General features: G+C 38.1%; 1 protein-coding gene across 1 annotated transcript; it reads right to left on the bottom strand.

Annotated features, from left to right (window-relative positions):
* Positions 1 to 27,189: 27,189 nt before the first annotated feature.
* On the bottom strand, positions 27,190 to 123,306 carry LOC148043886 (uncharacterized). Its single transcript, XM_087723694.1, is given in 6 exon segments — positions 27,190 to 27,316; positions 116,345 to 116,606; positions 116,609 to 116,797; positions 116,800 to 116,976; positions 116,979 to 117,223; positions 122,822 to 123,306. Coding segments are annotated over 6 exon segments (1,485 nt in total).
* Between the last annotated feature and the right edge of the window lie 20,873 nt (positions 123,307 to 144,179).

The raw sequence follows: 144,179 nt of genomic DNA, 5'->3' as shown, positions 1-144,179 counted from the left end.
TAATTGTACTGACCTACAGAGGAAAATTTAAAAGATAATACTGCAGTTGTAAGAGACAGCTTCCAATTACAACAGCTAAAGCAGAACGGTCAAAAGAGTTTAAAATCATGTCAAGAGCAAAGCATATGGAAAAACTGATTTGGTTTATTTCTGATCCACTTGAATCACTTGTGGATGGTTTGTACTTGTCTGTTATTGTAATAAATTATATAATTATATTGATTATTAATGATTATAGGTAACCTTGTTTAGTGACTATCTCTGGCAGAAACCATTTGAAGTTATGATAGTAATAAAAAGTAATTTTATGACCAATATCTACATTTATGAACATCAGTGTCTCTCTCCCTCTCCCTCCCTCCCTCCCCTCTCCCTCCCTCTCCCCCTCCCTCTCTCTTGTAATCCCTTTCTCTTATGAATATAAATGCAAGCATTATTTCCTTTTTTGCTAATCATCCCAGCATCTGTAAAATCCCAAACAGTTGTTGACACCTGATTTCTCCACTTAACAGTGTGGCTTGAGGAACAAGTTGTGGGTTCCGATTGTGGTTGCTAGATGAGAATTATCTGCATATTAGTTACATTTTATCGTCAGTTTATGTGCAGAGTTATTTTAATGAGAGTCTGGAGTAGTTTACTATCCCTTTGGGCAAACACATTGTACTGAGTTGCACCTAAACCATAGTCTTCTAGTCTTGGTCTTTGAAAAAACTTATAATATGTTGTGATTTCTGTCAAACAAAAAAAAATCTATTGTTTGTTATATTCAAACATTACTTTAGCTGAGGATACCATTTACCAGCTAAAATTATCCACCTGTTTCAACAGAAACCTTTATTGAGAAGACACCAAAAGTCTATGTGATGAACTAGTCAGCTATCTTTTACAGAAACCAATTTGAACCAACTGTAAAATAAATTTTGAGCTGATTAACTAAAAATACAACCAAATTATTAGCTAGTGCAAAACCTTGTTTATATTCCTGTTTGAACATGGTACAGATAAAGAATATGCTACAAGGCATCCCACCCTTCCAAGATTTTCTGAAAGTCATAAACATAAATACAATGGCTTCTGTGGTGTTTGGTGGACAGGATACAAGTAGTCCTTGACTTATCACAGTTCGTTTAGTGCCGTTCAATATTACAGCAGCACTGAAAAAAGTGACATGACCATTTTTCACACTTTTGACCATTGCAACAGTGCCATCATCATCTGATCAAAATTCAGATGCTTGGCAACTGACTCATATTTATGATGATTGCAGTGTCCCAGGATCATATGACCACCTCCTGCGACCTTTGGAGAAACAAAGGCAATGAGGAAACCAAATTCACTTGACAACCATGTTACTAACTTAATTGCAGTGATTCACTTAACTGTGGCAAGAAAGATTGTAAAATGGGGCAAAATTTACCTAACAAATGTCTTGTTTAACAACAGAAGTTTTAGGCTAATAGTGGACATAACCTGAGGGCTACGTGTATATAATATCTGTCCTTTCATTCATTCCTATTTTCTCAGTGAAATCCACTGAATAGATTGTACAATGCTTATTTACAACCATATTTTATTTAGGAAGGAAGCCTGTGGTTCATTCTAGTCTGAAGAGCCTGAAAAATCATCTGCAAATATAGTTCTAGATGCCTTTTGTAGAAGCAGGGGACCTAAGCCAAATGAAAACACTGGGTTTTTCATATATTATTTCATGAGCACAAGAAAAAACTTGTTCACGTTTAAGATATTTCATGCTTCTGAATTCATATTTTGCTATGAATTATTTACAGTTGTTTTGTTAGCATTTGTGCAACAATTGGAGAATGAAGGGGGATTGTTTTGCTAACCTCTAATAGAGCCCACTAGGGTGGGTTATGGAGATAGAAATATCAATAGCACCTAAACTTACATACCACATGTTTACTAATTAAAAATATTTTTTTCTAATTCTTACTTTAAGAAATGATTTAAATTTATTATATGCTATTTATTTTATATGGTTTTATGTGTTTTAATTTATTACAGGATTTCCAACATTTGGAACATTAATGCATAATAGGAGAGCTAAACAATAGTTTCTAAGCAATAAACAGTTATTCAAATCTGCAACTTAGTCCAATTCACATTTGAGAATTATTGTCATACTATCTGTATTTTGATATTATCTTATTCTCTTGTGATAGCTGTTAGGTATAATTCATTCCAAAGAAATAAAATTGTGTTCAGGTCTTCAATGGGAATTTCATTGTTTTAAACTAAAAGGGGGGATAATTTTCTTATTAAAAAATTCGCGAGTGAACCAGTCACAGAAAATGGAGGAGGTGAAACAAATTTAATATTTTGGCCAATCTCTCCTGTCTTCTCATTACCAGGGGACTTTAGCTCTCATTCTATATAAGAATATGTGCAGATATGGTAATTTGTGAAAACAAGACTGATATTCATTAGGATAAGAGCTTTTCAGTAATAATGTGCTATATTAACACTTTTTCCTTGAGAAGTATCAGGGACATTAATTTCTACCTTGCTGGTAATTAGAAAAGACTACATGATTTAAATTCATTGAGCTATTTATTCTGCCACATGATTTATTTTATAACTGGAATATTTATTACTATAAAATTTTTAATGTTCAGTAAGTCATAAGTTGAACATAGTTTTATTTCAGGGAAGTGAATATAAGATTGTAGCCAAAAGCCTTGAACTGTAATAAAAATAATACTTTGTATGTGTTATTATAGTCTGTTATTTTTCATATAGAGAATTGTTCTGTGTAATTATTTACATATTCAGAAAAATATGTTTTTATCATAGTACTTTAATGTGTCTTGCTTTTTTACTTCAAGAGTGTTTAATATATTTCTCTTCAATAATAGTAAAAATAGCCCACTTCAAAGTTTTCATACCTAGCTTCTAACAGAGCACATTATACTGCTGCAATTGATTTTTTTTATTAATTTGTTTACAACTTTATGAAGTTTTAACAATGTCATGCATTACAATAATAAGGACTTAGAACAACTGCTACAACTTGTTTCATAACCTGATTTAAAAATTATTTTTCAAGTTGGAGAAGACTTTTCCAGTTAAATCATCCAACTTACATATTCATATTTTTAAGACATTTTGAATATTTAATAACAGTTTAAACTTTATTTTATGCCAGTTAGTATGAGCTGAGTTTTCCTTCTGACCCTTGGACATTAAGATCTGGTTTGTTAAGCTATTTTTCTTTATTATTTGAATGAAGAAAGTAGTTTTAAGTATTGCCTGAAATCTGATTGAAATACAAAGTTGCTTGAAGCAGGTAGTTAAGCTTTATAAAAGTCTCTTCTAAGACTCAGAGTAACCTGCAATGAAATCAGAGACTTCTATAAAACCCTATCCATGAAAGTAACTGTGACACAGCAAACTATTGTCCCGTACAATACAAATTATGTATTATATACCCTGTTTTCCTCAAAATATGACAAACCCCCCTCCCTGGATAATAAACCCAAGCGGGCTTTTGAGCGCATGGATTAAAATAAGCCCTTCCAAAAATATTTAAATGCGCAGCTGGTCTCCGCCATTTTCTCTGGTTGCTTGCCACGCAAACAACATGAGGTGAGGCCGGAGGAGGGGAAAGGAGGGGGGAACATGCCCCATGAACACCACATGCCCTTACCTAACAGCAGCTCCTGCAACCCTAGCCACTGCCCCTTCTGTCATGCTAATGGCTGCCGCAAAAAGAGTGGCAGGCCCAGTAATGCATAAGACACAGCAGCCATGAGAGGACCATGTTTGCTGCCTCCTGCACCCCAAAAATAATAAGACCTCCCCGAAAATAAAGCCAACTGCTTATTTCGGGGGGGGGGGGTCCAAAAGAAAATAAGACCCTGTCTTATTTTTGGGGAAACATGAGTATATTCTCCAAACCATATTTAGCCTTTCTCTAGACTCAGTACATTTGTTGGGGAAAATAAAAGTTTTTATGGCCACACAAAAAAACCACCACACTCTTTTTAATAGTCTCCAAGGACTAAAGAAATTGTGATAATTACATTGTAAACTTACCAGAGAATACTTTGGATCTTTCTTTTATTCTTGCTTTTGGTGGACCTGGATTTTTAATTACCTAATCATTTTTTTAATTGTTAGAGAAATGCATTTAAACGTCTACCATTATTTTCTGTTTTTCTGCCAAATCAGGGCAATATGACTCTGAATCAAATAAAAGGAATTTGCAGCTGCATCCAGCCTATGACTGAGTATCTCTGCTTTACTGAAATGAGTAGTAGGAAATTCCTAGTGCAAATGATGAGTGTTTTTACATTTTAAATATATAGGGCGCGGGGGGGGGGGGGGCAAGGGAATTGTTTCTTTGGCAATACTGCATAAACTTATTAAAAGAACAGAACTTGGGAATTGCCATAGCTGTGCACAAGGATGTTTTGGTCTCAGGTTTCTTTATAATTTCTTTATAATTTCTTTAGCATCAAAAACATGGAAAATGTTGCCATAAAATGGCAGAGAATGGAAAAATGTGGCTCCTTACCAACTTAGACCGCTGCTGAACTTCCACTACCTATAGCAGAATGGCCCTGGAAGAGATTAGAAAGGAGAAAGTATATCTACCTATACCAGCCTAAAATAACTAACTGATGCTGGGCTGAGTCCATCTTTTGCCCCTTTCCTCCCAAAATGGCTGGTGAAATTGATTGAATCCAGAGTAAAATTGCTATGGCAGGTATAGGATAGGTGGTACTTGACTCAAAAGATTAAAGTAAGGGATCTTGAAGTCCTAATGCATAATCACTTAAATATGAGGCAGCAGTGTGCTGCAGCTGCCAAAAAAGCCAATACAATTCTAGGCTGCAGTAACAGAAGGATAGAATCAAGACAACATGAAGTGTTAGTGCCACTTTATAATGCCTTAGTAAGGCAACACTTTGAATACTGTATCTAGTTTTGGTCACCACGATGTAAAAAAGTTGTGGAGACTCTAGAAGGAGTACAGAGAAAAGGATCAAAGATGATTAGGGGACGAGGCTAAAACATATAAAGAACAGTTGTAGGAATTGTGTCTAGTTAATGAAAATAAGGGCTAGTGGTGACATGATAGCAGTGTTCCAATATCTCAGGGGTTGCCTCAAAGCAGAGGGAGTGAAACTATTCTCCAAAGCACCTGAAAGCAGGACAAGAAGCAATGTATGGAAATGAGAAGCAACCTAGAAGAAGAAATTTCCTGACAAAACAATATATCAGAGGAACGACTTGCCTCCAGAAGTTGTTGGTGCTCCAAAACTGGAAGTTTTTAAGAAGAAATTGGACAACCATTTGTCTGAAATGGTATATAACAGTGATAGCAAATCTTTTTCTTACGGCGTGCCAAAATTGCACACATGCACATGCCCACTCAATCGCTCTGCCCAACTGCATGCATGCGCGACCCCTCCCCAGGCTCCGGAGGCTTTCTTGAAGCCTGGGGATGGTGAAAACAGTCTCCCCAGTCCTCCGGAAGCCAGAAATGGATCATTTCTGAACTTCCGGTTGGCTCATTGGGGCTGTTTTTGCCCTCCCCAGGCTTCAGGAAAGCCTCCAGAGGCGGTGAGAGTGAAAAATGGCTCCAAATGGTCAACCGGAAGTTTGGAAATGATTAGTTTTCAGCTTACGGAGGACTTCCAGGGGGCTGGAGGAGGCTGTTTCCCCCCCCCCAGGCTTCAGGAAAGCCTCCGGAGGCTGGGAGAGTGAAAAATGGCCCCAAATGGCCAACCAGAAGTTCTGAAATGATTAGTTTCAGGCTTACGGAGGACTTCCGGGGGGCTGGGGGAGGCGTTTTTGCACCCCCAGGCTTCAGGAAAGCCTCCGGAGGCTGGGAAAGTGAAAAATGGCCCCAACTCTGGTAGGCCCGTTGGGGCCATTTTTCACCCTTCCCAGCCTCAGGAAGCTTTGCTGAAGCCTGAGGAGGGTGAAAAACGGCCCAAACGGCCCAACCGGAAGTTCGTTCCCGACCACCCCTGACCCTCCGGAAATGTGAAAAATCAGCTGGCGCCTGTTGTACCACCAAATATGGCTCCATGTGCCACCTGTGGCACGCATGCCATAGGTACACCATCACAGATATATAGGGTTTCCTGCCTGAACGTGGGTTTGGACTAGAAGTCTTCCATGGTCCCTTCCAACTTTGTTATTCTGTTTGTTCATGCCAAAAGGAGGAAATGTTTTAAGAACAAACCATCTGAGGATGATTTGGATGAAGTATGGGAAAACAATTAGATGAGACATATCCTGAAGAAACAAGATAAAAGTGGCTATCAGGACTTATTTGTATTGTGGTTACATGCTTGTGTAAATATTTACTTAGTCTTATTTCAGGTTCTAAGAACAATATCTTCTATTTTCCATTGCCCAGGCACTTCTACAGATAAATCTCATTTTACAGCAAATTGCTATATATAGAGAGGTGGTAATGGCCACAGTCTGTTTTCTTCTGAGGCTGTACTATTGGTAATAATAAAACTTGCAATGTGTCACAATAAACATTTGGACTGATCCAGCCAGTTTTTTATTTGAACTGGTGAAACAAACTTTCATCTCATTAATTTCTTCTGAAAACAGAAGCTTGCTCTTTTATAGTATCATAATAATAGGCAAAAAGGACAGCTCCCCTTTATAAAATTGGAGCCTGTTAAATATTTAATGAAATTCTCAGAGACTTCAACCAAGATCTATTATTGGAGAAAATCAGGGATATGACTTGTAGGGAAACAATGGCAGAGCAAATAAATAATTACAATGCATAACAAAAGCATAGAGTTGAAATCATTTCCATAAAATAAAAATCCCCCTTCCCCCAAGTGTATTGCACATTTACTCTACTATTCCCTAGGTTGCTATATTTTTTAACAGATCTCCATGCTCTGATTCCAGGGGACTAGGGCATTGCTTCTCTGCCTATAAGTTGGAAAGAAAAAAGATGTTTAGTCCCTCTCATGAGAGAAAAGGCTAAAAGGCCAAATGGACATGCCCTTGCTTTTTAAAAACTCTCCTTAGAGAGGATCATCCAACCAGGGATAGGATGATATTTGATATTTAGTTTCATAGGGCTTGATTATTTCTGCCCTCTCTCAAAATCAAAAGGCTAAATCTGGTTGACATATAGGATTATTTTCAATTGATAATGATAAGTTGGTCCGGCAACTGTTTTTCTTGCTTATAGATTGTAAGGAAAATACTTTTTAAGAGCAGGACAATTATTTGCCATAATGATACAATTTAGTTCTAGGCATATTTTCTTCAAGAATCACTTGAGTTCAGTGAGGAATATTCTTAAATAACCATACTTAGAATTGCAGCCTTAGGCTTAATCACATCAGTTTGCTGTGCACCATGTTTCTGAAGTATCTTCAATAAAGATACATTCTCTCTAAAAGTGTGTGTACATAGGGAGACAGAGAATGCATACAATACTTACTATCATGCCAGTTATAGTACTGTATAGAACATACTTTGCCATCTGCTGAACAGACAGTTGCTTGGATGTGTCTGAAGGAAACTACAAATAATTTGTTGCTATTAGAAATGGATTTTGGTATCTAAAACTACATTCTTATCCAACTAAGGTCAGGAAAATCTATTGATTAAAAATGGTTAAATATAATGCTATACATATTTCGATATTCAGCATGAGTGAGTCAGAAAAAGCCCCCAGGCTTGTCAGAATCATTGAAGGTAGCCTATATGCTGCTTTTGAAAAATCCCCTCACTTGCAGCTCGGCTTTGAAATCTATTAGGATTCATTTTCAAAACACTCAGGCTTTAAAATAGAAGCAGCACTCTTCTCATTCATCTGTGGGGAAAAGCATAGCATAATGATTACCCAGAGGGACCATTGCAAATGGAAGCTGTAGTATATTACTAAGATTTAGTACACTTCTGCAATGGGAAAAAGCCTTGTTGGCAGGACCAGTAGGTATATTATTATTGAGGACTTGAAGACAGCCACTACTCTGTCTCTTTAGTTACCTTTTTAATATTCTATATTTGTGCTTTTTAAATATTCCTTTCAAATTTCAAGAACAGCTGTGTAACCAGGAACACATATGTCAGGATATTACACAGATAACCATCTGGTGCCTGGTTCTGCTTGACTGAATCTCAGCTGGAGAGTTTGAATTCATATCTACCCATGACAACTAAAATAGAGGGGTGCATATTATTCCACTCAAATCACCCCATTGGGATTTCTCATTCAGTGGCATTTTAATATGAACAGAAAGTGCATCTCTGCTTGGCTGAGTATTTCCATTCATTGTTCATAAAAAACTTAGTAATCAACTCTGCTCCAGAAATTTTACTTATGGGGAAGGAGGGAAATTCACCCTTTTTGTAGAGTATCTTACCTGTATTGGAACTGAATCATAGATCATTTAAATATGAGCATAATATAATGTGGTAAAACTTGCCGAATTAAAAATCATTTTAGTTTACATTAATGAAAAAAAAATAGAGCCTATATATGCACAGGTTATTTGGATATCAAACTGATTTGCACTCAAATTCATATAACCACAATGCTGTGTTGAATGGCATACACATATGTAAGCCAGTAGAATGCTGTATGATATAATTAGGCTCCTTATAGTTCTATGCAGTTTTTTCAATCAATTTCTGCTGCATTTGTTAGCAAATAGCATATTACCCTTATTCTAGAAATTTATCCCTAGTTTGTTGGTTGATTCAAATAGCATTTGAAATAAAAATATTCTGCTATAATTCCAGAATTTTCTCTATGAGCCGAGGTGGCGCAGTGGTTAAAAGCAGCACTGCAGGCTACTTCAGCTGACTGCAGTTCTGCAGTTCGGCTGTTCAAATCTCACCGGCTCAAGGTTGATTCAGCCTTCCATCCTTCCGAGGTGGGTAAAATGAGGACCCGGATTGTTGTTGGGGGCAATATGCTGACTCTGTAAACCGCTTAGAGAGGGCTGAAAGCCTTATGAAGCGGTATATAAGTCTAACTGCTATTGCTATTGCTATTGCTATCATGGGGATGGATAATCCACATACCATATAAAGCTTATCTGGTTGATACTTCTAGGTATGCTCTACCAAGTCCATTATTTGAACCACTATAATGCTCCAGATTGATGAGGCCTGGGCATGACTCCTTAGAGGGCTTTGATCATCCCTGGAATTACACCATTATGCTTCACCTTTTACCATTTATACTACCTTATCATTTAATTACAAATGTAGCTGAGAAGAACCAAAGGAATTGTAAAATCCTTGGTACTCTCAACTTCATTAATTTTCTGCAGACATTTCACTACCTGATTAGGTAGTATTATCAGTGTGCATGTGTGTACGCCTTTAAATGAATCAATTCAATGAACAGAGCATCAATACTTTAATCAAGAAACTACCAAGGAGAAAGCCATATCCCCACCAACACTGGCAGAGTAAGCTATTCTATAAAAACGAAGTATAAACTCCATACACACTCACGGTGATGATGTTACCTAGTAGGATAGGTGAAATGTCTGCAAACAAATAATCAAACTCGGAGGGCACCAGGAACTACACTAAGGTGACCAGATTTTCAGATTGGTAAAGCGGGACACCATTGACCTGGGGGGGGGGGGGCCTTGATTAAAAATTTTATATTTTGTCAAAAGGTCACACAAGGCGATTAATATGACCCCAGGACACTGAAACCATCATAAATACGAATCTGTTGCCAAACATCAAAATTTTGATCACGTGACCATGAGGATGCTGCAACAGTCGCTAAGTGTGAAAAATGGTCGCTAAGTGTGAAAAATGGTCGCTAAGTGTGAAAAATGGTCATCAGTCACTTTTTTCAATGCCATTGTAACTTTGGTCACTAAATGAACTGTTAGAAAGCTAAGGCTAGCTTGCATTATAATGCCTTATGCTAGCTTACATTTTCAAGAGAGAGAAGCTAAACTCCTTATTAGAATTGAAATAGAAATGAATAGAGTAGAGTAGAATAGAATAGAATAGAATAGAATAGAATAGTTTATTAGCCAAGTGTGATTGGACACACAAGGAATTTGTCTTTGGTGAATATGCTCTCAGTGTACATAAGGAAAAATAAAATAGAATACATTCATCAAGAATCAGAAGCTACAACACTTAGTGATAGTCTCTCTCTCTCTCTCTCTCACACACACACACACACATATACCCACACACACACACTCCTCCTCTGGATTCACTGGGCCGTTTATAAATTCTCCCTCCTGTGCACACCTTCATCTCTCTCTCTCTCTCTCTCTCTCTCTCTCTCTCTCTCTCTCTCTCTCTCTCTCTCTCTTTCTCTCTCTCTCTCTTTCTCTCTCTCTCTCTCTCTCTCTCTCTCACACACACACACACACACAAACACTTCTCCTCTGGATTCACTGGGCCATTTATGAATTCCCCCTCATGTACACACCTTCAGCCTCTCTCTCTCTCTCTCTCTCTCTCTCACACACACACACACACACACACACACACAGACTTTCCTCCTCTGGATTCACTGGGCCATTTATAAATTCCCCCTCCTGTGCACACACTCCTTCAGCCTCTTTCTCCCCTCTTTCTGGATTGGCTCCAAAGTTTTTAAAATTACCTCTTCTGTATAGAGACCAGGTTATCAGCACGTGAGACATACGCTGTGCTTCTATGGCACAGTAATCTCCTCCCCAAACAACACACAATGCCAATTTAGAAGCCCCGAGCAGCCGAGGCGAAGCAGCAGTCCGGGAGGAGGGGGAGGGGCTGAGCTTGGACAGCCTCGGAGGCAGCCCGGCAGCTCCGAGAGAGAGAGAGAGAGAGAGAAAGAGAGAGGGGGAGAGGGGCTGCTCAAAGCAACAGAAGAAGAAAAAATCCATGAGGGAAGCCCGCGGTCTCCACATGAAGTAAAGTGTTCTCCTCCCTCAGCCATTGGCAACAGCTCCCAAGGACGCGCGGGTGGGAATGCGCTTGGCTTGAAGAATATATGCTCCCAGTTGCTAGGAGAGCCTCAAGGTGGCTGGAGGCTTTTTCTTAACTTAAAAATAATTGGGACTTTTTTTTAAAAAAACAGGACGTGGGACAAATTGTCCAAAAGAGGGACTGTCCCGCTGAAATCGAGACATCTGGTCACCTTAAACTACACAGTTCAACCCTGAGCAACCCTAATCCTTTTGAAGCCAAAAGAGCTGCAATTTAGACAAAGACTTCTGGGAGGCAGGAGAGAAGTGTGTAATATTTAAGGAAAAGCCTCAAGCTAAAGATATAACCTATTGAAGGCTGCATATGGTTGGTAACCACCATGTATAATATCTGTTAGGGAGAAAAATAATAAACTGTGAATAGAGTGAAAGGAACATCCTGAAAAAGAAATACAGCAGGCTAAAATATAATTCAGTTGCGAGTGTGCTTCCATCCCATAATTATAATGTACTCATCTGGAAATCAACTTCATTTAATTCTATTGAACTGTTATGACTGCAACGATTCAACATCCTGATCTCTTCTGTAGCAACCCAGATTATTACACTGTAGCATTAAAGTGCAGATTTGTTTTCCAAGATCCTATTTTGATATTATGTATAATATAAAATGCTGCAGGAACAACAGATGTAAAAATTGTTTGCAGGTTATTTTGTTTTAAATTTAGATTTATAGTAAAATAAATTATTGCCTATGCTTCTGTAACTTGCTTTTCTGTTTTCTGAAATATGTGATTTTGCTGGTTAGAGAGTTGTTTTAAATTATGCATTTCTGATTCTAAGACAAAACAAACATAGTGTTTATGTTCAGAAGCTATTTTGGGTACTTTACAACATTGGTTTTCCATTCTGCTTGTCCCAGTGTTAGTTTGGAATTAATGCTTTGTCAAATTGTTTCCATTAGGCCTATATTACATTGGTGAATTGAGCCCCTATTGCAATTGTCAAATGAAGCTTTAATTCCACAGTGGCCTTGATGTGTCTGGCCCGTTAATTACTGTTAGACTAGGCTTGTAGTACATGATCAAGTTTCCAGTGCTTATTGATTAGTTCTTTTAGAAATATAATGCTTTAAAGCTATTTGTACTTAACCTTTCATAAAAGTTGTGCAGTTGCTGAGTACTCTGGATTTTAATTCCCCTAACATTTTTGCCAGTAATATCCAATATCCTGAAGAGTAATCTAAAAAGGTTTATTAGGACTTCACAAACATATTTCCACTTCATGTGAATTATAGTATCTGCAGGATTGATGGAGAGGGTGTAGGACAAAGAGGCTAGTCATTCTCTTGTGTATACGCACAATAGCATCTGCCCTGTTTTGTGTATGACTAAAATGGTACCTAGCATTTTGCCTCCCCATTCTGGAAACTCTTCTGCTCCAAAAGTGGGTACCTTACCTTTGAACTAAAAAAACTCAGGATTAGTCTTTTTCAGCAGTCCAATGACATCAAGTAACAAAAGACAGTCCTAGTATCTTCTTGGTCCTTTTCCATACTGTTGCAAGAAGGAAGTTTCACTCTGCCAGCTCTGCAATTGACCCTCCACTGCTCTGTTTCCTTATGCAATCAGAGTGGGACTGAATGGCTGAGAGAAAACCACCCATGGGGATGCTATGCTCCTTGACTTTTCCCTTTCAGGAATTCTTTATCAATAAGTGGAAAATGTCTTTTGCTCAATGACTATTGTTGAGGAGCTGGAGCCTCTATTCCTGTATGCTTGTGGATTTGTACTATTTAATTTTTTAATTAATTACTTGGATCATTTGGTAGATGGAAAGCTGAGCAGATGTGCAGATGACCCAAGAGGGAACTAACTAGCTAAGCAATTCAATTTCTTTGTTACAGGTCACAGACCCAACATGCATATCAAAACAATCAGCTTAAATACAATAAGACAGAATAAATAAAGATTTATGAGACAATATCGTAAAAATGTAACAGTGGTTTGTGGAGAACTCTATTCTCCACAGTACAGTCACCAGGATTAATGTGCCATTGATGGTGGTAAGGATGATGACAATTTGCCATCTGGTATTTGGCAGAATCTCACCTATGTGCCACTATCAGCCGATCCCAGGCTATACAAGCAGCTTTTCCTTTTTGATGGCAATCATATATTTAAAGCACTTCTTCTGAAGCAGAACTCTTCAGTATAGATTCTGTCTGTAAGCCCTAAGTACAGCAGTTGATACAGGTAGTCCTCACTCAATGTCCATTCATTCAGTAATAACCTCAAGTGTCACTACTCATCCTGCTTTCATACACCAACTTCTTTCGCATGTCACCTGGGTCTTCCTTTCACATGCTGGGCAGAGTCTCCTTTTGCAAAAGAAAGACCCAACCAGTACGTGAAAGAAGGCTGCTATGAAAGAAGTCCCTGGCTATGCAAGTATGAAAGAAGGACTCAATCAGTGCATAAAAAGAGACTGGAGAAGAAAAAAAAGCAGCACAAAAAGATTGACTGCTAGTGGCACACAGTGCAGCAGGCCTGGTTAGTGTGGTGGCAGGCAGAGTTGGATAGTGAGGGCAGATAGTAGCAATGGGAAGGTGGGTGGGCAAAAGGACAGATAGGGGAGACGGAGGTTTTCCAAGAGCCACTTTGATTTGCGTAGATCCTCAATGACTGCATGGGATTCTCTCAATGATAGTAACTGGGATTGCCATAATTGCCATTTGCTTAATGACCATTCCACTTAGTGACACTTAGGTTAATTAAATGAGAATTGCTTGTATTTAAAAAAAAATCAGGTCAAGAAGAGGATTAAACTTTATTAAGACTGCTAATGTAGTCTTAAATAAAGCTAGAATGCTATGATATACTTTCTATTTAGTGGAGACTAATATGGCCATATTTCCACTTTGCCTTCCTGACAAAATATGGACTTTTAAAAATTTGATCATAATTCTAATAACCTAAACAACAGATTTAATCTGTTTAAATCTAAATTTAATCTGGATAGATTAGGAGAATGAGTGAAGAGAAACAAGTTACAATTTCTTCAGTTAGGGAACCACTCAAGCACATGTTGGAGGATCCCTAGCTGGGTAAATGGCATCTGGGGAAAATATTTTTACATGTTTTATATTCTTGATGGTTTGGAGAGTAAAAATGTTGGACTAAATTCAATTCCAAACTCAACTATAGAAACTCCCTGCCTCTTTGGGCCAATTTCAGAATAATTAACCATACATGACGGATGTTGTGAAGATGTAATTGGAAAAAGGAATACAATTTATTTTGCCTTGAAGTCTTGGAGGAAAGATGAGATAAACATCATAAAAATCAATTAAGATCTTAAGCAGAGCTTGATGGGAAACACCAAAGGTTTAGTTATCTAATGCCCTCTCTTATAGCATGAGCAGCAAAATGAAAACTCACATCTGGCTCATTATCTATAATAAGTATGATTGGTTTTTTGATAGCTATCCCCATGTTTATCACTACATATTTAAATTGCATATTATATTAATCTAAACAGAAAGGTGAGATAATATTGTATTTGTCTATCTACCCAGTTAAGCCAGAGGTTGTTTTAACCAAAAAATTAGAAAAAGAAAAAAAACACCAATTGGTTTTCTGAGTCCCCCCTAGAAGTGATTATATTTGTGTTACTGTGTGATGTGTGGTATATATGGGAATCATTCTTGCTTAAATTTAGTTAAACTTGTATTTCTCCCTCTCTCTCCCTCTCCCTCCCTCCCACTCTCTCTCTTCCCCTCTCCCAACCTATTCCCATACCAACCTACACATATACAAATATGAACAAGTACAGTTCCATTGCTGCATATTTTCCAGGTTTAAGTTGCTAATTATATATTGTTGCAATTGTGACTTCCTTCCAATGTTGAGCAAAATTTATTCTTATTGCTTTAAACATGTATGTCATTATGTTACTTTAGTTTAGTTTACAGCTAATCAGAAAAGCTGTGGTTTCATTTCAAATTTAAATTCAATCATTATCTGTATTATACTATCCCTGTGTTTCCAGTATTTTTGGATTTTATATGTGTTCATCACATTTGATGAAACTTTCATGACATTTCTGACATTTATTATTTTATCATCTGGCTATCTTAAATATTATTTTGAATTTATATTATTTTATAGAATAAAAGGCAAATTTGAAAGGAAAGAAAGTGCGAGAAAAAAGAGAGGATGAAGAAAAAATGCTACAGTTAAGTAACATATTAATGATTTCAAACTTTCTTTTCAACAGATTTTTTCAATCTTATTGTCCCTCCTTTTCTTAGATGCTAGTATCTTAAATGGATTTATATATCATCTGTAAAATATTTTGTACCAATTATCCTTTCAGTTATATCTTGGAGTAAATTTATAAATTTAGTCCATAATTTTCCCATGGGTATGTTGTGACTTTTACTTTGAAGTTTTGCATCCATTTTATCATGCAGTTTTTTGCTTGTTTCTGTGTTATTTCTAACTAATACTTTATATATGTAGTCTAATAGCTAATACTAGTTTTGTCTGTGTTTCAAATTATGATTTATTTTTTCCTGATGTCCTACTTACCTTTTTGACATGTGATTTCATTCTTCTGACTGTTTAACTGTGATATATCCCAACTAATTCTCATAGTTACGGTAATAATAATGTTAACATGGTGCCCATCTTTACCCATCTTTCTATTTTTTATTTTTTATTTTGGCTGTATTCTGGAACTGTTCTGGAGAAAACTTTAATTGAGGGCTTTTCTTTAGAGATCACGTGAATCCTAGGAGAAGAAAGTCCTATTATTAGCTTAGAAGTGTGGCAAGTTTGAGACTTCTGTCTTGCAGAGATACCAAAATGTTAATTCATGCTTTTGTGACAGTCTGTTTGAATGACTGTAATTCACAGCTTGCAGGTATCAGTTGGTCTACTCTTCTGAGGATTATGGCATTGAGAGTAATTTCACTACTGTAATTTTAAGTATGCACAGTAGCTGGTCATTACATGTTTCGGCACGGAGATCTCTGTATTGCCTACCAATTAGATACCACATTGATTTTAAGATCCAGGGGATGTGTTTTTGAACTCCACATGTATCCAAATGAGTTTTTGGTTCCCCATTGTCCCAGCCCAATTTTTACTCAAGTGTAAAAGTGTAGGCTTTCATTTGTTCAGAACTATGATTATAAATCACTGTGCCACATTGCTTTTCCCTGCAGTTTTAGAATGCACTTTACCAGCAGAGAAGCAGAATGTCAGGTCGGTCATTGATCTGAGGTCAGGACTAAAGTGGGTTGTTGTTTAAGTTTGTTTTTGCTTGCCTGCTGATCAAGCTGTGTCAGGACATATTTAATGAAATATATGATTCCTCTTTGAGTGTGTTGGGAGGAAAAGTATCTTTGGATGTCATGGCATATTGCACCTAGAAACACAATTTGCAAACCCTTTTCTGCATTTCATGGAAGCAGTATAGCACAGTATGCAAACAAATCTATTTAGGATGTCATGCATCTCTAACAAGAGCAGCTACTAAAATGTCAGGCATGTAAGTGGAAGATGTAGAACTGGTGAGAAAACCAGCCTCACGTTAGATCAATAGTTTTCAAAATATAAAGGAGTGAAAGCTTACACTAACTACGTGCTTCTCCTTGATTCCTGTCACTGCATGTCTTACTTGGACTAGAATGAGATTCCCACATTGCTCAAGGCTAATCAAAGTGTAAAAGAGACAGCCACCATTTGTCAAACTCACTTTGGCTCAATTCCAGGACAAGATCGGATCTAAGGCATCATTGTTACATATGATTATTTTATTGTTTATTCATTTGATTTATATTCTGTCTTTCTTCCAGGAGATCAGCAAAAAAGGTACATAGCATCCCTCCTACAGTTTTTTTTCCCTCCAAAGCCTGAGACAATTAAACTGACAAAAAAGCACTCTGACTCAGTATGACCAAATATGATATGAACCTAAGTCTTCCTGCTTCCAATCTCTAAACTTTAATCATTACTGTTAGATATTCACCCTATCCACAGTGGTTTCCACCAAGGTCCTCTGTTCTGGCAGGAACAGAGGTTTAATCCTATTGGTCGAAGGGTCTGACAGCTCCCTATAAAAGGGCTGCTGTCAGACTCAACCTTCGCTGGATTGTTCTCACTTGTTGTATTCAATAAAGAGCTGTTGTTACCGTTAAGCCTATGTGTGCCTATCCATTACCCAATCTAACACTGGCGACGAGGATGGGATTGAAAGGCAACTGGCGAACCAAAAAGTGTGTAGCAATCCAGCAAAGTACATCAGCCCGGAGCTCAGCGCGGCATTGAACAGCCATTTTTGAGTGGCAAACTTAAATTGCCCTCTATACGCAAAATGGCTATGCATGCCCCACCGACTCTGTATGATCCAGTCACCGAGCACTGGGAATCATACATGCTACGATTTGACTGCTTCCTCAAGGCAAACAACCTCATGGGCATTCCTGAAGGCCGTAAGAAGAACGTTCCTCGGATACTGTGGCCGGGAAGTGTTCGATACGGCGAAAAACCTTTCTCAGCTGACACCGCTTCAAGCAGTTCCCTGGTCCACGTTACAGCAGATGCTAAAGACCCACTATGTGTCCAAACTGTCCAAGCACGTTCGCCGGCATGAGTTTAACATCAGAAACCAGAAGACGCACAATAAATAAAGCGCTACAACAAAGCGCCTACCCTGTACCCACTGTACAACATCTACTTAATTCACTAGGCCCAGGAAAAATCTTAGCAAAATTAGACATGGTGCAGGCATTCGAGCAATTGCCTGTAGATGGCGGTACGGCGGAGGCTCAAACCATTGTGATGCACAGGGGTGCATTCAAATGTCACCGCCTGCAATTCGGTCTTAGTATCGCCCCTGGACTGTTCCAAAGGGTCATGGAATGGCTTTTGCAGGGGATTCCATGAGTCATCCCCTATTGGGACGACATCTTGGTATTGGCTGCAAATGAGGCACAACTTTTAAAACGCATACAAACAGTTTTGGCTTGAATTAGAGACAAAGGCCTCTGTCTCAAAAAAGAGAAATGCAAATTAATGTGCCAAGGGTTGAATTCCTAGAGTACCTCATCGATGGTTCTGGGATTCACCTGACTACACAAAAAATTAAAGATATTCAGGATGCCCCCACACCTCGCAATCAAACCGAGCTGCAGGCATTCCTTGGGCTCCTTAATTTCTACAGCATTTTTCTCAAACAGAAAGCCACCGTTGCTGAGCCATTACCATCTCCTGGCTAAGAACGCGAAGTGGTCCTGGGACAGAGCCAAGGCTGCCGCATTTGCTGCAGTAAAATGACTCCTATCGGCGGACTCCTTTCTAGTCCAATACAGCCAGACCCTGCCATTGGGGCTGACCTGCAACGCTTCCGCTTTCGGTGTCAGCACTGTCCTCAGCCACTGCATGCCCAATGGAACCGAAGCCCCTATTGCATTTTACTCCAAGACCTTGTCTGCCGCTGAGCTGGACTATAGCCAGTTGGACCGTGAGGCTTTGGCTGCAGTGGCTGGTTCCACAAATATCTTTACAGCCGGGACTTCGAACTGGTTACTGACCACAAACCATTGTTGGGTTTACTGGCTGGGGACCGACCTACCCCAGTGTCGTTATCACCTCGCATGACCAAGATGGACCATTTTCCTAGCTGCCTACTCCTACTGCCTCATTCACCAACCTGGCTACACTTTAGGACATGCTGATGCTTTGAGCCACTGCCCATTGCCAGAACTTCTTGTTGACCCTACCCCCAGGACGCCAGTCCTTCTCATTGACTACCTTGAGACTGGGCCTGTCTCGTCCAGTGACATTGCCCATCACTCTGCAAAGGACTCCACCATTAAGCAAAGTTTGAACTGGGTGTGGAAGAGGTGGCCCAAGGGGCCTGTTGGGGCTGATTTCAAAATGTATTTTGCCAAACACGATGAGTTATCAGTTGTTAATGGCTGTTTACTGTGGGGTGACTGGATAGTTGTTCCACCCAAACTGCGCATTGCAGTATTAGAGGCTTTACATGTAGGGCATCCTGGAATTGTCAGGATGAAGTCTTTGTCTAGGAGTTACGTGTGGCGCCTAACATGGACAGGGAGATCGAAGAGTGAGTGGCTACCTGCACACCGTGCCAGGAGTCCAGACCAGCTCTCCCAGAGGCGCCCGCTAAGGAGTGGGAGCGACCTCAAGCACTATGGTCTAGGGTGCACATTGACTTTGCTGGCCCAGTTCATGACCAGACATTTCTTGTAGTTGTGGACGCCTACTCGAAATGGTTAGAGGTAGTCTTGATGACCTCCACTACAGCAGAAGTGGTCATCAAGGTGCTACGGAGACTTTTCTCCATACACGGCCTGCCCAACATCTTGGTCTCTGACAATGGGCCCCAATTCATGGCCATGCAATTCGAGACCTTCCTAGCAGCTCAAGAAACCAGGCATGCCCTGGTCGTGCCATTCCATCCGGCCTCCAATGGTCAGGCAGAGAGAATGGTGAGATCTGCAAAAGAGGCCCTCACTAGGATGGGCCCAGGAGATTGGCAAACACGGGTTGATCACTATTTGCTAATTCAACACATCACATCCAGTGCCGCCACTGGGAGAAGTCCCTCCGAGCTTCTCATGGGTCACCGGCTAAGGTCCCACTTAGATCAGCTACACCTCATTGTCCCCAGACTCCACAAGCAAAATTAGGACATTTAGCGTAGGGGATTCGGTATACGCCCACAACTACACCAGGGGAACTCTGTGGATTCCTGCCACAGTGATAGGCATCACCGGCCCTCGGTCTTACCTCTTAGAACTCGTGGATGGTAGGAATTGGAGAAGGCATATTGACCAACTTCGTGGCCACCTCTCCAACTCCACTCTTAGACAACCAGAGGTAACTCCTGCACGAGTTAGCCAAAGCCCTACCCAAACGGATGAGCAAACACTCACTCCATCCACGGCCAGCTCAAGCCTTATCTTGTTTTGTAGCGAGCTCCGGGTGAATCGGCTCTAGAAGCTCCAGCCACGGCCTGTGAAAGGTTCCAGGAGCTTCCACCAAATGAAACTGCGGAGCAAACAAGTCCATCTGACTTGTCCAAGGAAACCCCACTTACTGAACTGCGGAGGTCAGGCAGAGCGACCCAAAAGCCCGCCTACCTGCGTGACTATGTTACCAGTAGGATTGTTCCATCTAAGAGGGAAGGGGTGTTAGATATTTACCCTATCTACAGTGGTTTCCACCAAGGTCCTCTGTTCCTCTGGGAAGAGAGATTTAATCCTATTGGTCGAAGGGTCTGACAGCTCCCTATAGAAGGGCTGCTCTCAGACTCAACCTTCGCTGGATTGTTCTCACTTGTTGTATTCAATAAAGAGCTGTTGTTACCATTAAGCCTGTGTGTGTCTATCCATTACCCAATCTAACAATTACATTACACTTCTGTCTTTTCTTGTTCTTCTTTCTTAATAAGTGATCACTATCAGCCAATCTCCTATCTTCTTGAAAATTATAGGGAGATTCAAAATCAATAAAGAGAAGTGCTTCTTTATCCAGTATTGAGTTCCATGATGAAAGGTGGGCATCAAATATGGTAATCCCACCAATTCTAATGGCTTCAAAAGGAAAACAGACAAGGCATATTATGTACAAGACAGAATCAAACATGGTGATCAATTTTACAATACTAGTCAAGGAATTCATAATACCCAAACTGTTTAAATACATTTTATAAAATTCAAACTAGATCTATCGTTCTTAGGAAGAGTTACAAGGACAAAATCTGAGGATAAGACCTACTATATGATCTACTTTGGAGGTCACTTTTCAAGAGGAAAAAGCAAAGCAAAGCAGTGTTCTAGTGGTTAAAATACTGATTTTCTCGACTGGAAGGTTGACAATTAGAGACAACATGATAGGATGAGTTCTTGTTCTTGCTCCTGCCAACTAAGCAGTTTGAAAGCATGCAAATACTAGTAAATAAATAGGTACCACTTCAGTGGAAAAGTAAAAGTGTTTTATGTGCCTCGGTATATAGTCATGCTGACCACATGACCACACAAGCACCTTCAGAAAATGCTGGCTCCTTTGGCTAAGAAACAGTAATGACCACTGCCCCTTTGAGTCTGATTCGACTGGACAAGGGAAATCTTCAACTTTTTAAAGTGTGAATATTTACTCTACAATAAGTCCTAAGTTCAGCAGTCCAATGCATTGTTTTAGTCTTATTTTTGATTGATTAAATATGTGCCACCAAGTTTGTAGAGACTCTGAGCAACTACATAAATAGATCTCAAGATGGATTCCTTTACATCTGTTGCCATTCACATTTCTGTTTGTTATCCTCTTTCTTTATTTCTACTTTCTGCAATTTTTTGGGCTTTTCTGGAAAGATTAGACATGATGTGTCTGAAATAGAATAATTTGAACCTACTCATGTATGCCTTGAGTGAGAATTTTGGATTGATTTGTTTAATGATCCATTTTATTTATCTATGTTTCCCTAGGTATTGATGGTATTCTCATAAGTTTGAAAGCATCAGTACTATTTCTCTTCTGCTTCTTCCAAGTCCAGCTTTCACTTTCATAAATTACCACAAGGAAAACCATTGTATGCACAATTCTGATCTTTTAGTTTTGTTTAATCATTATGAAACACTTTAAAATCTCTTTGCCTTTAGGCTGGAAAAAATAGTTTATGAATGAATGGAGAAGCCTTAATGAGTGACCTTTCCCAGCTGTATCCTTGCCACACTATTTGCCACTATTTGATTACTCTGTCTCCAATCCCTTCCTTCTAATACTGAGAGCGTACGTTTGACAAATTAAGATTCTTGTCTAACCTCAAAGTTAATTCTTATTTAGGGAGGATTTTTTCCCCTTTTGGAATAAATAAAATATATCTGAACTTTAAAGGAAATAAGACAATGCTTAATGAATCAATTAGCATATAATTTACTTCTTTCTCCTTAGCTATTTAGTAGGAGAAAACTTCAAAAAGTGAAAAATATTACTTTATCCTGATGACTTGGATTTGTGGAGCAGAAGCCTAAAGAAAGATTTTATCTATTTTTAGACATTTGAAATATTTGGGCATAATAGATACATCTTGAACTTTTAGAAAATCTCATGAACATTTGTGGAAGAAGCCAACTGCAAGTAAAAGGTATTTTTTAAAATAAAAGAAATATGGTCATGTTCATAAAGTCATCAGAGGTTCAAGCCAAGGGAGCTTTTATCTTTCACCACAGGTATAACAACAACATGGTTTTTTTAAAATTCTGGGCAAGTCATAAAATACAGAAAAAAAACATTAAGCTACTTAATTAATTTACTTGAAAATATTAAGGAAAGAAAGAGGTAGGATGTGACCCTCAAATCACAGTTTCTGGTATCTTTGGTGTCCTTGAGTTTTGAGAAGTCTTCAAATATCTGTATTATTTTGTAAGAGTATATCTGAGTTCATGGCAGACTTATTGGCACTTTTAGAAATCATTTAGGGGAATTAGCTAGAATTTCACCTTCAAGTATTTTAGACTACCTGAAAGAAAAAATTGAAAAATTAAAAAAAAATACAGGTATTGAAATGTCCCTTCAAAGATAGACATAGTCTAACTGCTGCTATGATTAAACCTGGATTGCTTTCTATTAATTGCAAATATTAAAGTTCTTTCCTGTTCTTTTAAAAACTTTTCATATAAGTTAAATGTGTTGGTCAGATGCTTTGTTTTAGTCTTATACCTAATTACTTTCCTACTTTTCATACAATAATGTTAGTTGCTTTGGAAATGGGGGTTATAAAAACATCAACTTTAAAAAAAGGTTATTTTAGCTGATACAAAGAAACAAACAATATTTTCTGATGAGATTGGCAAGTGCATGAGAAGAATAAATAGTTAATTATTACATTTCCCTTTTCTCATGCTGATATCATTTTTAAATGTACAAATCATTCTAATATCTAGTTTAGTAGGAATGATGGTCACAGAATTCCAAAATAAATTGGCAAAAGAGAACAGCATTTAAATTTAGTGTTTCAATTTAGTGTTCACAAGTGAGCAAACTGTTGGATATGCTGGAGTGGCATATAGATTAGTTAGACCCATTTTTCTCCATTTGTACCCCTTCTTTTGAACTACTCAATTTGCAATAGCTATAATAATATCCATACATATGTATGTTCTACTATGTGCCCTCAGCATACTCTGTTGCATATAGATTGTGTAGTGTGTAGGCAACTATAATTATAATTACAATTATGAATTGTAAATTAAATTCATCCATCACAAATGAACCAAATATCTGGGGAGAATACAGTTTTATGCAGTGATGAGTAAAGCATAATATTTATGCCCCATCATATTTGAAACAGCTGCTCAGTTTTATTTTAATCCCATTTGATTGTTTCCAGCTTTTGAAGAGGAATTCCATTTCCTTTCTTTACCTTACTAGGAACAGCACAGAAACTAAATTCCCTTGCTATGTTTTTTCTATTATTTCATTTTGCACATAAGATATTCAGAAACATCATCAATCCATTTATGTAATATTCTTCTCCAGGCATAGATGGTTCTATGAATCATGGTTATTTATCTCATTTCTGGGTTAGTCAGGGCAATTGCAGTGTTGTTGTAGTGTTGTGTTATTATTGTAATAATAATCACATAAGTTGTTATTGTCTATAATTTCATATCCGCAGCTATATTTAATGTACTGTTGTATGTAAGGAGAAAATTGCTAGAATATATACAGATACAAGCTTAACTGTTATTAGTAGAACTGTAACTGCTTGCAATATACTTTTTTTTTTTGTAAATGCTAAGCTTTGCTAGTGCTGCCCTTTGATTGGAACAGTCTTAAAGTGACCAACAATTCCCAAGGCTTTAAAAAATCTGCTCAAGGCAGCCTGGGTTAGCATGGTTCTCATAAAAAGCATTGACCTTTTTTGATTGTTTTGTTGACCTACCAGTTTGAAAAGCATCCATGTTCTACAAGCTTTGCTTGTTAGCAGCTTGGGCAAAAGTTCCTAGCAGTTCAGAAAAGGAAACACAAAACTTCACTGATACCATTTTAAAAAGAATTGTTGCTATGCTACTACCCCTTGCTCTCTTAAAAGTCCATAACATTAGTAACATTTGTTTTGGGGCAAGTTTCTGTAAAAGGTCATTTCAATGCTCATTGAACTCCTGAACTTAAAATTTTTAAAAAAATTGACAGTTAAATGAAATAATTCTTTATCAGAAAAAGGCTGAAGATTATAGTGCAGCTACATCAATAAACATGGGTTTGTAAATCTGTGTTTCATGAGTATGATGGATCCAGGAGGGCAATAAGGAGGCAATTAAGAGAGAAAGTATTGATAATGTAACTGATGCAGATGGTACGCTTAATCCTTTTCCTACAAGTATAGTCCTCATTTAGCAATTGCTTCCGATAGTGACCACTCACAAATGCATGGTAATAAGCCATATTAAAAGATAATTTTCTGTTCAATGCATACCCTTATGTGCATATATCTCACTCTGACAATAATGCACACTCACTGGAGTGAGAGTAATGCTACCTTGCTACACAAAATAATTTTATTGAAATGAGGTCGCAGCAACCTGTGATCTTGCAGCATCCCCCTCTCCCTCACCTTCCTGTGATTTATTTAGTGACCATTTCATTGAAATTGTTAGTCAAAAAACCAGTCTGGTTCAAGAATGTGGTGTGAGGGGCTCCAATTGTTATGCAGGATGAGAGAAAACTAAATTGAACTTTTATTGCTGTGGTAAGAAAACTACACAAACAAGTGACAGTTTCACAAAGAACTTGCTACATTATCTTTTTATATAACTTCAAGAAATTTCAAGATATGTACGTTACTTCAACACATGTAATTTTATAACTTCTTCCTGCACAACAACAGCCAACATGGCCCATTATTATTTGCTTCATCACACAGTCGGTTACACTAGATTTGGCATTTTTATCTGCCTATTAAGTCCTTCCCAAGCACCTGGGACACAAAGATATGATATTTGATAGTGTTAGATGTACTATTGCAGAACGTAAGCTGTTCCAAAGAAAGCTGCATTTTGGAATTGACTGATGGTGAATTTGTCAATGTTGATGGTATTCAAGTGATGCTCCATATGTTTTCGTATTGTACTCATGATGCCTATTGCTTTCTTTTGCTTCAGTCTTCTATTTCTGTTTTCAGATCTTTGTAATTTGTTATATTTTCCAGTTCCTTTTTTTCTATTCTGCTGTTTCCTATATTGCCATATCAGAGGTGGGTTCCTACCAGTTCGCACCTATTTGGTAGAACCGGTTCGTCAAATCTACCGAACCAGTTAGAAGAGGTTCCACCAGTGGACCCGGAAAGCAGGCCACACCTACAGAAGAGGTTCCAAAAATTTTTGAAACCCACCACTGTGCCATATCCACTATTCAGATTTTTTTTTTGTCTTATCAACAATTGTTAAGTCTGACAGGTTTTGCAGCAGGTACATATCTGCTTCAATTCTAAAGTCCCAGGGTATTTTAGCTTCCTCAGGCAAATGGTAATCTTACTGATCTTCCGATTCATCATTGTTGCTACTTTGTCATGCTGTTGTTTGTAGTCAGTCTGTGCAATCTTCTTGAAGCAGCTAACCAGGTGATCCACTATTTCTTTAGCTTCTTTGCAGAGGCAGTACTTGCTGTCTATTTATTTATTTAAAAGATTTATATGGCTGCCCACTTATTCTCAGTGACTGTGGACAGCTTACCGTATTTTCACGCATATAACCCGCGGGCAATGTGCGCTTTTTACCTACCCCGCATGCCCCCGCGGGGTATAAAAGTGGGCGGGGTATACAGAAAATATTTTACACGACAGCGACTAACAGATTAACTAAAGGGAGACGTACCAGTATAGCAGTAAACAAACTTGAATAAACTAACCTGTTGCGTTATTTGAATTTTTTATTTATTAAAACAAAGTTACCATATTTTCACATCAATATAAAAGAGCCCTATACAACCCAAATTAAACTTTAAAACATATTTGTCCTATTACTATAAATTAATTAAAAGACTTTAATTGTCCTCTTCTTCACTAGATGAAGAAAAACCCTCAAAGGCATCGTCGCCCGAATCATCATTAAATGCCGCTAAAACAGCCTCTAGGCGTTCGGAGGTGACAGCGTCTTGTCGCAGATCGTCATCTTTGTCTGCCGAGTTGTCGCTTAGGTCTGAAGCGCCTTCTTTTTCGTCAGCAATGATGCCCGCCTTTTTAAATCCATTCAGGATAGTATCAGGAGAGATTTTGTTCCACGCATTAAGCACCCAATTGCAGGCTTCTCCATGGGTTGCACGACGCAAACGACCAGACGGTGTAAAAGTATGAGTCCCAGACTGCATCCATTCGTACCATTCAGCGCGAACATAAGTTTTTAAACGGATGATTTACTGCAATATCAAGTGGCTGACTGAAGTTTGGAAGTTAAACCACCAGGGATAACAGAAACATGGGCCCCAAGGCCGTTCAGTTTCTTTTTAACGTTTTCGCACTTATGTGCAGCCATGCTGTCAAATATTACCAACGATTTCTTCGAGAAAAATCCGCCTGGTCGGGTTCGGAAACATTTATCTATCCCTAACAACATGACTTCATTGTCCATCCAACCTTTTTTGTTGCAGTGTACGAAGACACCGGGTGGAAATTTTTCGCGGGGCATCGTGATTCATTTAAATATAACCATTGGTTTAAGTTTTATTCCGTTTGCTGTACATGCCATAACCACAGTAAAGCAGGTCCGCTCATGACCGGTAGTCGATATGGCCACCATTTTAATTCCTTTTTCAGCGACTGACCTCGTAGCAGGAATGTCAAAGGCCATCGGAACTTCATCCATATTAATTATTTCAGAATGCAAAATTCCGCGTTCTCTAATGTTCTCAATGGTGAAATCTCTAAAATTAGCGACTAGTTGCTCCCAATCATTCGGTAAACGTTGTCCAACTGTTGTGCGCATACGCATGGATAAATTGTTCCGTTTCATAAATTTGCCCACCCAGGTTAAGCCACATTTGAAATTGGATATTTTTTGTTCAACGGCAATAAGCCTAGCTTTCATTTGGATGGCCAATGTAGAAACTCCTTGGTTATTCTCCCACCTGTCTAAAACCCAGTTCTTAAGGTCTACCTCTAAATGCGGCCATTTCGCTCTAGGACCTCGTCTGGCGCGTTTCCTAGGATTCATTTTCGCTAATGCAGCCTTATCTTTTCTTCATTCTCTTATTGACTTTTCGTCAACTTCAAATTCTCGGGCAGCAGATCTGTTGCTGGTTGCTTCAGCACGTGTTACTACATTAAGTTTGAAATCGGCCATGTATGACTTTCGCTTAGGCATGGTTCTATAAAGACAAAATTATTTGTCATTAGAATTTTTATTTATTCAAGTGCAACGGATCTAAAAAATGTGAACTTAGAACTTACAGTAATCTGAATGCTAAACATACCTGTTAGAAGTCAGTGGCTCTGCGAAGAACTTCTTGAACGCAATTGGCAATAAGAGACAAATTCGCGAATGGTTTTGAAAAACAACAAACTAAACTCGATCGACAATGTTCTGGTCTCGGTCTCGATCTTTTGTTTATTTGGATGGCTTAGTGTCACACTACAGCGTGATTGTTCCCAGTACGGCCTATATTTTAAAAAGATTTCACGTTTATTGAAGATAAATATCGGTAAAGGTAACGCGTAATACCATTGTAATTAGCAATAAAGTTTACATATAACGTCGATTGGTTATAATGGGGAGGTCCGATGGCTTAATCGTCGCGGGTTATATAAGAAGGCAGGGTGTATAAAAACTTTTTTACATAAATCTTGAAAACCTGCGGGTTATTTGTGTGGGCGGGATATTTGCGTGGGCGGGATATATGCGTGAAAATACGGTACATAGAATAAAAACTCAATATAGAAGCATTAAAAAAAAACAATAACTCCCAATCTTCCTGGTGATAACAAACAATCAAACAGACTGCTTGATTGAGTCCATCCCACTCTGGGTTCCCGAGGCCTATCAGTAAAACCAGACCTTCAGGCCTTATGAAAAGTGTCAAAATGAGACCAATCAAATCTCTGTGGGGATAATATTCCAAAGGGAGGAGCCACCATGGAGAAGGCCCTTATTCTGAGTCCCATCATATGTAACTCCTTAGGAAATGGGACCAGCAACATTCTTTGCTTCCTTGCTAGTGAGTCAGGTGAATATAACTGGGGAGAAACAGTCCCTACACTGTGTATAGTTTAAATTTAGCAGAGTACATATGCCACCTTGATAGGCCAATAGGAAATTCAACATCATTCAGTTTTCAATAGTTATCTCAGATACAGAAGTTACTTCAGCCTATAATTGAATCTAAGCATCTGCATCACACTGGGCTAAATTTCTAATGTTGCCAAAATATTAAGCTTTTCATAATTTTTGAAAAAGTAAAAGTATTGGATGTTCCTGAGAGTCCTTTCTCCTTCACATTTCCTAGAGTATAAAGAGATACTTCTTTGCAAGGAGTAGCATAAGCTAGTCCTACTGTCTGCTTTGGCTCCCTTAAATCAATGTTGCCCTCTTTTTCAGGGGGTGGATTGGATCTTTTAATTGAGTATGGTGGATCCAGGTTTGATTTCCTCTACCTGTATTGATGTGTAGCACTTGGAAGGGACCATTCCACTTAAGTGGGAAAGTGTCATCTGAGTGGCTCCACAATTTTACTAAAACCCAATATCCAGCCTTTTTTAGATGTACTGCAGTGGTGAGTTGCAGGCGGTACGCCCCAGTATGGGCATACCGGATCCTGCCCAGAGCACCGGGTACCGTTCCGGTTTGGTGTCCAGAGGGCCCACCCGCCTGCCTGTGCTCCTTACCTGTGCTTTGCGCTTTTGGCGCTTCCGCACACACGCATTGCACGTACGGTGCCTGCGCAACACTCCACCGAGCAGCTAGAGGGTCATGGAGGCTTGCAGAAGCATTGCAGGCAAGTATGATGCATGTGTGCACCATGCATGTGTGTGCGCACGTGCTGGCGTGCATCCTAGTGTGTGATTCCAGAGCCATTCCAACCGTACCAGTTGGAATGGAATCCGGAATCCACCACTGATGCATTGGATAGTTTAATCCAGCTGGCTGGTTTAACTGTAGAAAAGGAAAAAAGGGTAGACAGCTTACTAAATAGACTTTAACTATTCCTCCTCTATTTCATGGATATTCTGGTTGCAAGAAGCTTGAATTCCTAGGTATGACCCACCATAGAGAATTTCAAAAGGACTCACTCCCATCTCCTTTTTGATATAATGTGCAATCTTAATAAGATGAGGAGGAGAGCCTGGGGCCAAGGCAATTGGGTTTCCTGAGCTATTTTAGCCAGATTTCTTTTCAAGAGACCATTAACTTGTTCAAACCTCTCTGAGGGCCTCCCTGAAACTGCAGGTCTTTTCTTGCCTCCAATTTAATGAAATATAGTTTGAGGCAAGGAATTGAAACATCATCCTTTAATTGTACTATTATTTTCCCCTGCCAGGTTATCCAACGGTCCATTCCCATGGCATTGCCGCAGCTTTAATTTCCTTTGCTATTGTTTCTTTGCTGTTGGATTATGATTCACTTGGTATTAAAGGGAGAATTGTTCTCCATGATTCATTTTTAGGAATTTTCATGATTATGCTATTTGAGTCAGAGAAAAAAATTATGAATAGAATATGTAATTTGCCAGGAAGGAAGGAATATAAGTTTTTATAGGCAAATTCAGCCACCACCACCATGTCTGAACAGTTGTCCTGCTAGAAGATCATGAAACACTTGAGGTATTGTTCCAGGATGGCATTCATATGTTCCATGTCTCCGTCTGTCTCTGGATAATGGCCAGAGGACAGGCACATCTGTACAGTTACCTTCTGAAGAAGCATCTGCTAGAACTGGACTGTTAACTGAACCCCATGATCTCACAAGTCTCTTGGGTAATCCATGCAACCAGGATATATGTTGTATGAACTGTTCTGTGGTTTCCTGTGCTGTCGGAACTCTGGCACAGGGAATGAAATGAGCTATCTTGGCCAGCATGTTAACTAGCAAACAAGATGGTTGTAGCTCCCTTGAAATCTGGCAAATCTGTGAAGAAATCCAATGACACAGCACACTGGGGGCTTTAAGGGGTGGGAGGGGCACCTGTGGCATTCTTGACTTGCTGGCACTTTACAAAAGAAGCTACATACCCTATCACATCATGAAGCATTCAAGGCCATGAAAAAGTCCAGGAAACCAAGTGGGCTGTTTTAAAGAAATCAAAGAGGCCAGCTGCAGAGTTGTCATCATATTGCCATAGGATGAGCCCCTGTAGTGGGCCAGCAGGGACATATTAGGGCCCTCAGAAATGGAGTAGATTGTCCTCCCAGGATCAAGAACTAGGTGGTCCTCTGGTGCCTTGGTTTAATTTGCCATGCCATGTCACCATCAATGAGTCACATTGTTGCTCTTCCCAGATGTGTGATCTCAAGTTCACAGGCTCTTGAACAGCTGCACATATTTCAGGAGGGATTGCCAACCAAGGCAAGAGTTTGTCTTCCACTTAGGTGTATTCCAGTTTACAGAACATTGTGTCCGCTTGCTGGTTGCACCCACTCAGAATATAAGTCACTTTAAATTTAAACGGACAAAAAACAAAGACTATTGGATGTTCTGTTAATTAAGTTTTTTATCTGTCTTTAAATGTTCCAAGTTTCTATGGTTTGTTAAGACTTCAATTTGGTGCCGAGCTTCTTCAAGAAAATGTTTCCACACTTTGAAAGCCACTTTCACCACCAGGAACTCTTTATCCCAGATTGTTAAGTGCTTCTCCAATGGATTCAATTTGCAAGAGTAATAGGCACATGGAAATAAAGTTCTGGACAGTGCAGCAGATTGCAGTCAGATACTGTGACATCTGGCGACATGTCTGTCTCGACAGTGGTTGTCTCAAGTCAGTACGTTGATGATAGCTTCCAAAGCAAACTTGACTTTTAGGATGTCAAAAGCTCCCTGTTCCACCTTACACCCCACAATTTTGGTCCCTTTCAATAGGAGGTTGGCTAGAGGCGCAGTGAGCATGGCAAATTGAGGAATAAAGGCTTTGAAGTAATTGGCAAAGCCCAAAGGCATTGGACATCCTTGACTCAGTGCAGAAATTGGCAGGCATGTAACGCCTTGACTTTGCCTGTAAATTTAACAATAATGTTTCTTGGCCCAATAGATGCTACATATGCAGTTCTGCATGGAGAACTTCTCTAATCATTATATTTGGGTTATCTACAGGAACATGGTGGCTCAGTGGCTAAGACACTGAGCTTGTCAATCAGAAGGTCAACAGTCAGTGGTTCGAATCCCTAGTAATGGAATGGAATGAGCTCCTGTTACTTGTCCCAGCTTCTGCCAACCTAGCAGTTCAAAAGCACGTAAAATGCAAGTAGAAAAATAGAAACTCTGGTGGGATGGTAACAGCGCTCCATGCACCTTTGGCATTTAGTCATGCCGGCCACATGACCACGGAAAAGTTTTCAGACTGCGCTGGCTCCTTGGCTTAGAAACGGAGATGAGCACCACCACTAGAGCTGGAAATGATTAGCATGTATGCGCAGGAGGACCTTTATCTTACAGCCTGTAACCGAATTTGCTGCAAAATGGGAATTAGCCCATACGTTGGAGTAGATTCTATTAACTAAGTTTCCTGCATTTGGGGATAAAGGTACTAGCTTTGGAGAACTTAACAGCAAGCATAAGCAGCCAACTGGTAAATCTGAAGGCTGTGCCAGGGTTAACATTTACTGTAAGTTGATACTTACATCAGTAATTGTTGGTATACCACATACGATCTTAATTGAAATGAGGCTGTTCTCACATATTAATTTGAAATTTCTAATGTATTATTGGATATGCAGATTAGTATGGGATAACTTGAAATACTGCAGGTGCTAATCAAATTATGGCTTAGGACCTTAAACCTGAGACCCAGCAAAACTGTAAGCATTGTAGTTATTTTTGCCCCCCCCCCCATGTAGAATGTAGTGTAACTCAAATCCAGTCAATGACTTCTTCAGAGGAACTAATGCAATTTACAATTAGAAAAGTCTAAGATTGGTTCTTGTTATATTTTCTTTATTGATCTAACCACCCAATCCAATTCAAATATCTAGTTGCTTTGATGCTTTTAGATATGTGTGAAGGTAAACGTTGTCCAGAAGCATAGCATTATTATAGGAATCCCTCTGATTTGGGCATGGTCAGGACCTTAAAGGAGAAATCTTTCTATTTCTGTTTATTTTTAATGTATTTCTACATTATTGATCTAAAATAGCCTACCTTGTGATGGTACAAGCAGCAAAATAGCATTATTTCTCCAATGTTATTGCGTCCTCAGACTGTTGCCCAGTGGCCCTGTTTGGAGTCACCTGATATCTCCTGGGTCAGGGAGGCTCAGGTATCTGCTGGGCCACACAGAAGAGTTTGTTCAGCACTTAATGGATAAAGTTTCTCAGATTCATTTCAAGTTGGATCCCATGTACCGAGACAACCCATATGAGGTGCCTGGGGAGAAGTCTTGTCCAATTGTCTGGGAATGGTTGGACCTGATGAAGTGGGCAGGGTCCACTTCATGTTGTCAGCACCACCACCACCACTCACTTAGATCATTGTCTCTCCTGGATGGGGAAAGCTTCTAGGACGGTGACTAGAGGGTGAGTCCAGGCAGTGGAGAAGGACACATTTCCAGGGACTTTCAAGAAGGCTCTGGTTTGCCCCTGCCTTAAAAAGACATCACTGGATTCCACCTGCCTGAATAGCTTCCCTTTTTGGGGAAGGTTGTGGAAAAGGTGGTTACCTGGCATCTTCAGAGGTTCCTGGATGAAACAGATTATCTAGATCCCTTTCAGTCAGGATTCAGGCCTGGTTATGGGATGGAACAGCTTTGGTCACATTTGCTGAGGATCTTTGGTGAGAGTGGAATGGTGGTAGTAAAATCATCCTCACTCTCCTTGATCTCTCAGTGGCATTCTCTCACTGGCATCAACCATGATATCTTTTGGGTTGGCTATGGGGGTTGGGGTTGGGTGGCACAGTTTTGAAGGATTTGGCTCCTTTCTCCAAGGGCAGTCCCAATCCTTGGCTTCTTCCTTGTGGCGTGCTGCAGGGCTCAGTACCCTCTCCACTTCTTTTCAACATCTATATGCATTGCTAAGGGAGATCATCCATCATCATGGGTTTGCACAACTTTGGATTATGCACCAGGTGTGGCTTTTCTCGAATCAGGAATCCCTGCGCTCAGTTGTTTAGGTTCTGGTCACCTCACAGTTGGACTGTTGTAATGTGGTCTGCATGGGGCTATCCTTGAAAAGTATTCTGAAGCTACAGATGGTACAGAGTGTGGTACCAGAAGAATGGCCCATGTAACTCTACTGCTCTGTGAGCTGCATTGGCTGGCTATTTCCAGGTGCAGTTCATGGTGTTGAAAATTACTTTTAAAGTCCTTTGTGGCATGGGTCTAGGCTACTGGGGGGACTGTCTCAGCCCATTGGAGTTGGCCAGTCCCATCTGTGCCAGCAAAGGAATCATGCTGCAGTGAGCCCAATTATTCTGGCTGGCAGGGTCCAGGAGAAGAGACTTCTTTGCTGTTGCATATGCTTTCTGGAATATCCTGCCTACCAATGGGAGGACAGCCCCAACCTTCCTATCCTTTCATAAGGGCCTAAAGACCTAGCTCTGCCAGTTAGCTTGGGGCCCCAATTGGGGAACAATTGGGCAGTGGAGGTAGTTTATTGAGTAACAACAGATCCCACCTACCCCTATCCTGCCTCTGCCCTGTAATATGTAATTAGATTTTAATGATTGGCATTCATGTGTGAATGTCTGTGTGTGAAGAAGTCACCTGGAGTTATCCTGTGGTAATATGGGTGGCTAATAAATTTTATAAATAAAAAATTATTGGTTGATAATGTAAAACTGATTCAATTTATAAAGGAACAGATTATACATTTATATACCCCAGGTCTTTTGACCAGGTTTCTGAGTCTATTTTCTTACTTACAATCGGGGCCCATATTAGGCCATTGATTGATATGTTCATTTCTTTGCTCTACCCTTATTTCAGTTCTTTTCTTGCCTTACTTCATACATGCATGTTTGCCCTATATTTTAGCTGCTTGCATCATTTTTGTATTTTTCTTTTATTTCAAGTGATTTATGACTCATTCTTGTGGTACACAAGAAGCACCTGCTGGCTTGTGGTCGTGCATCAGGCATTTATATCTCTGCTGTATACATTTCTTGTCCTTTCTTTGCTGACATGTGCTATTTTGAGATGCTGCCACCAAATACCATAAATCTTTCTGCCATCTCTGCAGAACAGGGTACTAGGATGAGACTGTAATCTTATTCAAGAAGTTATAAAACTAAACCTCACATTTTGGGCAGGATGCATCTCTCTTGATTTCAAAACCCTGTGTGGAGCAATCATTCCAGATAAACATTGCCTGTGTGTGTCTTTGATTTGTGACAAGAGAACTTAAGTGCACTCTTATTCTAAGGGCAAGATTATGTGGTACTATACATTTTGTTTGTTAATCAGCGAGCAGTATACATAAAATGATTCGTATCACATGTAATTATGTCTATTTTCATTCTTGGGAACACTTGAAATAAGATGAATGTATGTAATGCTCATATTTGCATCATGAGATTTAAGCTTTTTTAAACCAAAAGCCATGGCATAGTGATTGAACAATTATCAGGAGCACACTAATTTTAATTTTACTTTCTGTCCATATCGCATATACCCCCATGATAATGTGCTCAAAAGGACCACACTTATCTTCGGTCAAAAATTGCTGTGTGGAACAGTTCTTTTAAAAATAGCTTCTATAATATTAGGGAATGGAAATGTAGTATTCAGTTAAATATTAGGATTTCTGGGATGTGTTCAATGTCATAATAAAACAACAATAAAATCCACATAGACCAACTGCCATTTCATCATCCCTAGGATTGATTTGCTGTTTATGGCATGTGTCCCAGTTGGGTATCTTTATTCTCCGTGTAAATAAGAGTTGCAAGACTTAAGAAATTTTCTTGGAAAAAAAATATATAATAGGACTTGTCAGACATTTCACATTAATCATTGATGCCCCCATTTTCAGACAAATGCTGGTTGATTACAATGCCATGAATATACAAGAAGGAAAAATTGGCCTTCCTTACTTGCTGGTGATTTCAAATTTGATGGAGTATTTCTATGATACCATGGTATACATTAAATGACATTTATTTATTTATTTATTTATTTATTTATTTATTTATTTATTTATTTATTTATTTATTTATTTATTTATTTATTTATTTATTTATTTATTGCCTTATATTTCTTTGCTGTTCTGTGCCTGTAGGCAAGCTGATCTTGATGCAAACCATAATACTAAGCTAATTTTGATGCAAACTATAAGTGCCTAAAGTTTGTATTAAGGAGACAAAGGGAAAATTGTGTTTCCAGACTTTGATTCAACCATTTCACATGTATGGCCAGGCTATTAGGCTTGTACAATCCTGTAAAAGTGACGTAGCATTTGTAGAAATCTGTTGAACTGTTTTATGAACATATATTTAGTCAATTTAATTTACTCAGTCATCACCAACACCACAGGAATATGAAATTCATGTAAAAGCGGCATGTTTATAGGATCTCCACTATTAAATTGGAGAATTGTGCCTTTGATTTGAAGAAAGGAAATCCCTGTTTAACATCATGGTTAAGACTGAGCCATGAAAATTTGATGCAGTGTTATTTTGGCAGTCACCACAGACAGTAAACAAGACACAATGCTTTGGGGTGATACAAATTGTTACAGCTGCTTTATTGCTTGTTTGCCCGGATAATAGCCTATTTATGTGGTTTATTGAAGACCACATTTCTTTAATGATAGAATGAGCAGATTCAGCATGGTTCTGATTGATGCAACTATAAATTCATCCTAAATCAATATTGGAACATCAGGACATTCATAGTCTGTTTATTGTAAGACAGCTCTGAAATAGACACGGGAACAATGCTTTTGCAACTCTTGTAAAGGATAAGCAGTTGCACATTTTCACATTTCACTGAAGGTTTAATCCTACAAAATATACTTACTTAAATTAGGTATTATTAGCAAAAATAATATTCATTTGAAACCTAGGAGCATCATTTAAAGGAAATTAGACAATATTTATGTCATCAGAATTAAAATACAATATTTATAAAAACTAAAAAATTAATCTTTTTACAATTTACTCCATTAAAAATAAAGGGGGATAGCTTGGCAGCTCTTTACATAGGCAGGAATAAGAAAGACTTACAACAACGTTTGAGTGGTCTTAAAATACAGTGGAAGCTGAAATAGTCTAGTTACGGCTTCTTAACTTTTCTTCAATAAAGTTCTTGTCTAATTAATTCCAGTCCTGCCCAAAAGTCTCAGAATCAGAAACAGCAGGAAAGGCTACATATCACAGCAGGGGACAAAGCATGGCTCTCAATAAAACATTTATATATTTGAGGTCAGACTAGAAAGCGAAGTTCTTGACTCATCAGACATTTCCGATTTCCTATCAAATATTAATTGTGATGTACCCTTACTGAATATTCTCTTGGTAATCTACCAACTTCCCTCCTATCCTGATCATGCAACATACCCTTGTGTAATTGCTAAGAAGTAGGCAAGAGAATTATGAGCTAGCTCAAATTCTTAATTCCACGTTTCTAATTGTATGCTGTTTGCGTTTAGTAAGGGCTGGAAGATGTTCATGTGAATGTTGGTATGACTTCTAATCTCTTATGTTACTTTAAAGGTTTTTTTTTTTTTACAATACACCAAAATGACTGCTTCCATATTCTGAATATTTCTGAGGAAGAAGAGTTGGATAGAAGTTATCAGATATAAGTATTTTGTCTAAGGCCTCAGATTTGTCTTGGGATTCAGGCAGACTCAGGGTCATTCCAGTCTTCTGAGTTAGTGATCCAGATATCTGACCTTGGAGATTCTTTTGGATCACCAAACCTGCTGGAAGGACATGAATACCAAATGGTCTAGAACCATACCTAAACTGTTGTGGCCCAGCAGGAGCTGTTGGAGTTGCCACCAGACTCCGACAGCGAGGGACCCTATGAGTTGGCTCTGGAGGATGTGGAGGACCCTAGACAGGTTTCTGACTCCAAGCAGGGCTCAGAGAGGCTGGTTGGCCACCAGGAGGCACCTGAGCTTTGGACCAGTGGGGAGGAGACAAGGGAGAGTGAGCCGGAAGCCAGTAGTGAGTTGTTCCTGATGCATGCCATTGAAGAACTAATAGGCGTCAAGAACAATTACGCAATTACAGGAGGTGATTGCACTCAGCTGGTAGTCATTAGGCTCCTCTCCAGACTATAAAAAGCTACTTGTGCACATGCCCCTCTTTGCAGAAGTCAATGCAGGATTGAATGTTGGAGGACATTACTGTAAGCTTGGCAGGCTGGATTGCTACCAAGGACCTTGTCTGTTAATTAAATGCCGTAATTTATCTCTGGCTCAGAGTGGTGTGGAACGAGGGGGGTCAGAACACTAAACAGCCTGACTTCTCTGGAAAAAAAGACAGTTCATCCCATTTTGACTGGAGTTCTGTATTTCAGCCTGCAGCAAAATATAGTCAGTTGCTGAGAAAAATATATATTAAAGGCTTTTCTTGTGGTCCTGCCTGGCTTTCTTGAATGTGTGACCTTTGGATTGACTGAATTTCTCTTCATACCCGTTTCTTTGTAGCTTTAGTAATATCTCCCTTATTTTGACCCTTGGTCTAAACTTTTGACTATTCTTGACTGTATTTTCTGAGTAGCTAACTCTCTATCTAAATCTAATTTTGTGTGTACCTTTGGAACAGAAAAGCATTATGTCAAATAAATAGTATAAAGAAGCAGTGATGTTAAAGGAAAAGTATTATTGATCAGTCATAGAGATTTGTGCTATAGTTTTTTTCAATTATAGCTAATACATTCATTCAAAAATGGCTAAGAAAATATTTTTCTGAAATGTCTTAAGGCAATTCCCACCCTTTCCAATTATTTTGGTAATTGGCCATGTTGCTGAGGAACGATGGGAGTTGCAATCTTATTATGGATATCCGAGGTTTGAGAAAACTGCTCTGACTGGAGTTCTGTATTTCAGCTAAGCTATGATTTTATACTATTAGGGTACATCTTAGGAAAAAAATAATTGATTGGAGTTTAAAGCCAATGTTTATCAACTGCTTATTTATTAATAATATGTATAGTCTTGGCTTAGTTGTTAACTAAACTTAAATTAACTATAGGCAGAGTCTTGGAATGAATTCTTCTTTAAAATGCACATTAACATAAATGTTGCTGTATTGTAACTTAGTGAGATAAACATCTGACTCATAAAATTGAATAAGTACTAAAATGATGTAAATGGAAAATAAAATAGACACATTTTGCTTCTTGCAAACTTCTAAACTTTCTTAATTGCCACTGATTTCAATAAAATTTAAAAGATACCATCTACACTCTTAAGTATGCAGTTTGCAAAGGACAAAAAAAACTTTTTGCTGCTTCCAAATTAACTAAAGAGAAAAGGATGCAGTTAAGTTGGTACTGCTATGAGAATAAAAATCCACGGTAATAATCAAAACCAAGCAAATGCAATAAAAGCTTTAGCTTCCACTGCTGGCTATTCAAAGCTAGTATCAAATCATCAATTAAGCTTACAGAAAAAACACAAAACTTAACACTTTAAAATGACTTAATTTTTTTAAGAAGCTTAATTAATAGAACTGTACCTAAGATGTTGATAAGCAACTAAATATTGATTGGAGAAGTAGATGTATTCTTAGAGCTAAACCGCTTAAAGAACTTTTAGATTTTGAGATCACTGAATCTTTAAAAAGTTAATCTCTGTTATCTCAAAATACATGAGGTTTACTATAACAATAGCGTTCAAAGCCTGCCAAGTAAGAATAATTGCTTTTCTAGAAATGCATTAAATAAAACTTTAGAGATAACTAGAACTTTGATACATATTTAACTGTGGGGGAAATGCCATTGAATGCAATGAAATTTTATTGATGAGTCACAAATAAGCTATGATGTCTACTTCTAATATCAGAGGAATTTATAGTTAGTTGAATGACTGTATTCAACATGTGGTGGATATTATGTCAATATGAGACTGACATCCAGTAAGATGCCTCTGTATTCTGGATCCCCTTCAACATTTTTATAAATGGCTTAAATGAGGAGAATCAAAGGTCTTCTATTGGCAGACTGACCCCAAAGTGAGGGGCATTGCTAACCTAAGGCTCAAAAGGATATTGATAAAACTTGAAGACTGAACTGTATCCAACAAAATGTAGCCCAGTGGCAAAAAAATGTACAGTTCCATACTCATTTGGGGGCAAAACAGGTCCATAAATGCACGATATGGGAACATGATCTTACAATAAGGATCTAGGCACTGTGGTAAATTAAGTGAGTTGCAGTTACATGAATGCAACCTTGCAATAAACAAAAATATAGTTTTGAGATAACAGGAAGTGATCATAATGTGTCCAGTTCTGGCCATCATGATATAAGAATGATGCCGAGGAACTAGGAAAAGTTCAGTAAAGTTCAGAAAGTGACAAACATGGGGCTTGAACACAAGGCTAATTATTATGAAGGATTTTTTAAAGGAAATGAAATGTTTATTTTAAAACCTGAACAGGTAAGAGGAGATGTGAACAGCATCTGATATCTGAAGGGCTGCCTTTGGGAAAAAGGAGTGATATACAGTATTTTCCCTGGCTCCCTAGGGTAGGGTACAAAAAAAGAAGATCCAAGCTTGAAATAAGGAGGAAATTTGTGGACGCATGAGTGGTCCATCATTGAAGATTTCAAGCAAAGATTGGACAGCCATTTGTTTAGGATAGAAAGAGGATTCTTGCACTGGACTGGGGAAAATGGGAGACTAGTAGACATTGATGTTAACTTCCAACTCTGTGATTCTGTAGTATATGTACAGGTGAAATTTGAAAAATTAGAATATCGTGCAAAAGTTCAGTTATTTCAGTAATGCAACTTAAAAGGTGAAACTAATATATGAGATAAGACATGCAAAGCAAGATAGTTCAAGTCGTGATTTGTCATAATTGTGATGATTATGGCATACAGCTCATGAAAACCCCAAATCCACCATCTCAGAAAATTAGAATATTACATGTAATCAATAAAACAAGGATCGTACATAGAACAATATCGGACCTCTGAAAAGTATAAGCATGTATATGTACTCAGTACTTGGTTTGGGCCCCTTTTGCAGCAATTACTTCCTCAATGTGGCATGGCATGGAAGCTTTCAGCCTGTGGCACTGCTGAGGTGTTATGGAAGACCAGGATGCTTCAATAGCAGCCTTCAGTTCTTCTGCATTGTTTGGTCTCCTGTCTATCATCTTTCTCTTGGCAATGCCCCATAGATTCTCTATGGGGTCAGGTCAGGCGAGTTTGCTTACCATCAAGCACAGTAATCCCATGGTCATTGAACCAGGTTTTGGTGCTTTTGGTAAAAGTTGCTCTCATCAGTAAAGAGGACTTTGGACCACTGAGCAACAGGACTTTGGACCACTGCGCTTCATTAAGACCAGGGTCAATGCAGCTGTCTACTAGGAGATTTTGGAGCACTTCAAGCTTCCTTCCGCAGATGAGCTTTATGGGGATGCTGACTTCATTTTCCAGCTGCCCACACTGCCAAAAGCTTCAATGACCATGAGATTATGCCATAATCATCACAATTATGACAAATCACGGCTTAAACTATCTTGCTTTGCATGTAATGAGTCTTATCTCATATTAGTTTCACCTTTAAAGTTGCATTACTGAAATAAATGAACTTTTGCACAATATTCTAATTTTTCAAGTTTCACCTGTATATTGTACTTAGATATATGCATTTATCTCATGCAATATTAAGGTAACACTCAAGATGTTGCAATCTAGATTTCAATACTACATAATACATAAGAAGAGTTCAGAATAAGCACACAGGATGTTTTTCCTAATACCTAGTGAAAAAACTAAAGGAGTTTTGAAAAATATGTCTATTTTTGCTTTATTGATTATTCAAAAGATTTATTGGTGTAGACCACAACAAATTTTGGATAGCTCTTTAAAACAGATTTACTGTGTCATCTCATCTGCTTATTGAACATTTTTTCATGATTATTAGTCACAGGTATAATGGAACATGGAGCAACAAAACTGTTCAAGGTTGAAAAAACATTACACTAAGTTCAGTCATTTATTTAACTTGTGTATAAGTATATATCATGAGAAATAATGAGCTGAAAGAACATTAAATGGAAATTCAAAATAAAATTGCTGGTAGAATCATCAGCAACCTTAAATGTGCTAATAATATAATCTTGATGGTTGTAATTGAAAAAGCTTAATAATCTTTTATTGAAGAAAAGAAGAAAGTGCAAATGCTAGTCTATTATTCAATATTTAAGACTAAGATTATGTCAACAAGCCATACAACCCAATAGAAACAAGCAGAGGCAAAGCTAAAGTAGTAACAGATTTATCTGGGCTTAGAAATTTGCAATGTGAAAAAAGACCACAACAGAACAAGGGAAACAAAAGTATGGATATCACAGCTGTTAATATTGGCTATGAAAATTGGATCATCAGAAAGGCTGATGACTATAATTTTGATGCAAGATCAAATTGAAGTCAACACTTTGTGCTGCAAGAAGTACAAAAAATTCAATATTAGATGAGTTAACCCAAAGTACACATGGGAAGTACTAAAGTTTAAATATTTTGGATACAGTCACATAATTTTTGGAAATATAGAAGAAAATAGATAAATGTTGACACAAACTTGACATTAGACCAACTCAAATAAGAACATATTGACAGACAATCCTAGCAAAGTGATTTCTATTTGTTCACAAAGAGTAAAAACTGGTTGAATAGCTGAACAAGTCATATACACTTGTACATTGTTTTTAAGATTTTTATCAGAGACATCCAAGCGGTAAATATTATGCAGTGATGCTGAAACCAAATGACAGTGTAACTGCTGTCCTTTGAGATCTTCAGATTCTGTAAGTAGTGATCAATTTGTATCAAAAAATACTTCATATGTTTATGAATTTGAAAATATATTAACTAAAAAAGAAAAAAATACAAATTTATGGATTCTAAATGCATTTTTGGATTAAATTACTCTCACAATGCACTTAATGCATTTTTGGGGAAGATTTTTTTTGAAATGTCATAAACTGTTATTTAAAACTTTAGTAAAAGATGTTACATAAAATATGTACAATAATGTTTTATGCATTCATTATATCAATGTGTGCATATGAAAGCAAAAACAACCAGAAATAAACTATTTTGAGAATTTGGTGGCAATTTTTATATCTTTTTATATTTTTTATATTTTGATATTTTTCAAATAAAAGAAATCATAGGCTTTGGTGAATAGGTGCATGGAAGGAAGTAATTTAGTGAAATAAAAGAATAAAATAAAAGAATAACAACTAGTATTAGTCTAAACAAATATGGTCGGTTTGTTCCATATTTTAATGCTGCGAGTATATATCTACTGTTTAATGTTTTTCTATTCTATTTGGCTTTTACTTTAATTTTAAAATCAGTGATAAATATAATAAAATAACCAAACATTTCAGTACTATGAAAGCTAAAAAAATAAATATAAATTCCTATATATGTTCACACGTTTGATGTTTCCAAAATAGCTGACGACTCAGATAGTAATTTTATTTTACCTCTGAACGTGTGTGTATATGTGTGTATGTATGTGTGTGTATGTGTGTGCATGTGTGTATCCACATTACAGCAACAATCTACATGCCTAAGCATATTTGCTGTAATAGTAATGTATCAATATTTTGTTGAACATTATGTATAGCCCAGCAACAGCCTGTGCTGCGTTCTAATTGGTCGGGCGAAGCACAGCCTGTGATTGGAGGTTCTAATGACAGTTGGTGACCTGAGGGTATAAATACCTGACAGTTGTAACGGATTTCTGAATCGCTTGTCATCTTGTCATCAGGTACTAATAAACATCATTGCTCTCATGATCCATGGCTCCTGCGTTCCTTTCACCCAATCTTTAAAAGATGTTTCCAAAATAGCTGACGACTCAGATAGTAATTTTATTTTACCTCTGAACGTGTCTGTATATGTGTGTATGTATGTGTGTGTATGTGTGTGCATGTGTGTATCCACATTACAGCAACAATCTACATGCCTAAGCATATTTGCTGTAATAGTAATGTATCAATATTTTGTTGAACATTATCAATGTAATTTTTTTAAAGCTACACAATTAACTGGGCTAAGCCAATGTGGACGATCATGACAGGAATGATTCCTTTACACAAAAAGGAAAAAAAAACTTTAATCAGCCTATTCTCATGACAGAAATGAATGGGCATTCCCTCTGAGTTGATAAGTTCACCCTTAGGTGCCAGCAATTCAGAACCTCAGGTTATTCATTAGAGAAGTACAATGGGTGGGTTGAAAGGAGGCCTATGCTCTAGGGCAGGGGTTCTCAATCTGCGGGTCGGGACTCCTTTGGGAGTCGAACGACCCTTTCACAGGATTCGCCTAAGACCATCGGAAAACACATATTTTTGATGGTCTTAGGAACCGAGACACCAATTTTATGGTTGGGAGTCACCACAACATGAGGAACTGTATTAAAGGATCGTTGCATTGGGAAAGTTGAGAACCACTGCTCTAGGGCCTTTCTTTTCCCCAAACATTTTCCCCTAAATAAAGTATAGCTCCAGAACTAGGAAAAGAATGGCTGTTTTGTAGGGTTTTAGAACTTAAGTATTGTAGAGTTTCCAGTGCTGGAAATGGTTAATTATTAATGTGGTTAATTGTAGACCTTAATTGCAATTATATATTTTTAGTAGTTTTAGTGTGTATTGTTAAATGTTTTACTGTTCAGCTGTTGCTCTTGTATACTGCTTAGAGTTGTTTGACTGATACTGTTTAGAAATTCATAAATAAATAAATAAAACAGATGGTCATGTTGTTAAGCCTCCCAATTACTTAACAGGAGACCATTAATTCCTAATTTTTGTTCCTCCAAAGGGAAGGATATGATGTGGTATGAAGTTAAGGCCAGGGTCTTTGTCATTATTTGTCTGTTTTTAATCTCCTGGTCTCATGGGAGGGGGGCTGTGGAAGCTAAATTGCCATAAAGTTGAAATAACTTGAAAAACTGATTTTATAAAAATTTATCTAGAACTTTGTTTTGTTTCTATAGTATTTAGCCAAGATTTAAAAACCCCACTTGACACAGGGTTTCTTGTCTAGAATCTTTAGTTTACACATTTCAGATTGAAATTAAATGACCAACTAAGCTGGCAATTCTATCAAATTGCCCTATTACCTCCCTTTTCTGCGAAGACCCTACAGGTAAGGGCCATATGGACAATTGTTGGATCTGGTAGAGTGAGAGCTGTGGAGAGCTTTTGGTGTGTTCCTGCATAATAAATATAGTATCTCTGCTGAGCTTAACAGGGATACTAAGGTGACAGGTTCAACTGTTTGTAATGACAATGATGACTCAACTGAGCAGGGGATTATGGTCTGTGAGGAAGAAGTTGTCTTGGATAAGGGAAAGTGCAAACCGGGCATTGCAAATCAGCCATATGAGGTGAGTAAGTCATCTAAAAAGAGAAGCCACCTTCTGGTTGGTAATTCAATTGTAAGAAGTGTCAATTTAGAAAAGGATGTCATGTTTTTGAAAGTGGCGAGGTGCTTTCCGGCAGAGAAAAGAGGCACATTGTTAAGTTAGTCAAGAATGCTAGTAAGAATTGTGATGTTGATGTTGTGCATCTTGGCTTTAATGATCTGTCCAAAAATGATGTACTTCCTCTGCAGAAGAATTTTCAGAGCTTGAGGCAGGAACTTGGCACGATAGCCTGTTGTCTTAACTTTTCAGAGGTTTTGTCTGTGTATAAGAAGCAAAAAGAAAAAGGTCAGCATATACAGTAGCAGATTTCCATGTGTGGCTAAAGCAGTGGCATAAAGCAGAAGGTTTTGGTTATGATAGTCATGATTTTTGCAGTTGGTCTGATGAAAAGTTATGTAAAAGAGATAGCTTGCATCCATCACAGAAAGGGACTGAGCTACTTAGTATTAAATTCAGGGGTTTTCTAGAGAAGCATTTAAACTGAATAATGGGAACAGAAAGTTAATTGTACAGAACATTTCTCCCCCAGGAATCTAAAGTTAATAGGATTGTCATTGTTTCTAACATAGGTACTTATGTGATTAGGAATATTAAAGTTGCTGTTAAAAAAAATATATTTTTTAATTTTTATATACTTGTGCACCGTTCCATGTGCATAATCAAACAAGTAGTAAGGAAGAAGGAGAACTCAGACACAAAACAGGTTATATTGAAGACAAACACAGGATCAGTAAAAAGGAGACAAATGTCTATATACTTATGCACAAAGAATGAAGAATAACATAAGATAACTTTATTGTCATTTTTTTTCTGTGAACACAGCACACATTGCAAAATGAAATTCTGGTGCCCGCTGTCAAAAGAAAATAAGCCAAAAATTTTAAAGTCCATGCAGTTAGAATATCATAAAACAAGGTGAATTAGAAATTCAAGTATGTGAGGGCAAATGTGATATTGTTGCCTTTTCCAACACTTTGTGGGACGAAACCCATGAATAGAATACAAAGCTACAGGGGTTTGTATTATCTAAAAGAAACAGACTTAATAAAAGAAGAGGTGGAGTTGTGCTGTATATAAGAAATAAGTACGCCTCCACAAAAATACAGCAGAATAATGATGAAAACTGTTTCAAATGCATTTGGGTCAATACAAAAAAAAATATGACAGAAATGTATGTACGTATACCTGCCAAAATCCACGTTTCAAAAACAGGAAGGGTAAAAGTCAGAACAAATAATAAATGTATGTTACCCAAATGGATTCAACTTATTAAAATTAGTTATTGATAAAATAGGATGAGGTTATTTATAAAATTGATCTCCTGTCTTCTGTAATGCCTACCCTTTCTCACACCTATTGCATGCCATTTTCCTTCTTCTCCAGAAGTACCATATAAAAAGATTTTTTTAAAAAAAAGATGGAGTTACAGGAGGAAAAAGTACAATGGAAAGAAAAGGAAATGGAAGAAACAATATTGAATGGAAGAGAGAATAAGAATGAGAATAAGAATGAGGCAAGGGCAAGGAAGGAAAGAAAAAATGTGGAAACCATGTTTGACGTTAATAAAAATTATGTAATACATTGTGATTTTTAAATTTACAAGGCAAATAGCTCTTCCTAAGCAACATTGTTCAGAAAATCTTCCAATGTATCAATGCTTTTTCCAGCAGCAGTATCTGTAGTCATCTGCATCTTGCTTTTCCCCATAGCATCTTCTGAACCTGACAAATCTAAGATGATTCCTTATTCCCACTCCATATAATTCACAGGTAATTGGAAGAAACACATATATTCTTATTTGTTAAATATGAGAAGTACATGTTACAAGTGTTACATATATTTCTATTGCAAAGGGAACGTGGTATGAAATAGGACTGTATTCCCAAAACAGATTAGCTGGGCAGGAAGAATTGTGGAATGCTAAACTTGCTATCCAAGAAAAAAACATAAGGCACTTATTTCTCTTCACATTGGTGTTTTCTTTGACTTAATAGCTCTTGCCCTTCACTCTTGTCAGTTCTTAAGAAATCTCCTGAGAGATTCATCAAGAGATCTGGATCCCAGCTGGAAATTTCTTGAGATCAGACAATTTTATTGACCAAACAAACTGTTTTACTACATGTTATGGAAATAAATTTGCTTTGCATTCAAGAGAGCAAGCAATTTTTGATTCATTATTCTTTTACCTGCCTTGAATTTGTGTGCACTCAATGAAATCTCATTTTAATTACAAGTTTCTAGTAAAGATCTTTTCCACAAACCTTTTCCTTTTGTCATTTTATTATACACGTATTACTCTAGTTTAATTAATGTGACAGGATGGGATGTCTTTCTACCAAATTATAATGTCTGTGTGTGTGGGTTTCCATTGTTCACCCCCAGCCCTTAGAGGTTCAAGTTCTACCAGTTCCAAAACATTTTATATTTTCCGAGGTCAAACAAGTCCATTTAAAAAACAGTGACACAATTTTACATTTCTGCTTCCCTCAGGCATTCAAGCACAGGTGAATGTCTTTCCCTGTCAAGGTAGCAGTGGGAGGTGAAAATGAAAATTCTTTTCTTTTTCTCAGGGAAATTGGACTGTAAAAAGCTGTCAATTTAAAAATGACAGAGTGGCACAGTATTTCTTTAAGATGGCTAGTTTCATTTTAAAAAAAACACCCCCTGCTGTCTCCCTGACAGTCAAAGTGGCATCAGGAACTGAGATAAGAAATGAGCACTTTTGGCACCTGCCCTCTGGCACAAAATTAATAATGGAAGGAAATAGGCCACCCTATCAAATCCTAGGTGTCCAGCATCTGCCAATTGGGATTGTCTGTCTCTTTAATAAGGCAACAAGCATATTGTCTATGAATCAAATGTGAAGATTATTCACTATAGTCAAGCTTTTCCCAGAGTTCATTACTGTTTGGACTTTTCCTTGATATGCTGTCATAATTGAATTGGGTGTGTGTTGGCATGTATGAAATTCAGATTAAATTTTTTAAAAAGTTTTTTACACATCACTTTAGTTCAGCCAGAAGACATATAAATACACTTCAACTTGGCTGTAAAGCAATGATATTAGAGGAATGTGCCAGATCCCTAAAAGTGATACTACCATTCAATTGGGAGGAGGGGAGCCTCAGAGTTAAATCATTAGCTACATCTGAAACAACTGAGTTTTACAACTTTACAACTGGTGTCCTGTCACCTGGAGACTGAAGGTTCCAACATCTCTGGAGGGATGTTGATGGTATCCATGTGGTATATATAACTTTGATGTCTAACTAGACATAGCCATGGGAACGTGTGCTTTATTGACTCTCAGGGCAGAAGAGTTAAGGAAGCATCTTCACACTTGTGTATTAGTCAGAATCTGCATTCGGACAAAGGGGAGGGGGCATTATTAGCTTAATCCCATTTGCATGGCCTAAAGGTTTTCAGATGCTGCTTTGCTTCTAATGGTTTCCATCCTGACTGATTAAAGGTTCGTTTTGAAATAATCCGTTTCAAGAGTCTTTACTTTCTCAAGTTAGGAGAGGAGCCATTACATATGTCTACATCAACAGTCTTAGTTTGTAGTATTTGTTTCTTTTTTGTTTCTTTTGGTGTTTCACATTTTCCTGGCTGCTGTTGAAAGAAAAAAAGAAAGAAAAAAGAAAGAGAAAGAAGGAAATCAAATACATGCATCAAAATAGGAATATGCATGGGAAAATATGAAAATACAATGAGATGTGTATTTTAAAGGAATAATTTAGTATTGTGCAAAAGTAACAGATTCAGACGGAATACAGATGAGATTTTCAGATGAGTTTTCTTCCTTCCCAAATAGACTTTTCAGGAAATGGACCAGATGACATAGAATTCTACCAGAACTTTATTGTTGTGTCTACTGTCTGCTTTTTATCAATGTTTTCTTGACATGAGCAGTCATTTAAGGAGAGAAGGGAAAAATAGCTCCGCAATAATTTTTATTGATAGTACTAGGAACTCTCCAGCCAAAAGATCCCCACTCTTGCTTAGATGAAAACCCTATACACATCGATAAAGTCTGTTGAACAGACAGCTGTACTGGATCAAAATGAGTAGGAAATCAATATTTTATACTGGAAGAGCAGCAAGAGAAAGCAAAGAATAAGTTTTCCAGTCTAAAATAGATTGTCAAAACTGCAAAATAGAATGTTGATAGAAGTTTAGTGCCTCTCTAAATAGTCTTCAGTTGGTCTCTGTGTGGAGAAGCATTGTGCTTTCATGGAAGAAATCAGTAAACAATGCTAATGAAGAATAGTTTACTTGATTTTGAGGAAGGTGGTGGTTGATAATAGTAGTACTAGGAAGGTGTATGCAGGGCCAGTAAGTAAAAAGTTAATGAACTTACATCATTGAGGCAGAACCTAAAATCGGTCTTTGTGCTGCTTGAAATGTTTGGGTATATATGTTGTGAGAAAAATGCTACTGCAGATCCAGAGTATTTTTGACAATGCTTTTTGGTGTGCATCTCCCACTCTAACTCATACACGTTAGTCAAGGGATTGTCCAGATAGTGCCATTTTCTGTTAGTAACCACATTTCATTTTTTTTCTTTCATTTTTTTCTTACCGCAGAAAATTGAGAGGTGGAGATGAATAAAGAATGGCTTTTTTGGGGAGGTGCAGGGAACTGTCTGCCTGGCAAGCCTCCCAGCATTATCAAAAGTTGAATTGTTGAATTCAATACGTCTTGCTGATCTCAGGGACCCTACAAAGTCCCTGATCAATCCAAGAGAAGGTTTTCAAGCTGGCAACCAAAGGCAGCCTAGGCTGATGAAGTTGTGACAGCTCCTCTTTTTAAAGTGAACAGACCGGTTTTTCTTCTTCTATTTTTTTGTTGCTTTACTTTTTAATTAATTTAATTAATTTTATTTCTCTATTTTAACAAAAGTTTCTACTATTTGCTACTAAATTCCATTTAAGAACTTTGTTTCCCTTAAGCCCGAGACAACATTAGAGAGTGAAAGGAAGCAATACTGCTGCTCAGAGGCTAGAGGCTAGAGTTTCTGAAACTATGCATTTTCTCTTGTTTCTCCTTTGATCTTACTGTTTCTGTACTTCAAAGTTTTGTAATTAAAAGTGTTAAGAGCCAAGAACACGAAGTATTTACACAGGTGTCCTTTGAGAGCTTTATCGGCACTGGGAGATGGAAAAAAAATGAACCCCTTTCTTGTGAAGATTACAAATGATCTTGTGTTTAAGTTAAATATAAAAAAAGTCTGGAAAGCTAGAGTGGCAGCAATTTACAATTTGGAAATTTGGATCAATTTTCAGAAAAGGAAGCTTTAATTTTGAAAAATATTTGGCATGGAATTCAAAATTTACTGGAGGTAACTGGGAGAATTGAGAAGATAGAGTTTCTTCTAGAAAAAAATGATGGAGCTGGAGCACCAAAAATTGAAGAGAAAAATGAATACAAAGATAAGAAAACTGATGATTTGATTTGTGGAGTGAATGTGGTTGAAAGCGAAAAAAATGGGAGTATGGAAAAGGGAATTTGATGGACTGGAGCTCTACCCCAAATTTCAAGCCACAGAAGAAGAAAAAAGGGAAAAATGATGATTTAAGGAGAGAAACCTTACCAGAAGCACGATTGACAACCAAAGATAAATTAATTAAAGTAGCAAATGGAGGGCACCAAGATTACCCGGGAGATACGACAAGTAACAAGGTGCGGAGAGATGTTCATAAAAACTTTACTAAGGAAATAAATAGAAGATTAATTCCACAAATGGCAAAAGAAATAAGACTATATGCCTATTGGAAGGACACAGGTTGATATATGAAAGTTGATAATAAAAAAGTAGCTAAGTCTGGTGATTAGTGAGTAGTAATTTAGTAATTTTTAGATTGCTATGTTAAATAAATAATTGATAATGGCAACAAGGTACATTTTTGTGTTGGCTGGATGTGAGGAAGTTGGATATAAATAGTAAATGATTTTGTTAACAAATATTAATGATAACAATAATAATGAAATGATAAGAGATATAGTTAATGATATACATATGTACTGGTTTAACATAAGGAATTTGGATATAAATTGCAAACAGTACCTTGGAAAAAAAGGCTTAGAATTTTTTTTAATTAATCCTTATTTTGAATGTGTTATAAAGGTGTAATGTTACTGGATATATGAAAGTTGATAACAAAAAAAATAACTAAGTGTCAGTGTTCCAAATATCATGCAGAATTAAATCAGAGTCCAAGGCAGAGCTATCCTTAAAGTTCCAATTTAATAAGTCAGACATGTTGGCAACGAACTGTGGAATCCCAAATCTGAAAATTTCCTGGGATTCCACCCAGTTGAAAGTTCATGATCTTATCTCCACACTCATAAATACATCACATGGTCCAATCTTCTTCGGCCATGCTGGCATTTCCACCCAGCTGGTTCCAGTCAGGGGCAGAGATGCAGAGACAAAAGATGACCTTGGCTTCTAGAAAGGAATGACAACAACACATTTCACAATTCTCCTCCTTTCTATTCCCCCATTCCAATTACTACACTAATGAAACAGCATAGTAGAAAGTGTGGCAGGCCAAAGATCCTAAAAGGAACATAACTACATGCCTGACAGTAAGTTTTATAACTAGTAAGTAATAATTTAGTAACTTTTGGATTGTTATGTTAAATAAATAATTGATAATGGCAATAAGGTACACATATGTGTTGGCTTGATGAGTAGAAATTGGATATAAACAGTAAAGGATTTTCTGTTAACCAACATTAACAGTAAAACAATAAATAATGGAATGATAATGGATACACACACACACACACACACACACAATATATATATATATATACACAAATTGGACACAAATTGTAAACAGTGACTTGGGGGAAAAAAGCTTAGAAACTTTGTTAACTAATATTTATTTAGAATATGTTATAAAGGTTTAAGGTTATTAGATAATTTTTGTAATAACCAATGAAATGCCATCAGGTGGTTGTGCTTTTAACTATGGATTATTTTAGGCAAAAGGCCGTTAAAACAACTTTAGTCAAATTAGAATTATACTATGTTGACAGTAAGATTCATAAAGAATTTTTGATATCTGATATGACTATAAGCAATGACTGTGGAAGAGATGCACGAAAGTTATTTGTAAACAATTGACACACTTTCTACAAGATGTAATGTAAATGATTCTTTTTTTGTGTTGTTTGTTTAATGAAAATAAAAAAAATTGCTAAAAAAAGTTGAATTGTTAGGGCCTTTTGTAGTAACTAAGAATTCAAAGCAGTATCACAACGGGAGTTTATTCCCACTCGTTGAGCATTTTATCTCAACTCAATTTATTTTGAATGGCTAAAGTGCTTTGCTGTATTTGAAGGCACAAAGCTAAGCAATCTGAAATAAGAGACAAAAATGTATTGGTCCTTTCAATCAGTTGGTTAGAATGTGCATGTTCACTTTGCACTGAGAGTTTATCAACATTTCAGTAGCATTAAACTTCCACTTCACCCTTCTAGGCACCATGACCAGTAAATTAATGGAATTAGACATTTTACCCTGGGCTGATGTCACTGCATGCTACTCCTTAAGTTCAGCTCAGAGGTTAACTTATGTTTACTTTGTGCCTAATTTTCTTCAAAAAATCTCATTTAAGTCTTCTTGCAAACATGTAATTTTCCTGCCATTGTGCTGCTGCTTCTTCTGTTGCTGCTCTTAGTAATAAATACCTTTTTGTAGACCTAAGTGATTTATCACCCAAGTAATGTAATAGCCTTTTAAGTTCAGGGCTTGTCAAGTAAACCAAGTAAGCATGGGGAAGAGAGAATAGCAGACAGATTTTGTTAGTTTATTGAGAGTTTTTTCCCTCTTTCCTAGCTTCCAGCTGAACTTATTAAAACAGCATTTCAATTACTTCTAATTGTCTGTCCCTAATCATTAACTCATCCTGATGTTCTGATACATTTATTTAATTAAACTAATCTTCATTCATTAAACTATTTTTGTACTTTTGTCACTACACATCATCTTTCATTTTTTATCATCTTAACAAATGATCCAGGTTTTTTAAAATTCTACTTTTCATGGTTCTGCTATTGATTTTTTTAATTCTAAAAGTGTAACTTTTGAAATTACCATTTAACTCTTCCTCCATTTCTCATATTCCTTGAGGCATCCCATTTGTCTTTCTAAATTTTATAATTCTCTTGTTTATTTCTGCTTTAAGTGTTTGAGGGAACACAATCATTCATTTAATTTTGTCATACAACATTATATATTAAGTTCTTTTTTTTGCTTTCTCTATATCTTCCTACTACATTATGTCATGTGTGATAAAAATAATTGCTTGTCCATAATAAGAACAAAACTTTCTAACCTGAAAAAGTCAAGTAATAGTTCAGTCCACAGAGTTCAATGTCATAGCCCATATAATTCTCCCTGAAGATTGATACTGATTAGTATGTTTAAAGTCTTTCCCTTTATTTTAAGGATATTTGCTCAATTGGTCACTCACTTGCTATATTTTGGCTTGATATAATTTGTTCCACCTGTCACTATAAAAGCAATGAACTGAGAGCCAATTGAGACATTACAAGACACATGGGGTTATTCCATTCTAAATCCATTCATAATGCGGCATGAAACAAAATGATTCTCCAAATGAACCAGTCCAAGAAGAAACCTAGACACAGAGATATTCATAATACTGTGATGCTAGGATGCACATTGTATCATTCAAGATGAAGAGAAGAAAGAGTTGTGGTTTTCTTCAATTGTTTCGGTCTATCATTTAGGTTTTTCATTTAAGACCACATATTTCAAACTTTCCTCTTCACTGTTTGAATTTCTATTGACAATTTATTTAAAATTATTGCAATTATAGTTCTTTGATGTGCTCGTAAGCACAACTTGTGCTGTAAGCTAAAACTTACAGTCATGAAGAGTTTTAGCAAGCACTAATATCCTTGCCCCTAGAATAACAGATTCCATCATGTATTTTTACATTCATAAGGTGAGATAAGAAATATCCCATATCATACAACTTTACATAAATCTCTGCATATTACAGTTTTACATGGATTACTATCATTTTAGCAATCGGAACAAGAAACACAGAATATGGCCATACTGTTTAGTTTGTTTGTTTGTTTCTGCATGTCTGGTTCTCTTTTTATTGATATTTCGTCTCTTTTTCCATGAATTGTTACTTTAACAATATATAAAACCTCCATTTTCTGAAACTACTATGAATTGAAGTTTTATGACGGTAAATATTAGGAGAAGAAGGAGGGAGAAAAATAATAAAACACATTCAGTAAAACACAAATACATACTGAACTGGCCTAATTCAAAAGGATTTATATTTTGTTCCCCTTTCTGACATCTATTCTCTTTTTATTACCTGTATGAGCCTATAATTGGTATCTAACCTTAGAACAAATGATACTTGTTTATATTCCTTGATTTTCTAGTGCTTTGAATTAAAATTCCAGTTTATTCTTTGGCTTCATAAAATATTTTGAAAATGTTGACTCCTAACATTTTATAACACAGACTAATAGAACAAAAGAGATCTCATTAGTCTAGTTGCCAACTGATTTTAACTGTTTTATTTAAATCATTCCAGTTATGATGAAACATTAAATAATTTATTTAAAATAATCTATATTTTAAGCTTCTTTTATTATAGAAAAATAAATATAACATTAGAACAGTCTCTTTCTAGAGAAAATGTGCATATGTGTAATAAAAGGAGAATGATAGTTTGATAGTCTTTCCTTTTGAATGCATTGGCTGGAAAAATAAAGAGGATTATCTACTAAAAATGATATGTTAGTCAAATAACACAAGTAGACCTGCTTTTTCAACATTTCCCCAAGCCACCTTTACAAAGTTGTTTTACATCAATATTGTTTTCATACGAGATTATGATTATTCTTTCCTTATAATGTGTTATTTCTCAAAGGGATGTGATGCAATTAAGAGCATTTTAACATCATTTGTAGCTGTGTCCTATTAGAATACTGAAGGGAAACTAAGTGTTGTATTTTTCAACAGGGATTTTTAAAGGTTAAAAGTTCTGTATAAATTTCCAGTGAAGGAAATAGTGAGATATTCTTGAAGGCTTACTGGATACAAAATATTCAAACTTCTTAACAATTGTATGTCTACTAGAAATTATTTGAACATGTCTTTAATGAAGTATGAAGAATTCTAGGCTAGCATGCATTGGCTGCATTTCTTTTTAAAAATAGTTAACTTGAAGGATTTTGGCACTCCAAGGTTTAATTTTTAGATGTAGTGTATTTACTTACCATGTAAGAACTTATTTCATATTCATAAAGAAAAAGTCCGGCTAAAGAGATATTTTTTCAGTATAGTCAATCTGCTATTTAAAATGGAGTTATTATACACGTAATTTAAACACACACAATTTAATTTTTTTTTCTTATTCTCCACCTTTTTTATTATGTTTTTCATTTACTATTTCTTTTCTTTCTGTGTATTTTAATAAATAACATTTTTAAAACACTGTTCATTTATTCCTTCCTTAAATATTATAAGTGGTCACATAATGAAACCTGCTTAGATCTCTTTGGGTAATTTGATCCACATTCACAGACACTCCATGCTAGATGCTGTGTACCTTTGGTGGCAAAACTTTATAACCAGTGTTAACATGGGAGGATATGAAAAATACAAAACCACCAACCAATTTATTATGTAAAAGCATAAGAATACAACAAATAGCTCAATGAAGTAATTTTTGTTACTAATCTTATGAAGAACAAATAACTTGCCTTGATCAATAGAAATATATTTGATAAGGAACCTAGTGATATATTGATTCTTAAAAGAAAATTGTATCTGGCATTCCACATTGTGTCAATGTAAAATGGACAATAAACTAAAACATCTTTGGCAGTTTCTATGACTTCTTCACCACAAGGGCGAAGTCTGAATTTAAATGGGATGCCTCTGTATTTCCTAAGACCACTAATGAAAGCACATTGAACTATGCCAAGGATAAGAATCTTGTTAATTTGGGGACATTAATTTGATTAAGATATCTGATTGGTCTATAAGATCTACCTGTCTGGGCAGGTATATCAGGTTTAATGTACTTAAGGCATTCATTGCTTCTGCTATGTATTCTTGACCAACATGCACACCTAAATTTTAAAAAAATCCAAAAGTTTCAGTTATTTATGTATCATCTTGGCCCAATGGTAACCCCCCCCCCTTTTTAAAAAGAAAATACTCAGGGAGTTTGACCTGCAGGATAAATAAGTAACACAGCCTCATGATAGGATCACATTTGAAATGCAACATGGGACCTGGAATGAAGTCCCGAGTGCTTAGTTTCTGACCTTTCAAAATAGCAATAGCAATAGCAGTTAGACTTATATACCGCTTCATAGGGCTTTCAGCCCTCTCTAAGCGGTTTACAGAGTCAGCATATTGTCCCCAACAACAATCCTCATTTTACCCACCTCGGAAGGATGGAAGGCTGAGTCAACCCTGAGCCGGTGAGATTTGAACAGCCGAACTGCAGAACTGCAGTCAGCTGAAGTAGCCTGCAGTGCTGCATTTAACCACTGTGCCACCTTGGCCAAAAGGGAAAAAGAATTGTATGCACCTATCTGAGCCCAAAGAAGAATTGTACCAAGACTTATGCTGAATGCACTTCAAGTGCAGCCAAAATATATGATGCCTCTGTAACATAAAAGACAGATTGGGACAGATTTTCAGGCTTTTTAAATTACATATTTCATACACATAGTTGTGGCATGAAATACAATAACAAGATACTTGAATAACCACTGTTCAGTTGGATTATTATTTAATTTCCAGGTGAACAATATAGAACATTTCATGAACACCAGCACTCTGGTTTTATTGTAGTTAATTTCTTAGGCATTCAGCCAAGCTTGTAATGCTTGCAATGCTCTTTTTTAAGCCAATGTAGGCCTGGCAGAGCAATACCACATTGTTTGCATATAAAAGAATTGCTATGTTTCTTTGCCAGTTTCAGGGATAAAGTGAAATGTTATTTATCTTGGCTATTATAGGATTAATATAATAATTGAATAATGAGAGTGCCAGAATGCATCCCAGCTAAATTTCTTTGATAACAGGGATTTCCTTGGTACAATAATCCTTAGAGCTACATCTGACCATTATAGTTGAATTGTCATATAGTTGGTAGGGAAGAAGAACAATTCTTCTGTCTGTGGTGGAATTTTGGAGTGTACACCAAAGATTCAGAGGTGGGTTGCTAATTTTTTTACTACCGATTCAGGTGCGCTCCCACGTCTGCTCAGGATCTATGAAGATTATATATAGCTTCCCTTTTGAAGTTTATTTCTCTGTCAAGTGTTGCAGACTTAGATTATGACCAAAAGTAGTGACCACTTCTAAATACAGATTATTTCCTGGCTATCTTATTCTGTAGGTATCAGCAATCCTGAAATGTTTCGAAGAAAAGTTTGGCGTATGCTGTATTTTCCTACTAATGCTAGTAAACTGATAGGATAGTAGTTTGCCAGAAGAGTCCAATTACCTTTCTTCTAAATAGGAATTATTAGGTCATCGCTTCAAACTTTGGGAAACATTGCTGTGTGATCATTGTATGTAAATGAGAGACAAACACCATAGTCCATCAATCCAAATTATTTTGAAGAACCTCAGCTATAATAAAATAAAACGGTGCCTTCCCTCTACTATGCTGTTTGATTTGGTCTGAAAGTTCAGCTCATATAGTGTGTGTGTGTGGGGGGGGCACTAAGCACATGAATTGTCAATTATATTGAATTTGACGTCAAACTTAAGTATATCATCTGTCACATATAGGGTCCAAAATTGTCTTCCCATTTGACAGCTGATATTAAGTACAGAGCTCAAGCTGGTCTAGTGGAAATATGGATGAAAATATGATGCCAAAAAAGGGACATGGGACATGTACTGTAATGCTGCCAGAGGTCCTTAGGCATCTGCTTTGTCTTTATTGAATCAGTCTTTTGTATGGCCTTTTCATGTTTCATCTTGGGTGGTGTATGATGTAGGGCCTTCTCTGTATCTTTTTTTAAAGCAGGTAACCAACTCTCTTCTGGCATCCAGGCTGAAGTGGTCATACCGTGATTTATTTGGAAGTGGAGCAATGCTGATATTTGTAACCTGGATTTACCTTGCTATGGCAAGGACTAGTTGTAATAGTTGCATCAGATAGTTATAGGCAAAAATCTATTCTCATTTTCTATAAGGATAATCTTTTTGCCACTTTCTCTTCCAGTTGTGACAAAGGTCCTAATTCTAATTTGTTGCTCGGAACAGATTCATCTTTAGATGAAAAATGACAAAAGTCTTAGCATATTAAGGAAATGATGATCACACTCAAGATGACAGTAAATTTAAGTAAGTATAGTAAAAAGGAATACAAACCAGAAATTTCTTCCAACCGTCACAGAAAGAACAATTTGTCAAACTTTCAGTAATACGATTTTACTCTTTCTTCAAATCCTAAGCATCTTTTTTATAAATGAATTATTTTATATAACCACTAGAAGGCAGCATAATCAAGTCATTCAGCTAGGTAAAGTACTTCGCTCCTTGAAACAATAGAAAACAAAAATCCAATAGGTATTTGAGTAATATACATGTCCATGAAAAAGTTAATCAAATAAGTCGGAAAAAATTAAATATGGTATTTTGGCTACCTAATTTAACAAACTTGACATCTTTACAAATGGCATGTAATTTTTTGTACCTAACATCTGAGCCACATACAGCATATAAAAACCTGGAATATTAAAAGAACATTTTATAAATTTTTTAGAAAATTATAGAAACATAGAAGAAGAAATATAAAAAATATTATAGAATTCTAAGAGAAAAAAGTGAAGAATAACAAAAAAGCAAGAAAGTTATCTAAAGAAGCAACTTCTGTTCTTCTTATAACAGTTACAAACATAGTAATTACCATATCCACCCTCCCATATTAAATATTATTATTCCATTCTTTCCATAAAGAAGCTTTTTAAATCAATAGATCCCAAGTAATCTGCTTCTAAATATTTGAACAAGAGTTAATTGTTATATTAGCCAGTTATAGCTTATGTTTATAATTTCAGATGTTAAACTGCATCCCTTTTGAGGTTAGGGTTAGGGTTAGAATTAATTTATCAAAAACTCCACATAGCAGCCTTTAATTATCATTTGAGAGCTAGTTTGGTACAATGGTTAAAGTATCAGGCTAGAAATGAGGAAGCTGTAAATTCTACTCCCACTTTAGGCAAAAAAGGCAGCTGCATGACCTTTAATTAGTCACTTTCTATCAGCCCTAAAAAGGATGCAATGGCAAGCAACTTCTGAAAAAGTTCCCAAGAAAACTGCAGGGTCTAATCCAGGCAGTCTCTGAAAACCAGACACCAATTGATGGGGAAAGAAATTTGGCTTGTGTCTTTTCATTATTTGTACATTATTCAAGTTCAGTACCCTTACTATAGGCATATGGACTGGCTAAACTGGCTAAACAGGTTTGAAATTTTGGACAGGCACATGAAGTCTAAAACCTTTGCTTATTCTTTATATTTACAGAAAAGAAATAAAATCACACTGGCGATCTAGACAAAAAGAGAGAAAGTTAAGGTTTTTCAAAAGAACAGCAGAAATAGGAAGCAGCTAAGACCCCCCTGGCAGCTGATCCTGTAATGTGCCATTCTTTAGTGCATCAGTGCCTACCATTTTATAAATTGGGTCACATCAGTAGAGCACAAAAGGGAATTTTGAGCAGCTATTATGTACAGTAGCCACTTCTGTGATTGCAATCAATGTTTCAAATTAGAGTGCTCTTCTGGCTTGAATTCTGTTACAAAAAAAAGTATTGTCGAGTTGAGTTAAAGATGGCCACTCACAGTTCAGCCAGATCCTCAGATTCATTTCCAGATTTCTTTGGTTTGATTCACCGTGTAATCCTGCAACAGTTTGAAGTCCCAAATTACTAGAAATTAATTTTAATTAAAGAACTGTGGACTGTAATGTGCACATTGCTAATGATGACAGTAAGGAGAAAGGCCAGCTTGTATTCTAAGTGTTCTGTTCCCTCTAGAAAAAATGCATAAAGAGGCCACTGCTACTGATGAAATACCCTATTTGCAATATGCAGCAAGAGTGCATAGAGATTTGTCCCCATGTGGTTCCATACAAAGTCTAGGAAAGCATCTTTTTAACTTATCCTTATGACATGAAACTTAGAAATGAACAAGGCTGTATTAAATATTGGGCCTAATAGTTATCTTGAAGTCCTAAGAGGCTTAATTTAGTTCAAATTAACTTCTAATGTGAAATCTACTGGTTTCTCCTTTCTTTCTCCTTATGATTCTTCTAGGTACTTATTCCATTAAATTTCACCTAGTAACTAAAATGTGCTGTTTGTCATATCTGGTTCTTACATTGTGTTACCTTTTGCTTTCTCCTTTGCCTTACTATTTTTTTTTGCTATGCTTAACAATGTAATTAAAGTGTATGAGGTTGCAACTGTGTTGCTGATTTTTAGTGGTTTGTTGCCAATTTTTAGGGTTTTTGGTAAATTTGTAAAGCCATATTTAAATCTTTTGGTTTGGATATTTGAATAACTTTACATGCAAAACTATTTTCATCTCAGCATCCTGTTGGCATTATAATTGTATATATTTAGGAGGAGACATGGGGACAAATCTCTATGCACTCTTGCTGCATATTGCAAATAGGGTATTTCATCAGCAAGCAACATAAGATTCAGAGCATAATATTAGGGTAAGATATAGTAGAAGCATGGTGAAATTCCAAGTTTGGATGCTGAATGGAATACCTGCATTTATGGGATCATAGTGGGAAAGAAGGAATGAAGGAAATAGGGAGGAATCAATGTCCTAGTGTGAGTGATGGCACTGTATGAGTGAGACTTTTAAATGGAACATTTTTTTCACAGATACGATGGTCTCTTGATTTTTTTGTTGTTTCTTCTGTATGTACAAGTACTGTCTATTTATAGAAATTTAGGGAAAAACTGAACTGTACACAGCAGTATGTCCAATTCTCTCAGTAGAAGGTATTTCTCTTCTCCTATTACTTGAAAAGATTGACCTTTTACTTTCTCTCTCCTAGAGCTATTTGCTAGCAACCACCCACTCCATTGCTTAGTTACAATTTCCCCCCTTTCTCCTTTTTCTTTTCTGTTTCCTTCAGTTTTTTTCACTGAGAGAAAAGGAATTGGCTGATTTATGTTGGTGCATTCTTCAAACCAGTGCTCTTTTTAAAAAAAAATCTTGATAGTCTTCCCTCTACATTGATGTTGCAGGATCAACTCCCTCTGGACCAGAGGTGGTCTTCAGCAAGTTCTGACCAGTTCTGGAGAACTGGTAGCGGAAATTTTGAGTAATTCAGAGAACTGCTAAATACCATCTCTGACTGGACCCACCCCCATCTATTCTCTGCCTCCCGAGTTTCCACTGATTGGAGGAAATGGAGATTTTGCAATATCCTTCTCCCAGGAGTGGGGTGGGAATGGAGATTTTACAGTATCTTTCCCCTGCCATGCCCACCAAGCTACACCCACCAAACCATTCCCACAGAACCAGTAATAAAAAAATTTGAACCCCACCACTGCTCTCGACCTTCTGCTCACCTTTTCCCAGACAAGGGCTTCCTTGGGGTTTCCAAGCATCCGTTTGCAGGCAGCCATTTCCCTTGGCCATAATCTGCCTTGGTATTTAGGTGAAACGTGTCCTTCTTTCTGTCTCTTCGCTTCTCTACTCTCCAAAATCTTTATTTCCCGTCTCTCTTTCATGCCAGGAAAAAACTGCTTAATCCAGTCCAAAAGCCCAACAAACAAACAGTGAAGTCTCTCTCAGCTACCAACTTCCTGCGCATTGATTCCAAAACACCCATTGCTTCAGGCTTAGTGGCAATATTTCTCCATATTTTATGGGTCAAACCAGCATTTTACCTCAGCACCTGAGGTAAATTCCTTTCCCAGGGCCAATCTACAAATTGGTTTAGCCCAATGGAATCCAGTTTCCATTTTTACCACAACAGTCCTGGCTAACAGGCAAGGCAGCTCATCTGCCCTCATGACAGCACAACTAAATTCATGGCCATTCATGAGCTTCTTCTTTTCACTTGTTTTCATTTCTCTGCTGACTCATCAAAGAACCAGCCTGGCCACAAAACCCAGATGGCACAATAAAGGCACTTTTTGAGGGTTTGTGGGAAACCTGGGAAGGGCCTGGAAGAAAGAACAAATACAAACAATCAAGAGTTGATGGGGGAATCAGCTGCCAATTTATCTCATAAATGGCAACTTAACCCTGGTGAATATAATCCTAGGATGATCTGAAATCATTCAAAGAGATTGCACCTTAATTAATCCCCTTCCACTTCCAGGGTTCTGTATTTACTACAGCCTAGCATTAATAAATATATAACTAAACTCTGTTCTTGCTTCTTTAAACTTTCTCAAATGCACAGGGCTTAACACAATGAAGTCAGAAGACAAAGATATTCAAGTAGGAACACACTAAGGAGTTGTGCATTTCATGTTGATATTGAGGGTCCTTCTCATTTGAACTTGTCTACAGTGAACCGTGTTCTGTTACCATTTTCTTGCTTATTTGACTTGCATTCGTAATCTGCATTTTACAGTATTTCTTTGATAGGCTGGACTTTTGTTTTTCTTTTATGAAAAGACAGATGTACAAAACAAGTTAAGCAGTTCTTCTTTCTCCCTATTGCTAGTCACGTTCTTGTTATTTTAACTCATTAATGGGCCAATTGTTTTCTTGACTTTTATTCTTGTTTTTTTTTAAATGTTGAAAGAAAGTTTTTGGGGGTTATTTTTGACATTTGTCACAAGCGTTCGTTCATTTTGAGTCTTAGCTTTCCTAACTTTATCTTTGCAGATGTGGGCTATTTATTGATGTTCTATTTTATGTGTCCCCATTCCCACTTTTTATACTTGTCCTTTTTGTCTTTCAACTTATCAGAAATTTCTTTGTTCCTGCAATTTCAACACCTTCTAACATTTCGACTCTGTTAGTAAGAATTAAGTCCAATATGGCTGACCCTCTAGTTCCTTTCTCTACCTCTTGGGAGATGGGTTGTATCCTAAGTTTGTCAAGAATCCATTAGGTGCAGAATTTGTCTCATGTTAGGTAATTAAAATCCCCCATTACTATTGTGGTAAGTTATATACCTTAGTTAACTGATTAGTACTTCAAATGGACTAACTTACAGGTGTCCAAAATTCAGGGTCCATGACTCCTTTGAAATTGAAATTTGGCAAATTTTATAAAATATTTTATAACATAAACACGTCATCATAAAACATTTTACAACATAACAGAAAATGTCATAAAGCATTTCTTGTGATCAACTTCTGATATTTGACTGTGCTATACAATTAAATGTGGGCTATTTTCAAGGCAAATAGATCTCTGAATGTCTCCCTAAATTTTTTAAGAACTTTTTCGGTGAAGGTAATACATTAAAAACTCTGTCATTGTTGAAGGCATTAAGGAATCTGTAAAACAATATCTATGGATCAATGATCCAATAGTTCCCAGGTTGGCTAGTCCTTAATAATTGCATACTAACCAGAGGTGGGCGTCACATAATGTAACAACCAGTTCACCCAGAACTGAAAATGTGAGTGCTCATGTGTATGTACCTTCAAACCAGTGGTGGGTTTCAAATTTTTTTAGAACATCTTCTGTAGGTGTGGCCTGCTTTGTGGGAGTGGCTTGCCAGCCATGTGACTGGGTGGGAGTGGCTTTCCAGCCATGCAACCGAGTGGGAATGGCTTGGCAGTCATGCGACTGGGTGGGCATGGCCAACTTGTAAAATGTGGTGAAACTCACTTAATAACGCTCTTGCTTAGCAACCAAAATGTTGGCTCAGAAACTTTGGCATTTGAAGCATGCAAGACTTAAAGCTGTCAAGTTACAAGACCCTTGCACCCCTAACCCTTTAGAAAAAAAACCTCCAGGAATGTTCAAACTTGACAGCTTTAAGATTTGTGGACTTTAACTTCCAGAATTCCTCCTCCAGTCATGTTGGCTCAGGAACTCTGGCATTGAAGCGCGCAAGTCTTAAAGCTGTCAAATTACAAGACCCTTGCAGCCCTAATCCTTTAGAAAAAAAGCCAGGGATGGTCAAACTTGACTACTTTAAGACTTTAAGGTTTAGATAGGACTCTTAGAGGTGGGCAGGGCAATTGGTGAGCCAGCCAATCAGTGAGCGGTGGGCAGGGCAAGCGTGGTGCGGACGGGCAGGGGGAGGGAGCTGGAAACGGTTCTAAACAGCATGGTAGATTTTTATAGAAGAGGTTAGAACCCACCCCTGCTTCAAACACACAGCAATTATATAGGATGTGATAGCACTGGGGCAGGTGGGCCAGCCCAACCGCTGGTCAAAACTACCGGTTCACCCAAACTGATCCAAATCGGCAGCAGTCCATCTCTGGTGCTAACTTGATTCTGAGTCAGTTTGGTGTCATGGTTAAGACATCAAGCTAGAAACTTGGATACCCTGAATTATAGTCCTATTTTGACCAGCTGAATGATTTTAGACCAGCCGCTTTCTTTCAGGCTTAGGAAGGAGGCAAAGGAAATCACTTCTGAAAAGACTTGCCAAGAAAACTAGAGAAACTTGTGAAAGTAGTCTCCAGGAGTCAAAGACTAACTCAGACAAACCAAAACAGCAGCAAGAACAAGCAAATCCCAAACCACGCTACTTGATTCTAATCATGATTTGAAGATTTAAAATGGAATCTGTACGTTTCTTTCACCTGAAGTGATTGATTTGATCTGCCAAGGCTAGACCAACCATAATTTCAAGTGTGTCATCATGGCGATCAGAGAATGCCTCTGATTCTATATCAGTTGCAAATGTGCTTCTAGGCACAAAGCCAAAGCTATTGAAGGAACACCTATATTCATCAGAGCCTGCTAGGGCAAAGACTTTGTTTACAAATAGCCTCACTAGTGGCAGTGATTCAGTAGTGGATGAAAGAAAGAGTCTTTTCCTCTAAACCTCTCACAGATAATGATACCTTCAGAATGAGCTATGTTTGATCCAATTCAGACATCTTTTAAAAGGCTTTAAAACCTTATTTTGGATATCCTATTTTTTAGGCTAGTTTTTACACTGTGTGGACTTATTCTTTGTTTCTTTAATGTGATAACCCACTTATTGATCTTTAAGCATATTTTTGCTTTTATGGTGGACTATTTAATATATAGTATCATTATGTGATGTTCTATGTCTTCAAAGGCAGCAGTTTGTATAAACAAATAATAGGATTTTTTATTTGTAATGTGTGCTTACATGTATGTATATAAAATGAGCTCACCTTTACAAATAAGCAAATACCAGCTCATTATCTCCACCACAGGTCACACCTTAGGCAGGTTTATCCTTCTGGGAACCTTCTCCTGCACTGGAGGATCCTGTCATCTTCCTCAAGAGTCATACACTTTATCCATATAACCCTACACATCTGATTCCAGTATGTACTTTATGGCTAACTATGATTTTATGACTATAAAATCAGAAAAAGCATATAATCCATATGTTTAATAATAGTGCTGAGATTTAATGAATGTCTTCATGTCCCAGTACTGTAAAATTAACCATGATAATATACTGAAACTTTTTACAAACACCTAAAATCTGTTGCTCCATCCCTGCGCCAAGCTGGTGATTTAGCTGTGAAATTGACCTTATTCAAAGGACCATAATCACTATGAAACTTCATTAAATTCTGAAAATTAATTATAAAATGATTAAGCATTACAATGATAAAATATTATTGAAAAATTAAACATCTGATTATGATGTACAGGTAAAACTTATTTAAAACTTATAATGAGGCTTTGGGAGAGTTCTTAAAGGTGTGTATCATTTTAACAAACTTCTAATGAATCAAGGTATTAAAAAGCTAAGAGATGAAAGAGTTTTTGTTCAAGTCAAATTAAAACTACAAGCTTCCCTAATATAATTTACAAAGTAAATTGTCAGATGAGTAACATTTCAAAGAAGAATGACCAAGCTACTTAAAACCAACAATATAATTTTTATTTTATTTTTTTGCTTTGTTTTTATGAAAAGGCATATTCTAGAATTCATTTGAAATATTTCCAAATTTGTTTTAATAGAGATTACAAACAGATTACTTGAACTCCTTTGGTCAAAATCAATCTAAGAAGATTTTTAAATCCTTTTTCGGGCATTCTATTTTTCTTTCATGTAATCTCCTCATCCCACCTGTTCTGGCTCTTGTTCTGCCAACCAGTAATTGGTATGCTTCAAACACTCCTAAGCATTAGATGGACATCAACATTAAAGGGAAGCATTCAAGCAGGTAATTGAATGGTTCCACCATCCCTAAATTCTCAAAATTGTAATCATACTATTTTAAAGGTGTTACAACTGGAGCACTATATAATTTAAAGAGAATTCTAGTTCTTGTGCAAATAAGCAGATTAGTCTGTTTATATTTCCTTCCTTTCAAGAATCTTACAGAAGAAGCTGCTTTTTTCACATTCTTTTGCTGCTAGTGATCCCATGTTGAGTTAAATAGTCTATATTCTGTGACCTGTTACCCATTCAATCTTGTTAACTTGGCTTCTAAACCCCTAAATGTAACTCCCAGCCTTCTAGGTCTTCCCAGATATGTTACTTAATAACCCTTTTCACCACTTAACTTATCACCACCTGTACAGATAAAGAGCTCCCCAGTAGCATATTGACTATTTAGTTAAAGTAATGGAATTCTTTTGTATTATTATTTACAGTTGAATTTTTGGTAAAGAAACTGACTCTGAATAGGGTTTGGAGATGATTTTATACACAGATTTAAAGTCCTGTGCAACTTTTTTCATTACGTTTAGCAAAACATTTTTTATGAAAACATATGGATTCAACAGTACTGTACATTTTCATATATCTGTTTTATTTATAAGCAAGACTTTAAAAAAAAGTATAAAGGAACTAAAGGAAGGCATATTGAGCCCTCCTATAAGCCTGGGGAAATAGCAGCATCAAGGGGCTCGCATAGAGGAGCTACCATGAAATAGAATATCATTCACATTAGAACTACTGCCATCTATTCTCTAGTGCTCAACCCAATCTGCAGGATTTCACATCTATTTATATGTGGGGCAGCACCTATAAAAAACAGAATCTGATAGGTGACTATAATCATTCCATTATCGCCACCCTAGAGTTTCAATTAATGCCACACTTGAAACTCAAGTACGCACATTTCTGAGGGACACCCACCTCCACACAACAAGATCTCAGTAAGGTATCCCAGATCAGCCCTCTTATGGATTTTGGAGGACTTGTTACACATTGATATGATACTCAACAACAGCAGCATCAGTCAAAAGCTTGTCAAAAGCTGAGGGTATGTTGACTGGCCCTTCGGTCAGGCTCAGGGGACTAGAATGCAAAATCAGTGCAAGATCACCTTTCTTAAATACAACATGTTATAGCCCAAGTAAGTCCTCGGACTTACGAATGACAGCTCGTCAGCAGCCAGCTGCGCCTTAACCAATCAGGCGTGTTTGCAAGTTGCCGGGCTGTCATACGCGCGGCTATTGGCTCTTCCGTCTGACAGCTCCATATAAAAAGCTGTCAGACGGAGGAAGGGTGCCGGTCTACTTGTGTTCTTCGTTCTTGCCTGTAATAAAAGCAGTTGACTTACGATTACCTTAGACGCCTCAGACTGGTTCTTCCGCGGATGTAACACGACATGTGTCCTACCTCCCACCAAAATGTCTTTATTCCAGTTCATAACAACTTTAATGTTGTTGCCAGGCTCTTACCTCCAGAGACTTTAATCCTCTCAACATCTAACATTAAATCCCCATAAAGGGCTTCATTACACAATCCAACAACATAATCGAACCAAAACAGCTGATTTATTCTGATTTGTATAAAAGTAACATGAGGTTCATAAAATAGAAACGAAGTCTCATAATTTTATTAAACTTTTATATCAGTCTAGCTTCACTGGCACTTTCTCACATTTATATAATTTTCAGTTGTATATTTTAAAACACTATAAATATATTACTAAAGTATTTTTTTCTGACACCCCCCACAAATATCTATGAAATACCTCAGTGACAAGCTGTCTCTATAGAACTGTCAGATACTATATCATCTCATATGGCAGAATCACACCAAACTTTTACTAATCTAATTTCATATAACGTAGCTAAAAAAGCTTTATCATGAGCATTTGAGGTGCAGAAATTTTATCTAAGAAAGATTTCAGAACAAATAGCTGAGGATTTAGGAAAAGGTCCTTTCTCAAGGTTAAGACAGTTTGCAAAAGACAAAAAGTAGGCTGTGTGTAATATGAATAAGAGCAAAATGATTTTGCTGAACAGAAAATAATTTTTTATCATACCTTCAATGCTTCACTAAATTAGCGATATCCTTAATGGAAATTAATACAGGATTGCAGTCATCATACCAATTTAATCCTGGGCAAAAATGTAATCAACTATATATATCTGGATAGAGCAATTGTATAATTACATATTTGTAAGCAAATATACTTGAGGGTACATGAACATTAAGTTATTCAGAAGTTGTTGGAACTCAGAAAAATCCTTCAGCAAAGTTAACCAATTTTATACCTTAGAATAGCGATGCCAAACTTTTTTTGGCTTGCATGACATAAGTGGGGGAAGCGCAAGGGGGTCGTGCACAGGTGTGCCACACTCATAATGCAACATGTGCCCCCCCAGTGCGCATGCACTCATGAGAGGTGCTCCCCCCATTTTTGCATGCTTTTTTCGCCCTCCCCAGGCTCCAGAGGCTTTAGAGGAGCCTGGGGATGGCGAAAACAGCCTCCCCCACCCCCCCTGGAGGCCCTCCAGAGGCTTCAGGGACCGAGGGCAAAAAATGACCCTACAAGCAAACCGGAAGTGACTTCCGGTTTGCTCATAGGGTTGGTTTAAGCCCTACGGAGGCTTCAGGGAAGCTCCTGAAGCCTCCGAGGGAGCTCCGGTGGGGGGGAGGCTCTTTTCACCTTCCCCAGCTCCTATAAAGCCCCTGGAGCCTGGGGAGGATGAAAAATGGCTTTAAAAAAAGGCTGAACTCATTTGTCAGGGCACCTTGCATGCCCTGACAAATGGCTCCGCATGCCACCTGTGGCACACGTGCCATAGGTTTGCCATCCTGTCCTTAGAAGCAGGTATACAGGTTAACTACAACTTCCACCATTTGGATTCAGACTGAAGAACAATCATACCAAACAGTATTTTAATTATATATCAACCTGAACATATGTCCCTTTTAAAATATCATAAAAGAAATGATACACAGGCATTTAAACAATGTGAAGAGGGGACATACATGTCATGTTTATATATTCTATTTTAATTATTATAATTATATGTCTAATTATTTCCTTTTCTAACTGATATGGAATTGCTTAATGAAGGTGATACTGGAGCTATTCAAACTAATTTTTGTGTGTAAATAATTTATATCTTGCTGTTTGCACACAGGGAATTAAAAGCAGCTTCAAATTTAACAACAACATCTGTAAGTAAAAAAAAATCTATGTACTATTAAAACGCTTGGATCTGTAACCTTTAGCTGGGCTAAATGGTGCATCATAGGGCAAAACATTTGCAACTAAGGTACATCAACGTGGCTAATGGAAATGAAAATTGGAGATATGTAATCCTGATTTTCAAGCGTCTCTGACAGCTTCCTGGATATTTGCATAAGTCCTCACTCCCTTTCCCACTCAGCAGTAGTCACATACTTGCCTGTTGGACAGAGAAATCTCCATCTCTCCTTTCCTCCCTAACATTGGCTGCCAACTTCCCACAAGGAAATTCAATAGGGAGAATGACAGGAAGTCATAAATCACTCTCGCTCCAACTCCTGCTTAGGTAAGGAAATATATTTGAATGATGACTCATCATATTTGGTGGGCAACTAGCAAGAAGATTCTGGATTCAAATATATACATTTTTTCAGAGGATTTTAAAAGATAACTGCAGCAAAACTATTATATGCAAAAAGATGGAAAGTTTTGCCATTACCCACAGTGGAGGAATGGTTGGCGAAGGTGATAGAACTTCCTGAGATGGTAAAAATGTCTTCTTTCATGAAAGACAACTTTTATGTTTATTGTTGACTGGAAACCCCTTGTGGATTTTTGTGTAAAACATAAAAAAACCTTACAATTTATGTTTTGGAAATTAGACAGAATGGATTATAAAAAGAAAAATATGTTGTAACCATAGAGTAAGCAAATTATAATTGTAAACTATAACTGCTATAAAGAAATTCATAAGCTACTTCTTTGTATCGTTCTTTCTTTCTTTTCTATTTTGGTTTAGTTTTTCCTTTCATGCATATTTAGCTTTATTTCTTTTTCTTGCTTTATATGTTTGTACTTTTATCATATACTGTACATAGAAAATAGTTTGTGAAAAACACACATTAAATTTTGATGATGATACATTCCCAGCAACTTCTGTAAGAAACAAAGAGTTTTTCAAATTAAGATACTAAACATGGCTGAGATGAGAAAGAGCAAGAATGATATTCCTGCTTGTTCTGCAGGTTCTTTAACTATGTTCTTAATGCAGAGAGAAAATTTAAGGGAACAATTCCAGACTCAAAAGTTATGTATGAAAAAAGTTCCCTTGAGTAATTCTGTTTTTTTTTTAAAAAAAAATTGCAGAATGAACTGCAATTACTTTGACAGAATGTTCAGACAAGGTCTTTTCAAAGGAGCAATTTATTAAATGTGATAAGTTGAGGCAAATACATAACTGGGAGATCATGAAATAAGCACAACATTTAATAGCATCTGAATTTGTTCAGACAATTATCAGAAATTACATTTGCTAGAGACCTTGCAACTAAAAGTGGAAATGTATACATCTTTTCTTGGGTTTTATTTTTATGCTTTGTATTCAATGTATTCAGTGAGAAGAAAACAGTCAGAATAAATGTAGCTTATGCAAAATCTGAGTTTTTACTACATTGAAAACAAAATTGTAAAAACAGTATTCTGCTAAAAATAATTTGCATTGATGTTTGAAGGGAACTATGAATTTACTTTGGGTTTTATTTTTTGCATTCAAAACTATTAATATTAAAACATTCTTTCTAAATGACACACTAACAAGTCAAACTATGTTATCCAAAACCTGCAACCTACGTGATCTGCTGGGTTTATCAACTGATCAGAAAGTTGCAGGAAGTTATGAACCGAATCGGGGAAATCATACAGCTTCCATTTTCCTCCCTGCAAATGAATTTAACATTACTGTATTTCTCCTGCTACTGGTAATGCGAACCCAAAAATCCTCTTTTATAATAAAAGCTTTCCCTTCCCTCACAGTGAAGAAATTTAAAATGACTGTATTTAATTGCCAATAAACAATACATATAGTTGTTTTTCTGAATAAGAAAACAGACTGAGAAATCTTGCACCTCCCTTCCTGTCCTCCCCACTCATGAAAAGAAAGTTAGAAATATTACTTTGCATTGAAGGCAGTTATAGAGTTTTCTATTCTGCTTCTATTACCATCCTAAGTAAGTATAAGTAAATATATTATTGGGTTTGAACTCTCAGTGAAAAATGTTGTTTTGTATCCATAGTTTTCTGTATCTCAATAAATATGGAATTTTCTTTATTTTCTAGACTGCTCCGAAATGAAAAAAGGGTATTATTTAACTTTTTTTTATCAATGGCTGGAAAAAAGAAGCAGAAGTTAGTAAATTTATAATTAAGGATGATTAACAAAATAGAGGTGTGTGGTTTGTGTGTGTGTGTATTCTATACAGAATCCATCATCTCACACATACAAAACTCACTCCACTTCATAGAAACAATAAAGAAACAAAACCTACAACCCAGCGACCTACTCAGAACAAACACAACCCCCCTAAACACATCCTGGACCTGACCAACCACTACCTAACCAACACATACTTCATCCATAATGGACAAAGATGCAAACAGATAGAAGGAGCACCCATGGGATCACCCCTCTCACCCATCATCGTAAACCTATACATGTAACATTTTGAAACTAACGCGTTAGATAAATCTGAACACAAACACAAACTCTGGCTTAGATATGTTGACGACACTTTCATGATTTGGCCACACGGGAAAGAAAAAGTGGACAACTTCCTCACACATCTCAACAGCCTACACCCCAAAATACAATTCACCATGGAAATAGAAGCAAACAACCAACTTTCCTTTCTGGACGTCCTAATCTACAAAAACCCCAATGACTCCCTAGGAAACACCATCTACCAGAAAAAAGCACACACCAACCGCTTCTTAAATGCCCAATCCCATCACCACCCTGCACAGATCAACTCTGTAGCCAAGACCCTCATCTCCAGAACCAAACGACTAGCTAACAAATACCACCTGAAAACTGAATTACATACTCTCACAAACGTATTAATCTCCAACGGATTCCAAAGAAAAACAATTACCAACCTAATCCAAAGGGAGATTCCTCCCAAAAACCGAGACACAAAAAAGGACAACGGCATCGCCCTCCTCCCTTACATCAAAGGCACCACAGATAAAATCAGCAAAATTCTCCACAAACACAATATCAAGACAGCCTTCAACCCTGACCAAAAAATATCCAACATCTTAAAAAAACCCAAAGACAAAATCCAGCTAGAAAACCAAGGAGTCTACAAAATACCATTCAAAATCTGCCCTTCAGCATACCTAGAACAAATGAACAGGAGAATAAATGCACGCATCGCAGAACACAAGAACACAGTAAGAAAAAAAGAAAAAAAACTCCCTCCCTTTTCCAGCACCTTAAAGCTACAGGACATGAAATTAAATTTGAAGGAACCAGGTTAATCTCCAAAACTGAACACTTCAACAAGAGAATAATTATGGAAGCTATCGAAATAGAGAAAAACCCACACAACATGAATAAACATGATGATATCTCCTGCCTACCAGACATCTGGAAACCAGCCCTAATCAACAAACGAGCCCCACCCACCACCCAGGCCGTTGCAACATGAAACAACAATGGATACACAGCCAGCACCAATCAGCACCAATCTACCAATCATGATGCAATCACACAACCAATCATTCCACTTACTGAAACAAAGCCAGCACTCCACCCCCCCACCAAGATTTATAGAAAGACGGTAGCTCCGACCACACTTTAAATCCAAACCGCAGCCTAAAGATGGTGAGTGAGACCTCACCAAAACGTTGCCTAGACAATCTCAATCTTACAAGGGAAAAGACCCGAATACAACACCAGATACCTACACCCATGAAAATCTACGAAAACAAATACACACACACACACAACACACACACACACACACACACATGCATAACATTATAAGCAATATTATCATTGGATTATATTTGATTAAGGATTAAATTGTATAGAGCGACTAGAAGTGAAATTATATTGTATATATTATGAGAATAATGGCTATAATTATGATGTATAATATTATGTTTATCCAAAAGAGATTTGGTACAGTTAGTACACTGTTGTTGCAGAAATGGAAACGTGATATATAACAAAGGAAAATGTATAATAAAAATAATATATTAAAAAATATGGAATTTTCCTATATACAGCCATTGCTTGTTTAGCGACTACCTAGGTTAGAGACTATTCACAAGTACAATGGTAATAAAAAACAAATTCTGACCAATGTGCACATTTACAACCAAATTCCACGTGCCTGACCACAAAAACCTTCTTTATGCAATTGATTTAAGTTTCAAAAAGCAGCACCAGTCAGCCAGAGGGTTCCAATTAACTAATTAAGGTCACAGAACTGAGCTTGTTAACCTCTGGTTACCACTTTTTAGGGAAGCATTGCCTGAAGAGAAATGCAGCTCAGGAACAGAGAGCTTGTTTAAGCAATCTTTCTATCTTGCAAGGGGCAGAAAAGGGGAAAAGGCGAGTTAGGCACAGGATCTGTATGTAATTCTCATGGGACCTCAATTTCAGCCTAAATGCAAATTCGGATAGCTGCTAGTTTTTATTTTTAAAAAGAGATAAGCTATTATTTTCTTGGTACAGTTCTAGGTAGCACTTCTAAATGACTATGTTGGATTGCATATGTAAACTTTTGGGATATCTCTTCTATTTACAAAAATTACATTTTAATTACAAGAACCCCCAACTGATTTTTTTTTTTTGAATTGAGGCATTAATTAAATGCTCATTAGTTGATGTATAAGAATAATCCTCATAAAACTGCCTGAAATTTTTGTATGTACTTCTTATATCTATGTAGAGGAATATTGATTTTCTGAGCTTCACATTCAATGGACAGCATTCTGTTGTAGTGTACACAATGATGTTATTACACCATTTGCATAAATTTACATCATTTGCATAACGGTGCCATAATACAATCTGCATTATTTGTGTAATGGTGCCATAACACATCATTTGTGTAGAGTTATATTTGCTACAATGATATATTCTGATATACAATGATATACTCAACAGACTTGTGGAATAATAGACACTCTTCACCCTATTAATCTTTTCAAATATAGTTTCATTTCATTTTATTTATTTTGTTATAAGAGTAGAAAATAATTTATGGGAAGCAAATGTGTGTGTGTGTGTGTGTGTGTGTATGTGTGTATATATATATATATATATATATATATATATATATATATATATATATATATATATATGTGTGTGTGTGTGTGTGTGTGTGTGTGTGTGTGTGTGTGTGTGTGTGTGTGTGTGTGTGTGTTTATTTGTGCTGATAAATAAATAAAGGGAGACTAGTATAGATCTATTTCAAGCTATTTAGCTCTCATCAGCTAGCCATACCCCTACTGGGAATCGAACTTGTAACCTGTTCGAACAGGTTTGTTCGATACAACAAATGTAACAAAAAGGCAACAGTAAAAATATTGCGTTTCTGTCTGCTTTGCTGCTGCTTCGGCTGCCATTGAAATGGGGAGGGAGGGCATGGTATTTGGGAGAGGACTGACTGTTGTGCTGGAGAAAGATTCTGGAGTTTCTACTGCCCGTCTTACTGCACATGCGGAGGAGGTTTCCCACCAAGGCCAACGGCACCGACATTCCATCTTGGTGATGCCTTTCGAAGTTATCTCGCACCTGACACTTGGGAGAATTATGATTGGACTGTGCATGGGATGCCAAGGGGTGGGGAATGGGTTATATAATATATCATTTGCTTTTGCGCCTAAATAATCAGACTTCGCTTTGCTACGCTTCTGTTCATTTATAATTATGGCTGGTGAGGCAGTCCTCTCCCCCGACATCACACTGACGAAAGCATTTTCTTTCACCCGCCTGAGCCTAAAGCACTTTCTTTCGCCCACCTGTGTTCGCGGCAGAGCTCAGGCGGGCTGCCACGAGCTCAGGTGGGTGAAAGAAAGTGCTTTAGTCAGTGGGGTGTCAGGGGAGAGGAGAGAATGTTCAGGGATTCTCTCCTCTCCCCAACACCCCACTCACTAAAGCGCTTTCTCTTGCCTGCCTGAGCTCGCGGCAGAGTTCAGGTGGGCTGCCGCGAGCTCAGGTGGGTGAAAGAAAGTGCTTTAGTCAGTGAAGCACTTTCTTTTGCCGGCCTGAACCTAAAGCGCCTTCTTTCACCCGCTTGTGCTTGCGGCAGCCCGCCTGAGCTCTGCCGCGAGCTCAGGTGGGTGAAAGAAAGTGCTTTAGCCTCAGGCAGGCAAAAGAAAGTGCTTCACTGACTAAAGCACTTTCACCCACCAGAGCTGTGCAACATCCAGGGCACGCTTGTTGGGCAAGGGCAGCATAGGTGGAGCGGAGGAAGCCTCTCCCCCATTCCCCCGCTTGAATGAACAAAGAGAACCTCTGCTGCTGCCTGGGCAACCTGGCCGGCCTCTCTCGCGGTGGCTCTCCAGTGCCGAGCCTGGGAGTCACTGGAGGAGCTGGCGGGGACTGCAAGCACCGCAGGCTGGACTGAAACTAGAGGCGATGCCCCTCCTGCTGGGTAGGGTGGGCTGCCATCCCTGCCTCTCCTACCCCCTTCCCTCTCTTCACTCAAACAAACTCTCAAACAAACACACACACACACACACACACACACACAAAGTTGCACCAGGAGGATGAAGTTTGAATTCCTCCCCCTCTCTCTGACCCACAAGTATCTTTTCCAGCTGTTTGAAAGGATTTCAACTCTGCTCTTGCCTGCCATCATGAAAAGAAAAAAAATGTAAAAGGAAAAAGGCAAGAGCTGATGTCAGGCTGGGCTAGTTGCTGCCAGAGTTACCGTGTGGATGACTCTGCTTAACTGTTTAAAAAAGCCTCTAAAAAACGCCCTCTACAGGAGGAGGCAGGAGAACGACGTGCCTCATCTATGTCATGAATTTTTCAGCTTTTAACCCTTGCTTAACTCTGCTCAAGTGATCATAAAGTCAGACTAGATGAGGCACGTTGTTCTCCTGCCTCCTCCTGTAGAGGGCACTTTTTAGAGGCTTTTTTAAACAGTTAAACACTAAGCAGAGTCATCCACGGTGATTCTGGCAGCAACTAGCTCAGCCTTTTTCCTTTTACATTTTTTTCTTTTCATAATGACAGTGGTGAGGCTCTGCCTCCCCTGACTGCATGTCCCTGTCTTGTCTATTTTGACTTGCTTTCCTGTTTTGTCTCCTCCGATGCTCCTTTTGATAGGTTGGTTTATTTTTTCTTTTTGCATGAAGATAGATGCAAATAATGATTTAAGTAATTCCACTTTCTCCCTATTACCCATCATCCCTTACCATTTTCTTCCATTAGTGGGCCAAGTGACCATGCTGATTTTATCTAGGGTCTCCTGTTTTCTTTCTCTGTGGTATTGTGTTAGATTGTGCTTTTATAATCTCATTTTTCAGAAATTTCCAAGCATCCTGAGTTTTTTTACCTTTAGGATTTCCATCCATGGAAACTTTGTTAAACCCTTATCTTATTGAAGCCATCTTTCTTAAAATTTACGACACTAGTCTGACTTCATTTGCTTACTTGGGCATACAATATGATGAACTTTAGTATAACATGGTCACTCTGCCCCAAACATCTGTAACTTCAACACCCTCCATTATTTTATCTCTGTTAGTAAGAATTAAGTTCAGTATATCTGACCAAAGTTCTAGTAACACAGAATGTGATTTTAATCCCAGAAGTTATGTCAATCCCAGAGGCTATCATTCCAGTCTCAAATCTTTCATCATTTTGACAGCTATAATACATGCAGGGACCTTCATGACATCAGTCAAAACAAGGAGCTCCTATTGGTTGAAAGAGTTGCTTTAACAGGCTACAATAAATAGGTAAATTACATTACAATTAGGTCAAAGCACTTAGTAGATAATTCCCATTAACTAAACACCTAGGTTTTGAAAGAACTTAGACAGAATATTCTTTCCTTTTTTATAAATAATTTTTCAGCAATCTCTTATCAAACTTCAATCAGTTCCAGTAGTCAACTTTCATAATCAGGCTAATACACCATGTAAGCTAGAAAACACAGTGGTTTTTATTCACTATTGCAAACTATAAAGAACAAACTGAAATTATTTCCCAGAAATGTCCTGAAGATGGCATAGTAAGTACATTTTGATCTAGAGATTTCTTTCCATTGAGAATAGAAACAAAATCTTAAAAGATTAAACTGCTATAGACCATTCTCAAAGAATAAACAGAGAAGGATGTTCAATCTTTTTAAAACAGAGCCACAAAAATGTTTTAAAACATTTGCTATTAAATTTTATTCTGTCTAAAAGATAAAGGATAAGAACTGTGGTAGTCTCATCATTGTCATCATTACTGGTGAGTTATGTTTTGTGTAACTGATAATCCAACATTGTTCACTATAGATTTTACGCAGGATGCACACATCTTTTCTACTTGGGAAAATAATTTATTATAAAATGTATGCTATTTCAATTGCAAAAGAAAGTATTTTCTAATGTAATATCAATGTCTGTCCTATGATTACCATTTCTAAAGATTATCTTAATCGTCTAAACTAAGATTTTATTTCACTATTCTTTCTCAATTCCAACTTCTAAGTTTCATAACATCATTGATAGCTTCACCTTTTATTAAAATCTATTTATCTACCTGTCCCTAACCATCCTCATTGCTGGGTTGGTCTTCTCTACCAGCTGACTCAGCTGTACTTAATTGTCATGGTATTAGAACTGTTCTGGTGCTGCTTATCACCATCACTAACATCACATCATGTAATGCTTACTCTTTATCTGGTGCTTCTATCACTGACTCCATAATAATAGTCCTTGGATATTGGCTGTGCTAGCTTTGTTTCTCTTGGCAAGTTAGTGCATCAACTTCTTTGTGGCTTGACATTTGGTTTAACATTACCTGGTTTGTCATTTTATTTTTATTTGTTGATGTAATAGCAGGCAGTGCTGGTTGCTATTATGGTCACAATTTCTGCCTCTTTGAGGTTGTCTCTCATGAATGTCGGCCAACTTTTTCAGGCTGCAAAAGGCATGTCTCATCATACCTTCTTGCTCTTCTATCCTATTTACATTTATCTCATTTCATGCTTTGAGCTTTGCTGCATCCTACTTTCTCCTAATAGACTAGCTACTGATTTGTATGATAGCTTAGGCTCTGACTAATTGGTGCACTACTATCAGCCCAACCTGTTGGGCCTCCCTTCTTGGCACTCCATAGATAGAGAACAACCACTTTTCTCTCCCTTTCTTCTAGCTTTATTTCCTTTCTAGAGACAAGGTCTGTCACTTCTAGGCTTCTCCTGCCATGTGTCTTCCAAATAATTTTCTTCACTTGAGTTGTCATTGCAGTGTTGTTTTGTCAATTTTAGCTGGGCTTGCTGCAGTTAAGTTCTCCTGGGATATTTGCTCTCCAATTGCCAGAGCCTTTTTTTTCCTTCTTGTTCTTTATTATAAAGGTGGTTTTTACAATCTTGCATATAGAACTGCAGGCAAGTACCTTTTCCAGTATCTTTGGGCTGTACTTTTTTTCTTCTAGCCTTAATCCTCCAGTTTCTTTTTAAGCTTTTTTTCTTAAAGGACTTTAAGTTCAATATTTATTTTGGCCTTTGGAAATCTAGTGGTTGAGACCAGCCGCAAGCCCCTTAAAAATTGCATTTCTTTTCAATGGAAGGGCCCCTTTTTCTCCGTGGTTGGACTCTTCTTAAACTTTTAAGGGAATAGAAATGAGAGAAAAGAGTCTTGCATTTTTTCCTGACAGTCATTCTCTCCTGCCCCATCTATTATCTCTTGCTAATATATAGTCTTCATCTAAATGCCAATTTTTATTAGGAACATTATGAATATGGCAGGAAAAAGATTACCTGCAAAATCTTTGTTTTATTAAATTATAAAAATGTTACTTTTTAATATAAAATGAGAATGCTCGATATCAGCTTGGATTAACGAGTTTTATTCAATACATGTTTAAAAAGACAGGATAAGTAAGCATTGTTCATCTATTGTCTGACTGATGAAATTATTTAAGTGCTACTTAGAAAAATGTTATAATAGGAAGGAAATATGGTCAAAGAAGGACCAAGAAAATAAGATCTATTGACAGTGAAAAAATATAAAAGGTTAGAAATCCAATATTATGAACTAAAAATCTTCTGAACATTAACTTGAGGTATCTCTGGAAGCCCTTTCATTCAAATTTAATGTGAACTTGGCTTCTTAGTTGCTATTCATGTTTCTAACCCACATTCTTACCCAGACTTTTTGCTGCAAAATAAACATCTAATGTTAATTACAATGGACTAACAGCCACAACCACTTACAATTTCTGAACAAATGCAAAGGCAGACTCTAATGGTAGATTCCCTGTGGTACCAAATCCTAGTGGTTCAATTTTAGTGATTAGATTAGTGAATTTTTCTAGCTTGTACTATATTCTATGGTCAGAATCCAAACATAGTTCTGATGAGAATGTGGATTGTGATCTCGGGTTTCTCTAAATCAAGAAAAGCCAACAGCAATTCTTTGTATACTTCCTCCATTTAACAACAAAGTCTGAATCTCCTACTACAAACTTTGCCATAGCTCCCGTAGTCGCTGTCCATATAGGAGTTCCTGGGCTCAGAAGGGACCACAGTTTCTTTATGATTAGACTTAAGACCAAGGATGACAGTGTTGGGTTGCAGGTGGTACGCCCCGGTACGGGCATACCGGTGCCTGCTTGGAGCTCCGGGTACCATTCCGGTATGGTGCTCTGGAGGGCCCACCCTCATTCCTTACCTGTATTTGAAGGAAAGAGGCCATATGTGCACGCGCGTGCAGTGTACGGAGCCTGCACAATGCTCCACTGAGCATCTGGAGCATCGTGGGAGGTAAGGACGCGCTGTGCATGTGTGAGCGCATGGTACACATGTTCATGTGGTGGCCACTGGGCCCTGTTGCACTGTACCGGTTGCAACGGGATCCAAAACCCACCACTGAAGGATGGAATCACTAGTGTGCAGCCCTCAGCTAACAATAGTTTGAAGCTGGATAATATATCTCCTATCTTTCTATTTCAACATTCAAGGCCGCTTACAGTACTGAATACAAAATGTTAAACAAAGTAAAATTATTACATTTAAAATCAAAACTAAAACTAAGAGCCACAGTGGTGCAGTGGTTAGAATGCAATACTACAGGCTACGTCTGCTGACTGCCAGCTGATTGCAATTTGGCAGATCTCACCAGGCTCAAGGTTGACTCAGCCTTCCATCTTTCTGAGGTGTGTAAAATGAGGACCCAGATTGTTGGGGAAAATATGCTGACTTTGTAAACTGCTTAAAGAGGGCTGTAAAAGCACCATGAAGCAGTATATAAGTCTAAGTGCTATTGCTAATTCTTAAAGTAATTAACAATTAGAAAGGTTGACAAATAAATAATCATCATCTAAATATTAGAAAACAGCAACTTACTTTTGGGAGCATAATTCCTAGCCTAGAAGTCCCCAACAATGTACCCCAAAATTCAAAAAGGCCTTTCTTGCTGATTCAAGTAACTAAGCAGGTTTATTTCAATACAAGCTGCCCAGGAGTTAATCAGGATCTAAGCTCTTAAGGGTTTTTAAAGTCAACATCAGCACTTGAAATTATGCCTCGTAGACAACTGGTAGCCTTTGTGTCTTATTATCTATACATTGCATTGATAAATATCTTGTTAGATAGGGTGAATAGATGAGGCAGACTCAGGCTTCAGCAACAAACAGTTCTTTATTAAGTGACAATTATGTACAATCCAGCAAACACTCTGTCTGGCAGTAGCCCTTTTATAGGGAACTGTCAGACCATTCAACCAATCAGATTTAAATACTGTTCCTGCCGGAACAGAGGACCTTGGTGGAAACTACCATACTGTTTGTCAGTATGTAACATATTGTCATCACAAAATTGTGTACCCCAAACAGCTCCCAAAATGGCAAGCCTCATGAGTTATACTTTTTTAGAGTATATCAAAGCATTCTTTCTAGCACATTGAACTCAGGAAAGTGGAAGGATGAAATCTCTATTTACAGAGACTCCACGGGAAATTGTTTAGCTGCGTGGTTCTGCAAAAATGTTATCTTCTGCAGCTTCTCTTTCTATGATGGAGTTTGCAATAAGCTCTCCAATGTCCTGACAGTGTGGCCTACAGGAGATGAGGCGTGCTTTGTCTGGTCAGTGTGAATATCTTTTCATCCAAGGTAGCATGCATAAGTCTATTTCCTTCATTGTCACATAATGTGATTGGTTCATGTACTTAGATCACTTTTAAAAATTTCCTCTTGTACAGATAATAGCTAATTATTGAAAAACATAACTTGCACTGTGACTGCTGCACACATTTAAAAATGGGGCCACAAATATTCTCACCAGAGGAATTCATAGAGAATGAGATTTCTTCACATTCATCATTCACAAGGGCATTTTCAGCTCCATTTTAAGTGTACAGGAAACAATTGTGCCATTTTAGGCAGAAAAATTGATTCCACAGATCAGAACAACTTGATTGATACACATGTGAACTCACTAACTTAACTTATAGACTGGTTGTAAGAATCTGCAACATTCCTGCCCTACTGTACTAAATTCAGCGAGTTTTCATTAAAAAAAACCCACCATACTGGAGAATATAAAAATCTAGTTCACAGAAACAAATTTAAAATCATTCCTTCTTCAATGTCTTTGTTCTGAGCCACTCAAAGACATACACTCAAAGACCAAAAGCAAACCATTTTCCTTATGAAAGCCTGGCACTTGCTATATTATTTTACTGATAGCTTGTCAGGTTCAAAAGTAAATTTAGTAGATATGAAACTTTATGTACTCCAAAAACAATTCAGAAAAGTGTCTCTTGGTACTCTTGTAACCACTCTACTTCTTTGTCCTTCATTAAAACAGTCTGACTTTTGCAGGATTTCTTAAAGCAGTGACATCTCTATTAGTTTCTAGATTCAGCCAGAAACCTAAAACAAATTTAGGATATTTTAATAAACAGCACCAAGATGTTGAGTTCACAGTAAGTCCACTGCACTGTAATATTACTTAGTTGGGTAATGAAATGTCTGCCAGCAATAACCAAGCTCAGAAAGCATCAAGCACCATGTGCATTTTGCCAGGTGCTACAATATGTGGTAAATAACCAAACAAAAGCAAGGAAGTTCATTTTAACTCTCTCATTCAAAGCAGAAGACACAAGGAAAACTAGCAGGGAAGTTAAACAGAGTAAACACTCAGCTAGAGGCAAGGCAAGGCAAGATCAACTGGGATTCAGTTTTCTGACAGATAACTTGTTTTGATGTCTCCTAAACCAACACTTGGCTAAATGCTACATTTTCAGTGAAGAATGGATCTCATAAAAAGGCTGCACCAAGAATGTATCATTCATTTCACTTTTAAAAAAATATTTGTATGAAGGATTTGGAAATTTTTGAGGAGGCTGATCAGAAATATTGCACTGGTAGTATTCCAGATGCTAATTCTAAAAGTTTTGATTGTAAGGATGTTCATTCAGACAAATATACTGTAGGTCTCTTTTCTCTGCCCAGAAGATTCTTATCCAGAATTTCACAAAGATGAAATGAATGCATCACTTAAACTGAAGCATTTCATCCATTGCTTTTATGAAGCCCTGAAAATAAAAACAGTATATTGGAAAAAAGGAGACAAAGGAAAATGATGATTAATATATTTAATATATTAATTCTCTCTGGGCCTTATAGTTTATATATTTTAATTTTTCAATAATATTTTAATGTTTAATAATGAATTATATATTTTTATAATTATATTTAAATATTTTGTTTTATTCAGTTGTACACTGTCTAAGTCACTTTTTGTGACAGCATATACATTCAATTAATAACTAAATATGTGCAATTAAATTCCAGTACAGAAAACCATTGTGAAATTATATTCTAACACCAGCTTTTAATATAAATATATGCACCCAGTTTTCTCACTGCACAAACACACAGACACCTTCAGATTTATTTAAAAAAATTTGAACAGTACACTTGAAAAAGATAATGTATTCAATTGTATATACACAAGATTTTTCCCAAATTAAAGACTACAGCTGAGTATGGAAGTTTGATTCATGAAATGTTTTGCTATTAGATATGTGCTATTAGATTTTTGTTTTAGATAACTGCATTTTATGTGGTTCATGTATTTTGGAAATTGCAGGTTGGGCTAAGCCAAAAACAGGAGTATTTTGTGTGCCCTATGAATAAATTTAGTAAAGGAAATCATAATCATGGCGTATAAAATCATGCATGTTAAAATTGTTGCATATTTGAAATGACTTAATGCTAAAATAAGAGGGGATTACATTATGATTTATATAAAGTGCTGAATTATAGAAAGATAATTTTTAATTTCCTTTGTTCCTTTTTTTGTATTATCTAGTTCATAGATGGAAAGCGACAATGATTGCTCAACTACTTTTCCCCCCAAGCTTTTTCCATTGTACTCCATTGTTATTATATCACAATTTTCACTTTGTTTTTCACTGATATTAAATTAGGTGGTAAGACTTTTCAGGGTATTTCAGGGATGTGATGGTTCAGTGGTTAAGATGCTAAGCTTATCGATCAGAGAGGTGGGCAGTTCAGTGGTTTGAATCTCTAGTGCCATGTAACGGACTGAGCGCCCGTTACTTGTCCCAGCTTCTGCCAACCTAGCAGTTTGAAAGCATGTAAAAATGCAAGAGAAAAGTAGGAACCACCTTTGTTGGGAAGGTAACAGTGCTCCAAGCACATTTGCCATTTAGTCTAAGGTGACCAGACATCCCGCTTTTGGCGGGACACCCCCGCTTTCCAATGCATTTTCCCGCGTCCCACACGCTTTTTTAAAAAGCACGCTTTTTTTGGCGCTCGCAGCTCCCGCCCATCAGCTGCTAGCTTGCTGGGCTGGCTCATCGTTCTGTTCTCTATCCTACCAGATGAGCCAGCCCAGCAAGCTAGCAGCTGATGGGCGGGAGCGGCGAGCGCCAAAAAAAGCGTGCTTTTAGCCTTTTACCTCCTACAAATTTAAGCCAGCCCAGCCTGCCGCTCACTGATTGGATTGGCCTGGACTCCAGCCAATCAGTGAGCTGGCTGGGATGGGAAATTTTCAGCACGCCTGCGCGAGTCTCCATTTCCTTTCGCCAAAAGACGAAAGAGGTTGCAGCTGCACTGACTGGTGAGTAATCTAATTCTAATTGAATTTTCCGCTCGCCGCAGCAGGAGGAGGGCTGGGGGCGCTGGCAGCCGCCCGCAGACAACTTCCTCTCGCTTCCGGGGCTCCCGCCGCCCGGCAGAAGCCCCTGAACCGCTTGGAAGTTGTCTGCGGGCGGCTGCCAGCGCCCCCAGCTCTCCTCCTGCTGCGGAGTCCGTTCGTGAATCAAAATGGATTGCCGTGGCAGGAGGAGAGGTTGGGGCGCTGGCAGCCGCCCGCAGACAACTTCCTCTCACTTCCGGGGCTCCCGCCGCACGGCAGAAGCCCCTGAACCGCTTGGAAGTTGTCTGCGGGCGGCTGCCAGCGCCCCCAGCTCTCCTCCTGCCGCGGAGTCCGTTCGTGAATCAAAATGGATCGCCGGCAGAAGTTCTTCTTCATTTAGGTTTATTTTATTTTTCCACTTCTGGGCGAAAGCTATAATTGCTGCTGTAAGTATGCGTAATATTAGATATTGTATTTCTTTTTTGTATTTCGTCGGTATAATAATTCCTAATAGAAAGAGTTCAGGTTTCCAATCTAACTTAACCTTTGTTATTTCCAACCAATTTTTGATCCTTTTCCAGAATTTTTTTGCCTCTTCACAAGTCCACCATAAATGATAATATGTGCCATGATGTATTGAATCACATTTCCAGAAATTTAGCGAGGTATTTGTTGAAATTTTGGCCAACCTTGACGGTGCCAGATGCCATCTATAATAAAGCATTTTGTACTGGTTTTCCTTGTATGGGATTGATAGTGTCATTCTTAAATTTATTCCCCAAAATTTTCCCCATTTGTCTAGTTCAATGTTATAGCCAAAGTTCTGTGCCCATTTTATCATTGGTTCTTTTACAGTTTCCAATTTCCTCTTCCATTTGATACTTCAAGAGGAATTTGTATATTTTCCCTATCATCTTTCTGTCCAGACTTTGAATAATTTTATTCAATTCGTGTGGTTCTGTTTCAATACCATATATTTTAGTGTCTTTATTGTATTTAGTTTTAATTTGGAGGTAGGTTAGCCAATCACCTTTCATATTCTGATCTGCCAATTCTTCAATTGTTTTTAAATTTCCCTGTCTGTCAATTAGATCTCTGTATCTTAGAATTTTGTTCCAATCTGTAAAATTTGGGTGTGTCGTTCTTTCTGTTGGTGATAGCCAATTTGGGGTTTTCACATAGTGGATTTTTTTTATTTTGAGCCATTGTTGCAGTAAAGTTCTAATTAAATGATTTTGAAAGTATTTGTGCGTTTTATGTTTGTCATTCATTCCATAAGAAATTATGCCAGCCTGCCTGCAGGTCATGGCCTTCTAAGATCAGAATTATTTTATTCTTTAACTCAATCCAATCCTTCATCATTGTCATTGTTACTGCAGTTGCGTATATATAGGCTCCCTGTGTGCTTCCATCCATCGCTACGAAGATCTGCTGACTCTGCCTGCCTGCTGGTAAGTGAGCCGGGTTTTTTTTTTATTTTTTTAATGTATTTTAAAATAATATTTTATTTATTGTGCATATGATTTTTTAAAATAGTGGTATTCTGTGTTGATTCTTTTTTTAAATTGTCTTAGACTATTTAAAAAAAGATTCTATCCAAAATAAATTGAAACAAGCCATTTTTAAAATTTCTATGCACAATACTTTGAAATGGACTCAGGAGTCATGATTGATACTGAGTGAATTTGCACTTTTAATAATCAGGAAGATACAATGGCATTGAAAAAAGTGACTGATGACCATTTTTCATACTTAGCGACCGTTGCGACCATTTTTCACACTTAGCGACCGTTGCAGCATCCTCATGGTCACGTGATCAAAATTTTGTTTGGCAACAGATTCGTATTTATGCTGGTTTCAGTGTCCTGGGGTGACCTTTTGACAAAAAAAATTTTTTTTAATCAAGCCCCCCCCCCCCCCCCCCCGTCAAGGGCGTCCCTCTTTTCCAATCTGAAAATCTGGTCACCTTAATCTAGTCATGCCGGCCACATGACCATGGAGACAGCGCTGACTCTTTGGCTTTGAGACAGAAATGAGCACCGCCCCTAGAGTCAGGAATGACTAGCACATATGTACAACGGGAACCTTTACCTAATACTTTTCAGTATATTTGTTTATTTTGGATCTCTCTAGGTGAAAATAAACTTGTAAAATTATACATATGTCAGATGACGTTATCAGTTTACTGTGATAATACCATAATATATTAGATATATATTCTATCTTATGTTCAAGTGTTATTTTATTGTATTTCATTTCATATTAGCCAAAGAAACCTTATGATTTGTTTCTGGATAAATTTCAATTCTTATAGTGTTCCTTATTTTAAAACATACATTTAAACTTCAAAGTAATCTCTTCATTCTATTTGAACGTTAATGCAACATAGTCTTTCTTCTAATTCAACTTTAGAATGTAATAAAGTACATATTATGTTTCTAACACTTATCTTGAAGTCTTTAACTTTGTTTTGCCATTTTTCCTAATCAGTCACTTCTGGTATTCAAGTTAATTTTTCAGCCTGTGGACTTTAGAAATTGTGTATACATAGTTGTACAAATGATGCCTTCCGCTTGTAGATCATCTTGATATATTTTTTCAGTCTCATTTACTTGGAGTTTCCACTACATCAATTGTCAGGAAATCTAATGTTGAATGGAATGTCATTTCGCAATCTATGTACAATTGCCTATAATCTACCAAGCTAAGCTTATTTCCTTTTGAGTAAGATAGAGATATGCAGCCTGGTCCATCTACTGATATGTTGGCTACTACAAGAAAAATGTACTAATAATGAGTTATTTTTAGTGAATGACAAAGCTAAGACAAAGCTGGCAGTTTAAAGTTTGATCTAGACACAGAAGAAGAAAAGCATAGTAATATTCATCTAGTATGCATGGAATTAACTGTAGGTGTCTTTGAATCAGTGTTTACTTCTAGTAATTGCTGGCATTAGTCCCTGACATTTTCTTGGCAAGATTGTTGAAACGGTTGCTATTGCACCAGGACTGAGAGAGAAGGGACTGGTCCAATGTTATCTAGTGGCTTTGTGCCTAAATTTTAAGGCACAAATTTCACAAGGCCTAGTTTCAAGTTTGATGCCTTAACATCAAACTGTCTCAAAAATGTTGGAGAAGAACTTAATTCATTTGAACATAGCTGTATCCAAATGATCTGATGCCATGTCCCTAAATTAAAATGCAGTCTAGTCAAAAACAAGACTTATTGAACTTATTTTCTTCCCATTAAATATTATTGGATTGTCTCAGTTTGTAAATCTGATTGTTTTTGACATTTTGCATTGATTCTTATTTTAAAATATGTGGCAGTGTGTGATAATTTATGAAATTCAAAATGTATATGTAATTTTTTTGACTAATATTTTGGATTTCATTTTCAACTTTTATGATGATGATTAGTAATATTTTTTAAAAAAATGTGAATATAATCCAGTCCATGTTGTTAATATGGTCATCCTCTTTTTCACAATATCTCAAGCTTTTTGAGGCACAAGAGTTGTTAATCCCTAGGCATTGTGCATACTAGTAAGCAGAATAGAGCAAATATCAATAGTAACTTTTTAGGATACTTGGACCTGAACCAGGGGTGGGTTCCTGCCAGTTCTAACCTCTTCTATAGAAGAGGTTTCACAAATCTACAGTGCCATTTAGAACTGGTTCCAGCTCCCTCTCCCGCCCATCCGCACATCATCAAGATGAAGAGTGAGAGAAGGAATTCTGGGAGTTAAAGTCCACAAGTATTAAAGCTGTCAAATTTGAACACCCCTGGGTTTTTTTTCCTAAAGGGTTAGAAGTGCAAGCGTCTTGTAACTTGACAGCTTTAAAACTTGTGTGCTTCCCAAGCAGCAAGGGGAGGAGGAGTAGGAAAGAAGAAAGATGGGTAGAGAGGGAAGGGAGAGAGGGTGGGGGGGAAGGTGAAAAGGAAGGGGGGAGCAGATCTGGAGAGAGGAGTGGTAGAGGGCGAGGGGAAGTAGGGTAGAGGGGGATGATGGAGGGAAGATAGAAAGTTGGAGGGTGGTGGAAGAAAGAGGTGTATGGAGAATGGAAGAGGTATATTGGGCTTTTATTTTCTGGGGCATTGTTGACAAGAGGAATTGATGCAATTATTGTTTAATACTGTATGGTGTATACATGTGAGTGTATGAAAATGAAAATAAAATATACTAAAAAAAAAAAAGACTTGCGTGCTTCAATGCCAGAGTTACTGAGCCAACATGACTGGAGGAGGAATTTTGGAAGTTAAAGTCCACAAGTCTTAAAGCTGTCAAGTTTGAACACCCCTGGGTTTTTTTTTTCTAAAGGGTTAGGGGTGCAAGGGTCTTGTAACTTGACAGCTTTGAGACTGGTGTGCTTCAAATGCCAGAGTTTCTGAGCCAACACTTTGGTTGCTAAGCAAGAGCGTTGTTAAGTGAGTTTCACCACATTTTACAAGTTGGCCATATCCAAGCAGTCACATGGCTGGCAAGCCACTCTCACCCAGTCACATGGCTGGCAAGCCACTCCTGCCTTGTCACATGGCTGGCAAGCCACTCCCATAAAGCAGGGCCACACCTCAGAAGAGGTTCTAAAAATTTTTGAAACCCGCTACTGACCTGAACTATTGTTCCACGATAGTTGAAACTGATACAAGTCCATCAATGAAATATTTATTTTTCTAATAAAGTAATATCAACAAATTCAATACTAATTCCTGTGCAGATTTAGCAGGGGAAACCCACACTTTTACCAGTGTATAAACAAATCATTTATTTGGTTTTATTTTTAGTATGACAGCCATTCATTGGAAATAGAATATTTCAGGAAAAAGCCAAAATTTCACTGTTTCATGTCAATAGTTTATGAGCAGATATCAGCATATTGTCAGGGTTCCAAATAGCATCCAAAAGTAAATCAGAGTCCAAGGCAAAGTATTGCTGAAAGTTCCAATTTATTAAGAGAGCCATGTTGGCACATCTGGGAAAACCCGAATCTGAAAACCTCCAGGTTTTCCCCATCTAGTTGAAAGTTCAAGATCTTGCCCCACACCCACAAATCTAGCACATGGTCCAATCTCTCACTGCCATGCTGGCAGTTCTACCTATCCAATTCCAGTCAGGTGCAGATGTGCAGAGGCAGGATGACCTTGGCTTTCTAGAAGGAATTTTGTTTTGACTACATAGCATCTAACTCAGTACAATCTCCCTCCCATTTTCCCACAATAGAAAAAGGCATAGTAAAACAACAGAAAACGTGGCAGGCCAAAGATCCAAGAGAAATATGACCGAAGCCCTGACAATTATGGAAAAAAAGCAACTTATTCATTCAGAGTGATTATTTGAAGGGTTTTTTTAAAGCTGCATTTTATAATACCTGCACGGTGTTTTCCTTATATTAGAGCTGGCTGAAGATGTTTTTCTCCCGAAGGAAGAAAAGATGGCATTGTATTCCCCATTCTTTATATAAAAGCCAGCAAAGCTGAGACTTTGATCTTGCTTTATCACTGATGACAGGACCTTTCATCCTGTCTTGGATCAACAGGCTAACCAAGGGAGCTCAGGGCAAAGTAAATGTGCAATTTGTTCCTTAGTTCCTTACTGCCATTCCCTGCCACCCGGCATCTGTTCCCAGAAGCAAAGCAGTTTCCTTACTTTGACTACACTTTCACCTATACTAGGGTGCATTATAAATCCATAATTTCCTACTATGCAGGTTTCCCTTGCTTTATGAAAGGTTTTTGTGGCGTGTAACACTAGCATAAAGAGAGAGAAGCAAATATAGTGGTTTCATTGTGTATTCATCTATGCCAAACTAATAGGCAAAATTGATGGAAAGGAAACTATTTTAAATCAGTACTGTAGGTCTCTCATATTTACCTACAAGTTGTTATTGTAGTGCCCTTACCCAAATAGCCAAATCCTATTCTTTGATATTATAGTAATAATGTATAATATATAGTGTGTGGTATGATGATTATTTTGTACTTAAATATGATAATTAATTCTTTATGTTTCTATTCTACATTCTCCATGAATGAGCTTGATGCATTATTGGATCTCTTTTAAAAATATAAATATTACATAAAATAAAATTAATGATATAAAACAATCTGGCATCCAATGCCACTATCTATAATCAAAAAGCTGAAATATACACTTTTTAAAAAGTGGTTTATTTTATTAAATAAATGTAGCAAAAATGTGTACCATACTCAACAATATTGATATAGTATTATAACGTCAGTAGTTAAAATTACTACAGAGGATTACTAAAAATATTCCATTTTCTTGATGCGCTGCACAGAAAGGGGAAAAAAATCTATCAGTTAACTTTTTCATTTAGGAAATCTCCATAACTATTCAACATTCTCAAACAACAACCATACTACCTGTGAAAGCTGGAAAGCTTATTCCAATACAGCCAAGGAACATCTGAGGTAAGAAGCCACGAACTTTTATTTTATCACTGCCATTAATGAAATCCATCCATTTCATTTAAATCAATGGGTAGGAGGCAGGGTTTTCTATTAATCTGGCCAAAGCACCTTGTTACTGTGTATGGCTGCTCTCCTAGAAATACCTTGACAATGGCTGTATTTGACAATATTTCATAGCAGTTTCGAAGAGTAATAAAGCCTTCCTTCCTATAGAATTGATTTATGTTCTGTGTAGTTTGAACCATTTCTAAAGTTGTTAATAGGGAGACAGAATGAACTGTAAATGGGAAAGGTCAGGAACTGACAAAAATATTGTTGAAAGACCAACATTTTAAAGAACCAGAGAAGTTGCCCTCCACCTTCTAAGTTAACTTGCTACTTTCTAATAAGGTGGACTACATGACTTGCACCTGTGAGAAAGCCAGTGTGAGGCAGTGTTTAAAATGTTAGACTGAGGAAACCCAGATTTCAATTCTTTCTAAGGCACAGAAGTCATCTAGGTTACCTTGGGTCAGTCATTCCCTTTCGGCCTTAATCAGTGTCTGGCCTGTGACAGGATAGCTGAAAAACAAAATATCTCATCTCATCATGCACTCCTAGCTTTGCTATGTAAACTGCAGCAAGTATAACACAAAATAGTAGACTCTACTACTAAGAAGAACAAGTGCTAGTAATGCATTGCATTGAGGCAGAACAGGATTTAACTTCTAATGTGACTTATTAATGGAGGTAAAGTGGAAATGGGAGTCAATCAGAATAGCGCTGGAAGGCACCTTGTAGGTCTTGTAGTCCAACCTCTGCTCAAGCAGGAGAGCCTATATGATTTCAAACAGGTGGCTAGTCAGGCTTTTCTTAAAAACCTCCAATGATGAAGCAGCTACTACTTCTGAAGGAAAGCTGTTCCACCTGTTAATTATTTTCATTGTTAGGAAGTTTCTCCTTAATTCCAGGTTACTTCTCTCCTTGATTAGTTTCCATCTATTGTTTTTTGTCTTGTCTTCTGGTGCTTTGGAACATAAGTTGCCCCTGTCTTTTTTTGTGGCAGCTCCTCAAAAACTAGAATATTTGTGATCATGTCACCCTAGTTCTTTTATCTAGACTAGCCATGCTCAATTCCCACAATCCCTCTTCATATGTTTTTGTCTCCAGGCCTTTAATCATCTAAGTTGCTCTTTTTTGCACTTTTTCCCCAAGTCTCAACATATTTATTGTAATATGTTGGCCAAAACTGGATGCAATATTCCAGATGTGGTCTTACTAAGGATTTATAAAGTGGTACTAATACTTCATGAGATTTTGACTCTATGCCTCTGTTTATACAACCAAGGATTATATCAGGGTTTTTTTTTGGCTGCTTCCTCATGCTGCTGGCTCATATTTAACTGATTGTCCACTAGGACTCCAAAGTCCCTCTCATAATTACTGTTTTTGAGCCAGGTTTTGCTTAATCTGTACTTGTTCCTTTGTTTTTTTCCTGCCTAGGTCTAAAACCTTGCTTTTCTCCACATGAAATTTCATTTTGTTGGATAGGGCTCATTGTTCAAGTTTGTCAAGTATGTCTTTTTGGATCTTGAGCTTGTCTTCTGGGGTGTTGTCTATTCCTGTCAGTTTAGGGTCATCTGCAAATTTGATGAGTTCCCCTTCTATTCCCTCATCTAAGTCATTTATGAAGATATTGAAGAGGAAACCAAAGATAGAACCTTGTGGTACCCAACTGCTTATTTCTCTTTATGTAGATGTAGTATCATTAAGGACTACTCATTCAATATGGTTTATCAGCCAATTATAAATCCATCTTGTAGTGATGCTGTCTATCCCACATTTTTCTAGTTTACAAAGAAGTAGGTTGTGGTCTACTTTGTCAAATGCATTGCTGACATATACTATGTCCACAACAGTACCCTAATCAGTATATCCTGGATAGCAAAATATATCCAACAAACACGATTAGTTATTTCATTATATTCGTCTCCTGAGATCAAATAGAATAAAATTTTCATTGCAGAATTGTTTATAGTTATAATTGTTTACAATTGTGTAGTTTCATCCCTGGTAAAAGTTACAACTTGACTTACGATATATTCTGTCCTACACTATTGCACTGTAATAAATGTTAAATAACCTTCCAAGGGATTTTTAAACCATAGCCATTAAGGTGGCTATATAAATAATAAATCCTGCAGCATTTATTCCAGAGATAGCCTTGGAGAAAGTTCAATAGAAAGAAAGAAAGAAGAACAAAAAGGTCAGACCAAGATTTTACAAACTGCCTGCACTCTTAATAAATCTGAAAAGTCTTCTATGCTGTAAATAGCTGGCACACTAAAGGCAATAGCAGTTAAGTCAGCAGGTCAGTGTAAAATTTGACAATGAATTGTCTCTTGTTCAAGTCACATACTCTGTCTTAAGCAAAGCCCATATGCATATAAAAGAGATGAATATTCCTAAATTATTGAAGATAGATAAAACAGTCAGGAGCGAATTAAAAAAGAACTTAAAATTTTCAGTCAACATGGACAGTTTTAGAAGAGGAATAATACAAATTAAATTAATTAGGTAAGGTTATTCGTAGCTACTGGTCACGATGTATGATCCCATACAAGAAACTGTTGCAGTTACTGCTAGATTGGTCCTTGATACATAATATATTATGTAGAGCTAACCTTTCAACCTAGTATATTCTTCAATAGTCTCTGTGTGTTTGTTTGTTTGTGGGTGAAGTATAGATAGAAATGTACAGAAACAAGACATGCCTTTTTCAAATTACCCTGTAAATACCAGTGGCATGTAATTTTCAGTACAGATGCATAACATTATTAAATATATTTCCATCTCCCATGTTTATCTTAACCTGAGAAAGAGCAACAATCAGAGAATACTCAATTACAAATTTTGTGGATCCAAGCCAAACCTTCCCAGTCAGTTCTGACAAAAGTCAATGAGGAAGCCAGCAGGAGTTCACAAATTGCAGTCCCGTCAGGGACTTAGCGACTTAGCTGTCGCTAAGCAGAGCAGCCATGTGATGTTTTGCTTAATGACTGCTTCACTTAGCCATGAAGTTACCAGTCCCAATATGGTTGTCAAGCGAAGACTATTTGTATTCTGAAATATTAGTCATCCCATAAATTTTAGTAACTATATTTAAAAAGTTAACTTCCTTCTCTGCTGGGTATATGAAATGCTAACAATGCATAACATTTCAGTCGCTTACAATTGAGACTTTATATCCCTTGGCTACAGTTCAGTATTGCTTATTGATATGCTAATGTAAATGCAGGCATACACCACTGGTAGCTTTGCAAAACCCGATAATGGCAATATCTAAATTTATGATTACTTTGGCACTGTTTGTGGCATATGCAGCCATTAGGACCACATGCCCTGGATTCAATTAAAAAAAATGCTTGAGAGGGTATGGGATGTGAGTGTAGCCCTACCTGTAATTTTAAAACAGATCTGTCTTTTCCCTGAATCGTGTGACAATTGGGGAGGCAGCAACATCTCTATGACATTGAAGTGTAAGATAGTCCTTTTTGCCATTTGTTTCCAATAAGGCTGGGCACTACGAAAGGAGTTTATTGTGCATTTACATGAAATTGTGCTCTCATTCTTGACATGTGACAAGAGACATCCAAAACTTTGATTCAGCCCAAGTGCATCAGTATTCTGTTTTGAGGCTGTAGAAAGGTGTGGTGGAAATTAGGAGCTTTGGGAGTATTGGAAAACGAGAAAAGAAAACTGAACAAAGAGGAAAGGCCACAGAAGGATGTAAAGGACAAAAAATTAGCACTACACTTGTAGCCTAGGGAGTTCCAAGGTAGGCTGTTTATTTCAACACGGGCAGAACAGAATTAAACTCCTGAGTATACAGCTTATCTAAAATGCTGTCACCTCAAAAGGAAGACTAGCTGGAACCCTCTCATTAGCATCTGTTCCCTTTAAATAGCATCTGCATTTTTAAATAGTAGCTGCTTCTGTCTTGGGAATATAAGACACTTCCAACATCATTAATTGGTGAAGATAAATACATACAACACACAAATACATATATACACACAGCCTATTTTGCCTTTCTCCTTATCTCTGCTATAATATAGTACACTGTATAACAGGAAAGAAAATGATGAAGAGATAGGAAAAACTCCATCACTGTATTTAGTAAACTTTTCACTTTAGTAGACATTATAAAAGACTTTGGATTAACTTTAAAACACATGGTTGGATAATACCTCAATTTTGGACCAACCAAAATGGAATAAATAAAGGGCAACTTTCTAATTTCTGCAGAACTTTTGTTCAGGCCAGAAGTTTAAAAAAAGAAAGAGAGAGAGAGAGAGACAGAGAGGGGGGAGGGGGAGGGAGGGAGGGAGGAAAATTTGAAAAATAAAGCCCAGTGTTTCAATGTTCTGCAGTTCAAAATCAGTCTGAGATAAAATTTATGGATTGAATAAATGTATTATTGAAAGAAATAAAAACTGGGGTTCAAGTTTCCTCCTCCTCCTTCTTCCATGGTGTCCAAGTATGTTTTTATCTTCTTTCCCTGTTTTCACTTCATGAAGAAGTGACTCATTATGCTCCTTAAGTGAGAGGCAGTGAGTTGAGGACAAGACTTCTACCTTGGAATAAGAGAACAGCGAGGAAGGATAATTCTGTCACTCTTTCCAGAATGGATGACAGCAAGGTAGGAATTACAGAGAGGAAAAGAAGAGAGAGAGAGAGAAGATAGCCAGGAAAGTGGTTAGTTGGTTCCCTATGAAGGCTGTGTGTATTAACTGAATATTGCTGTCAGATATAATGATACTGTTGAATTATGTGTTGTTCAGGGCTAGCAGGAAATAAAAGTTTAATTAGATTAGGGGGATGGCAATAGATGGGAGGATAATTATGGTGATGGGCAGTGAGAAATATGGAATGAGGTTGGGGTGGTGGGATTATTATTATTATTACATTGTCTTTTTATTTGTTCTTGTATGATACTTATAATCTTTTAAATGTATAAATAAAACACTTTTTTAAATAACAGCATGAAAATATAATAGTCAAGAATTATGTTCCAATCAATTATTTAATTTTTAATGTATTTTATACCTAGCTTGATATTTGGATCAGAGAAGCCCTCAAGGCACCCTAACCAATTTTAAAATGTAAAACAATAAAATCCTATTGGAAAAGCAGCATCTTTATAAATGTCCTAAATGCTGACAGAGTGGTGTCTAAATTAAACTCCTTAAAGAGAATATTCCATCATCAGAGAACAGTTCAGGAAAAGACGTTAGCCTGTATGGACTGTCTGATAGCAGAAGTGTCTTCAGGAGGGCCTTTACTGCAGATTTTAATGTCCAGACCAGAGGTGGGTTCCTACCAGTTCGCACCTATTCGGTAGAACCGGTTCGTCAAATCTACCGAACCGGTTAGAAGAGGTTCCACCAGTGGACCCAGAAAGCAGGCCACACCTACAGAAGAGGTTCCAAACTTTTTTTGAAACCCACCACTGGTCCTTGGATATGATTATTCTACACTGTCATGCTCATATTTATAAAACTCAATGCCTCTGTGAAAGGTAAGGATGACTACTGCGTTTGTGGTGCAATCAGAACATTGCGTGTGTTGAAGTTGTTTTAATGCAAACCAAAGATACCTTTTAAAAAACAAGTTTACATCATATTCTTATGCATGCCAGTGATGTGTGTGAGGTAGTTTAAGGTGGTTCTGACAAGTGTCATCGGCATCTTCATATCCGGTCACATGGGTGGCAAGCCATTCCCATCTGGTCACATGGGCGGCAAGCCACTCCCACAAAGGAGGCCACACCCACAGAGTAGGTTCAAACAATTTTTGAAACCCACCACTGGTCCAGACAGATTCACAACAGGGCAGAAACTGTTTATCATGGACAGACCCTAACTTGTTCAAAGATCAATATCAACATATTAAATTGTGCCTAATAATCATCTTGTAACTAGTGCAGGTTTTTCAGAGTAAGTATCTAGTTATCCTTTTACATGCACAGGGATACATAATATCAGCATCCAGAGCTTTCCAAAATAAGCCCTAAAGAAAGCATGCTGTAAGAATCAAGATAGGATGCAAATAAAGCTGTCATCAAATCTGTGTGCCTCAAACAGGGGTTACAACATGTGCATTAGCTTAATTATGTAAAATAACTTTTTGCTAAGCTGCAGATCAAGATTCCCAGATTGTGCATTTACTTCTTCACAATGAATATCATCTGATTGAGTTACATGTATACAGAGCATACGAACATTCAAGCACTGCATATAATATCACCAATTTTAATATGGGCAAATTGATTGATTTAAACAGTTGGCACATTCCATAAATTTATTTTAAGAATGTTATAGCCTGCATATCAACATGAGGCCTTCATAATAATTCACTGCTTCTCTTATCATTATCAACATCATTATTTCAAGAGATTTCCAAATCATTGTTTTAGAATTCAGTTCTGTCGAGGCAAGTGTTTCTTTGTTGCAAAGAAAGAAATGTTGATATTCACCAAATAAATACCAGCTGTCAAATTATTCCCCTTAAACCAGTCTTTTAAAACTTCAAATACATTGCTTCAAAAACTAAAGTATGACGTTTTTTAACAGGTTAACAGGTTATCAGAGTTGGAAGGGATTTTGTAGGTTATCTAGTCCAAACCCCACCCAAACAGGAGACCCTTCACCATTTCTGATAGATGGCAGTCCAGTCTCTTCTTGAAAGCCTCCAGTGATGAAGTTCCCACTTCTTTTTTTAATAATTTTTTAATTTTTAATTTAAAACAAATACAACATCCTTCTTTACATGCTATAGAAAGTATATCAGTTGGTTACAAAAAGACTTTCGTGCATCTCTTCCACAGTCAACAAACATAATTCATATTAACTTAAGTATTTTAACTCAAATATTCATATATGTCACCATCATCATATCTCCATTTTCATTTGACTATAATTGTTTAAGCGTCCTTCACCACAAAATATACCAAAATTTAATACGTAACCACATACTGGTCTTTCAATTACTATTTCTATTATACATAAAGGTTAATAATAACAATAAAAAAGAACTAAGTTAGATACAGTTAAAGTTTTGATTATTAGGGGGCAAATGTTATGATATAGGTTATAGTCAAATAAAAGAGGGATAAGAATAACAACGTATATATAGATATGGGTATAACATAAAGAAACTGGATGTAAACTTTAAATAGTGATATGGGAAGGGGGATTAGAAAACTTTGTTATTAAATATTATGGATGTTTACCTAGAATAGGACATAAGGATTTAGTGTTAGTGGAGGATTGAAGCTCCCATTTCTGAAGGCAAGCAGTTCCATTGGTTGATTGTTCTCACTGTCAGAAAATTTCTCCTTATTTCTAAGTTGAATCTCTCCTTGATTAGTTTCCATCCATTATTCTTTGTCTGGCCTTCAGGTGCTTTGGAAAACAGATTGGCCTCCTCTCTATGACAGCCATCAAATATTGAAACACTGTTATCATGTCTTCCCTGGTCCTTCTCTTCACTAGACTAGCCATGCCCAGTTCCTGCAACTGTTCTTCATATGTTTTAGCTTCCAGTTCCCTAATCATCTTTGTTGCTTTTCTCTTAACTCTTTCTAGAGTCTCAACATTTTTTTAATAACATGGTGATCAGTATTGTAGTTGTGGTCTTACTAAGGCTTTATAGAGTAGTATTAAGCCATGAGGGAAAGAGCATGATGTTTTTTTCTAGAAAAAAAATTGAAATTTTGGAAAAATTGGAAAAACAGTTTAGTGTGGAATAGTTTTACAAACTGTGTGAAATGCAGTGTATATAAAAGTATGCTTGCTAAAGCACTTAGGTTTTCAAAAATAGATGTTTTTATCATAGACATGTGATTAGGAATTTCTGACAAAAGTGCAGTGTCTGATTCAGATGCACGGATTGCTGAAATAAATGTTAAAATCTGTAGGGAGTTCTGCAGCTGAACCCAAAATATGTCTTCATCAAGCACAGTGTTTCTTATATTTCTGGGAATTTTAAAAACCTAGATTATTACTGTTGCTTGAAGAACTTCTTTGTTTTTAGTAAACTTTCAAAGGAGAGCACCATTCCACCTTTGTGTTTTACTATGGAGCCACAGTGTCACTGCAGTAATATGTGGATGCTTGTCCATTATGATTTCCCATACAGCTTTCATATTACTTGAGTTGCAAAGCAAATAATGTACCACTCTCAATTTTTTCTAAAACTGCACTATTTCACTGCTGATATACTCTGCAGTATGTCTGTTCTCTCCAGTTTCAATGATTCTATAAAAAGACTGGTTGAGGTGTTGTTATCACAAAGTTGATGATTCCTTCTCCCTGAACATTTGTCCATCCATCTGTAAGTGCTGCAAGACATAGTGCTTCACTGATTTTTCCTTGTACAGATTCCATCACTCGGTCATAGTCTGATTCCAAAAGAGGCTTGCTCAGGGAAATGGTATGATGGTCGTAATAATTTAAAAGCTTCCTGCCAATACACATTTTCAGTTATTGGCAATGCTGATCCAGAAGCATATATTGCTCTTGCAAGAGCATGATAAATTTTCTCTTGATTTTCACTTGTCATTTTATCTATAAACGAAGGTATTGTATATTTTTGTGAGGCAATGGTTTGCAACACTTCCTTCTTGAAGATGCTACTGGTGAAGAAACACTTTGCCATGATCCAGAAGCAGTACAAAGAGTGTTTCTGGAATTAGAACTTTGGAAGGAGAAGCTACATGCACTTTCATTCTGGTCCTCATCATTTAATTCCATAAAGTATTTTTTAATGTCTTTATGGAACCGTTGGCATGCAAGGATGTGTTTTGTCGTCCTTGTAGCATTTCAAGAAGGATATTTCTTCTCACAATATTTGCAAATTGTAGCTTTGCTCTCAGCAGAAATTGCACTGTGGAAATGTTTCCAAACTCAAGATGTTGGTCTCACAATTTTACTGAGAGGAGGAAAAGAAACACCAATTTACTGACCAGACTATAGGTAAACATTATGCTGTGATGGTGGAGAACATTAATAGGAATCATGTAATGGTTACAAAAGAGAAACTAAGTTGTCAGACAAATTTACCTTCTTACCTGTCAGTTAAGGCCTGAGAGGAGGACAGAAACTATTATCTATTGCACAGGTGTCAAACTTGCCACATCAAGTTGCCATCATGTGATGTTTCGTGATGTTTTTCCCTTTGCAAAGCTGGCCTGAGCATGACACATCCATCTTGCGGGCCGCCAGTTTGACACACCTGATCTATTGTATACCAACAATTACTCAATTGTAGGAGATCCGAGGTACACTAAACTGGAGCCTTTTCCCTGCAGTGCCCCTTAGTGGTACAAATGCATATTTCTCTTGTTTAAAAATAGCATTGAGAAGTACAGTGTTACCTGAATTATATTGCAAGATTTGCTTGTCTTCAGCTGAGAGACCTTGGAATAATTTAAGACTTTACAAAAAGTCTCACCTTTAACTAAGGTGTTCATGTTATAGTTTGAATACCATGTCCTGGATATATTATTTATCATTGGAAAAGAACATATTCCATACTCCTCCCCCTCCAAAAATTTTTGAGGGAAAATGACTTTGGAAAAAAACAGAAAAAAACTGTTTTCCCCCAATTTTTTCCCCCAGACCTTTCCATCTCTAGTTGCAATATATATGTTTTGTAGATTGTTACAGTGATATCCAGCCTCAAGTTGCTCCAGAAGTTCTACATGACATTGAAGATATTGTTTTCTATATACAACAATCCAGTGGCATATGGTAGAAAGCAATGGGACATGTTTAGGGAGAATCCAATATATAAAAGTACACAACCGAGTGAGGAGCAAAAATATCAACTATAAACATACCAAAACCAAACCAAACCAAAAGAGAAGGGGGAAGAAGTGAGATGGGAGTAGGACTGTCCTGAACATCTTATATGCTAGGTCTTTTATGATTTCCTAAAGAACATAAAAATAGAAGCTATAATTACCGGTGGTGGAGCAGTGGTTAGAATGTAGTACTGCAGGCTAATTCTGCCCATAGCCTGGAGTTCGATCCTGACTGGCTCAAGTTTATTCAGCTTTCCATCCTTCCGAAGTCAGTAAATTGAGGACCCAAATTATTGGGGGTAATATGCTGACATTTGTAAATCACCCAGAGAGTGCTGTGAAGTGCTATGAAACAGTATAGAAGCATCATCACCGCTGCGTCAACAGCGCGGCAACAGAAGGGCGCTTTAAAACGGCTCCGCGGCAGAAAGCCGATTTCAATTAAGGTAAGGGTTAGGATTAGGTTTAGGGGTTTGTTTTAGGGTTTGTTTTAGGGTTAGGTTTAGGGTTAGGTTTAGGGTTAGGTTTAGGGATAAGTTTAGGGTTAGGTTTAGGGTTAGGTTTAGGGTTAGGTTTAGGGTTAGGTTCAGGGTTAGGTTCAGGGTTAGGTTCAGGGTTAGGTTCAGGGTTAGGTTCAGGGTTAGGTTCAGGGTTAGGTTCAGGGTTAGGTTCAGGGTTAGGTTTAGGGTTAGGTTTAGGGTACTGAGTGCTTGGGAATGTGCGGATTTGCCCTCCGCGATTATGTGATCGCGATAGGGTCGCGTTTTTCCTTAGCGCTTCGAACGGCGCGAATTAGTCTTCGCACTTATGTCTCCGCGGATAAGGGCTTCGCGGAACCTCACTAATGTACATTTTGATACATGTGTGAATTTGTTAGTATCATAACTTGGCTCTTGATTCTTGGGTAAAATTAGTTTAGGCTACAGTTGAGAGTGGATGTACCCAAAGTTCCTAAATTTTAGACACATTTCAGGCATAGGTAACCTTTTCCTTTGTGAGTCATACAATGTTCCATTTGTGTCTTTTCTATTTCTTTCTTTTTCACAGATGCATAAACAGGAAGAGGACAGTTGAGTGAGCAAGATGTAGCTTACAACATCAGAAAAGCTATAAAAAAGCACATGCTTTGCATGCAAAAGATCCCAAATGCTCGCTCTATATCTTCCAGTTCATTTTTTGGAATCTATTCTGCAAAGCTAGATGGACAAATAGGCTTAATAAGCATATATCCATTTCCAGAAAGCCAAACAAAGATGCATGTTTTAGCATGATATTATATCACACGGACAGGCTGTATATAATTTTAAGAACCACATTAGCCTAATATAATAAGCAGTACTCTTTTTTATATTTGTTGCAGCCAGCATTATTGCTAATGTTTGATGGCAAAGTGGTACAAATCAACTTAAAAGAAGCCCTCTAGAATGTGTGTGGAATTATATTGTAATAAACTATAAATATATAATAAAGCTATTTAAGTAGATATGTATGTGTATGCAAATTGGGGTTGTATGTGTATATTGCTGGATTACATGCAGGTGTGTATTATGTGCATGTAACTCAGTGATGAGCAAGGAAATTGAGACAGGCTAAAATTGACAATTAATAGCTAGATTGGAGGGCACAAAAAACAGGATATATAAATATGTAAATGGGGATACAGATTGGGAAGATTACTTCTTGTCGGGCATCCTGACTCCAGGTTATAATTCAATGAATCCCTCAGTTGAAAGCCAGGCAATTGAAAGAGGTGGAATAGAGCAGGGATGTCAAACTCAATTTCACTGATAGCTGCATCAGGGTTGAGTTTAATCTTGGGGGCCTGGGTGAGCGTAGCCAGGGTGGGCATCACCAGATTGATGTCACTCATGTCGGGGTATCTGTGATGGCCCAAGCATTCTGCCAGTGAAAATGGGCTCCCAAGCTCCATTTTCAGTTGCAATGGCCTCCTGTCCCCGTCTGCCAGTGAAAACTGAGCTCTGTTTTTGCTAGTAGAGGGCAATAGGAGGCCATCGTGGCAGAAAACAGAGCCTGGGAGGTTGCACGCAGCCTCCCGAGCACTGTTTTTGCTGGCAGAGGCACAGTGGGCCAGTCCTTTGCTATTTCTAGGATGGCCTTGCGGGCCAGATCTAAATACCCCAAGGGCCGTATCCAGCCCCCAGGCCTTGAGTCTGACACCCCTGGAATAGAAGAAAGGAAGCTAATTCCAGAAGGGACAGAAAAAGCTCAGAAATACATATAATACAGAACTTTGGGTGGGTTAAGAAGAGAGATAAAATGGAGGCAAGACAAATGAGAGAGAAGGAACGGAAGACTTTGGGAACCAGCAGGGTGCCTTCCTGGCATAAGTAGCTTGTGGGCAAGAGCAGGATTAGAAAAAGCATGTGGCTTTATACAAGGTATGCCTGAGAAAAAATTGACAGCTGAATCAATATTTGCTGGAAGTTCACATATAAGAAAAAGCTGAGAAATAGCTTGAAGACTTGACTCAAGAAGGAAAAAAATATTAGGAGGGGATGAGAGGAGAAAAAAAGAGATTGAAGACCTGCAGAACAAAGAACTGTAGGAGAAGTTGGCAGAAAAATCGGAATATAAGTAGAGAGGAAAGGAGAGTTTTTGTTACTGGACTTAATAGCTTAGTATTTTAATAGTGGGTATATTCTTCATACTGCTATATATGTATTTTCTGACATAAGTAAAAGCTGTTAAAAATTCACAGTTGGGCTTGGGATATTCTTTTTTTCTCCCTGGGTGGTTCAGGAGAAAACAAAGTACCTAGGAAGCCCTAGTAATACAAAATTTAGAAGCAGGCTTCATAAGAATAAATTCAACAGGAGCTGAAAGAGATTCTCTTTCATATGCCAAATTTCAATGAACAGAATGATGGAAGACTTACCTCTCTTTTCCATTTACAAAGTTGGAGCTAGTTGAATGCTGGAATATTGTCTCCCTTTGCACCAAATAATATTTGTTACATTATGAAGCACAGGTGGACCATCCTCAGGCCATCCTTTGCTTCTCAATACTCTGATGCTGATTTCTGACATTTTCCTTCCCACATCTGGGGTCTGCATCACTACCCTGAATGATAATTCTGTCTCATTTGAACGACTGAGAACAGTTATCCATGTTTCTAGGGAAGTGGTGAGACACTATGTTTTGTAAGTAGTCCAGAATCCTAGCAAAGATTTGAATCTAGGAACAAAGTCCAGAATATCTTTTACCAGATAGAATTCAACTATTTCTATTTTAATGTTCAAAAAGTACATAACTGTACTATGGATTCCCTCCCTATAAAATTTGCAGAGGAGAAAATATTGCACAAAAATAAACAAAAGTTTTATCCTCTATGCACCTTACAAGCACTGAAAGCCTCAAGTCAAATAGAGAACAAACCAAAACAAATAATTAAAACTTTTTTTCAATTTCAACTTTTAATCTAGAACTTGGCATTCCTATTTACTTCTGAATATAAGAACAACAGGTGGAACTCTATATTACCTATTAAAGATTAAATGTAATTTGCTCTAAATCACTTTTTTTTTACTTCCTCCTTATATGTTGACATGTCTTGCCTGGTTCTGTCTTAATTCTTAGGAACTGGTTAACACATAGCATATAACTGAGTTTAGCTAAAAATGTTTCTATGAAATCTATAAGTATTAGAATTGCACATATCTAGTAGCTTGCTATTTGGACCATTGAAGAGCCATGGATTTTAAAGGGGATATATTTCAGCAGTTTCTATGAGTCTGTACTTTGAATGTTTTCTTTTCCAGTTGGTTTATTTTTATCCTGACATTTTGCCCATCCTGCAGAATTCATCCTGCAGGAGAAACAGCAGGTTTATCTCAGAATAGTTCAATTTCAATCTCCAGGTAACAAGATGATATTTCTTCCTTTTCTGAAGAAACTTTTAATATGGTGCGTTAAAGGTCATGAAAACTCCACAACATCTATTGAACGTTACTAAGCCTATTTCTCTTAATATTGATGATGTATTGACATATCTTTTTTTCTGAAAAATGAACACTTCTAACATATGTCAACTCTTGAGGTCTTTTCTGTATTCACACTGTAATTTTTTTTGTCACAATGATGGAAAATGTTCCTAAATGTTATTATAAAATTTCATAGCATAGCGAGCACCTACATTTCCCCTTTTTATTCAAAAGTAGGTACACTTACAACATCTAGATCACAGTTTTGGAAGTTGAAAGCTTTAATTTTTCTCTGTATTACAAACCTGCTTGAGTTGGCTTTCTCCATGTCTAACGTTTATAATACCAAAAAGAATCCACTGTAGTTGTTTGATATGGTTATGCATACTATACAAACTATGAATCCTGAAAAGAATCCGGGCAGTTAAGCTGTAGTTTTGAAATCATTTGAGTAGAATATATATCTTTAATTTGCTATGCCTCTCATTCAAAGCTGTCTCTAAAGCTCCAGCTCTGATAAATATTCATGGAATATCTAACATACTGCATGGAAGTCATCCCCTGTTAAAAAGGGTTTTAAAAATACTGTCTTTTAGAGCTTTCTAAAACATTTGGTAGTAAGAAAAAAAAAGATGTTGAACACTATGATTAGCAGATCTGACCTGATTATAACAATTCTTAAAAGCTAATTCATTTTTGACCAAACCAAGCAACTTAGGGTGGGAAGTACTTGACAAATTTCTTTCAGAATTTATAAGAAATTGTATGGTTACACTTGTCAACTACTTTTTTTCGTGCTTCTTGAAAATCTTTTGGTGATTGTTATAGACCTCTTCAAGCTGAACAAAAACATAACTTCAGAATATTTGCATTATGTTGGAATATTGAGAAATATGAAATTAACTTTTAATGTCTATAAGGTATTTAATCACATAATGTTTCCAACCCATTGCATGAGATCAACAGGAATAAAAGGGTTTTGCTGCTGGTTTTCATTTGTCCTTGGTGCCCGATGCATCTTGCTGTGGAGACCAAAATAGTCAGCCAGCATTGATGGATTCCAATTGTCCTGTTACTGTTTTTCCATTGTAGCAATGTGCTGGAGTAAATTTCACCATGTTCATACTTACTGTACCTGTATTTTTGGGTGAAATCCAAGTGTGAATGCAGAAAATAAATAATCAGTGAAGTGTTGGATTTCATGGTTTTGTATGCTGTAATAAGTTTGTCAACCAGCTGAATGTAGTTTCCAAGAAAGTTCCAAGAATTATCAATGACATTCTTGAATGCTTTCCAGGCAATATCTATGGTCCAACTGTTTGAACCACTTGTCATTGATGATGTATCTGATATGGATCAACAAAAATAATCTCCTTAATCTTGGCATTAATTGTTCTTGGAAACATCTGTCTCAAAAAATGAAAACCCTCACCTTTCCTTTTTCATCACTTTCAAAAAAGTTTTCATCAATCCACGTTTTATGTGAAGCAGTGGCAAAAGTATTTTTGTTGGGTCAACAACTGATTTATATGCCACATTTTTCTGTCCTGGAAGTAAATTCTTTCTGAGTGGCGATTTAAAAAAAAATGTAATTCAACTCTCTTGCATGCCTGTCCCATTTGCATGTATAATAACAACACTTGGTATATACAAGCTGTATTCCAAGCAGTAAAGACACTTCTTTTTATAGCTGCACAAATATTTCAGTTGTAGTTGATGTACTACATGTACTTCAACATTTATTCCATATTTTTGTATGTTTCTTTTCCTGTGAGCAGTATAGCCAACATGTACTGAAGAATGTACATTGGCTTTGTGTAAAAACAGAGATTTCTATAAAACAATATAAGGTAGGTTAAGTTACAGATTGTTTTCATGATTAGCAGCCCAAAAACTATAAAATATACCCAAAATTGTTCAGGAAATCTTTGTTTTCCAATGTTGGTTATCTAATTGGAATAATAATTTTATCCATATACCATGTTCAATGTTCCTATCCCAGTACAATAAGAAACTAAATATTACAGTTGTATTTTCTCGTATTAGGTAATGGAAGACCAGGGCATTAGATTTTTAGTATTATAGAATGTTAGAATGAATGACTCCACCTTTTCTGTTCCCTTCTTCATCCCATCACCCCAAGGCAAGACAAATAGATTAGATATTTTCTGAACTGAAAATCTGGCCTCAAGGCAAGTTTGCAGTCCTTAGACGGTTCTAATGTGTGGATCTATTGGGCAATGCTGGTGTGCAGTGTTCACCTTTGAGTAAGAGAGGTAAGCAACATCCCTATAGGCATAATATGTTGCTTGATTTTGCTTCAAGCCTGGAATCTGTCCATCCTTTGACCAAGAAGAAATAAAATGCAGTAGAAAAAGTCAGTATGGCACACTCTATAGACCTTCAGATTTACTATGTGTACATATCTGATATGGTGCCTAACAAAAAGAAAACTACATGATGCTAAATGTGGTGTTTTCAGAAACAGCAATGTTCCGATTTTGATTTTACTTCTCAAAGAGAATTAGAATAATAGACAGTTCTCTAGTTCATTGATACAAACTGTGTGTAAGCTATTTGTGTAAAATATTTTCTACATGAATTTTGAATTTTCAGTTAGGCTAGCCACAGTTTTTTCTCCACAATTTTATGGTAATCAAGAAAATGTTACTTTAACTACTAATAATAATAATGATTCTGATTTATGATTCCAACTATTTTTATGTGCAAATGTGCTCTACAACACTATATAAAATTTGTTCTGAAATTATGACCTGTGAAGATTGATCTATTTATTTCAGAAATCATAGGAATAGGAAGGAATTAACCCAATTAATGGTGCCCCAGGTGGACAGGTTTCTATTCTGATTTTTAGTTATGTAATATTACACACACAGACACACACACACACAGTATATAATATCTATTAATATCTGGATAGTTTCTCTTTATCCATTAATCCACTTTAAGAATGCAGTGTTGTTCTTGTTCTCTTCAGCATACTGTGGAAATTGTGATGAAAGCAACAGAAAAGGGGTTATCCATGAATCTCTTTTGTTTTGTTGCTGGATTTGTGAGTACTTGTGCATGGTCATTAAAACAGTGGCACTGGTTTTTGGGTTTTTTCTTGGTCTTCCGATATCCACTGTAGGTAAATGTCTGATGTCATTTTTTGTGTAGTCTATCTCACCTCTGCATTCCCTCTGCTACCTGCCATGTGCAACATTTTCTAGGTATCAATGTTCTTGCAAGTAAAGAATATGGCCAGCTAGGTATATTTGACATTCAGTCACAATGACCTTCTTCCACTTCCTGGATCCACTCAGGCACAAAATTTCCTCATTGGGGATATGTTCACACCAAATTATGTCCAGAATTCTCCATAGGCAAAGTTGATGGAACATGTTGAGCTTTTGTGCATTGTGTGTTTCACTGATCTATATCACTGTTGGTTCAACAATTGTCTTATAAAGCTTAAATTGGTCTTCTTGTGTGTATGTATATATACTGTTGAGGCTCTACCAATTCTGTGTTTGACATCTGCATTTATGATAAGATGATACTTAAACATGTTGGACTTGTTTTATTGGCTCTTAGCCAGTTGTGATTAATGTGTTAGGAGGGTGGCTCTGAATCAACATGACTTTGGTCTTATCTGCATTTGTATATAGTCCTACTTTTCTAGCCAATGGCTAAGTTGGTAGTCATATCCTGCAGGGAGGCACTAGTTTCTGACAATAATGCAACGTCATCTGCAAAATCAATGTCAGTAAGCCTTGTGTGCTTATTCCAGATTATTTCAGTGTTTGGCCCATTCATTATTTTCTTCTTCTCCTTGTGCCATATCCATTATCAGACATTGGCGATCATGTAGGTGATCCTATTTTTACCAACAGCCGCACAAAAAAGTGCTGTTGAGTTTTATCCAAACTAGTCCCTTAGATTTTGAAGCCATGATGTTCTTCTTCTACCTGGGCCTCATTTGCCTTCAATCTTTTATTGGAGAATTATGTAATGTATGCTTTATTTTTCTGCGTGTTGCATCACCTGTTCAAAACATTCTAACTTTCACTTTCTGAATAACAAAAATCTATGGTGAGGAGAAACAGAAAGGATAATAAAATGCAGCCTGTCTAATATCAGTATTGATGTTGAAAAGGCTGGTGGCTTCACTGTCAATTTTTACACAGTAACTGCTGTTATGAAAGAGATTTTTGAAGATGTTAATAAATTGATTTGTTATTCCATATCTTCTACAGATGTTCCACAAAGAGTCCCAATATATGCTATCAAAAGCCTTCCTGAAATCTATAAAATTTATGGCAAGTGATCACTGTAACTCAGTGCATTGCTCAATAACATTATGTAGACCAAATCTATTCTTCCCACAGCATTTAGTCAATTGCTCCTTGCAGGGACCTAAGAAAAATGATGGAGAACCCTTTGCCAGATATGGAAAGAAGACTGATACATCGCCAGTTATTACAGTCACTTGGGAGTTTAACAATAACTCCCTTCTGCCAGTCATTGGGAACACATTGTATATACCAACACATGTTTAACAACCTGGTCAGCTTCATTATCAGATCATCCCTGCCAGTTTTCATGAGTTCTACTGGGATTTGATCTATTATTCTTTACTTTATTCTTCTTCGATTTTCGATTTCAATTTCGATTTTCGATTTTATTGTATTTCTATGCCGCCCTATTCCCAGAGGGACTCAGGGTGGCTCACAAACCAAGTCGGGGGGGGGGGGGGGAAAAGGAAAAAAAAGAAAGACAATGGATAACACAACACCACAATTTTAAAAACAATCAACAGCCACACCATTCAAGCGGGGACAGGAACTCATCAGCCCCAGGCCTGTCGGAACAGCCAGTTTTTAAGGCTTTGCGGAAGGCCTGGAGGGTGGTGAGGGTCCGAATCTTCTTCAGCACACTAAATTGCTTGTCAAACTTCATTAAATACAATCATGCTCAGTTCAATGTCCAAGAGTGTAATGGAATCAGCATTACTAAAGTCATAGGTCATATTAGGGCTTGGCTGATTCAAGGTTTCTTTGAAATGTTCTGTCCATCTCACCTCCTGTTCTTTCTTTGTAAGAAAAAGTTTCCTAATCTTACTTGTAATATGAACATCAAGTCTTTCTTTTCTGATATCATGGTCAATTCTTAGAGAGCAATTTTATTATATTTCACGGTATAAGAAGTCTACTTCCTAGAAGTAATATTTTTAATAGAGAGTAATTAATATTCTTCAAAAAAGAATTAGTGCTCTACAAATAATAATTTTCTTAAAGGATACCAAATTTTATAGCAATTATATGTAGTACATAACTCATTATGTAGGTCATTTTTATTACTGGTTTTAGAAATTAAATGTCAGACCTTCCAAATAGTATGAGACAAAATTGGAAAATTTTAAATATTTCTTATCAATTTTTTTTTTAATATTTCTCAGTTTTTAGGTCACAGAACATGTGATCTAAATAAATATATTTTTTCGCAGAAAAAAGGCAATAATTATTTATTTCTTAACTGGTTTTTGCAGTTCTGCACATGAGATTCTCTCTTCAGAGAATCAAACTGATATCACTTTACTGAATTACAATTAATTTTCTATTCACAAATAGTCCTGCCAAAAACACTTTAGTACTTAAATAACGGTAGTGTTTTCTGCATGCCCCTAATTATTTAATGACCCTAGAAAATTTAGTAGGAAGAAGTCAAATTAAGGTGATGCTTTCTCAAAAGTATTTAGACTATGAGTTTCATATCATGCTGCCAGATAATGTTAGACTATATACAGTTTGGACTACTGGCTATATGATTACAGATATTGAAATGGAGCATCCAAACAACATTTCTTCTTCTTTGTTGTCTAATTCTGCTGTCTGGCTAGTTCAAAGTATAGCTGTAGTGTAGTTTGCCTTCCTAGTTCACTGTAGATGTTTGACACTTTCTTCTACTGTAAACTTTCTTCTACTGTAGATATTTGGCATTTTCAGCATCACTGAAATAGTACTGCTAATCTAATCTTGTTGATATGGAGCATGAAAAACAGAGGAAAAATGCAATAATTATTAGAATCTCTTCTAGAATTTTCTGGGAAAACATAACCAGCTCTTCCCCAGAATAAACAGATAAACGATACAGCTATTGTGATTCAAGATCAATAGTTCAAAAGGCAGATTTATCTACAAATCAGCAAATAACTACAACTTCTTGCAGTGCTTTGGAAGCAGAAATTTGCTGTGAAGGAAGGAAACAGCTAAGTTAATGTTAGAACAAAGACAAAAAGATTTACAGAGTTACAGTTGAAAGTGAAGGACACAAACTTTTTCTCTATTGAAACTTTTTATTGGTTTATCAAAATATAAATACGAGAAATTAAAAAATAATAATAGAAAACTAGGAGCAGGAGAGGAAAAAGAAAAAAAAGGTGTAAAGAGAGAAAAGGAAAGAAAAAGGCATCAACTTCTGACTCTTTAGCACAGTATAAGATAACATTACAACCTCAACTTTTTAGTTTTACACAATAGTATATACTAGCCATTTCTGTAACAACAAACCTATCTAAGTAGCAAAAACAAAATGTAAGTTTCATTTTTTCACACTGCAAACAGAAAATCTAGAAGAAATTTCAAAATAGAAACAAGGTTAGATATATTATCTTCTTTGGATAAAAGAATGAATTTGACTATCTCTGCTTCTCTTTGCTATGGGCAATAACATATGCTTCTGTTAACTCATGTTATCATAATTCATATTACTAGAATCCTCTATATCAGGGGTATCAAGCTCAATTTCATTGAGGGTGCATCAGCATTATGATTACCCTCAAAGGGCCAGTAGCCAGGTCGTGGTACCTAGTGGACATGGCTGGGTGGGCGTGGCCAGCTTGACACCACTCATTGGACATGGCTGATTCGGATGCTGGGTTGGAACAAGTCGCACAGGTAGGAACAATTCAGAGGTGGGCTCCTACCAGTTCATCCAAACTAATAGTGACATGGCGGCCTGGGTCACTGAAACCAGCAGTGACCCGGGCCTGCCACGCCCCTGAACTAATTGCCTAGTTGCTGCCACTGCCATCTTGTTTTCAAGTTCTGCGCATGTGCAGAACAATTTTAATTGAATTGCACATGCACGCACAGCGCACATCCAGCATGTACACAAACGAACCGGCCTGCCAGAACTCCACCTGGAACAATTCATTGCCCCCACGAACTCCTCACCTCTCCAAACTGTTGGCAGCCAAGCGTGTCCATGCGTACACATCCACCCACACACAATTCCACGTTTGGGGACTTTTATCCATAGAGGAAGCCCAGGCATGATTGGCAGTTTGTAAGGTCAGATGTGGATAAAAGTCTCCAAGTTTGGAATGGTGTGTGCATGTGAGTGTGTGCACAGCACACCAAAGGAGACATTCTTCTTCCAATCCCTGACATCACTGGTGTTTCCCTCCAGCAAAGCAGTAAGTAACCAAAGCATCCTAAAGTAACCAAAGCATCCCCATGTGATTGGATGGGAGACCACCAGGATAGGCTAGGAGGAAAGATTCAAGGGGATGGCAAAAGGACAGCAGGGCTGCTAAGGCAGGACTTCCCTCAGACCCTCAATCCCTTTTTTATTCAAATGATCTTCCTTCCTTCCTGGCCTGGCCCAGGCTTGCCTTGGCCCTGCCCCCTGGGCACGTGCAGAGGAGGCTGCCATTGCACAGGGCCTGGCATCCTCAGTAACCATCTTGCCTTGCAGGCTGACCATGTTCAGAGTGCTTCCCTTTCACCAGGATGCCAACCTTCATATGCTCACCACCTCCTGTGTGCGAGCCCACAGTGGGTGAGCCTGGGCAAGGCAGTGGGGGCCAGCCTCTTTCTGTCGCCAGGGTGGCACTGTGGGCCAGATCTAACCACATTGTGAGCCAATTTGGTCCACGGGCCTTGTGTTTGACATGTCTGCTCTGCATTATTTCAATTTTTTTAACCCTAAAGGGAGAAAAGACTTTTTCTAATTTTCATATTTTACTAACTTTAAAAAATACTCAAATGTTATATAAAGGTAAGGTACCATATTTTTTTGATGAACTTTTTTTCCTCAAAAAAAGAGGCTGAAAATCTGGGTGCGTCTTATATATAGAATACAGCATTTTTTGCCTCCCGAAGCCCTGCCCCCTTCACCAAAATGGCTGTGCATACCCTTATGGAGGCTTTCAGAGAGCTCTTGGGGGCTGGGGAGTGCAGAAATGAGCAGAAAACAGGCTACTTTTTGCCCCCGCATCTCCCCAGCAGCATTCTATAAGCCTCCATAAGGCCATACATGCAAATTTTTTTACAAAAAACAGGGTCATTTTTATGAAAAATGGGCCCTTTTTGCTCATTTTTGCCCCCCCGAGCATCTGTAATTCCCCCCCAAGGCTATTCATGCCTTTGTTTTGGGAAAAAATGGGCCACTTTTGCGAAAAATGGGCCGTTTTGGGGCGTGACCTGTCAAAACCGCGGTCTACTAAAGCGCGCCCGACGAAAGCGCGTACGTGACGTCATCAGCAGCGCGACAAATAAAATTAAAAATAAATTAAATTAAAATTAAAATAAAATTAAAGCAAGCCGATTCACATAAAGGTAAGGGTTAGGGTTAGGGTTAGGGATAGGGTTAGGTTAAGGGTTAGGGTTAGGTTTAGGTTTAGGGTTACGTTAAGCGTTAGGGTTAGGTTTAGGGTTAGGTTAAGGGTTAGGTTAAGGGTTAGCGTTAGGGTTAGCGTTAGGTTAAGGGTTAGGTTTAGGGTTAGGTTTGGGGGGGTTAGGGTAAGGTTTTCGCTTTAATTTTAAATTTACCACTCACAGCGCGATGTTTTCGTCGTGCTGTGATGATGTCACGTACGCGCTTTCGTCGAGCGCGCTTTAGTCTACCGCGGTTTTGTGGTGGAATTGTTTTGGGGAGGTTTGCAGAGTGCAAAAACTTTTTTCCCTTGGAAAGCTCTTTAACTGATTGATGAGAATTACAGTGATCAAGTGCTGTGCCAGCAGAAACAAAGTCTTAGGTGGTGCAGATTGTCAGTGATTTCATTCTCCAGCACATGGATAAATACACCTGGAAACATCTACCTACCTACCTCCCCTCTCTCTCTCCCTACCTACTATATTTCACTCTCTGTCTCTATCCCTCTACCTACCTACCTACCTACCTACCTACCTACCTACCTACCTACCTACCTACCTACCTACCTACTCTTTCTCCCCCCTACCTACCTCCTATATTTCTCTCTGTCTTTATCCCTCTACCTACCTACCTACCTACCTACCTACCTACCTACCTACCTACCTACCTACTCTCTCCCTCTCCCTACCTACCTACTATATTTCCCCCTGTGTCTCTATCCCTCTACCTACCTACCTACTCTCTCTCTCTCCCTCCCTCCCTCCCTCCCTATCTACTGTATTTCTCTCTCTCTCCCTCTATCTGCTTACATACCTATCTACTCTCTCTCTCCCTACCTACTATTGTATTTCTCTCTCTCTCTCCCCCTCTATCTACCTACATACCTACCTATTCTCTCTCTCTCCCCCTACCTATCTACTGCATTTCTCTCTCTCCCTCTCCTTCTCCCCTCTCTCTCTACCTACCAACCTACCTACTCTCTCTCTCCCTCCCTATCTACAGTATTTCTCTCCCTTTCCCTCTATTTCTCTCTCTCTATTCCTCTACCTACCTACCTACACACACACACACACACACACACACAGACTCCCTCCCTCCCTACTATATTTCTCTGTCTCTCTATCTTTCTATTTTTCTCTCTCTCTCTATCCCTTTATCTACCTACCTACCTACCTACCTACCTACCTATTCTCTCTCTCTCCTTACCTACTGTATTTCTCTCTTTTTCTCTCTATCCCTCTATCTACCTACCCAGTTTTTTTTAATTTGCCTCTTCAAAACCTTGGTGCGTCTTATAATCTGAAAAGTATGGTATGTGCTAGTCATTTCCAACTCTAGGTCGTCATCTCCATTTCAAAGTCGAAGAGCCAGTACTGTCCAAAGACATCTCCATGGTCATGTGGCCGGCATGATTAAACACTCAGGGTGCACAGAACTCTGTTACCTTCTCACCAAAGGTGGCTCCTATTTTTCTACTTGCATTTTTATGTGCTTTCAAACTACTATGTTGGCAGAAGCTGGGACAAGTAATGGGAGCTCACTCCGTTACAAGGCACTAGGGATTCAAACCGCCAAACTGCCAACCTTTCTGATCACAAGCTCAGTGTCTTAGCCATTGAGCCACCACATCCTTAAATGTTATATATAAAGGGTAAAAAACCTTCATTTTAAATCCATAACCCAAACATGAAACTACATTAGAGCTTTCATTCAATTATAAATATCACACCAATATAAGCCCAATTAACTCCAATTAGCTCATTGAATATAAATCTCTCCCTTGAGTTTATCCTCAGGGAGTAAATATTTTTTTTTCTCTTATTTTCAAATTTAATGGTATTTTACAAACTTTGGGAGTTATTCAGCATCATGTAAAAAGGCAGAAGACATGCATTTACAAACTCATTTTATAGATACAAAAGTACATTAAATCTTACTTTCAATACATACTGTATATCAAACTTATACAAATCCATCCTAAATAATTAAGTTATTAAATTTAAGTCACTCCAGTTTATCTTCATAGCAGTGACGTGCAGTCAGGGGAAGCAGAGCCTCACCACTGTCATCATGAAAAGAAAAAAGAATTTAAAAGGAAAAAGGCTGAGGTAGATGCTGCCAGAGTCACAGTGGATGACTCTGCTTAGTGCTTAACTGTTTTAAAAAAGCTTCTAAAAAGTGCCCTCTATAGAAGGAGGCAGGAGAACCATGTGCCTCATTTAGTCTATCTTTATGATCACTTGAGCAGAGTTAAGCAAGGGTTAAAAGCCAAAAAATTCCTTATGTAGATGAGGCACGTGGCTAATCCAGACTGATCTCAGCAGTTCTTGCCTTTTTCCTTTTATATTTTTACATTTTCATGATGGCACATGGCAGGCAAGAGCAGAGTTGAAATCCTCTGTGATTGTGAAACAGCTGGAAAAGGTATGTGGGTCGGAGGGAGGAGCTCCCTGTTGAGATCCGGATCCTTACTACCCTCCCGGCTTTCCGCAAAGCCACCAAGTCCTGGCTGTTCCAGCAGGCTGGGGGGAGCTGAGAAGCATCTACCTCCATAGAAATTGTGAATGTTGGTTTTGTTTTTAATATGTTGTCTTTGTCTTGTTCCCCTCTTTCCCTTGTCTTTTGTAAGCCGCCCGGAGTCCTCCGGGAGTGGGCGGCATACAAGACAAATAAATAAATAAATAAATAAATTAATGTAATTTGTAAATAATTGTAAGTAATTTGTGTGTGTGCGTGTGCGTGTGTGTGCATGTGTGTGCACGCGCGCGTTTGTTTCTTCACTCAAACAAACTCTCTCAATATGAGAGGCAGGGAGGGCAGCATGCCAGCTTTCTTTCTCTGTGTCGGAGCAGCCCACCAGCAGATGCAGGACTTTTACCCGCCTCTGCTGGCGGGCTGGCGCTTTCTTTCTTTTCCCAGAGGTGGGCAGCTCAGGCGGGCTGCAGCCTCTGGGCAAAAGAAAGAAAGCAGCCACCTGCCACTGGCTTTCTTTTGCCTGCCGCTGTGTCCGACATAGAGGCGGGCCGCCTCTATGTCAGACATAGCGGCAGGCAAAAGAAAGACAGAGGTGGGCGGCCGCTTTCTTTCTGAGAAGTAGTCCCGGGGACTCTGGAGTGAGCTGCCCCCAACAGCCGCCTTCCTGCAGCAGCAGGAGCAGCAGCCTCTCGTGGGGGTCAGCACCAGCGAGTCCCCGAAGGAGGCCACCAGGGCGAGCGGGTCCAGGTTGAGGGGCTCAAAGGCGGGCAAGAGGAGCTCAGTGGAGGCAGGCGGGGGCAAGACAGAGGGTGCCCAGGCGAAGGAGATGGGTCAGGCAGGCTGAGCAGCAGGGAGGCGTGGTGGGCGCTGGGCACCCCGGAGAAGCTGACATTCTGGCACAGGAGGTGCGAGGAGTCACCCCCATGGCTGCCGAAGACCTGCGCCTCCTCGGGGAAGTGGATGAAGTGGCAGCGGGAGCTGTAGGGACACCCGCCAAGCAGGTAGAACTTGTGGCACAGCTCTTGTACTTGGGGTGGCAGCTGACGGAGCGCAGCTCGGACGAGCCATGGGTGAACTGACACTTGGTGCTGTACTTGCAGCAGCCGCTCTCACGGAGGGTGCAGCACAGCTCTGTCTTGTAGCAGGATGATGGGGGCGGCAGCAGCTGGGCCGCCTTGCTTTCGATCAGACTGACCAAGCACCCTTGGGGCTCCAGGGGCTGCGCAGCGACCGCACTGCCAAGTCCCCGCCTCCTGGCAGCGCTACCTCGGAGGAGCAGGCCGAATGGCTGCAGGAGAAGGCTGAGGCAGGCGTGTCCAGCTCTTCGCTCAGTGAGAGGTTGATCAGGTTCTGGTAGAGGTTCCAGACGTCCAGAATGGAGCTAATGGTACCGCCTGCTCGTGCTCTGTTCACTGAAAGCAGCAGCGACAATTCCGCTTTCTTTCTTTTGCCCAGAGGCCACCTCTGGGCAAAAGAAAGAAAGCACCAGCCCGCCGCTGGCTTTCTTTTGCCCACTTCTATATTGGACATAGTGGCAGGCAAAAGAAAGCCAGCGGCGGGCTGGCGCTTTCTTTCACCCACCTGTCAGAATTCAGGCGGGCGAAAGAAAGAAAGCGCTTTAGACAGTGGGATGTCGGGGGAGAAGACTGCCTCACCAGCCATAAACCTCATCACATGTCACTGCTTCAAAGTATAAAATCTTTTCCTTTTCAGGAGTGTCTATCAAGTCTCTTTTATTCAAGAAATTTTTAGTCTTATTTAAACCATATGTCCCAAAGTTGTTTTGTTAGACATTGTAGATTAACCTGGAACACTTCCTCATAGAATAGTCTCCTTCTCTGAGATGTCTATCATCTTTGTTTTCCAAAGAATTCTCAACCTTGTTATTATCCATGAAGAAAAAGTCCCAAATGTGAACTCTTAAGAGTTGTGAATTTACTTGCCACTCTTGCTTCAGTTGCATAATAAAAGTTGATATCAGATTTATAATTCTAAATATACCGTTAAGGTATTTGCATTGTCCAGCATTTGTAGACTTGACAAAGTGGGTTAGAATTTTCTATATTTAATTGTGTCTCTTGTTCTGTTTTAATATCCTGTAAATGTTTCAAGTAATACATCCCTTCAATGGGAACTCCGTGGCAAGCATATTTCTCAAAAAACATTTTATTGGGACATATCAAATAGGCACAGACATATTGGAAAACTGGCTCTATGTTTTCACCAGTTTTACACCCAATTAAAAATAAAACTTTGTCATTTCCTCCCAGAGTCTCCAGTCACATGGTCCAATCAGCATGTAGTTCAGTTGCTAGGTGACCTCAGTCTCCATCTTTCAAACACCTGCACAAACATCCTTGATTTCCAGGGGAAACAATTTTATTTAGGCTACTACACCCCAGCTATCTCTATTACAACTCCCTCCCTTAGCTCCAGGTTGTGTCAGCCCTGAAGTAATGCAAAGAGAAAACTCCGTAGAGAAAAGCTACAAAAAGAAAATGGCCACAGTTAGGCCAGCTTCAGGGTTGACATACTCTCTGTACAGTGGTGGGTTTCAAAACTTGTTCAAACCTACTCTGTGGGTGTGGCCTCCTTTGTGGGAGTGGCTTGCCACCCATGTGACCGGATATGAAGATGCCGACGACACTTGTCAGAACCACCTTAAATTACCTCACACACAGCACTGGCATGCATAAGAATATGATGTAAACTTGTTTTTTAAAAGGCATATTTGGTTTGTGTTAAAACAACTTCAACACACGCAATGTTCTGATTGCACCACAAATGCAGTAGTCATCCTTACCTTTCACAGAGGCACTGAGTTTTATAAATATGAGCATGATAGTGTAGAATAATCATATTCAAGGACCAGTGGTGGGTTTCAAAATTTTTTGGAACCTCTTCTGTAGGTGTGGCCTGCTTTCTGGGTCCACTGGTGGAACCTCTTCTAACTGGTTCGGTCAATTTGACGAACCGGTTCTACCGAATAGGTGCAAACTGGTAGGAACTCACCTCTGCCTCTGTATAATTAGTATCTTTGGACTCTAACTGATTTATGGTATAAATGATTTTCAAAGATTTCAAAGATTTGTTTGATGACAAACTTCAGCTCAGAGTTAAACATCTTTCTTTGTTTAGAGGATCGAGGTAGGAACGACGCGAGAGCCAGGACTTCGACAATAACTCATTTATTGTGAACAAACAGGAGCTGACAGCGATTCAAATTGGAGCCGGTCGCGCCAAGGAATTTATAGTAAGTAATGTAACTATTTACAACCAATCAGTGGCCGAGTACTGGGCAACAACCGCTGACGCAGTACCTCAGCCAATCAGGGAACAGTGTAAGGCTAGCAACAGCTTCTGCTGCGCCCTAGCCAATCAGGGTGCAGCAAAGCTGTTGCTGGCCCTTTATCCAAGTTCTGAATATGTAACACCCCTTCCCCCCAGATCTGCGCATGCTCCCTGGGTGGGCGTCCAAATAGGCGGGGCGACGACGGACCCGCCCAGATCTCCTCAGTTCGCCTTCAGTCATCGGAGGGGTAGGACCTGCTCGTTGTAGCTCCTCCCCAAAGGGAGTGTAGCTCCGAGTGATGCCATCTTGGGACGGCCCAGAAGGCGGGCTCACCGTCAAAGGTAGGCTGGGCCGGGGTGGCGCGGCCATAGCTGTAGCATAGGGAAACTGAGGGCTGTAAACAGGGGTTGGCAAACGATCAGCGGCGGCTTGAGATTCTGGGGCGTTTCCCAACAGGGGGCGCTCGGGTAGGCTGGGCCTGACTTGGGGAAGGCCCATTGATGAAACTGGTCGGATTGAGGAGGCTCGACGGAAGTGTCATTGTCTGTTAACGCTGGGTAGGCCAGGCCTGAGACGTCAAGTCTGGGTGCTGAGCGGCCGAGTTGTCCGGTCCCGGTTCCCTAGGCTCGCTGGGCTCCGTAGGGAGGCGCCTCCTCAATTGATCCAAGTGGCGCCTCCACTCGGATCCATCGGCCAGTCCGACCCTGTAAGAACACGGGCCGGTCAGGGCGTTGATTACTGCGGGCACCCATTTCTGCTCCCCTGCAAAAACTCGGGCCCAGACTAAATCCCCCGGATTGAAAAAACAGGAAGGGAGGACCCCCAGGTTGCACGGCTGATCCCCCGAATAGAGCGGATGGAGCCTATCCAGGGGGGTCCGCAGGCGCTGGCCCATCAAGAGCTCCGCGGGGCTTTTGTTGGTTGTTGGGCAGGGGGTGGAGTGTTGGCTTAGCAGGTAAGCCGCCACCCTCGACTGCCAGTCGCCCCAGTCCATGCGGCCCAGCGCCTCCTTTGCTGAGTGGACCGCCCGCTCCGCCCGGCCATTGCAGGCCGGGTGGTACGGGGCCGTGGGCGCATGCCGGATCCCTTGTTTGGCCAAGAATTCTTGAAACATGGTGGAGGTAAATTGCGGCCCGTTGTCGAAGACGAGGACGTCCGGCAACCCGTGGGTTGCAAACAACCTCCGGAGGGCCCTGACCATACTCTCGGCTGTGGTGGAGGTCATGAGCACCAGTTCCACCCACCGAGAGTAGGCATCCACCACGATCAAGAATGTTTGGCCATGAAAGGGGCTGGTGAAATCCACGTGGAGGCGTGACCACGGGCCTCTCGGAGCCTCCCACTCGTGAGCAGGCCCGGCTGGGGGGTTAGGCCTAGAGAGCTGACAGGTGGTGCAGCGGCCTACATAGGCCGCTATCTCTGTGTCCAGCAATGGCCACCAGACATAGCTGTGGGCCAATGCCTTCATGCCCGCTATGCCCGGGTGGTCCTTGTGGAGCAGAGGCAGGACTTGGGGCCGAAGTGCAGCAGGGATCACTACCCGATCCCCCCAAATGAGACATCCCCCGTGAAGGGAGAGCTCTGCCTGCCGGGCCTTAAAGGGCCGGAAGCCATCAGCCACCTTGTCCGTAGGACATCCTCTCAGGACCCAGGAGCAGACCTGGGTGAGAATTGGATCGGCCTTAGTGTAGGCCGCGACATCCGCGGCCAAAATTGGCATGCTGGAAGACGCTATAGAGAGAACTGAGAGGGCTGGCACGGGGGAGGGGTCAGTCTCCGGCAGCGGGCAGCGGCTGAGGGCATCAGCGTGCCCTAGCTGCTTGCCAGGACGGTAGTGCAGCGTATATGAATACGCTGCGAGGAACTCCATCCAACGTGTCATGCGGGAGAGGATGGGGGGGGGGGGTTGGCTTGTCGCCTGCCAAAAGCCCAAGGAGAGGCTTATGGTCAGTGACAAGGGCAAAGTGCCAACCATAGAGGTAGTCATGGAACCTCTTAATCCCGGACACTGCAGCCAGAGCCTCCTTGTCAATCTGGCTGTAGTTGCGCTCCGCTGAGGAGAGTGTCCAGGAGTAAAAGGCCACAGGGGCCTCCAAGCCATTCGGGAGGACATGGCTCAGGACCGCCCCTAGACCGTAAGGGGAGGCGTCACACGCTAACGTCAACGGCATCCTGTCATTATATTGAATCAGGAGAGCCGATGACGTCAGAGTCTCTTTAACAGCCGTGAATGCATGCGCTTCGCAGCTCCCCCAGCGCCAGGCCACTGATCGGTCGAGCAACCGATGCAGCGGCTCGACTAGTGACGCCTTATGCGGTATAAATGGCGCGTAAAAGTTGAGAAGCCCTAGAAACGCTTGCAGCTCCGCCTTGGAGGTGGGTGCAGGGGCGTTTCTAATGGCAGCAACTTTAGATGATGTGGGGTGGATGCCTTGGGCATCAATCAAGAAGCCCAAGAATTCCACCTTAGGGACAGCAAATGAACATTGTGTTTTAGTTTTAAGCCCGCACCCCTGAAACGCAAGAGGACCTTCCTTAGCATCTCGATGAGTTCTGAGCGGCTGGATGCAGTGATCAGAACGTCATTGAAATACGGGACCACGCCTGGGAGCCCATGGAGCAGTCGCTCCATGAGGCTCTGGAAGATCCCCGGGGCCACGGAAATGCCGAATCGAAGGCGGCGGCAACGAAAAGCCCCACGATGGGTGACGATGGTTTGGGCAGCCGCCGCATCGTCATCCACCGGGAGCTGTTGGTAGGCCTGCGCTATATCCAGTTTGACAAATGTGCAACCCTGCCCCAAGGAATGGAGCAGGTGTTGCACCACAGGGACTGGATAGGGGTTTGCCTGAAGGGCAAGGTTGATCGTCGACTTGTAGTCAGCGCAGATCCGCACCGACCCGTCCGGCTTGATTGGGAGGACAATTGGGGTCTCCCAGCGAGAGTGATCCACGGGTTCGATAACGCCCTGCGCCAGGAGCTTATCAAGCTCGGCGTCAACCTTGGCCCTTAAGGCAAAGGGCACCCTGCGGGCCTTGAGCCGGATAGGAGCAACCTGGGGATCGAGGTTGAGGGAAATGGGGATGCCCTTGTAGCAGCCTAATTGGCCATCGAAAACGTCCGCAAATTCTGACAGGACGTCTTCAAGGGAGGAGGAAGCCACCCGAAACACCCCCCTGATAGACAGACCCAAAGCGGGGAACCAGTCCAGACCTAGCAGTGCAGGGAGGGAGTCCTTAACCACTAGGATGGGCAATTTCCCCTGGAAGGAGCCATAGTTAACGGAAATGGAAAAAGAGCCCAGGGTGGGAATGAGGTTCCCCTGATAGTCCCGTAGGGTCGTATCAGCCAGCAGAAGTTGGGCTCGGGAGACCTTGGGGCAGAGGCGGGAGAAAACAGCCCAGGAAAGCAGGGAGCGAGAAGAGCCGGAGTCCACTTCCATCCGGCAGGGCTGACCTTGCAGCTGGACCCAGGCAGCGACTTTCTGGGCTCCGGCGGACGCCTGGCTCACAGTGCCCTCAGCATTGTCAGGCTGGTTAGATCGTGTGGCAGTCTTCAGCCCGCCGAGCGTGTCGCGGCGGCTGGCGGCACGGCTGCGCTTGGGGCTGTGCAGTTGATTGCAAGAAAGAAGGGGCAGGCAGGGAGGCCCGGCACACTTGCGCGATGTGCCCCTTCTTATTGCAGCGGTGGCAGGTCGTGTTCCGGAATGGGCAGGCTGTGCGGGCATGGCGGCCGCCACAGCCAAGGCACCCAGAGGCAGCGGCAGGAGACGCAGCTGCTGGTGGTGGAGGGTTGCGCCTAGGCTGCGCCCTAAGTTGCCCCACAACGTCATTAGAAGGGTCTTCCGGGGGTGGCAGCTCATCCACCAGGCAAGCTTGAGAAGAAGGGCAACCAGGCATCTGTGCAGGCATTGGCGAAGCCAGTTGTAGGCGCTCAATGTCAGCCGTGGACTGCTCAGAGAGCTCGGCTGCTCTGGCAGTCTCCACGGCCTGCAGCAAGGTAATGTCCTGGTGCCTGAACATCCAGCTCCGCAGGTTGACGTCCCTCACGCCGCATACAAACTGCTCCACAAGGTTCTCCTCCAGATTCTGGAAATCGCACTGGGCTGCTGTTGTGTGAAGTGATTCCAGAAACTGGCTGATGGACTCATAGGGCTTCTGCACGCGGCGGTGGAAGGCAAAATGGCATGCTATTTTAGATGGTGTAGGGGCGTAGTGGCTCTTGAGCTTAGCCATTAAATTGTCCCACCCCAGTTTGTAAGATGGCCTTGGGGCGGCCAAGGCTCTGGCCGATGCGAACATCGCAGGCCCACAACAGGAAAGAAAAAAACTGCACTTTTCCTCTTCTGGCTGGCCATGGTTCTTGGAAGCGATGAGGTAGCACTCGAAGCGCTCCATGAACCCTTCCCAGGTTTCCCCAGCCGATCCGAAGGGTGCGAATGGAGGTAGTGCTGATGCCATGGTGGCACGTAGGTTGCAGGAAATAGCACGGAGCAGAGAGAGACAGGAAAAAAATTTTTTTTCTTCCACCAGCGTTTGCGTGCCGGCGAGAGATCGCGGCTTGTGCGGCTGGCTAAGATTCTTCTCTTGCTCTCAATCCTAGGCTCTGCGGGAATCGCTGAATCCCACCTTTGTCGCCAGTTTAGAGGATCGAGGTAGGAACGACGCAAGAGCCAGGACTTCGACAATAACTCATTTATTGTGAACAAACAGGAACTGACAGCGATTCAAATTGGAGCCGGTTGCGCCAAGGAATTTATAGTAAGTAATGTAACTATTTACAACCAATCAGTGGCCGAGTACTGGGCAGCAACCCCTGACGCAGTACCTCGGCCAATCAGGGAACAGTGTAAGGCTAGCAACAGCTTCTGCTGCGTCCTAGCCAATCAGGGCGCAGCAAAGCTGTTGCTGGCCCTTTATCCAAGTTCTGAATATGTAACACCTTGTTTATTTTTCTAGCCAGTTGATAAAAATCAGAACATTTCAACTACCACAACCAAAAAAAAAAAAAATACAGGGCTACAAATTATTTTAAAAGTAGTAAATTAATACCACAACTTTTATCATATTTCAAAAGAAAAAAAAAAACCGCCTGCTTCCTTATTTTAGCTGCCTCCAGCAACCCTCATTTAACAATAAAGAAGTCTAAAAAATGATGCATAGCTTCAAAAAGGTGTGATAAGCTGTAACTAAAGAGTGTCTCTTTTAGTTAATAGAGATAACAGTCTCATGAATTGATTAAGAAATGAAGGGCACAACTTATTGTCTGTTTGAAAAATAAAATCCAAAATGGCTGATTTCAGCGTGATTTCAGCTCCACCACCCAGCTTCAGCTCACCAGCTATTTTGAAGCGTGGCTTCTAAAATTGCTTGCAGGCTGTTGTATTATCAGAGGTTCTTGAGGGATGATTCTGGGACTCTTCCCTAACCCAGGAGAGTCAGATAAATGAAAGGAAACCTGTTCCTTTTGCTGTTAAAGGAAGAATGACAGTCCAGAGAGAGGAGATTCTCTGGGTGTGTCAGGTGCTGGCCATGTCTTCACTGGAAGTTCCTAAAGGACCCAAATTTTTAATCATATTATTCAGATTCTACCATTTCATCATAATCCATTAATTTAATTTTTACTTTCATATTGGCCAACTTTGAGTCTCTTCTCCTTCTTATTTATGTCCTTTAAAATATGTTGCGTTACCTTAGCTTGTGTAAAATGTAATGATTATTTTTTTTTTGTTAGGACAGCAATAAGATATTGGTAGGAAATAAAGCTATGGTTCTGTGTTACTGAAAATGACTATGAATAACCAACTTGAATCTGTTCCATTTGTCTGTATTATCATTAAGGGCCACCAGCTGGCTCTATTGCAAGAAAGCATAATTCATACAAGATGTACGATCTATTCATTATTCTAGCTATAATTGTAGTCAGCTGGTTCTTGATAAATCTGCAGAAGTAATAATTGTTCTGGGGAAAATGCTTTGTGGCCTTTTTAATGATATAGTAAAGATCTTGTATCTAAAATCAGTCAGTCTTTTTAATTTTGGATGAGGTTGAAATGCACAACACTTTTGCACATGATTTCAAACAGTTGTTTCATGTCAAAAATTAAAAGCTAACAAGATTCAGACTGCTCCCTGGTTCATATTGGTATAAGAAGTGAGAAGTGATATAGCACAATCAGATTTGCACATTTATGCTATTATAGCAACTCTAAATAAAAGTAGTGTTTAGTGCAGTGATGGGCAACCTTTTTGGCGTGGTGTGTCAAAAATTGGCAAAAAATCTAGCATAACTCGCGTTGTGTGTCACTTCGACAAAAACATAATTTTGCGCAATTTATAGTTTAAACTACAAAAATGTATAATTGCAATATATAATTATATTTAATAAACCAAAAACAAATTATTTAACATACCTGCTTAGTAACTTCTTTGTTCATCAGTCGATTTCGTATGTTGCCCTTGATATTATTGAACTTGTTTGGGGTGCCGTGAACCAGGGCTGTGGAGTCGGCTGCTTCCAGCTCCACGTCCTCATCAACATGCCGCTCCAGCCCACCCCTGCTATGAATATTCCTAGTGACGCGAGGGCGAAGAATATGAATATTCATAGCGGGGGCGGGCCAGAGCGGCATGTTGATGAGGACGTGGAGCTGGAAGCAGCAGACTCCACAGCCCTGCCGTGAACTGAGATAAGTGTGGTGCGGTCGTAACCGACAGTCCCAGGAGTAGACTCTCTGTGCCGGCCTGACTGGAGAGAGGCGCGCACTGTTCCTGCGCTCCTCTCCTGTGGGTCCTCCCTTGCCGCGCTGATGACGTGTGTGCGCACGGCACGCATGCCTTACCAGCAGCCCCTGCGCTCAGAAAGGGGCGGCGGCGATACAGTAAGTGAGTGTGGGCGGGGGAGATCACACGTCCTGCCCCCCCTGTTCCTCCAGCACAGATTCTTTCATCCTCGGCGGCCGTGCAGGAGCCGAGGATGAATCACATGAAATCCTGTGCGTGTCACCCCAAATGGCTACGCGTGTCAGCACTGACACGTGTGTCATAGGTTCGCCATCACTGGTTTAGTGTCTCCTTGGAGTTCATTCCTTGTATGGTCTATCAAATGGAGCCGACAGTTTAAGATCCACAGATTTACAGGTAGTCCTTGATTTAAAATAGTTCACTTAGTGACCATTCAGAGTTACAGCAACACTGAAAAAAGTAATTTTTGACCATTCTTCATACTTATGACCATAGTCACATGATAAAAAATTGGATGCTTAGAAACTGACTCATATTTATGATGGTTGCAGTATCCCTGGATCATGTGATCACTTTTTGTGATCTGATAAGCAAAGTCAATGGGAAAGGCAGTTTCACTTAACAACTATGTTACTAGCTTAACAATAGCAATGATTCAGAACTGTGGAACAAAAGGTCATAAAATGGGACAGCATTTACTTAACATGTTTCACTTAGCAACAAATATTTTGGGCTCAACTGTGGTCGAGGACTACCTGTATTTTGATATATTAGGTAACAGACATGATTGATATATGACTCACTCAGAGATAATGCATTATATGGATTAATCTGACTCTAAATATTCCTTTCTTGAAAAAGACTTTTATTTCTAAGGGTTCTTAGATGTTTTAATTTAATTGCGGTATCGGTATCTTGACTGTTATTGTCCATATGAGAAAATTCCAGTGACCTTTTGTTGTTGTTTGGAAAAATATATATTTTTCATTAAAACAAAAAATGACTGCTTAAAACTGCATAATTGTTTAACAAACTGTAATATACCCAAAGAAACAGACTTTCCACATAAGATATACTCAGCCAAAGCATGTCAATAAATAGATCTACATCTGCTGAAGCAACTATAGATCAAATTCAAACTTTATTAAGCTTAAAGAAGTTATTTATGTATCCAAGACCAAACTGTCTTGCACATATAAACAGATCTACTTTGATGAAAATTAATTCTTAATCTAACACAATAATTATAAGGTCACACAAACTGTGTATATCTTTAAGATTGCCCTGTCCTCATCTTTGTCTCAATACTTTCTCAGCTAGGAACTATTTTACATTATGTGGTGCAAAGGCACATTAATCCTTTTGCTTCCCTAGGAAGTAATGATATGACAGATATCTTGTCAACCTCTGTATATCTTGGTATAGCAGGAAGTTATCTTCCTTGAAGATAATCCTTTATCTACAGATCCTTAAATAGTTTAGTGGTTTTCCAGGCATGATGACAAAACTATGTCTTCAGAGCCTTCTGAAAGGCCAGCATGGGGCGGGGGAGCAATCTAAGTTTGGGGGAAACTATGTTCCAAAGGATGGATGCTGAGCCATGAAAGGTTCTTCTACTACCATCAGATGACATTCCTTATCAAACAACCTGTAACATGCCTCTCTTCTGCTGGACCTAATCAAGTTGGTAAATGTAACAGGAGAAAGGGGGAGGAATGGAAGAAAGGTGGTGCCTCAAATAGCATGGCAATTCTAAAATGCAATAATATCAACTATATAATGGATCCTTAAAATGAGTTATTATAATATAGTATCAAAGATCTTCTAGATCTCTCTGACTCAATGATATTTTCATTTTTTATGCTGTAAATTGTTTTATTGCAGCATAGGCATATGCTGCAATAGGCACATGAAAAGAAAACTAAAAGCATATGCTTTGCATGGTTAATGATATTTTAACAGTTAATCAACTGGGGGGTCTCCTTATTCAGCATATAACTGCTGAAACAATTAGATTTAAGCAGGGGCAAAATATTTTCAGCTGTCCTGGAAAAGGAATACATTATGATTATGTAAAGTTTCCTCCACTCCTAACTACAAATGCCTGTTACTTAAGCAAAGGTCCACTTCACTGAACTCCATTCAGACATCACTAATGATCTCCATTTCCCAGTGTTAATTGGCAAATTTATTGAAGCATCCTAAAGTTGCTCTTTCTTGGGTGATAGAAGAAACTACTCCAATATTCCTGAGAGTAAATTGCAAATCACCATTTTGAATGTTGCCTGAAACCTTTTCTGCCAATTTATACCAGGTTTATGTTAACTGAGCATATAACGTAAATCATCAGTAACATTTAAGCAATATTAAGTAGTTAACCTGGTTCTGGGAAAACTGAATTTTTTAAATATAATCATCAGATCAACATTAAGCTCCTGTACAAAAGATGGGATACAAGCCAACCAAATAAATTATAAGTATAATCTTTATTGTCATTGTACTTAAATAAAACAAAATTGGTTTTAACCTCACTTTCGTTTATAACATAAACGAAAAAAGAAAAAAGAGGAAAAAAACTAGCGTGTGAATGGAGTGATTGTGGTTGTATTTAAAAGTCTCACAGCCCAAGGATAGACATCTTTAATCCTGTTTATTTGGCTGGCTATTCTTTGATGTCTTCTGCCTGATGGTAGAAGTGCAAAGAGACACTGACTAGAGTGTGAATCATCTCTGAGTATCTTCCTTACTCTGCTAAAGCAGCGAGATCTGGCGATGTCATCCAGTGGTGTCAGAGGGCAACCAATGGTTTCTTGTGCCGAATTGATCACACTCTGTAGTGCCTTCCTGTCCGCCGCTGTTAAACCAGCGTACCATATTGTAATACAATATGCGAGGACACTTTCTATGGTGGATTGATAGAAAGAGGTCATCAGCAGTTGTTCCACCTGATTTTTTTCGCAGGACTCTAAGGAAATGAAGTCTTTGTTGGGACTTTCCAATCACCAGAGACATACTGTTTTTCCAGGTGAGATCTTGACTAATAAGTACTCCCAAGAATTTAAAAGAGGAAACCCTCTCCAAACAGCACCCCTCAATATACAGTGCATATTATATGTATGTATCTCTGTGTAACAGAGAGTGTGTATTTTTAATTGTATTAAAAATAAATGTTATAAATAATGGCGAATTTATTTAGTTTTGTCTTTCTTTTAGTACAAACAGCACCATTAGTAAATAGTAATGATTTAAGGATGTATGGAATGTATGTATTTGTATACATTTCCTGTGAAATGATTTTTTTTTGAAAATGCAAAAATTTGGAAGTTGAAACAGGTTGCATGGTTAGAGCTAAAGTGAAGTGCTATGAACTCCAAGCTAAACAGATGATTTCCCTGGCATTTTTTGGCATTCAATATATAATTTTAGATTGTGAAATGAAAGCAAATATTTATATTGGCCCCTCCCCCCAAAATAAAACCAGTTCAGTTCATACTAACTCGAGAGAATACAAAAGGAAGCTTTTTTTCTAAATGTTACCCTGCTGGGTTTTAATGCTTTAAATGTAAAGAAATATAGAACAGCAGTACAAACAGCACCATTAGTAAATAGTAATGATTTAAGGATGTATGGAATGTATGTATTTGTATACATTTCCTGTGAAATGATTTTTTTTTGAAAATGCAAAAATTTGGAAGTTGAAACAGGTTGCATGGTTAGAGCTAAAGTGAAGTGCTATGAACTCCAAGCTAAACAGATGATTTCCCTGGCATTTTTTGGCATTCAATATATAATTTTAGATTGTGAAATGAAAGCAAATATTTATATTGGCCCCTCCCCCCAAAATAAAACCAGTTCAGTTCATACTAACTCGAGAGAATACAAAAGGAAGCTTTTTTTCTAAATGTTACCCTGCTGGGTTTTAATGCTTTAAATGTAAAGAAATATAGAAATATTAATTGACATAATCTATCTGAAATTGTGTGAGACATATTATATGATTAGTAAGTTTTCCCTGCCTGGAAAATTTCTAAATGTTTATTTATTTGTTCATTGATATATATAATTTTTACATGAGCATACAGACCCAGAATGCAACCTATACAACATTTCAATCAACATGAAACCATTTTAAAATTAGAAATATATATCAAAGCGCTGTCCTATTTTTTGGTTTCAGCTTAACATTATAAACAGAAACCACATTTAATATTGGTAATATGTCTATAACAATAAAAGTAGCCATATTCTACAAACATACAAATATCCCAGTGACATGAATCCTGCTAGACTGGAAAAACAAATTTACAATGTGACAGGTGCCAAACTCTGGGGACTAAGTTTGATAACAGGCCTGAAATTCTCTTCAACAGCCTATGAAGACTGATTATACAGCAGCATGCTTATATCCTTTATTGTTGTTTTATTTATAGAAACAAAATGTCTTAGTGCTGGAGGACATACCTTTAGAGTTGGTCCTAAATCATACTTTCAAGTTCAGCAGTCGAAAGCCTTAACAGTTTCACACACTGAGATTTATGCTCTGAATAGATTAATACAACCTGAATTGTGCATGACTTTGTGTTGTACACACAGAACAGTCTACCTGCAAAAGTTTTTCCATTCACTGTTGAAAAAGGACTCTGCCACATATTCCTTACATCAGTATGAACTGGAATATCAGCTTAGTGAGCAATTCTATACTGCATGAAAACTAGAACTAATGGAAAGTTTTTATTAAAAGACAGAATATTAATAGTAACTGTGGAAGCAAAAACCATCCAAACTTGCTTTGATTTTTTTTTTTTGCAATTCATCACGTAATGTAAAAGTTAAGACCAACCTTGAAATGTGTTGATAACCAACATTTTCAGTTCAATACATGCATCCAATCATTTCTCATTTATACTAATTACATAGGTCAGTTGCTATGTGTACTGAGCACAGCCTTTGCAACTTCTTCCCAAAAAGAACAGCAAGTAAATTTCTACTTTTTCTTGAATCCTTTGATCCCCATCCCAATGCATATAGCCTTTGTGTTGGGCACATGCATGTAGTACATTTAAGTGGTAGTTTGAAAAATGTGTGATGTATCATTAAATGGATAGATGCAAGAACACGTAATTTTTCAAATTAATATAAAATGTACTGAGAAGCTACAAAAAACTTTTGTTCAGTATCAGATCAGAATTGTAGTGGCATTTTAGGAAGTCATATATGTATGTCCACAAATTTAGATATTGCTATATTGCAGCAATTCTGAGTTTGCATTCTCTGAATTCTGTAAACTATGAATTTTGCATTTCTTCTAGCTTGGCTATGTAAAATGGGAGGCAGATAGTGTAGCATGCATTCTCTTCAGTGAGAATATTTATTTATAAATATTAATAAATATAGCATATTTTATTTGTCTCTAAAGCAAGGGAGAGAAAAACAGGTTTTTCAGGGATAGTTAAGAATTGGAAATTTTGAAAATCTGCATTGGTTTTAATGTGATGAAGAAGGGAATGTGCAGTCTGAAATGTGAGAAACTTGGTGGTAGTACTAATCAAAATAGATTTCTACTATTTCTATAAAATTAATATAAAATAAGTTTTTTTTAAAAAAAATAAAGCAACAGAAAAATGAAGAAATCTAGGATTATATAACACTTTTATGTATCTTAAACCATAGAATTTCCAAGAGCATAATTACAAAATGTATTTTGCTTTGTTTCTAAGTTTATCAACACTTCAGAGGGATATTCAGTCATTTTAGACTTACTTAATGGCTCTAATCAAAAGCTAATCTAACCTGTAATTTGAAGCATCTGCTCTAAGTGACCCAGGGTAGAAAAGGACAATAAGAAAATTGAATAGATTTAACACTTGAGATTGTCTGACAGCATGGAATAACTGTTTCCATTTTGAAAAGTATGTTTGTAGCTATAATTCAAAGGAAAGAATTTAAACAAAAGTAATGGAAAAGCAAAGTTCTAAATTGACCTACAATAAACTTTAATTGGATTCTTTAGTTGTAGTAAGCTTTACTTGCTCCTAATAAATCCCATAAAAAATATTTGATTGTCCATATAAAGAATTAAGAATATTTTCATCATGAAGCCAGTTACGTATGTAAAATACAAAAATGGCAATAAATGTGATCCATACCTGATCTTTCCTAATTTCCATTTTATAATATTTTAATATTTCTTACATTGAAAAAAATCATTTTGCATCTATTTTGTTTGGATTTATGCTTTATTTTTACATTGTTAATCATGTAAATTAATGGTTCAGAACTCTATATCCTAGAATGAATAGTGAATGAATAGTGAATCAAATGGTGAAAAGAAATGATTAAGTCACAATAGCTCTTTCACATCTCTGATCAGCAACACAGCCAAAAAGCAGCAATTATGACTGTAACTGTTTTGTTTCCCTGCAACCAGCAAAATCTACAATGGGTTACTTATAGTTTTTGTGCTAAATACCATGATCAGATCATTAGCTTTCTACAATTTATCTTTAGATCAATATACAAAGGAGAACTGAGATAGGGAATTCTCTCTTGCTCCTGCTTCATAGGAGTACCTTTTCCCAATACATATGGCAGTGATTTTATAATTTTAATTGAAGAATTGCACATTACTTTCTGGGATAAATGTTCTATGTTATTGAGTGCACTTCTTTGGGATAGATGCACACTGAGCACTGAGGTGAAGATGGAGACATCTGTTTTTTCAATCACTGGTTATGTCAGCTTCACTAGGTAGACCAGACCAGGAAATCAACTCCACAGAAAAGTTAAAACTACTTTTATTGAAATTGATAATAATATCAGAATTTTCAAGTCTGATTGTTCTATACCTCTCTCTTATACTCCAGTGAATCAGGAGGCATCTGCCTGAGCCTCGTTTCAATGCTCTGGACTTAAAATATATTTCAGTCCTTTTTGCTAGGAAACAGGTCATGCGTATTTCTATCAAGGTCATCTTCCTTACTCTACAAGCAATCAGTGGAATGAAAAATGTCACGGCCAAATTGCCCTCACACCTTCTGGGAATTGTTATCTGTAATGTTGCTGGGATAAATCCAAATCTAATATTTTGGTCATCAATTTACTATCTATTTTTAACATCTTATTTTTACAGATGACTTGGCTTCTGTATGGCTTAACATACTGTATGAATGGATTTGATTCTCATTCTTTCAATGAGACTCCAGGAGTTGGAACAGGAAGCAAAATCTCTTTCTATCTCTGTTGCCTTGAAAGATTCATCTTTAAGAATGTTATTGTTAAAACATCATGCAATGGTATTGGTTGCAAAATTTAGAAACACCATTGTTAATTAGTGTGCTTGTCATGTTATGATTTAGTACATATGACCTAAGGTAGAACATTATTTTAAATATTTAAAACAGATGTACGCATCTACAGGAGCCTCATTCATAACAGTGGGAGATGTTAACACAATAACGGATAGCAATTACAAAACGTTATTTGAGAAGTTCAGTCCTTATCCCAGTGAAAATGAAATAGCATTTCTATTGCTCTTATGACATTCTAAATACATGATAAGTAATTTGGTAGGACTGTGTTTGAGTCAAACATTTGGTAATTTAGATTTATGTATCTTAAATGGTACTGTACTTGGTGTTATTCAGGTCAGCTTACATACTGGGCTGGAAATAGAACCTCAATTGTAGATTATGTAGCTATTTCATAATGCATAATTACTTTGCTAAAGCAATATAAAATACAGTAGTTGGCATATTAGATAATGAGTGCTTCCACAAAGTGCTTGACTTATAGTATATGCTTTTGCAGCAAAACTTTAAAAAACCTTTTTGTGTGGAGCAGTTTCTACAGATGAATTTTCATATTATAGTCACAAAGAATAATGCTATTCTGAATTATTTTGAACAGTTCTACTTCTCAGTATATACTCTTTGCTACAGTTTACAAATTAAGAAGCCAACATAAGTATATAGAAATAATCATTGGCCTGATTATTATTGTTCAAAACCAGAAAAAAAAAACACTCACCAAAACATCCAGAAATATAAAATAAACTCATCACATGAATTGCTGCATAAAAGACTAATATAAATAGTTCTTAAAGAATAAAGAAGACATATTTGATTTGTGCAACAAGGTAATTTCTGCTGTATCAGTCAAAATCTCATGCCTATTCTGCAACTATCTACTTGACTGTCTTTTACAGATACCTCATATTAATATGAAAAGACATTTTTTCTAAATCATATGACAAAAAGCAGAAAGAAGAGATCTTGCCAACCAGCTGACTCCATACATAAACTTTTGACATGGATTAGTAGCCAAGATTGAAATCAGGCAAAGAACTAAAAATTTACTTCATCCCTATTGGAGCAATTCAGAATATTCTTTCTTGGTGTTTTACTGGTTCTGGTCTCATTATTTATGGAACGAACTCCCCGCAGGGATTCGGACCCTCACCTCTCTCCAGGCCTTCCGAAAAGCCGTCAAAACCTGGCTTTGCCAGCAGGCCTGGGGGTGATGAGTTCCCTCCCCTCTCGACTTGTATGGTTGTGCGACTCTTGCTTATTTTAATTATCTGTATTTCGTTTTATGTTCCCCTTTTTCCCTTTTTGAATTGTTCGCCGCCCTGAGTCCTCCCGGAGAAGGGCGGCATACAAATAATAAAATTCAATTCAATTCAATTCAATTATTTACATCATCAGTCCAATCTCTAGAATGCATCAATAATATTTTTTTAAAAGAAAGATTTCTTCAAATTATTGTTCTATTAGTTTTTTAAAACCAAAATTAGCAAAGCAAAGCAAAATTAGTGAAACTTTATCACACTTGATGGAAAATACAGCTCTAAACCAAGCATTGCCTTTAATCCAGTATCTGTTGCATATAAATTTGCTTTTGATTTAGTACCATATTGCAAAAGTGTGTGAACTCCACAATTGAATGGCATATGATTCCTCTGATTTAAAGGTTTTACAAACATATGTATTTGAAAGTGCACTGTAATGCAATGAGTCATTCTACAAGATAAATTCTGACATTCAAAACAAAACACAACAAAAACCACACAACTGCCTTTTGCTGCTGCTTCTCTTTAAGTGTTTGATCAATCCCAATATCTCACTTTTAGATAGTCCAGATTATCACCTTTCTAAACCTGATTTCTAAGCTTCTGTCAGTCCTGTTGTATGTGGATAATGCTTTATGCTTTCACAAGTAGTTCAAGTAGTTTGAGAAGAGCCTTAAGCTGTTTCTTGTCCATTGTAAAAAGAATGCTTGCTGTCAATAAAATATTCCAAGCACTAAAATGTACTGTGTTGTTGGAAAATCTATGTTCTCAAAATGGATCTTAGGTAGTTAAGTACTGGGTTAAGTAAGTAAGTAAGTAAGTAAATCTTTATTACGGTCAAAGACCAGCAATACACATCAGTCTCCACAATATGTTAAAAAGTACTGACATTAAGATATAACTAAAAAGTATTGACGTTAAAAGTGGAAAATAACATACATGTTCTCAGATTGTTCGGGTCACTCCCTGGTTTACCTGGGTACAATGCTGTTAAGTATAGGAGTAAATACAATGGTCCAAATATTGTTAGAGATATGTCCAAATAATTGGTACCAGATGACAATTATATTTCTGTAGCCAATTTTTTTTCTTATGCACATTGCAGCAGCACAGAACTTTGCCACAGCATATGTGGTAACCGGGTTAGTGTCCTGAAAGAGAAAGCCTAGATAAAAATTGTCTACCCTCCCTGGCAATCTCTCTAATAAGGGGAGAATATGTGCAGATGTACAAGCTCTGTATAGCTCGCAGTGTAATAGAACATGTGAATTGTCTTCCACTTCTCCTTTACCACATATACAAACCCATTCTGCAATAGATGTTTTCTTATGCCTGCCCTGGAGGAGTGCTGAAGGAAGAATGTTAAATCTGGCTCCGAAGAAAGCTATTCTTTGTTTTGTGAAGATCAGGTCATTTAGATATCTTGCCGATTCCCACACACCCTGTTTGATTCTGTCCCTACTGTGGAGAGGCAACCTATTTAGTTCTTCTTGGAACTCCATGTCCTTTATTCTATTAATTACTACTTGCTTTTCTTGATCAAAGCCTAGGGACATTAAGAATAATGGTAAGAGCCCATAAGAGCCCAGCTTATGATCAATTGCCTGTTTCCAGGGAGAGGGGAAATTGTCAGTCAACACTAGTGGGGACAGTCCCTCTGGGAAGAAATGCATTTTAAGCCAATGTATGAACATCATCTTCCAGGCTCTTACCTGAATTTAAGGCATGCCTGTCTCAATTCTTAACTGGGCATTTGGAGTTCCATTGGGTGCAGCTAAGATGGCTCACAGGAATTTGGTTTGTATGGTTGCTAGTAAGTCTTTCTTTGCAAGGATTCCTGTTTGTGCCCCATATAGAATTTGTGCCAATGTTTTGGCCTCAAAGAGTTTTAAGGCAGCAGGTACTAACTGACCTCCCCCTGTATAAAAGAAATGTTTAATTGCATTTGAGGACCTATTGGCTACTTGCAATGTGTGATCCAGGTGTGCCTTCCATGTCCCTTGCGAGTGGAAAACCACCCCAAGGTATCTAAATGTTCTAACCTGTTCCAAACTATGTTCTTCTATTTTCCAGGAGTATTGGCTTGGTCTTTTAGAAAAAACTAACATTTTTTATTTATCAAAATTAAGGACCAGCTTGTTTTGCCTGCAGTAGCTAAGTGTTGCCCTAATTGCTCTCTTCAGTTCTACAGGGGTTTGTGAAATGATAGCAGCAGCATCAACATATAAGAGAATTGGCACTTTGCGTTGTGCTAGGTTAGGAGGATGGAAATCAGGGTTCTGTAGGAGATCAATCAGGGGATTAATATAGAAGTTAAAGAGGGAGGGGGACAGAATGCAACCCTGCCGTACCCCTTTTTGTACCCTTACTGAGCCGGTTAAACTCCCTTGGTGATTGTACCTCACTTTAAATAGCAATAGCAATAGCAGTTAGACTTATATACCGCTTTCAGCCGTCTCTAAGCGGTTTACAGAGTCAGCATATTGCCCCCACAGTCTGGGTCCTCATTTCATCCACCTCGGAAGGATGGAAGGCTGAATCAAGCTTGAGCCGGTGAGATTTGAACCGCTGAACTGCAGATAGCAGTCAGCTGAAGTGGCCTGCAGTACTGCACTCTAACCACTGCGCCACCTCGGCTCTAAAGGTGGAATTGGCATACAATTTTTGTATGAGGAAGAGGAGGCGTTTATTGATCGTGGTGCATTTTAATTTCTCACCAAAGGGTGATCCTGGATATTGAATCAAAGGCCTGCTTAAAATCAAGGAAGGCCACAAAAAGAGAGGATTTTTTTTATATGTGTATTTTTGTACTAAATAGTGGAGTATCAAGATATGATCAACCGTAGATCTTCCTTCTCTAAAACCGGCTTGTTCATCTTTGATTATCCCCCCTGATATTAGCCAATCTTGAAGTTTATAATTTAGGTGTTTGGTGTACGGTTTACTAATAATGCTTAGAAGACTAATGGGTCTATAATTGCCTGGGTCATTTCTATTACCTTTTTTAATAAATTGGAATGATAATTGCTACTCCCCAATCGCTAGGCATATGGCCTGTTTTATCTATAAATGTAAAAAGTGATGCTAAAAGTTGAGGCCACCAACTGGCGTTCTTTTTGATTATTTCTGGCAAGACATTATCAGCCCCGGGTGCCTTATTAGCCTTTAGGGCTTCAATCAACCGAGATATCTCTTCTGGTGTAACAGGGGACCAGTAAGGAGTTTGGTCCATATAGCTTGGTTCTCTTTGGTTACATAGTCAGGATCTGTATAAAGCTCCCTAAAATACTCTTCCCAAGTATGAATCAGAACCTGATTTATTGGGGGTAGGGGAGGTTTTCCCAATCCCCTGGTGATGTACCAAAAAAGGGATGTATTTTTTGTCCTGACTGCCATAATTAGTCTATGCCAAGACTCCTTCAGAGCCGCATTTTTCTTTTCTTTTAGAAGGTTCTTATATTGTACTTTCAGCTGCTTTAAGTAGTAAGTGTGATCCTCAAAGGGGGCACTTTTACTTTTCTTGTATTCCATATTATATATCCTTTTTAGTTGCACGCAATCTCTATTGAACCATTTTTTGTTCTTTGAAACCGGCCTTTTGGAATGAGCTAGTGATCTGTTACTGAGAACCAAATTCAAATTTAAAATTAAGGATTCAAACCCCTCTAGGTAAGATCCTCCACAATTATTTCTTAGTAGAGATGTACGTAGCTCTATGATTTCAGGGGCTAACATCCATTTGGTAACTTCCTTAGCGTTTTTCTCGTTCCATTTAATTTTTACCTGGGTATTTTGAGTCTCTAACCTGGGTAGGTAGGCTGTGCCTGCCCTTAGAGATTTCTGGTGCAATGCGAGAGTAAGGAGTATTGTATTATGATCGCTTTCCAGTCGCGAGTCTACCTCCATCTTCTGTAAGAACTTCAGGAGGTCATATGATATTATCCAGTAATCAACTGTGGATTTTGTTCCTGCTCCCCGATACGTATATTCTGCTGGAAAGTAACCCCATGGGGACCCGTTAAGGATACAAAGATCCAAACTTACAGCCATTTGTCTTACACATAAACCTGCCCGATTAGCTTTAGGGTCTTTAAATTGCCTGGAATGCAAAGATTCTCCTGTTTCATTTTCATCATAGTGAATCTTAAAATGATTAAACAATGCTTGATCATTTGGTCCCATTTTAGTGTTTAAGTCCCCACCTATAATTATTGCAGCTTTGGGGAATTTGGCTGAATAGCCAAGAATAAAATCTTCTATGCTGTCCCAAATCTTGTTAATCACATTATTCTTATTAAGTGGAGGAATATAGATATTAAAAAGCAAAATCTTCACCTGGTTAAATAAGAGTAATATAGTTACAACCCATGGCTGGAATTGTGGCAGTGGTACACATTTAAATTGCAAGGATGTATTAACTAATGTCACAATACCCCCTTTAGCTCTCCCCCACACCTTGCTTGGGACAGCCAAGATTGTGTTAACCCAATAGCCATCTAACTGAATCTCTGTGGAGGCCCAGGTTTCCTGCAAGAAGAGGATGTCAAATTATGATATATAGTCAAAAAAGAGTTGGTCTTTTGATGGAACAATATTCCAGGTCTGGATCAAGTTAAATATTTGGATATCAAATTATCCTTTGGTCTTCAGCAGTACAAAAAAAAACCTTTAGTTTCTTTTATGTTTATACTATATTTATAATTCTTTATTCCAAAAGAATTATACCTAAAGTAATTAAATTTTTACTAGCTAATTTTTTGGCCAAATCCTATTTAAAAAAAAAAAACCCTATCTAAATCCATTCATTTTTTCGTTATCACTCTTGAGATCCCTTCATTTCAAATACATTTCTCTGAATTTAGATTATCTGAACAACATAACAGTTAACAGGAGGCATTTTTCCCTCTCTCTACTAAAGTTAATTTTTATCAACACAAGTTTAGCACTTCTGACTTTGGGAGATAACTTCTCTTTGTTGTAGCAGCACATGTTTCTGAAGAAGAAATTCCTTCAGGGTGGCTTCTATTTAGATTTTGTGCTCATTGTTTTATGATTGTGTTGAATTGGAGTATAAAAGAAGATCTTTGACATAGTATTTGTCTTCTCAAAACAGGAAAATAAAAACAGTTGATGGAGCAATACATATTTAGAGCAAGAAGTAAAATAGTAAATCAGGTCCTGTGCCAAAATATCATGCTGCTATTATTAGTAAAATTCAATATATTCTATTCCACAGGATTCTAAGGAAAATATATAAGGAAACTATAGTCCAAGAGATATGTTCTGATGGCTCTGGGACAATAAAAACTATTCATTTAGAGTATGATCTCTTTTAAAAAAATATCCAAGTTAGCCTGACATATTTAAATTACTAACTTTTATCCAACCAACATGATAGTTGCTAGGTTTGACTATATGTATGCATGTGTTGTGTTGATGTAATGAAAATCGTGTAGCTATTATTCACTTGTAGATGAACACCCAGGGAACCTTAGGGAACCTTTGGATGAAACATAGTGACAATTTAGGATTATATAGAAATTTTGGGTAATTAATTTCCTTCAAGATCTTCATTTGTTTTATGCAAGTAAGAACATCAAGCTAAACAGATCAGAATTAAAATAATATTGAAAAAGCCAAACTATTCAATCAATAACAGAAGTGTTTATAGTAATATATCCTTAATCACTACTTGTTTGTATAATTGTATAAATTAATTTTTAAAATCCATGAAATTAAGATGATTAAATCATATAGATCTCAGAGGATATTCAGAATTTAGATGACATAGTATGGAAGAGTCTTTCTCTAGGGGACATATAGCATATCAACTTTGTATTTTGGGATAGACCAGTACTGTTATCTGAAGACATCAGGGAATATATTCTGGAGCCTTTAATTTATGCTATTATATTATATCTGGAAACAAATATGCATTATGATAGACATTAATTTAATCTACTATTATATTATATTATATCTGGGAAACAAATATGCATTTTGATAGACCTTAATTTAGTCTACTGTAAACTGATTGGTTGATATTTAGTCATGCTATACGAATCAATAGAATCACTTATTGGTTTTAATGGAACTTGCCTACTTATGACTAAGCCTAAATCTAAGTCAATGTTCTTAACAAGTTAAATAAATACCACATGTTTGTTTAAAAGAAAGCAAAGGGAGAACTGCAAGGACCAGTTAATGACATTCGGAATGAATGAGGGCCAGCCTGCTCACTATCACAGGTGTAAAATAGTCATATATTTGAAAAGTAAACTAGAAGTCTACTATAAACACTATCAAGTAGTTTGCTTTAAATCCAAACTTGATAATGTTCATTCTCAGCATATTTTTAAAATGTAATCTTGTAAATACTGCACATAATGTTTGCTTCATACTGATTATTGTTAGATGAAATAAAAATGGCAAGTCTTCAAAATCCCTTCGTTTAATTTGCATTTAAATTTATTGCAAATGCATTTTAATTAGCGTTGTGTTCTACATCACTTCTTACTGACAAAGTAGTTTTGGCCTTGGTTTTATGAATGCTATACATCTACCCTGTACATTTCAACTAAAATATATTTGAAGTGCAGACACTGTTTATTAGAAATATATTACAAGCAATATGAAATGGGTGAACTTTTGTTTCTGGGATTAAGCAAGGATAATAAAGCAACAATCAACCAGGGAAACAGTGAATAATGCGTGTGATAGCAAAGTAAAAGAAAAACTTAACAGTTTTAGAAATTCAAACATTTATACTGTAATACAAATCTTACTTTTGCTTGTGTTCACTTTAACCACACCGCCAGTGTTGTACTATACTGGTATTCTACTATATTTCCTCAAAAAGATAAATAATAGAATTTATTCTAATAAATCTATGTGAAATGTGTTACATTGAAGGACACCATTCAATGAGCCTTCTGTCTGAAGCATTTTAACCATCTTCTTCATCAGTATATAATACCTTTTTTAATATTACTTGGAGTCCAGCTTGTGATGTTGTAATTCAATGAAAAATACAGGAAAAATACAATGAATTGAAGCTCCCATATAACATTCAATTACTATACTATAAAGGAACATCTTATTGCAACTGTGGTTTTTATGTCAAAATGCAAAAAAAATGTAGAATTGATCCTGAGTCTTGTTTTCATTTGTCTGACTTGAATGTTTTGCTTATTATTGAAAAAATGGTTTTTTAAAGAAATGAAATCACAAAACATTTTAATAGTAGAAGCCAAAGTCTAAGAACATTAAAAAAATATTTTAAGTTCAGCATTAGAAACTAAGTAATTCATACAAGAAAATCAGAACTGATGCTAGAATGAAAGGATGGGTGCTGTTGATTCCTAATGAGCCTTATAATTTAAAGTGATTAATTTGTACTGACTGTAGGTAATGCACTGTGTAAACAGTCACATTTAACAAAAAAGCATTAAAAATATAATATTTTCTAATCCTGACAGGTGAATACTAGAATGCCCTATTTATAACTTTTGGAAAACGTATTATTAAGGACATGCCTGCATGGCAGTTATTTGAAGGACTCAGTCTACAAAGAAAACACTTCATTCTTGCAACATTACAGCTACCCAAAGTGAGATAAATCCTGGCCTCAGTTAAAGTCTAACTAGTTCTAATCCTTCTTTCTCTATCTCCAAAATAACTCTGAAGAGCTGATGCTATACTTTTAAAGCTATAAGGTTACCAAAATATATCTTCTAGGCAGGGATGGGTTCCTGCCAGTTCTAACCTCTTCTATAGAAGAAGTTCCACAAATCTACTGTGCCGTTTAGAACCAGTTCCAGCTCCCTCCCTCCGCCTGTCCACACCATGCTTAGCCCGCCCACCTCTCACTGATTGGCTGGTTCACCAATCGCCCCACCAGCCTCTAAGAGTCCTATCTAAACCTTAAAGTCTTAAAGCTGTCAAGTTTGAACACCCGTGGGTTTTTTTCTAAAGGTTTAGGGAGGGATGCAAGGGTCTTGTAACTTGACAGACTTGCACACTTCAATGCCAGAGTTTCTGAGCCAACATTTGCTAAGCAAGAGCGTTATTAAGTGAGTTTCACCACATTTAACAAGTTGGCCACCCCCATCCAGTCACATGGCCAGAAAGCCATCCCCACATGGTCACATGGCCGGCAAGCCACTCCCATAAAGCAGGCCACACACCTATACAAGAGGTTCTAAAAAAATTTGAAACCCACCACTGCTTCTAGGTTTCTAAAAGCTTTTGGCTGCTTTCAACATCACTGGGCTATACCACTGGTGAGTTGCAAATATTTTTACTACAGTTTCGGGTGCATTCCTGCGCTCCCACGCAAAGCTTCTGTGCATGCACAGAAGCATCTGGGCAGGTGGGTGGGGCCTCACCGCAGTTGCTACTACTGGTTCAGCTGAACTAGGCCGAACCAAGAGCAACCCACCACTGATGTATACAGAGAAGCATGTTGTATATTTGGCATATCATATAGTCATTTCAAGAACTGCTAGAGAAAGGGGGAAGGAGGAAGAAGAATAAACAATCACCTCAGTAATTATTAAGACAGTGACAACAAACCTTAATCAGAGGATTTATACTCTGCCAAATATATATGAATAGCTATGCACCTCACAAACATCCTGTTTTCTTGTTTTTTTTTAAGTTGCATGAAACTAAAAAAGGAAAAGAAATATACCCTCCTTCAAGTCAAATTCAGCTCCTGGTGACCTATAACATAGCCAGTGGTGAGATTCAACCAGTTTGCACCACTTCGGGAGCACCGGTTATTAAGTTTCTGAGCAGTTTAGTGAACTGGTTGTTGGAAGAAATCATTAGGACAGAGAAACAGTTGTTAAATTATTTGAATCCCACCACTGACATAGCCAAATGTTGAAAAGAGAAAGAGGAAGAAATTTCAGAAACAATCATTTATTGAAATAATGCTCATATGACTATATATGTCTCTGTGTGTTTTGTGTATATGTGTGTGTGTGTGTGTGTGTGTGTGTGTGTGTGTGTGTGAATGTGCATGTGCACATGGGTGTATGCTACAATTGATTCTGTTGAAGTATATATAAACATTTTTTTCTCAATGAAAAAGTCCTGAAAAATGGGCAGAGGGGGTATATTTCATTACACAATTGAGACATATTGATCCCCTAGGAGAAAGAAAGGGAAAGAAAACATTGGCAAGCTCCTAGCAAAAGGACTAGCAAAATTTGATGTTGTGTTTTGTTTAGTAATCATTTGAGCGAGGCAACATTCAAGTTAACTCTCTCCTGCTTTTAAGAAAGCTACTGAAAGAACCAGAAAAAAATATGGTAACTAGACATCCTATTGGAAACAGAGTGAATAATTCTATTTGCATTGAATAGTGCCATATCCTGGAAAATAAGATAAGAACCTTCCTGAGCAGCAACTATTGTATATCAATGAAATCCTCTACTTAGAAACTGAAAGTTTCTGTTTAATTAAGCTAAACTTTAATAGGATTATATTTGTTCTGCCTCATATTTCCCATGTTAGATGATGTCTATTTTGGGGGGGGGTGGAGTTAAGAAAATAATGCACTGTTTTGGGAAATGTGTGATAATTTCACAGAATTACTGTTTGGCAGAAGTAGCATGAGTGACATATAACACAATATTGCATCTTCGCCTAGTAATTCCTTCTTCTTTATGGATGAGAGATTGTTCTTAGAATTTCAGAAAAATCTGCTTTTTTCTCCTTCTGAATACCTTAATGTGCAACCTGATAGAACATTTCTCAAATAACAGCCTTATTTAAGAAGTAAGTAAAATTG

The sequence above is a fragment of the Thamnophis sirtalis genome, unplaced genomic scaffold (genome assembly GCF_051295495.1).
Source record: "Thamnophis sirtalis isolate CommonGarterSnake01/CBP01778 unplaced genomic scaffold, rThaSir2_p1.2 scaffold_10, whole genome shotgun sequence".
Lineage (NCBI taxonomy): Eukaryota > Metazoa > Chordata > Lepidosauria > Squamata > Natricidae > Thamnophis > Thamnophis sirtalis.
This window is presented reverse-complemented; position numbering and strand designations above follow the sequence as displayed.